Raw genomic sequence first — 144179 nt, forward strand, 5'->3', positions numbered from 1 at the left:
CAATAGTTTGCCTAGTCTAATAATAATACTTAGAAATAATTGAATTTAGCTAGATACCTTTATGGCTCCGATCCCCCCTAGTATCCGAGCACTCTCCTCCCGGCACACTTTGCAAACATTAATTCTCACAGCAGCTCTGTGAAGGGAGGGTATGTGCAATTTAATTCTTTCACCAACAGATGTTACCTGTATTTGGAAACAATATCATGGCTGGTGTTTCAAAGGGAACTTAAGGGAGTTAGGCTCACTGAATTTCAGTGGGATTTGGACATCTAGCTTCATTGGGCTTCTTTAAATCCCCCCCCCCCCCCGCTCTTAGGATAAGGAAACTCAAGCAGAGGGAACTTCAATGATTTGACTAAGGTCAAAGAGTGAGTCACTGGCAGAGATGTGATGAGAACCCAGAAACTTGCTTCTCAATCCCTTGCTCTAACCACTGGGAAATGGTCTTTCATGTTTAAAACATGTTGAAATTGACCACTTTGCATAACATTTAAAATATACGCCATGGCCTGATGCATTTACAGATCCATGTCCGGGAATGAAATTATTTGCTTCTGCATGAGAGTGAGGCATTAGGGCGAAAGGGATGAAAAATGTTCACAACGTTCTTCTGCCTTGTAGCCAGTGATGGAGCATTGTGGTGAAGAGGATCAAGAGAGAAGTCTAGATAAGATCTCAGGGCTGGGCTCGGACAGCAGAGGAGAAATCGTGCTTGGCATCCAGTTGCCTGAACAGTAAACAAAACTGTGTGACTTGGCATGTAGCTAGATAAGTCTGGAGCAGTTGGGTATGTGGAGGCAGGTGCTGCTAAATGAGAGGCCTTCTACGCAGCTAAACACGCATCCCGATAATGGGCATGAAAATGGAGAGAAAGTGTATGTGGCAAGATCCTCAGCTGCTGTAAATTGGGATAGCGCCATTGACTTCAGGTGAGGCGCCAGCCCTGTATTTTTAATGTTTGCTAGACTTGGAAGGCAGGTGTATGGGGGGGGGGGGAGAGCCCTCTAAGTGTTTCCCTGCCTTCTGGAGCTTTAGTCTGCACCCCGAAAAGTAGCTTCACTCTCTCCCTTTGGACACGTCAAAATTGCCAGTGGCATTTTGTGCAGGCTGTTAGGCACCCAGCTGTGTTTGCTGCATGTAATATTCAGGAGGTTAAAGAGCACTTGAGTGGGCTACTAAGTGTTGCCATGTAACCAATGGGCTGGTGTGCGCTGCAGGAGATCACCATTGCCAGCACAGGCTATGCCAACAGCTGCTCCCTACAGAGTTGCTCTGGGCAAACGTTGCATTGGGGGCTCCGATAAGGCTTTTCTGAACTCTGCCTGAGCCTCTTGCGGCTAGAGATGGAAGCTCTCGAGGAGAGGCTTTCTTGTGCGATATCTGGGATTTCCGCCTTCCATCTGGGCTTGGAAACGCGACCCTAAGTGACCCTTTCATGGCTTGTTTCAGAACCTCCCCCTGGACAGCACTGGGTCCTCCAGATACAAGTCAGGGGAAATCGTCCAGTTAGTCTAAAGTTATTGAAGATAAAAAGAAGTGAACTTCAGGGCTAGCGTTGGTTGTTGGGTTATCCAAACCAGCTCGACTTGCCCCTAGTAAATAGAACCATGACACTGCTTCAGTTTCATCGGCACCATAACACAGAACCTATTCGTTACTCGTATTACATTAATGCCCGGAGGCCCTACCGACATTGGAGCCATATTGTGCTAGGTGCTTCAGTCCACCTAATGAGACTGTCCCAAAGAGCTGACAATCCAAACCGACCAAGGATCTAAGAGAAATCATAAAGAATGCAGTGTCTATAATCACAGTGCAGTTTGCAGGAAGATGGAAGCCTGCTGTGTTTTAGTACCGGCCCAGGGACCAGAGGACAAAGGGATGCTCCTTTCATTTACACGGTTGCAATCCCAGATGAATCTGGCCCAGAACAGCTGTCAAACAATCCTACCAACAAAAAGGGTCAGTGAACCAGCGTTGTTATTTGTGAGATTAAATGCTGGTGCACAGGGAAGACGTGGGCTCTGAGCTTTACGAGTTCCAATCAGCAGAACACATCTGAAGGTGAAAATCACTGGAAGATGAACTGGGCTGGTTGGGAATTCGAGGCATCCCATTTCCTAAAATGGACTACCCGGGCTTTCTGAGGCTTCAGTTTTTGGAACCCTGAGGCATAGGCTGGCATCTGCACTGACTTGGCAGCTATGTTACTCGATTGTTTTCTTTTGCTAACAAACAGAGGGAAGATTCTTATAACCAGGGGTCTGAGTTAGGAAGTAGCTTTCTCCCAAAGTCTAGACAGGTCCCCAAGCCAGCTGCTTTCTGTCCTTTTCATTTATTTGGCCACAATGACGTATTTTGATGCTTGTTTGTGGTGGTGGCTGGGGCTGTCCCCCTGATTAAATCCGACATCCCCAAATCTCCAGCTCTGGTGGAATGCTTGTGCAGAGAACTATCAATTCTCGCCCCACAAAGAGGAAAAGCCTAGCAATGTAATCAGCACCCTGCTCCTCTTCCCCCATTAAATAGCAGGAAGGTAATTGTTAATCCTTAATACCAAGAGCAACAATAACAGTTGGCAGCAGCAGCACAAACTAGTGCAAAGCAAGTGTTTGTGGAGGGAAATGCACAGCTAAGTAGTACGTTAGACAAATGGGGCTAGGGTCTGGTGTAAATCAGCATGGCTCCATTAACTGCACTAGAGCAACCTTTGATTTACACCAGCTAGAACTTGGCCTCAGGATATTTGGACAATTCAGACACGTAGTACAATGTACATCTAATATGTGCTACATGATCATTTCCTACAGGTCAGTGCTGCGTGGGAACGTCTTGGATTTTGTTAAACAAGAAACAGCCAGGCAGAGGGTGTGAGTGAGTGAGTGTGAATGTGTGAAAGAGAGAGACACACTTGGGAGTTGCTTTCAACTGAGGCAACTCACATTCCTCTTTTTCTTGAGTCTCTGTTTATAGCAGAGAGAAACAGACGACCCGATCCTCGGGACTGGCCATTTGGTGACTTACACACAGCTTAGGGGAGAGTGTTAGTCCAGGCCTGAGATGTAGCATAATGCAGCAACCTAGCAGCTGAGGGACAATGGAGCAGAAGGTCACTCCAGTCATACCTGTGCCCCAGGATCTCTGAGAGGGGAAGTGATGGAGAGCGATACCAGCTCTATCCTAAGCTAGTCACTCAAGCTGACTTTGAGTCTCTGTGCCACTGGAGCTGCTCAAACCAGACACAATGGGGGCAAGGTTTTGGCTCCTAATATTTATTTGCAATAAAATCTGCACTGTGGAGCAAATCTTTTCCCTCCTACTTGCATGGATGCGAGAGGTCTGGGATGCAGGAAAATCAGCGTGGGCCTGCTGGTGACTAGCAGTGAGAGTTAGGCTCCTAAGGCGGCATTACATAGTGTGATCAGAAACACGGGATGCATCAATAGAATGGCTTGTAAGAACTAGATTTTTATCGGCAAATGTCAATTTCACCCTATGCACACAAGTGCATGAAAAAATATTTCCATCAGTGGTAATCGAAATTTACAGATAGGCAAAGTAAGAAAAATGCTGCTTCAGAACTTAGCAGAGTTTGATTTGAGGGTATTTACTGTGTATTTTGACATGTGATGTTGACAATTTGTGTTTTAATGGTTTAACGGTTGAATCTCAATGGTGACTTTCATTACATAATTGTTGTCTAATGCCCCATAATTTCCCGCAATTGTGAAAATTTAAAATGAATAAAAATAGACAAAAAAAAGACTTAAAGATAAGCATCAATATTATCCATCAAAATTACAAAAACGTTAAAATCAAATTCTGCCAAGCCTAGCTAACAGTGAAAGGGAAGTTATCCTCCGAGGCTTATTTCTATTTAATATGAATATGCTGTGTTATGTGTATTCCTCCCAGGGCGAATTTCTGCTTTCAGTCACACATGTGCAACCTCAGTACTGCAATGCCTGAGCATTAACCGAGAGCAGAATTTGCCCAATTATCTGTAAGTGAGAAGATGAATAGAGTTCCTATATAAAACACCCAACCAAGGCTGTCACCCATTTTAAAGTGAGGAAGACAGGAGGGTGCAAATGATGGGGAAGTCCCTAGAGAAATCAGGAGGAATTCTTTGGGATCAGAATGATGATAATACTGCTATCATGGCACTACTCAGAAGACATCACATGCTCTCCCAGTGTGAAAGCCTAGGTTATAGATGGATTTCACTGGAACTCGGCCTTAACGAGTGTGTAACTAAAAAAAAAAAAAAAGTGCAATTTCAGACCAAGCTAACTGAACGTACAACAGTGGGATGTTTAGTCCCATGGGCAATTTATTTTTCTGCTTGCTGCAATCCAGAGTTGTCCGGCTGCTAATTTTCTGAAGCTCCAGAGTTTGTTTGTTACCGTCTCCACCTTCCCGCATGAGGTGTGCGGTGGGGAGGAGGGAATCTTTGTACTTCCTGATTCTGCTTTTGACTGGGAGACTGGGAAACGGACTGAGATGCTAAACTCATTTCATGCAGGTTGGTGAATAGTTACAGAAAGAACTTTCAGGCACAATGGACCTCAGCTGGATTTCAACCAGAAATGCAAAAGTTTTAGCCCACTGTTAAGCCCTTGAGTCATCTACTAGCACCTCTTGCAATATTCTCTGTGTAGCAAGTTATAAACAGTTTAAAAAAATCCGTATTTGCTGTTGTGTTATGTGTGATAAATAACGTATGAGCCCATTAGCCAGGAGGACCTAGGCTGTGTTTCCCAGTGGGTGTCTGAACACTAGAGTAGACGTACCCAATTAACTGAGCTGCTAGCTCCCGGTCCCATGACTAGGTCTGCCATATATGTGTGTCCTTCACATGACAGCACAGGAGCCTGATCCATAGACAGCAGCTCTCCCCAGCGTGCCAGTCCCGAGCTGAACAAGTGAGTGCTGAGCTACGCCTCTAGCTTTAGGTTTCTGTCCTGTAGCTTTCATGACAGAAGCAACAGTTCCATTTCCAGGGATTTCTCTGAGTGCCCAGTCTGCACCTTTGCGGCTGAAGGCAATGGGTCCCCTTTGACTGACTCACAAGCCATGACAGCTACGCTGGGCCGCTGCCCTGTCCTGTAGTTAATGTGGAACTGAACAGGAATGACTCTGTAGTGCTGAGCTAAATGATACACTGTCACTGGAAGTTTAGTGTGCCAGACTCCTGTCACATGCTGTGCCATACGTGTTTGCCTGAAGCCCCTACCACATCCAGAACCTGGAGAGCCGTCGTTTAAATGTGGCAGGTTGAATTTATTTCCCTGCTGGCTGAATAGGGTTTCAGATCACTCAGGCACGTGAGATGTTCCATAGTGGCGGATTAATCAGGTATATTTTTCTTGGCTAACATCTCTGGGCTGGACAAGGAAGCCACCAGTGCCTTTTGGAGTGTCAGCCTGGGGATGGTTACTCAAGATCAGCCTGCGTTTGCCTCCATTGTCCTAACACATACACACAGAAGCATCAGTGAAACACTTTAGACAGACCTCCCTGCCTCATCTTCACACGGTCTCATTTAACTGTCAGCTATTTTCTTTCTTTCCATCATTGCTGATTATCATCATATTTGTAGCTTAAAAGTTTCCTCCTGTCTAATCAGCCTGCTCTGGCTACCGGATTTATTTAGAAATATCACAACAACAGAGCGGGGTGTCTAAGACTTTATATTCTATGTTCTGCTCTGTTCTGGGGCAGCGAGGGAAGAAGTCTGCTTGGATTTCCCCATTTCCTCCATGTTATTCCCCCTTCAGCACTCTTGAATGCCCCATGTCACAGTGACCCTCCCTGGGACCCTAGGAAGGCTGGGCAAGGAAGCCGCCAATGCTTTTAGGAGCATCAGCCAGGGAATAGTTACTCAGGATTGGCTTGAGTTTGTCTCCAAACTCCTGGGGGACCAAACTCCGACTTCCACATGGCAGAGCACAGCGTCACCAACGGACTGCTGGGCGGGGCAAACACAGCGAGCGGTGATGTCACGGTGACCCCCCTGAAGGATTCAAGGCAGAGGCGCAGGCAGTTTCTGAAGGAGGAGGCTTCTAGTTGCACACTGCTGTCTTGATGGGGAAAAGAAGCACCGGAAATGGCGGGGTGGTTTCAGGAGTGGGCAGGTTGGTTTTGTATTTACTCAGGAGGGCCCTTCAAGGGTCGCTAGGCTTATTCTTGGACCACTGTAAGATAAGAAACCTTTATAGCCTGGAGCTGGGTCAGGAAATAAACAGTGTCTTACCAGCACCCCTGGGTGTCGCACCCTTATTAAACTGGACCCGTCTAGGAGGTGTAAATATAAACAGAGCATTGGCATCCATTGGTGACAGAGATGCATCCTAGGGGCCTGATATTAGCTGTAGAGATTAGGGCTACCAGAGGCCATCTGCCACTAACGTGGCACTTGGACTCGAACAACAGGAATGGGCTGCATAAAAGAGGTTGGATTCAGCCTCACCATGGGCCCTTCTGTGAGCCACCATTTTGTGCTCCCTTCCTGCCTGTCCCTTCCACACAAAGAGGGCATTTGATTATTTCTAGACTAGGTGAGTTTGCCACCTCGGCCCCGACATGGCACCTTTCGGGGACCTCGGCTTCTGATTAGGAACTTGAATCCGGCAGGCTGGCGCCTCCTTCCCCTCAAGATAAAGAAAAGTCAGCCAAGAGTTGCTAACAATCTCCCTGGAGCCTTTCTGAGTGGCTTTGCATGGCCAGTTCCCTTCCCTTTCACCGCTGCTTGCCTTCCCGCCTGCTTCCCCCTTCGTCTTTCTCTCTGGGCCCATCCTCTCCTGCTGCCAATCTCACAGCTGACCCCTCCTTGAAATATCTGGTCTCCTCTCACATTTCTGCCTTCCCAGCTGCTCCCCATCCCTTATCTCCCCCGGCTGGCAGTCTGGTCACATTTCCTCCCACCCCTACCTGCAACCTCAGTACTTCAGTGCCTGAGCATTAACCGAGAGCAGAATTTGCCCAATTATCTGTAAGTGAGAAGATGAATAGAATTCCTCTCTCCCCAGTTAATTTCTCATCTTCTTCCCTCATATCTGCTGCCACTGCTCTCCTCCACCTCAGCAGCCAGAAAGAGGGAGGCCTAGAGTCTGAAAGAGGGTGAGGGAATCTTAATTGCTGCATCATGTCGTCCCTGATTTTTGCAGCACGTCAGCACTAGATCCTGTGGCAAAGTGTCAGACAGACAGTGGCCTCGAATGCCTGGAAAACCCTCCAAAAACAGAGGTTGTTATTAGATTAAATATTGAAATGAAGAGCTTAATCAATATTTATATGTAATTAAATTAAAAAGAGCCACACTCATTTTCTGAATGTTTGTCTCTGCAACTCGCATTGCAGGAATCGGGGACTCTGATGCTGAATTCTTGGGCAGGTGTGCCGCAGGGTGAACAGAGCTCTGAGTATCTCTTTCTCGCATCGTTCAAAGTGTCATATAATGCTGCACAGCTGATTGTACCCATGCAATGCAGTTAACGGATAGTGGTTACAATATATCATGCCGGTAGCAGCTGTGGAGGTGATGAGGTAAGGGAATGGACTTGCAAAGCCAAGTTTCAAGGAGCATCTGGATTTAGTATTTTCATTAAAGAGCTAGGTAAGAATCATAGGCATTGGTCTTGAGGCAAGGAGGATGTTGCTGGCATGAGGACTGCAAAAGAGAAGGATGCATTAGATGCTGCCAGGGGTTCTGCATGCATCTCTTTGTCATGCAAAAAAAAAATTCACACGTGAAAGTCTTATCTTTGTCCTAAGATGTTGTGCAGTGTTGCTATGAGCTGTATAAGCAGTGTCTATGTTTCACCCCAGAAGTGGCTGCATTGCACTAGTGGCAGAGTTTTTAAGATGCCAGGTGTTATATAAATGTAAATTATTGCTACATACTTGCATGGGCATATAACAAGGATGGAGAAAGTTTTCATTGGCACCAGTAAATTAACCCTCCAGGGAATGTTAATATCCACTGGGAAATCAAAGACCCTCTAGAAAAGGTAGAGGAAAATCATTTTCAGGCTGCAGCATGCAGGTGTCTACGTCCTTCACTAGCACATCCCTGCAGCCACATCTCTTACTTCTTCCTGCAAAGGGCCTCATCCAGAACGGTAAAGTATCCCAATAAAACCGATCAAAAACAAAGCAGAGCCACCGGTAGCTGGAACAATCTCTCACCCTGGGTGGACAGAGCAACTTGAGAGCAGGTCCAGTGGCCAGAACAGAAGAAAAAAGCAACCCCAGGGCAAAAAAGAAATCCCTGGGCTATATACAAGGTCAAAAGGAAAGGCACAAGGAAAGGGGCAGACAGATTGTATGGGACAGGTCTCACAATCCCCACTCTCGTGATTAATGACATTGTCCAAGCTGCTTTATATTTACTGTTTTAATTCAGTGTTGCCCATTATAGTTTTTCTCTCACTAATGAACATGCATTGTCATAGTGCAAAAACAATGCAACCTTCTAGGGGAGCAGGGGGTCCCAGACACACCACCACAAACCAGGAGCTACCTCTCCATTCCTATTTATGTGTATTACAGCTCTACCTTTTTAATTGTTGCCCTTGTATTGATAATGCTGCTATTTTCACTTTAATTTGGGGTTATTCTCCCTACCTGAGACTCACTTAAATATACGGTTGTGAAGCTACAAACTCTCATTACAGCCTGTCTGATGACATTCAGACTTCTTGATTGTCAGTTTGTCAGGACAGGGATAAAGGCCTTTGTGTCTTGGGCAGCACCGGAAACACTGTTGTTGACTTTCAATAGGATTTACAATCCTAATTCACATCTCTTAAAAATCCCTCTCTTAAAAAAATAATGAAGAATAATAATTCAGAACTTCATACAATATTGTTTTTAGTTGGCCGTGAATTAGGAAACAAATCCAATAAATCCATGTGTGTATATATAGACACACACACACTTAAAAATGTTTATGATCACTTCTTCATATAGCAAAGCCTTTAAAATCAATGGGACTATTCACATGCTTAAAGTTAGGTATGTGCTTAAGCACCTTGCTCAGACAGGGCTATGGTGAATACATTTAAGCATGTACGTAAGCCTTTGCAAGGCCAGGGTCTCAGACTCTAGGTAAGTATATTCTCATCATTTATATATGCTTTCTGGGCTTGGAATCTGTGAACCCATTTATCTCACAACTAGGAAATGTGGGGCCTTTCCTTTGATTTTGGATCCGGCCCTTGATTTCTAACAGCTCTCAAATACTCATCTGTACATAAGAACATAAGAATGGCCCTACTGGGTCAGACCAAAGGTCCATCTAGCCCAGTATTCTGTCTTCCGACAGTGGCCAATGCCAGGTGCCCCAGAGGGAATGAACAGAACAGGGAATCATCTAGTGATCCACCTCCGTCGCCCATTCTCAGCTTCTAGCAAACAGAGGCTAGGGACACCTTCCCTGCCCATCCTGGCTAATAGCCATTGATGGACCTAACCTCTATGAATTTATCTAGTTCTTTTTTGAACCCTGTTATGGTCTCGACCTTCACAACATCCTCTGGCAAGGAGTTCCACAGGTTGACAGTGTGTTGTGTGAAGAAATACTTCTTTTTATTTGTTTTAAATCTGCTGCCTATTAATTTCATTTGGTGAGCCCTAGTTCTTGTGTTATGAGAAGTAGTAAACAACACTTCCTTATCTACTTTCTCCAAACCAGTCATGATTTTATAGACCTCAATTATATCTCCCCTTAGCCGTCTCTTTTCCAAGCTGAAAAGTCCAAGTCTTATTAATCTCTCCTCAGACAGAAGCCGTTCCATACCCCTAATCATTTTGGTTGCCCTTTTCTGAACCTTTTCCAATCCAAATATATCTTTTTTGAGATGGGGTGACCACATCGGCACGCAGTATTCAAGATGTGGGTGTACCATGGATTTATAGAGAGGCAACATATTTTCTGTCCTATTATCTATCCCTTTCTGAATTATTCCCAGCATTCTGTTAGCTTTTTTGACTGCCGCTGCACACTGAGTGGATGTTTTCAGAGAACTATCCACAATGACTCCAAAGTCTCTTTCTTGAGTGGTAACAGGTAATTTAGACCCCATCCTTTTATATGTATAGTTGGGATTATGCTTTCCAATGTACATTACTTTGCATTTATCAACATTAAATTTCATCTGCCATTTTGTTGCTATCCTGCCTGTGTTCCTTTCTAGTATCACTTGCATTTACATCAGAGCAGCATACATAGAGAGTTCACTACAGACGCTTTTTAAAAATAAAGCCCCTTTCAGTTTAGGGATGGTTAACATTTCTTAAGACTGGATAACGCTATTACAGTTGCCGTTTGTGATGAATCATAGATTAAATAGAGTTCCTTTTCATTAATAGAAATGTAACATCCAACACAAAGAGTCGTTTATTCTGTGAAATTACACCACAAACATTATGAAAAGGCACCCTGATACCAGACACAATCCATTGCTTATCTGTGAAATTACGCAGTCACTACTGTAACATCCGAACTCCATCTGAAAATTACATTGTACTGAGGTAAAATGAATTTACTGAGAAATAAATTCAATTCTATCAAAAATAATCCTAGTCATTTAGGGCCCTTTGGGCCCATGGAAAGCCCAGGTGAATGAAAGCAGGTTTGGAAAGCTAGATGAGAGAGAATACTTTGCTTTGAAAAGGGGAACTGAAGGTAAATATTACCTCTGCTCTTTCTGACGCCTGGTGTAATTAACCAGCTCGTTCATGATCTCTAAGGAAATGTAACTTTTAAAATGAATGGTGAGGCTTTGAGGCACAACTGTGAGAGCTCCCCACACTGGTTCCCTATGCACCCTCCAACTTAGATCTGTGCAGTTTCTGACAAAATCATGTTTTCACTCCTGCCAACACTGCAGGGCCAGTGTTGTTATGGAAGAACAAGCTTATTTGACTCAGCTGCACACTTCAACAGTGCAATTGACAGCTAATTTCGAATCCCACAATCTTAATGGCAGGGGGCAATGGAGGAAGCAGAGAGCATGAGAATGGCTTTGATTTTTGGATGGCAGGCAGAGCTTGTGAGGATCATGGTAGGGGATGGGGGAAGGCCTTGTGTTGATTCATAAACAGAATAGATCTGAGCTAGGAGTCACTGAAAGGGAGACTATGGGCTTGCTTTAGTGGAGTAAATCAAAAGGAATTGCAGTGAGGTTGGCAGAGTTACCCTAGTATAGAGGTGGTGGAATTGACTGGAGAATTGAGCCGTGTGTATAGAGGCCAGAAGATGTCATTATAAGAGTTGCTATCCTGGCCACAGTCCTTTCAAGTGCTTCAAAGTAGACTTTATATTGCAGGAAAGGAACCTCATACCAGGAATTTGATGTTTGTGTCCCACTCCTTCTGCCTCTGCTGCAGTCAAGTGTCTCCCATGGGTACCTCTTTGTCTTTGACTTTTATAAATCTCGCACACTGTTTTTTTAAAATATGTATTAGGCCTGATTTTGTGAGGAACTGAGCACCCTGTCAGAGCTGCTGGATGCAATCAGCTACCTTTCTCTTTTATTGTCTCCAAGGTTCTTCTACTTTTCCCACCTCTGAAGAATGTGGGTGCTCGGCATTTTTCAGGGGTTTGCTTCGTAACATCTCACTCAAGACTACAGCCAGAAAAATAAAAAAAGCAAGGGTGGCTGAGAGGAGATGGAAGGGAATTTTCTATCTGGTGCAGATTTCTAGCTATGCTGTGCTTCACTGCTGACATGGACCAATACTATAGGCATCCAGACTGCCATTGATTTTTACTCCACTCCTCCTGGTATTTTCAGATCTGCATTGTTAATGAGAACAAGTACCATGGGCCATTGTCTAGGGAGAAAAAATGTCTTTGATTTTGGTGTACCTCGGGTTGCTGCTGCCAGCTTGAGTCTGAAGGCAACGTATGCAGTGATTGATTGCACTGCAAGAACCACTGTTCCACACATGTCATTCTTTGTCTTGGCAACCCCGTGGTTATTTTCCCCCCCTGCCCACAATGAGGCACTGATAAATACAACAGAGCCCACTGTAGGCTGTCCGATGAGGCATTTTATTTATGGGCTCTCCTTTTTCTAGCGGGCAGCGAGTCAGAGAGGAATTGGAGGGGGGAGGAGGAAAAAAGATGCAAGAATATGGGAGGGTTTCTTGTTTCATTGTTTTTGCTTTTAAATCAAAATTCCATGTTGGTAAATTAAGGTTTCTCAGGCTTTTCTCAATTGGAATTGGCTCTGATCAAGACATATTTATATGATGCCGGCTATGCCTACGGACCAACCAGATGTGCTGCAGTACTGAAATCGGCAGCTTACCGTGGCGCAATATATGGAATGAATAATTGTCTGCATCATGGGTTGTGCTCCGTCCGTATAACTGAAGACTGCATCTATCTAGATCTGTCTCTATTCTCTGCAGGGTATTTCTGTGCGTGCTTTGTAAAAAGGCTGTTTCTCAGAATCGGTGTGTCGGTCCATTGGAGCATCAGGAGAGTTTCAGAAGCTGTTTGTGTGTGTATGTGTAATCTGTAGCATGCAGACCAGAACATCAGCTCGAGTAAATCAGCATAGCTCCACTGAAGTCAACTAAGCTAGGCCAATTTGCACCAGCCAAGGAGCTGGTCCATGAGCTCTAAGAATGAAATACTGGTGTAAATCTGTGCAAGCCTTTCTCCGTCATGAAAATGACCTTTCTACCCCAGGGGTATATAGACACCAGTATACTTTTTAAGGTTTCATTTGTTGGGGAAGTGGACCACTGAGCTCAGCAACACAACATTTTACTATGCAAGGTTTGATGAAATGGATGCTTTTCTTTCTCCCTCTTTGAAGACAAGTATAGCAGGCATGGAAGGCTAGCTCTTAGACAATATGGTGACGGGGTCTCTGCAAACATGATAGATAGTGATTTCTGTCGCATATAGCAGGACGCAGCTGGCCATTTCTTTCTAGTAGAATCGCCTCTTCCGCTAGCCCTAGCTTTTTGCTAAACCACCATGGAATGATGGTATTAGCAGCTTTTTATAAAGCTAATTTCCCCAAATCACTTGAGGTGAGTCATTACAGTCACAGCTGATGAGTGAAGTCATTGTGGGGAGGGGAGTGTGGCTTAGAAAGAAAAAAATAAGAAAAGCCACACATGCTTAGATATGGGGAGAGCACATGTAACCTTAATATCTAAGGGGAAGAATAGAAATGATTCTGCCTACAAAGGCTCTCAGTCAGTGGAGAGTATGTAAGTCAAGCTGTCTAAGGTAACAGTAGCAAATTAAAAGGGTTACTACAGCAAATAATGAAAAAAAGGTGATTTAATGTGCCTTCCTGCAGTCTATCAGAGCTGATGCAAACAAAATAGAGAAAAATCAAAGCTCCTTAGCGACCTAGCTATCCTTTTAGTATCAGTCACATGGGGTTTTTAAAGTCAGTTAAAAAATTTCCATGAATGAATAACTGAGACCTGGTGTGTGGATATGCTCTGACATGGTCTGATATGGCTAGGGTGATTTTTGTAAGTATTTAAATACCAGTTATATTAATTAGAAGGTTTGGGTTTATGCTCTCAAGTGACTATTAGCAATGGAGTTTGCAGAGCCCTGCTCACCTGCACTCCAGGTAGAAATGAGATCAGACTTCTTAGCTGGTTTTACATCTCAGATTAATGGCCATCAGTCAGCGTTAATCAATGACTGGACTGAAATTACCTTATCATCCTAACATCTAGTTCAGATGCTGAGAACATTCATTTTATTCAGCCAAATTCACCCGGTGAGAGTCTGGCAGTATGAATGTCATGAGGTAACACAGGAGTATGGGAATGGCAGCATGCTGCTTCTTACAAGTGCTTCCGTTCTGGAGTTGAATAGCTTTGTGGCTAAAGTAACAAACCCCTCAGTCTCCAGGATGGTGGTTCAAATCCTATATGCTTTTAAAAATGAATTGGAGGGCTGTTCTCCTCTGACGTCTCAGTTGCAATGTTAACTCGAATGCAAGGCCTTCTCCAATAGAGAGACCTTTTCCCCTGAGGAGTGGAGTTGGGGACATTCTGGACACTTACTCAGATGACCTTGAAGAAGGTCTTGTTTTCAGCTAATCCCTGGGAGCACAAAAGATCTTACACGCTCATCGTACGTAATGGTCAGATTCTGCCATCTGGACCCTCAGTGAGCGCTGCCTTATTCTGCAGGTAACCCCTTTGAGGCATCTGAACTTAGTGATGCCAGCTGAACTTTCAGAATGAGGAGAATAAGGTTGGCGAAAACTGGCCTTTAGTAACTCAACAGTGGACTGTGACCATGCAGTAGAAACAAGGCTTTTTTTTGGGTGGGGGGGGGAAGGGAGGGAGGGAGAAAGTGGCTTTTCTGCAGCATTCTGTTCAACTGGCACAGTTACATTTTCCCTCTCCTTCATTTAGACTCTTAAGAAAACATGGTTTCTATTTGGACACCTATCGATCCTTCGATTTTTGTTTGCTTTATCATGGGGTTTCCTTTGGATTTCACGGCTAATCAAGGAGAGACCCAATAACCCACACAGTTACCATGCTAAGGAATTGATGCTGGTGATTAGCTGAGAGGCATCAGGATGCAGCCTGTTACATATTATGAAGCGTCCGGTGTATTTTTAAAAATGACCTTTTCTTTCCCCCATCAAAATGAATATTACAAATATAATTTTAAAAATCTCTATCAGACAACTTACAAAAGTGCCTCGCTTCTAGCAGGGGTGATTCCAAATCGGTCTGTTCTAGTGGAATGATTTGTCAAGGTTTCTTTTGGAGGAGCTGTCCACCTCATCACATTTGTAAACTCTGAAGATGCAACCCTTTTAATGGTCTTTAATGGAGCTATTATAGATCCTAGACTAAGTAAGTTAAAGAGCCTCTTTACAACCAGTTATTTTATGGCTTTGCTAAATATTCTTCTTCAGTGACAAAAAGAATAATCTCAGAACACAGGCAGAACAGGTCTTGATGCAAAATTCTCAGTATGTTGTTTTCTTTAGTGTGTGGAAATTGCTCCTTAACTTAAGGAAACAGCAGCTCGTCTGTTCAGCCTATGACTCTAGAAGCCTCGTTTAGTGCCCTGCTCCCAGATTTCACTGCAATGCTATTCAGCATTGCAGAGGTATGGTGGAAGTGTGGACGTATACCTCCCTCCGCTGTATTTTCACGAAACAGAAGTGACTGGCTCAAAGTGCATATTGCTTGTTAAAGTCCATAGAGCCAGAGATGGAAGAAAATTTGTGGGTGCCTTGATCTCTGCAAGGTTAACGGGGATTTCATATTCAATATGGGAACTTCTCATTGTTTACAAATACATTATTTAAAGGAATTTTTGAGATGAGTAGGAGGTGCAGGTAGGAAAATATTGGATAAAGCAGTCCAACAGGTTTTTCACATGGGCAGCAACTTTCAGCATGCAGATTACTCACAACAGTAATCTAGTATCATTCCTGTGAGCGCAAAGAACTCTCTGTTCAGGCAGGGCCTGAATCTGATTTTGTATATACTGGTATAATTCTGTTGACTTCATTGGAATTACTCTTGATTTACAGCAGTATAAGTGAGATAAGAATTGGGCCCATGTTATTTTAGTGGATCATTTCAAAGCAATGTCCATCTCAGTAAAAATATATTCCAGGTTCCCCTTATTTTCTATCCCATCCCAATATAGCCTAAGTGCATGTACACTCTCTGTTGACATCTAGAGTGATCTTTCTGCATCACTAGGTTTAGTGCAGTGGTATAATAGGCAGGAAATACAGGCAAGATCATTACAGGTCAAATTTGAAAATACAGCCTCTAAATTTGTGTTTTGCATGATGGAATTTGCAGGATTTGTGCACACAAATTGGACAGTTTGACTCCTAGACACATTATTTTAATATGTCTGCATAAAGGTATGCACAGATTAGAGGGTGTATTTGAAAATGCGGCCCTATCCATTATCAACTCAAGAAATATTATTCCCCCTTACGGAGTTCAGTTTAGAGAAATATTAGAAAACAAACCTGACAATTTGTCTGATATAAACACCACTCCATTCGGTCTTCCCTAGAGACTCCGTAATTGTCTTAGTCACAGTAAAGTGACTACACTCTCTGAAGGCAGGTAGAAAAATAAAACACCTTCTTCCATAAAAAAAAACACTTCGGATCAAGCTGCTTATGGCAAATCTTACTAAAACACCCCAACTGTAACAGAAACAAATATTATATTGGCAATATCTTAATGTTTGCAATCAGACACCAGATGTTATTTTTCCCCATAGGATTTTTTTTGTAAGGCTGGCAGAGACCTTATGGCTAAACAGCAGATCTAATTTTATTTTCTGTATCTGCTGTGTTGATTTCCCCCCCATCTGTCTTTATTGGTTTTTTCTTTATTATTATTTTACAGTTGTCATGCTGACACATCACAGACCCTCTTTCCACAATATTTTTGACAGACTGGTAATACAGTGGGCACACCATATAATTTAATATAATGCATTCTTCTGTTTTGGATTATTGGATTACCAGATTGGTTTTCTTGGATTACCCTATGCATCACTTCTGCGTGGGTAGTTGGCATATTAACTTTGTAAACGGTGGTTAATGGAAGTTATCTTATTAAATCTATTAATCTTAAGTTATCTTATTAAAGCTGAAATAGAAAAACTATTCCTGATTTGACGAGCTGGTGGATTTTAGCCTGTAATAAGTAAAGTGGGGAGAAAAATATGGAGAACTGACTCTGTACAGGGATTGTTGATTTGCTTCTTATTTGGAAAATAATTGCAGGTGATAGTTTAGTTCAATTCAAATAACTTCTGTTGTTAAGGATAATTGTCAGGAATATTTTAAAATATTTTATATTGCACCTAAAACTAAAGTACCCTTTTTGTATGAGTGATGCAGGCACAATTATGTATGTAATATACACAGCATTATATATTAATATATATTAACACAGGAGCCTGGTTTTCAAAGGTACTGCATACCCAGAAGTCCAGTGGTAGGCAACAGGATCTGCAGATGTTCAGTACCTCTGAATATAAATTCTTCCCCCCTCACACACACTGCATGAAACAAATCAAACATAGAGTGTGCAGAATTTGTTTTAGACCAAGATAGGCAAGAGGAAAAATGGGTATACACAAATATGACTCTTCCGAACCTCAGTCAGTTTAGAGGAGAAACTGTCATTGTCTATGATATTAGGACCACATCAAACTTTGGTTTAGGTATTTTCTTCTGTTCTTGCCATCTAGGTGGTTGTTTTGTTGTTGTTCTTTTTTCCAGAAAAGGGTAGCCACCATTCCAGAAAGTTTAGGGCAAAGTGGGAAGATGTGTTTATGTTTAAGTAATCTTCTCTCTCATCTTTCTGGTTCACTGTTGCCTACTGCTGGCCAAATGAAGGATTTAATTTGCTTACAAATGTTTCCTATTTGCCCACCTCCACCATGGTTTTCAGTGCTGCCACATGGGAGTTGAAGAGACACATTTTAAAGAACTGAAGGTTGGGTTGTTTTAGAGTCCCTGAGAAGTTGTTTCCAAAGTCCTACTTTCTTGACCTACATTCTAAATACCCCATTATGAAGCACTCTGCGCTTATGCTGCAAAATTGCTGTGCATTTTCTACAAAGTATTAGCATGTGAACTGTGGTTTCTTATCAGGGGTTCCTTCTCTTTAATTCTGATTGTGGAGGAATTGGAAAAGGTTTCAAGTTTTATGTTTGGGAAGACCTTGGCATTCGTAGGGAAAAGCCGGTTAGCAAAATCTGGTAGATAATACTTGTCCCACTACTATTGTGAAAAAAAAACATAATTAACAATGACCCTGGCAATATAAATTATACCTGTAGAGAATACTATTCACTGTCCCTTATTAAAATACAATACTGGGCATTAATATGTTTAAAACACACAAAGATTGCCATATGAGAGCCATGCAATTTCAATGAAGTGTAAGATTGATGAGCCCTGCAGGTCATAAAAGAAGAATGATTTTCCAAATGCATGTATGTGACATCTATCGTTATCATCACAGCCGATTGCATTATTCATTCATATACAGCAGTGCTGTTATGTGCCAATATTTCTCTTGATGTGTTTAATAAAAGCATTCATAAGAGAGGTGATACAGAGTCCCTTCAGAGAGTTAGTGCTCATTCTCCTACCTTATTCTTTAAACAAGATATAGCTTCAAAATAGAGCTGATCAAAATCAAGATTTAAAGTGCATCATGTTGCAAAATGACCTTATTCATCACCTGTTTTTTTCTTTCTAATTTTAGGATTTTTTTTAAGTGGTTTGTAAAAAGTTTAGGAAAAGAAATGAGTTTACTCCTGTGTGTCCAGCTGGTGTATACATTACAGGCTGAAAACCAGGAGGTTGAGTATTCCATAATCAGCAAGTCCATTATTTCTAAAGGTATCATGATAATTGAACATGGAAACAGATCCCCCTCAAGCCTGCAATTTTAAGAAGAAAATAAACGATTTAGTGGTGCAAGTTCAAATGCAATATTCTCAGCCACCACTAGTTGTCACTTTCCTACCAGTGTGAGGACCTGGGGTTTTCAGCACTGCGGTTAGAGAGAGAGAGAGAACGCAGTGCTAATTAAACGGAGTAACTCAGAACGGTACCGAAAGTCTCTAGCCTTGGAATGTTAAATAGTCAGACCCAGGGGATAATCAGAAAGGAAAAGGGAGGGAGGTGGAGGGGGTGGGGGGGAACTGATGGCTGGAGAATATCAAGCCCAGGTATTAACCCCAAGGAAACATCAGCACATCCATCCATGCACACATCCTAGCCCAGTGAGCAGTAGGAAACAGCCTACCTGAAGAATACTAGAGTTTCCCAAACGTAGACTCCAAGTGCATTGACGTTAAACATTGTTTGGGATCTGGTGATTTGTAGTCCACGAGTTTAAAAAAATAAATAAACCAATGATTAAATTTCCACTTAAAAAAACAACAACAACGGCGGTAATAAAAACCAAACCAGGCGGAATAAAGTGCTGGAACTTCCTACGTGGTCATGTTCAGAGAATCCTCCTAGGAGAGAGTTGCGGGGGGGATCAGGAAGCTGTGAATCCAGGACCCTGGACAGAGACCCCCGCGTCAGCACCTTGGAGAGAGACTTGGTGTTTAAACTCCACCGCGGATTTTTTTTCCCACCGCCCCCCACACTGCAGTGTGGTTTGGTTGGACGAGCAGATCCCTGCACAGAAATCTCCTTTCCTTTCAGTGGGATCCCAGTCCTGGCATCGAGTTGCTGGAACAGGCGAGATGCAACCAGAGTATATTTGCCATGGGGGAGGAGAGCTAGGGGGGAAAACCAAAAAAACCCCAACCAAACAAACAAAAAACCAAAAAACCCAAGCCCCCCCCCAAAAACACCCCACCAGCCCAACGCTTTTAATTTCCTCCTCTAGCTGGGGTGTCTTCTCCAGTTAAATCCAAGAGAATTTGTCAGTGCTGGGCATGTGCTGTATTGTCCCGGAAATCTTGCTCTCCTGCTCGACCGTTTGGCTGCTGTTGATTCCTGCCTTCTGGGAGATCCCCCCCCGGAGTAAGCTGTTATTGCTGCAGGGAAGGTGTCCCATTGCTTGGGGCTCAAGTGGTGAGGAAGCCGAGGGCGAGTTTCATGGGTCTGGGACTCCCCTGGTGATCAGAAAGAAGGAAAAGTACCTCAGTGGCCCCTTAATCCATTGCATTCTCCTCCTTGCCCCATCTCAGCCGGATAGAGCTCGCTAGATTTTGGGACTTTCTTGCTGCATTAATTTACTAAACAAAACAAACAAAAAATGGGGGAAGGAGGGGGTGAGAAAGGGGAGGGGGGGACCCAGCCTACCCAGCATCCTAAGCCCTTCCCACTGGCTGCATTCATTGGTCAGGGTGCTGAGAAAGCGACTCCGGGAGGTGGTTGGATAAAACGCATGTTGTTCAGCAGAGGAGGTTAACCTTTAAAGCGCTGGACGATTTTTTTTTTTACCCCCAGGCACTGGCTTTTTAAGAAGTCTCTGAAATCCTCCTCATGTGTAACACACCTGGGCGTGGGAGCTTTTTGAAAAGGAGCCGCCTTTTCCATCCCCCTCCCCTTTCGCATTGTTAACAGAGGTTTGGCAAACGCCAGAGCTAAGGAACCCAGCCAGCCAGGTAAGGAGCCCTCGTCAGTTTCAAATCACAGCACGATTGCTCGAAATCCGCCTCGGCGCTGGGCAGTGCCGCTGAGCTCCCCAGGAGGATGGCGGGAGGTGGGTTTTTTGTTTGTTTGTTTTTTTACTCTGTAGCCAGCACGGAGACCAGTAGAGCTGGAGGTTTGGTTCTGCTTGATTCTCTGAGTGAAATTTACAACGCGATAGAGTTAATAGGAAAAAAATGAATGAAACCTGTTAGCTGCTGTCTAAGTGTAACAAGATTTGTCCCCAGGCTGTGCCTTGTTTTCCCCTCCTCTGCTACATACAGCGGCAAAGACAGAGACTTGCATCCGATTTCTGACCACTTGGTCAGGTTTCTTATAGCGGTGTATCCTCCCTCTGGAGTGGCTATGAAATGAGGGAGAGAGATTCTGTTGATTCCATTGCTGCTTCTTTCCAGGCTATGAAAGAATCAAGCCTCTCTTTCTCAGTGGGGAAGATGCCTTTATGGGCTATCTCTTAGGCGGCGTCATTTCTAAAACAACCTCCACTGCAGGCTTTTCAGTCCTTGTTTTCTAAAAAAGTAATGTCCTTATTTAGACAAGCCCAGGTGCAAAATAGCCCCTTGCTCGTGTCATTCAAAAATAGTAAAATCTGGTAGGGATTCCAGCAGCTGCTGGGGGAAGTAGGTTAGTCAGATTTACTCTCGCTATTGGGTTTCAGGAGCTGGCCTTGATTAATAACCTGCTCTGGTTTGAACTGGCAGTGACTCCTGGGGGTGTAACGATGTGCAAGGGCATCATGCAATCTGCTTGCTGACTCATGAATATACATTTACCCCTATTATCCTTCTGGGATGGGTTAGCCAGTGTCATGAAGCAAACTTTCCTCTTTTATCCCCAGTAATCTGAAGGCACTAGGGTGGAGCCCCAGGCAGTGAATGTTAAATAGATGGCCAGTTAACAGTTAAATCATATTTATGCTGGTTTTTGGAGACTGCAAAGGAATGACAATAGTAGAGAAGGACACGGTGATTTTTGATTGGTGGGCCAGCTCCAAGGACCAGCAAACCCCATTGACTCTAGCAGAGATCTGATTCCCCAGTAGGACTGAGTATCTCTTGGGATTTCTCTCAATATCCATCGGTTCACAGATGTCTCTTCTAGCCTCATAATCTATGCTCATCTAGTCTGACCTCTTATATAACGCAGGTCCTAGCACTTCACTGAATTAATTCCCCTTCGAACTTTTAGAAGAAAAAATCCAATCGTGATTTAAAATTAAAGATCAAGTTCAAGCAGCAAATCAGTGCTAGAGCTGGGAGTAGACTCGGGGACAAATTCAGTAGTGCTGTCTCAGAGTGGTGTAAATGACACCCCTGTTCATTAACAAGGCCTTCGGCAACCCAGAAAGGGAGGGCATTCACCCCAACAGAGTGCAGGTGGCAGGTAGCTCCACTGTCCTCCCTCAGGTGTTCCACGTTGGGTGGGTAAGTAGGGAGGATGGCTTTAGCTTAGACTCCTTAGGAGCCCTGCTGGTGAAGGTTGTTGAGGGGTTGCCATGGATCAGTGTTTTTTGTGTTTTATCTTCCTTAAGTGTACTGGTGCAAGGGAGATTTCTGCCTCTTTATATCAGTGCAACCTTCTCCATCCTCCACTCTCCACTCGAAGGCTCTCCATTTCAGGGCCCTCTGCCAGAGTTTTCTCCAGTATCAGCTAGTGGAAGCATGGGTGAATCTGGCCCCAGGTCTCATGACTTCCAGTCCTGTGCTTTAACCCAGTTGCATCCCCAGTGATTCTGGAAATAGCTCCAGGGGAAAAGGCAAGTGCCCATAATGCAATTATCCAAATGGTTTTTGGACACTGTGTTTTGTTTTTGTTTTGCTCTCCCTGAAGGCGAGGGCAGTGAGACTGGAAACCTTCTTCAGTATTATGTAAGGAAATATGGTTGGGAGAAAATCTAATCCTGACTGCAAGCCAGTTCTTCTAAAGTTAGAGTAAGTAACCTTTGCCATCAGGACTCCTTTCCCCAGATTTGTCCTTTGTTACTCTTCAAAATGTGTTTAGAATTCTATCCCATTTCTGTGTGATCACTTCACCATTTGGAGCAGTTCAGTTGTCCTAGTTTTCTGGTAGATTCAGTTGCTCAAAATGCTTTTGAAAGATATTTTTAAAAAATCTGTCATTGATGACACACGAATGAAAACCCAGGGACGTTGCACAGGGCAAGAAATATACACAAGAACATAAAAACAGGCATATTGGGTCAGGTCAATGATCCATCTAGCCCAGTATTCTGTCTTCTGACAGTTGCCAATGCCAGATGCTTCAGAGGGAATGAACAGAACAGAGCAAGTTCAAGTGATTCATGGCTGTCTTTCAGTCCCAATGTCTGGTAGCTGAAGGTTTAGGGACACCCAGAGCATGGGGTTACCTCCCTAACCATCTTGGCTAGTCGCACTTGATGGATCTATTCTCCATAAACTTATCTGATTCTTTTTTTGAACCCAGGTATGCTTTTGTCCTTCACAACATCCCCTGGCAAGGAGTTCCACAGGTTGACTCTGCATTGTGTGAAGAAGTACTTCCATATGTTTGTTTTAAACATGTTAAAACTGAACAATTTACATCAAAAGGCAAGAGAAACAACATATATAGGGCAGATTTCTTAACTTTGTGGAGGTATGAAAAAATGATGTTGGGTAAAATTCACCCCCCATGCATAGGGGAAATACAAGACCTCTAGCAGCACTTTGGCCCATCTGAGACATAAGTACTATCTACGCTTTGTGCTTTGGCTCTTTGTAGGGATGAATTTTTCACTCTTTGGGAATAAAACTAAAAACGATTGTGGATGAAGGGATTGCTATTTAATAACACTTTACACTTATCCTGGAACTTTCATGGAAGGATTTCAAAGAGCTTTACCAACTCCTCTGAGCTGAGTACTAATATCCCCATATTACTGATGAGCAAAATGGAAGGTAAAGTGATATGTCCAAGACCACAGAATGCACCAGGGAGCCAGGAATAAAACCTAGAAGCCCCTGGTTGAGCTGGTTCTCAGTTCCCTGCTCAGCCAGGAACCCTCCCTTCCTACAGAATAACAGGGAGGTAAAAAGTGCATTGGAGAAAAAGAAAGAGCTGAGAAGAGGAGTGCAACAAAAAACAACACAAGCTTTAGGAAACCTGACATCTGAGGACAGGTTAAAAAAACCTGGCATGTTTAGTCTTGAGAAAAGAAGACTGAAGGGAGGACCAGGTAATAGTCTTCAAATATGTTAATGGCTGTTATAAAGAGGATGGTGATTAGTTGTTCTCCATGCCCACTGCAGGCAGGACAAGAGGGAATGGGCTTAATGTCCAGGAAGGAAGATGTAGGTTAGATATTAGGGAAAACTAACTGGCACTGGAATAGGCTTCCTAGGGAGGTTGTGGAATCCCCCTCGCTGGAGGTTTTTGAGAACAGGTTGGACAAACACCTGTCAGGGATGGTTTAAGTTTACTTGGTCCTGTCTCAGTGCAGGGGGCTGGACTTGATGAGCTCTCAAAGTTCCTTCCAGCCTGACATTTCTATGATGCTATAGGAGCAGTGAGTGGGATTGGGGGTGTGGGTAAACAGGAGAACAGTGAAAAAGGCAAGTGGTTATAATGAGGGAATAGAGACAAAGTGAGAGGATGAAGAAGAAAGGGAGCGGAGGGGAGGACAGCGGTAAATGATTATATAGTACCAAGTCTCCTCTGTGACACAATTACAGTGTGAAGCCACCTCTCATGCTGACATTCAGAGGGGGGAGAGAGGGAGTGCTAGGTAGCTAGATAGTGATTTGACAGGCTTCAGTGATTCTTTGTCAAGAGAGATGGATATTGGGAGTGTCAGTTAAGGGTTGGTGTGACCAACCTGGTTGTTTCGAAGCGTTCTGATTAGTGTGAGGGTATATGAAGGCTAGCCTGAGGGCACCTCTGCGTCTGAGATCACTCCTGGCTTTCTCCCAATATTAGGATGGCTTCCTTGGTTTGCAAAAGGTGTTTGTTACTTTGGTAAGCCACCTACTAGCTCATGGAGGAGGAGGTATTTGGTGGTCTGGCCGGGGCAAAAATGTATACTCAGGAGTGTTCCCTCCCTCCTGAAAACACCCCTGCTTGAGCCCACATTAACTACCTCAATCATGCAGAATTAAGGGCCTGATTCAAAGCCCATTGGGATAGTGCTAGGAAAGAGAGTCTGCTGATAGGGCACTGGATTGTGACTCAAGAGAGCTGGGTTCAAATACTGACTCAGTCCGATGTGACCTTGGGCATGTCACCTAATCAATCTTCTGCTTCCATTCTGCATCTGCAACATAGGGATAATACTTGTGTACCTCACTGGGCTATTGTAAGGACAAAATCTCTTCTGTAGATATTCTTATATTGCTATCACTGGTGTAGTACCTTCCAGTAGTGCATTAAACTATGAGTAACAGCTGTCACGTGTTTGTTCTCTCTTCCTCTCTCCATGGGGAGAAGTGTTTGGAATGGGTTTGTATTGGATCTTTGAAATCATATATACGTGTGTGTGTGTGTGTGTGTTTTGTCAAATATATATATTAAGGCTGTCAATAATCACAGTTAACCCGTGCAATTAACTCAAGAAAATTAATCACGATTAAAAAAAATAATTGCGATTAATTGCACGGTTAAACTATAGAATACCATTTGAAATGTATTAAATATTTTGAATGTTTTTCTACATTTTCAAATATATTGATTTCTATTACAACAGAGTACAAAGTGTACAGTGCTCACTTTATATTATTTTTTATTACAAATATTTGAACTGCAAAAAGATAAAATAGTATTTTTCAATTCACCTCAAACAAGTACAGTAGTGCTATCTCTTTGTGAAAGTGCAATTTACAAATGTAGAATATTTTTGTTACATAACTGCACTAAAAAAACAAAACAATGTAAAACTTTAGAACCTACAAGTCCACTCAGTCCTCCTTTTGTTCAGCCAATTGCTCAGACAAACAAGTTTGTTTACATTTACGGGAGATAATGTTGCCCGCTTCTTATTTACATCACCAGAAAGTGAGAACAGGTGTTTGCATGGCACTTTTATAGCTGGTGTTTCAAGGTATTTACATGCCAGATATGCTAAACATTCCTATGCCCCTTCATGCTTTGGCCACCATTGCAGAGGACATGCTTCTATGCTGACGATGCTCATTAAAAAATAAATTAAATTTGTGACTGAACTCCTTGAGGGAGAATTATATGTCTCCTACTCTGTTTTACCTGCATTCTGCCATATATTTCATGTTATAGCAGCCTCTGATGATGACCCAGCACATGTTCATTTTAAGAACACTTTCACGGCAGGTTTGACAAAACACAAAGAAGGTTACCAATGTGAGATTTCTAAGGATAGGTAAAGCACTCGACCCAAAGTTTAAGAATCTGAAGTGCCTTCCAAAATCTGAGAGGGATGAGGTGTGGAGCATGCTTCCAGAAGTCTTAAAAGAGCAGCACTCAAATGTGGAAACTACAGAACCCAAACCATCAAAAAAGAAAATCAACCTTCTGCTGGTGGCATGTGACTCAGACGATAAAAATGAACATGCGTCGGTCCACACTGCTTTGGATTGTTATCGAGCAGAACCCATCATCAGCATGGACACATTTCCCCTGGAATGGTGGTTGAAGCATGAAAGGACATATGAATCTTTAGTACATCTGGCACACAAATATCTTGTGGCGCTGGCTACAACCGTGCCATGCGAACACCTGTTCTCACTTGCATGTGACATTGCAAACAAGAAGTGAGCAGCATTATCTCCTGCAAATGTAAACAAACTTGTTTGAGCGATTGACTGAACAAGAAGTAGGACTGAGTGGACTTGTAGGTGCTAAAGTTTTACATTCTTTTATTTTTGAATATAGTTATTTTTTGTACATAATTCTATATTTGTAAGTTAAACTTTGATGATAAAAATATTGCACTACAGTACTTAGTATTTTTCAATTCACCTAATAATTTGTTGTTTTTTACAGTGCAAATATTTTTAATAAAAAATAAATATAAAGTGAGCACTGTACACTTTGTATTCTGTGTTGTAATTGAAATAAATATATTTGAAAATATAGAAAACATCAAAAATACTTAAATGCTATTCTATTATTGTTTAACAACACAATTAATTACGATTAATTTTTTAAATCTCATGGTGATAAATTGTTTTTTGATTGCTTGACAGCCCTTTATATATCTCCCTCATCATTGTCATATATGAGCATCTCACAACCATTAATGAATTGTAGTGTTGTTGTTGCTGTGTTGGTCTCAGAGTATGAGAGACACAAGGTAGCTGAGGTAATATCTTCTATTCGACCAACTTCTATTGGTGGAAGGGGACAAGGTTTTGAGCCTCACCCACCTGTCTCAATAACTAATGAGAAAAATTAATACACATGTTGCTACTCTGTTTCTGTTAGAGAAGGTGTCCCTGATGCGTTGCACTTGAAGTAGAAGGTTACGAGGTTTGTCATGGTCCTTAGTTCTTGGGGAGTTCCTTCCACAGTCTTGGGTCAGCCCCTAAGAAAGCTCTGTCTCATGAATGGTTCTGAGATGCTCAGATACGACAATGATGAAGGCCATGTAAGTACCTAGATCAGGGTGAGTTTTTCCTTTGATTTTAATGAGCTTTGGGTCAGTCCCTACAACTTTCCCAAAGAGACGAAGTAACAGAACATGCAGTAATAAAGCCAAAACATGTACATAGCATAGCCTTCTGCTGTTTGGCCCACGAAATGGGGGTCTAAATGGAACTAGTCAGAAATTTTCCATCAAAATAGTTTTTGATTAAAAAAATGAGTTGTTGACAAGAGTGTTTAGCAGAATGTGCCTGCTTTCCTAGAAAAATGGGGATTTTGGGTCAGAAAAATCATATTTTGTTTTGTCTTTTGGCAGTTTTTGATGAAACCACCCACCCAATTAACAGCAAATTCAATTGTATTTAACTTCTCCATAGGGGCTGGGGGAAGCCTATTTTCCATCCACTTCCTTCAGTGCTCCTGTCATGGCTATGGTGGTACTGAAATGCATGTTACTGGATCACTGAGATATGAGTACTTGGGAGGGAAATGTCCTTCGAAAGGATTAAATTCAGAGAGTCATGACAGAAGAACCTTCCAGAAGAACCTATTGAACTCAGACACAGCATAATTGTTAATGGGGCCTGGGAGAGCAAGGAGACCCTCTTGTTTGGATGGAGCATCCCAGACAAGCACAGGACTAAACTATGGTCAGTCTTGACAACAGAAGGGGCCATGTGGTGCAGGGTAGGGGGATGTGGCATTGGTGTGGGGAATTTTCAAGCCAGTAGGCTGGAGAGAGATTTCTGGCAACAGGTGTTGGACCCACTAGAACGCCAGCTTGACGTTCTTGCAAGTGGAATTACCTGTGTGCAATTTTCTGTTGTTTTTGCTAACTCCCATTCAAGGTGAATGGGACTTGTGTACGTGAGTGACATATACTGGGAGGAAGATCCTGGGTCTTTGTATCATTTACTTTGTTCCTTGGGAAGAACGGACCAAATGTGGTGTCTGTCTGTGGATGGGGCTCAGATATTGCAGTGATGGGCATGGTATAAGATCCACAGTAGAACAGAATCGGACTACTGCTTTCAACTGATCAACCATCAGGCAATAGCTAGAGCCTACCGTTGAGGAGCCCGTATACGTTTTAAACACCATAACCAACAACAAGATGTCACTGGTATTTGAACAACTGGTCACTGACACATTGAGCCAAATTCTCTGCAGTGCCATTGATTGCGTCAATGGCCTTGAGGTCATTGGGTTGCGAAGGAGGGAGCCTGTGAAGTGTGTTCTGTGAGACTGGGCAATGTGTTAAGGTAGCCTCAGATACTTCAGCAATCTCTGCCAGCACTTCTGAATTTGTTTATTCTCTTGTTCCATTACTAATGATGACAATGCAAACTTTCCTGACACCAGTGATTGTTCATTACTTAGTCATGATGAAGGATATCCAGCGTATCTGATATTTAGCTGCATTACTCTTCACTTTCCCTTTACTATTCAATTTGGGCAACTGATCTTTTGCTTTTTAAGTAGGCAGCAGTGTCAGAGTTCAAGGCAACTGCACCTGTATTCCCTCTCCATGGTCCAGCCAGGGCACCCACTGTCAGGCTTCTGGCTCCCCAGCCGTCACCTCTCTTGGGTGGAGACACCTGTCTCTTTCTCTGCTGGCTGGGGTTTGCCAGGCTGTGCAGTTCCCTGCCTGCATTGTGAGTCCCCCAGCAAGTCTGACTGATGAATCAGGCTGCAGAGGCCCTGAGCAGTGTAATTGCCCCCAGTTATAAGGTACCACACAGCTTTTCCTAAGCAAGCACATTTATTCTTAAGGGGAAAGCATTACAGCGAAAATGTATTCAAAACAATGCAAGAACCTAAACTTATGCTAATAAGCTGACCAGAGATCATCCCAGCTCCAAAGGGGATCTGGTTTCAATAGTTCAAACCCACCAACTGGTTTTTCTGTGGTTGCATGTTCCTAACTGCCTTGACTCCGAACAAGAACACCCAGGGATCTGTGAGTGGCTCCTATACATATTTTGGGCCTCTGATCTTATCCTCATGTAACAGGTGATCAGCAGACAAAGGACCCTTCCTCAGGATGACGCTTCAAAAGGTCAAGTTCTTGCATAACCATCGGGGGTATATTTGCATACACTTCCCCCTAGAGATTTCCTGGGAAACCCACCTAACTTTGTTTGTCCCATAAGTTCCTTCTTGTCAGGCACATCGTTTCAAATAGTGCCTTGAAGCTCATAAAGCGTCCCAGGGTTTACATTGGTCACGTCTCTCAAGTTACAGACAAGTCTGTAGTAATGCATAATCGCTGCATTTTTAATACAATGGACTCCAAAGCTACTTGAACTCAATTCAATCAGATTTGTCAAAGATATTGCAGAAAATGGCTGTATCTGTCATGGCCACTGCTTATTTCTCGCCTGATGTCATAATACTCTGACATCGCACTTCACTGCTCTGCTAATGATTGCTGTAATAAGCAGAGGATTGTGGTGGCTATTGCCTAATTCCTGAGGCGGCTCCTACCTTTCCTTTCTGCAGACAATGGTGTAAGAGAGATCATCTCACATGCTCCCCTTCTCTCCCAGTCCCGAAGTATGTGGTTTTCATAGTGCCACTGAAAGGGCCGGGTTGGATGGGAGAGCCACCAACCACAGTTTAGAACCACTGACTAGGGTTGAAGTTCCCACTAAATATGCCATTTCATTTTAGCAATGCCTCATTTCCTCGACCAGGCAATATGCTTTCCCTATGGCAAAGTCAAGGACATAGGAATAGGACATTTTATTTATCTCTCTTCTCATTCAGCAAATCCAGCAGCCTGCCAGCACTCCAAAGGGTTGCTCTCAGCATAGACATTTTAATTACGCCATGTAACTTTAAAACGGAATCTACCCACAAACCAAAATACAGGCCTCATTACTGCAGTATTTCTGTAAACGCTAGAAGTACTGGTTTGGGGCTTAATTGTGCCCTAAACAACTTAATGAATGAATGAATGAACAAATGAGTATGGGACAGTGTGGATCTGTATCATTGCAGCAGGAGCATTGGGAGGGCTGATGCTTTATTAGGAGCATTATTACTTATTACAGCAAAAGACTATGTTAGAAGACAAGTAAAATCAAGCATTTACGTTAAGAAATGCCAGAATTACGGTTGTCTGTGCAACCTTAATTCAGCCCTCTTATGCATGTGCAGTATCATGGTCTTTAATTATCACACACTATTTTTTCCACAGCTCCCTCATTCAGTGCGTAGGATGGACTTGCTCTGGGGACAATTCAGGGTTGCCTGGTGAAGTAGACTGTTATCTGTAGGATCCCTGCTGCAGTTGTTGCAGTAGTTGGAAGGTATGTAGAGAAGGTTCACCATAAGATTCAAAGAAAAGATCATCAGAATAGACTGATATGGGCAAAACAATGCATTTTTCCATAGCTTTGTTCTTGGAAATGGCTGAACAATTTTGGCTTATATTCATTCAGCCCGAGGCAAACACCTGGCATGGAAAATTTCAGCCCCTGTGATTTAAGTTTGGCAAAGTTATGAGCAATTGAAAACAGGTTCTTATAATGTGAGATGTCAGGTATCCTTAATAATGGGCAATAATGCTGCCAGCCATGTCTATAATACCACAGTAGCACTTAGAAGTCCCAAGCGAGAGCGGGGCTGTATTATGCTAGATGATGTGCAAACCCATAGCAGGACAGTCCCTGCCTCTCAGAGCTTGCAATCTAACTACACTAGAGTGGCAAAGGAAGGATTATCATCCACATGGGGAAATGAGGCACAGGTCAATTCAGTGATTTTCCCAGCCTCACACAAGGAGTCTGTGACACAGACAGGACTTGAATACTGATCTTCTGCGCCTTAGGTTAGTAACATCATCTCAAGAGCTCCGGTGGTGGAGATAATGTACCAGCTTTGCATCTGCATTGTGACGCAATAGAGACTCTGGATTCAGTTCCTGCTCTCTGCTCAGAACAGCGCTTAAATAACAGTAGCTGATGGGGACTTGGGGTAACAAGCATATGAGGAAGTGATTAAGGGGATGCTCGTCACATGATTTCTTAGGAGCATGAAGTGTTTTAAAATTATTTTATTTACTCTGTCCTTCCCTGTCCCCACCTACACTACGATCCTGAGCTTTATGTTTCAAAAGGCACAGTAGTTTGGTGAGTCCAGCTAGGCAGGATCCTCTTGCAAAGCCTCCCCTGGCCCGGGAGACCTGTTCATTCTCCAGCTGAATGAGCAGAAATGAATCCTGTTTGAAATAACATCAAGGGAAGAGATCATGGTCACTGGATAAGGGTCTCCTGGCACTGCAGGAAGGCTGAGGCATTCACATTTAAAGTAAATATCATTGATCGTGTGACTAGTATTCTATTGCAATGACTTTATTGGTGTCACATCCAAGGATTGGTGTAGACATAATCATTGCACCGGCTGGAGGAGCAGCAGGGACAGTTGCTTGCTGTGTAGCATTCTAGACAGCTAAGAGAATGGGCTAATTGGGTTAAATTAAATTAATCCCTGTTGTAAATGAAGAAAGCTCCTATTGGCTCCAGTCAGAGTGGTACCACCTTACTCCATTGCTGAAATCTCCATCCCTTCACCTCCATGTGTAGCAGGCAATCAGAGAGCAGGTTATGTATAAACATATTGCCTCTGAAAATCTCATGCCCTGGCTTTTTATGAAGAAGCTGGTTTGCAACCTTTTTTTTTTTTAAGGAAAACAAAACTCAAACTTATTGTTGAGTAATAGTCAGCCACCCGCTTGGCAGTCTGATCCAGAACAGCTTCCATTTGGGGTAATTAAAGGAGGATCAGAATGAGTCACATTAAGCTTTTGGCTGTGATTGTCTTCATAGTCAATAACTCTGCCATGCTTGTGTGTGTGTGTGTGTTTTTCAATCCTTCCAAACAAGTGTAAGGAGCGATGGATCCTGACATTTCCAAGAAAAGAGCAGCTGCTAACCCCTGCATCTGACCCCTCCCTGTTGCTGCCCAGGCCTGGGGGAGAATGGAGCATGACCCCTTTCCTGACATATTGACCAACAACCAGCTCCCTGCCCCTCCTGCAGTACCTACCAGGGCTCTGTGCCCACACTGCAGCCTCACGCTTCAAATCTCTCTCCCCCATGCCCTGCCATAGGTCACTGACCCCACCCCTCCTGCATTCCCATTGGTGGAAACGGAAGCAAAGCCATGGTCAGCTACATTACCCAGAATCTTGTGCATCGGCCACGCATGGGAATCAGTCTCACTCACTGACTCAGAGAGAGGTTGATGTCCATGTGTGGTGGGCACATATTCTGGGTAATATAGTGTCTATGCAGGAGATGACATTATTAAATCAGGAGTCTGGAGTTTTTTGGTTGCCAGCGAGATTTGGTCAGTCTGATTTTAGGATTGCATTTCCCTTTTTTCCCCACCGCATTCCATTGGTGGCTCACAGTTGTCATGTGATCAAACAACACCCCTAGGTCGTTCTCCTCTGTCACGTCCAGCTGATGAGCCCCCAGCTGGTACCAAGAATTCTTATGATTCGATGCTAAGTGCATGATCGTGCACTTTGAACTATTGAATTTCATCCCAATAGTTCTTCTGACTGTGGGGTTAGATTGCTCAGGATGTCATGAAATAGCATCTCAAATTCGTGAGTAAGAGTTGGCAGTAAAAGAAACCAATGTTACGATTTTAGAGAGGGACATGGAGCCTGATCTTCATTCTGCTTCTACCAGTGTAACTCTGTTGAGTTCAGGGATTACTCCAGATTTGTGCTGGTGGGAGTGAGAGCAGAGTCAGCCCAGAGTTTATTTATAATTCCAACCTAATCTTAGTTTTGGAGCCTGGTGTCTACTGAACTCTTTGTTCTTTTTGCCTGTTTTCCTACTGTTGTTCTCTCAAACCTGGTTTAATTGCAGATTTTCTTGCTTTTGTGGGTATAACCTTTCACCAGCGTCACATGCTACAAATACTAGACAAATACAGACCTCCATGCTGTAAATACTTAAACTTTCATCAAGAGGGTTTAAAAAAAATCATGAAAATTGCAATGATATTCTTCTCCGTCCCCTGACTTCCCCTCACCCCTAAATTTAGAAATGTTAAAATCCAAAACATCCTGGCCAGCTTTCAAATTGGTCCACAAATAGGGAAAATATTGTGAAAACATTTCTTTTAAAACTATCCTGGTCTCCTCTCAAATTTCCATTTTCTATTTGCCCCAGCAGTCCACCCTTGTGCTTTCAGTTGCAGGGTCAGAGTCAGTCCCCTCTTAATGAGCTGGCCATTGTACTTTACCAGATGTTCCCCCCCCTTAAATATTTTGCTTCTGGATCCAGGGCTAGTAGGTTACCTCATGAATATCATGTCACCTCTGGGTGAACTTCACCTCTGAATGGAGAGCCAGCATAAATCTTGTGTGTGAATCTGCATCATGAAATTCCAGTTAAATTCCTTTCAAGGTTCGGTCCTTTTTCCACATAGTCACATCCTTTTTGCTTCTTCATCTTTACTCACCTTGGAGTACCTTAATTCTCTTCCACATTTTCTTTACCTCCACGCATTTGCTTCTCATTCTCTGTTATTCTAAAGAACACAGACATATCCCTTCTAGCTTCTGTGAGTAAAATTAGTTTTCCAAGTTCCTGGAATCCATCAATTCATTTTTTTGATAGTTGGCTCCCAAATTCTCCTCATGATCTGGGAAACCTCAAGACCCCCAGTGACACTCAGTGGCTAAATGCAAGATCACCCCGTGTAATTTCCTCAAGCCTTCAATCACAACTGTAGCTTAATCCCATTTTTAATATATTTTTCATCTAGCTTTTATACCCAATAGGGCCACTTCTAGGTTTCACCCCCACAAATTAAAATCCTGAAATTAAAAAAAGGAAACAATCCTCTGAGTTTAAAATAAAACCTGCACACACAGAGAACACCTCCCCCAACCCCGAAAAAAAATGATTTATAGGATTTTCAAAGGACAAGTGGTTGGTGGTAGCAGCAAAGCATATTCAGTGTCCTGGGAATACTAAATCCATTATTGCTGTTTTGTTGTTTAGAGAACAGCTAATGAGGAAGTAGTGCTCAAAGAACTCTGATTGTGTTTCCCAAGGTAGAGATTCAAATTGCTAGCACAGCAATTCTCTCTTAGATAATATATAGACTAAATAAAGCTTTTAAATGAAGTTAAGTTGGGAACCTTCCAATGGATTCTGTAAAGTAAATTTCTATTTAATTAATCTCTTTCTGTATTAAACTATTGCCATGTGAAGCAGTCATGAATTTCATTTAGTTAAATTCATTGAAACTCAGTTGCCCAATACCGAGATTTTCCAATATATGCTGACAAAGTAACTCCAGCAAGTGTCTCCATAATGCTGTCTTCAGTAAATCGTTGATAAAGAAATTTGTAGTTAAAGCCATGCAAATGAAAAACAATCCACTGGCACCAATATAAAGGTTGTGACTGCCCATATTCTAAAAAGGTGCTGAAAATGGAGCGCTTAGTGAAATCTTTGAAATGTGCTGCTTCTGTAGCCAGTCCAGAGTTAAACACAACCAGCCAGTAGATACATTACCTGAAGTAGGATTCAGAGGTCACCAACAAGAATGGAACTTTGACATAGACAGTGGCTAAGGGGTATAGCATAGCAGATAACGGCACCTGAGAGCTTATCAACACTTGGAAATTTACCATAAGAGCTATTCTGGAATATCTCAACATGTGGCTTATAGCAGGGGCATATAGCAAAATTACTGGAATAGCTATTCTGGTGACTTTTCAAATGTCGACAAGCCCTAACTCTTAGGAGCATCATTTCAGAAAAAAAATCAGCTTTTGGGTGGGGGCGGGGCGAAAGTTGTGTCAACATAAAGAACGTTATGTGTGATTATATCCTGCAAAGTTAGGGGAGGGGAAGTGGAGCTTATAGGCCTATGAAAAGTTGAGGAGGAGTAACAAGGGGGCAACTGCCCCCGTTGCTCTGTAGCAAATGACACCTCTGTGTAAGACCATAAGTTCATCTTACAGTCCTAGGCTTCTGTTCTCTGGCCCAGTCACACACAGCCTCTCACCAAAGATTCCTTTTATGGCCAAGCTGTGATCCCTTCACTCACACCGATCAGTACCTCATGCCACAGAAAGTCCCATTGAGGCTGGTGGGATCACTTTTGTGGAGAAAGGCGCCACTCAGTGTGAATCTAGGTATTACAACCTGGCCATCAGTGTGATTAAGGGTTAGCGAAGAAGGGCTCTGATTCCCAGATGCTTTCCCTACCACCAGATAGAAAGATGCGGCTTCAAAGTGGGGTCTGGAGGAGCTGGGTGTGAAGTGGGGAATACTACGTGCTCCAGAGGGGACATGGGAATTTGGAAGAGTATCTTCACCCCAAAGCAAAGCAACTTGAGACTTTCTTCTAACAGCTTTAGCCATAAAAAGGTATAGCCTTTAAAAAAAATACATTTCTCATAGTTTTTTTCTCATTTACTGATTGTAGCTTTATTAATTATAAAATGTTACATCTGCAATGCATATCTCTCTCTCCAAGTTTTGTATGAAACTATATATAATTTTATATCCTTTATATTTGAACATATTAATATCTAAATATCCTTTGGATTTTATTTTTCTCTCCTATATTTCTGTATGATAATGGGGCAGTTTTACCTGGGCATTATATTTCTTGACAAATAGAATAGGGGCTATATAGATTTCTGTCAGACAGGTACACGGCCCCATTGACTGCAGTGGCAATAATCCCTTAGTAGTTAACCCTTTCACACACGATGTGAAACCTGGTGTGCTGGCGAAGTTCAGGACTGAATATCTGTTTTGCTGAAGGCAAGGTGAATGGTTCAGTGCAGATTTCTGTTTGGGTTCTTGCTGCACTGGATACATAGAATCAGGTCAGTGCACTAATCCTGGAAGAAACAAGGGAATGGATGCTAATTCTTTCCTTGTAGTGTTGATTTCTTAATATTTTTTTCCATAAATCGTATTTCATGTAATGCCTCTTGGCTTACGCTGTGAATAGTCCCATTGCATTATGTACTTGTCACTGTTATAATTTATGTAGTGATGGAAGGGTAACTAGCAAAAAACCCGCGCCACAGACCATGTAACTATAGAGAAAGTACAACATTATTTCTGTTAGAAACCAGAGGTGCAGGTCACAAGTTAATTACTTTCAAACCTGCAAGTGTAATTACTCAGCAATCTGCAGGATCCTAGAATTACTGTTTATTTCCAGGGCCTTGGCCAAATAAAACCTCTTTACATCCAATACCACATGTATAGTTATCTATCTATCTATCTATCTATCTATCTTACCCAGTTAGTTTAGTTTGTAGCACTCTTGCATCTGGACCAGGATGGTAGGTTCAAGCACCGTAATTAGTCTAGGACTTACACAAAATACTAGAGCTGGGCAGGAACTGGATTTTCTCTTTCATGGGGAATTCTGTGATTTCAAACATTTTTCTGCTCTGAAATGGAACAAAAGCAAAATAATTTTGGCTGTGAAACAGAGTGCCTCTGAAACGAAATTCTGAAAAAAAAATCCACTTTGGGACAATCAAAACTTTCCATTTTGATAAAACATTTCCGTCAGATTTTGACCTTTTAAGCTTTTCAAAAATGTTATTTACATGTTTTAAAAAGAAAAATCAAAACGTTCCATTCTGAGAACGTCAAAGTGAGATGTTTTGACATTATCAAAATGCCTCATTTCATTTTCTTCTAGACTAAAATTTGTCAAAACCAACACGTTGATTTTGACAAAAATGGCATTTTTCAACAAAAAGTCATTTAAGACCAAAATAATAATAATAATAAAAGTCTGACTTGCTCTACCAGCTGCTGCTAGTGCAACACAAAAGGGGCGTAGGAACATAGGCCCACATTAGTTTTGGGAGAACTATGGTTTTAAATTGAGTTGGAAGATTAGCATCAGCAATAGGCCCAACACACATGACCAAAAAGGATAAGATCATGAGAAAGAAGAGTTGTGTTAAATTTGTAGTTCACCTTTGAAATTCCAGTAGTATCTTATTTAAGGAGTGAGCAAAAGTAATAGAAACAAAACATGGTTAATTGGATAACAGGTGCAGTTAATAATTGGCTAGATCAAAAACTGCTTTTTCTGGCCTTAGTTTAGGGCTGGTAATTGGCAATGACCTCAATTGATTGGTAAAAGGGTATAAAAAAGTAAAGTCTTAAGGGGTTATTGCAACAGTTGCCTGATCATGTGGGAGCCAACCAATATGGGTGTAGCCCATTTGTAATTATCTTGATCAAATGCTTATTAATGTTTTGTTACTTTTTGGCTGTAGTAAATTGCTTATTATTTAGGCTTTTTAGGCATCATCAGAGCAATCGTGTAAGTACCATTTGGCCTTTGATTTAATAAATGACGTTATGGTTAAATTAGTGTCATGGTAATAGCCTGCCTCAATAACAATAATCCCAGCAAGGGGGAATGGAGTGCTACACGGGTGGAAGTGCCAAGGCTAATTCACTTCTTGTTTATATCAAGGTATTGGCACTTGTGGCTACACTGAGATACTTTGCACACTGATTTCAAAGGAAGGCAAGCCGCACTAGCCCAGTGCATCAGCGCTAGGGATTTGTAGTCATGCAGCACCAGGAGTAGACAAGTAGATTTCAGAATAGACAAGATCCTTAGATAGCAGACTGATAAGTGCTTTAGAATGGCCTAAAATTGACCAAGGCTTGAATTCAGCCAGTATGTAGCAGCAGGGTGAATTGACATCGCCTTCAAATTGCTGTCTTGTTCTCCAGAATTTCAGCTTTTGTTGAGATATCTAGATATTAAGTCTTTAGCTGTTAAGATTATGAAAAATCCCTGGAAAATGTGACTGATGCAGAGATGTTTAAGTCTGCGGATAGCCTGAAATGATAGCTCAGAGAGCAGTGAACAGCCCCATCTCAGCAAGGCATTAATACAGATGATGATTTAAGTATCTACATTGTTACCTACTTAATTCTTTATGTAAGCAGAGAGACGGAGGCTCACAGATCTGCACAAGTTATAGTGAGTGAAGTCTCACTTTGGTTGCCACAAATAGATGACATTTTGGAGGTACCACCAGTTAGTCCCCCTAATTAATGTGGAACTGAGCCCAATGAGCCTGGCAGAGCCCAAGGGTATATCCAAGCCCCGCTGAGCTGGCGGGAAGCTCAAGGAGCCCAGGGGAGCTGCATCATCATGTCTTGAAAATCTACACAATTCATAGCGAGTGGCCTCTCATTTTGGTGACTCACGCGGCCAGAAATGATTTTGTGGGTGGAGCTTGGAGGACTAATATCGGCTTTTTTTCTCCCCCCCCAATTTAAACCCTAGCCAGATAGTATCCAGTGGGCTTAATCCAGATTTTTCCTGGTGTAACTGAGATCAGAATTTGGCCTGCCATCACGGCTAGTGAACCAAAACATCAGTTATTCCCACAGCTCTCTGAGAGGTTATAGAAAATCCAGCTCTTTTGTGGTGTCTGTGACTGGTGAAGGAAAGACCTTGCCCATTTATTTAAACATCACTGGGGTGACTGGGTCTTCTGCAGGGGCAGAGGAAAAGGAATGGCTGGAGCCCACACGTTATCCAGATAAGGACCATTCAGAGCTTCTTCCCCATGTACCTTACCACGGTCCCTCCGCAGCAGCCTGCATAGTAAAAATATAGCACGGAGCTTACTAAACGAGAGAAGCAAGCACACGCTGTCCACCAGTCACTTCAGGCTTAGGGCTAATTTGCATGCAGAACATCTAACGGGAAACTCTTTGAGGAGGAAATTTGACTGGAAACAGCAGACTATTAAGGTTAACTGGGAGACCTCAGCATTGCAGTGACCTCCCTTGCATTGAATGTTTTCTTATGGTGCAATATCTGATCTCACAGGCCCCAATTCACTCATAGGACAAACTAGCATCAATTTATCATCAGGCGTGAAAGGAGCAAAGTGCAGCTTGTGGTGGCTTTTGGCAATGGAAATATCTTCGCCTTGGACACTTGAAGAAAAGCCTGCCCTTTAGGAACACCCTGATTTTAGCAAACAAAATTGGCCTGCACCACTGTCCACTCAAAGATCCTTCCTGAATCTTAAGAGCTATTTGGTTCTGCCCTCCCTAGCAGGCCATGCATGGCTTTGAAATCACATTCATGCCCATTTCCTCCTGGTACAACAAAGAACACTACTCATGTTATAAACTGACACATTACGTTAGTGGAGGGGGCTGCGTTTTCCCAGATGAGCTACCTCAGGGTTGTGCCAGTGTGGTTAAGACTGACCTTATGTTTGTGGTGACCTCTGTAGTAGTTGGATTTAGTGAATGTGTTCTGGGTTATGACACTGGTACCGAGTGGGTGTTGTGGGAGCTGTGCTGCAATGTGTAGGTGACTGTTATCTGTGTAAAGTACTTGTATTGCCTCACTTGTTACCCTAATGCCCCTGTGAAGTAGGGCAGTGTTAACTGTAGGGGAAACTGAGGCATAGAGACCCAATGATGCAGGTAAGAGCCTTGTGGGATTTTCTGAAGTATCTAGGAGACTAATTCTATTAGAGATATTGTAGATAGTTTAAATTCTTCAAAACATCTGGTTCTAGGTGTCTTGTTCAAAGACATACAGGAAGCTGGTTGCACAGCAGGGACCGTACCTGGGTCTTCCAAATCCCAGACTAGCCACTGCAGCATCCCTTCTCTCAATTATAGTTACACTTTGATGGGTTAAAATCTATAAAAGAGATAAGCCCTCTTCTTTCGTGCTATAAACCAACTACTGTCTGCCTGGGGCTGGGACAATCTTTCTCTTGTGGGGATGTTGTAAAATTGTTCATTATGTTTTTTTTAACACCTTCCTGTGACTATCTGACACTTCCGCTGGACACAGGATGTCAGGCTCTGTGCACACTATGAATGCTACAATGGCACAGCTACGCCACTGTGGTGCCATAATGTAGATGTTTCCTACATCAATGGAAGGGTTTTTTTCCATTGATATAGGTAAGCCGCTTCGCTGAGTGCTGGTAGCTAGGTCAATGGAAGAATTCTCCCATTGACCTACCAGCATCTACAGTGACGGTACGTCAGCATAACTGCACTACTCAGGGGTGTGAATTTTTGATTCAGTATGGGCAGTTCCTGCATGGGGATGCCCATGTGCTTTGCCCCCTTGCTCCTATTACAGCCTGAAATGACAGAACATACCTCTTAAACCAAACGCGTACCCACTTCTGTGTGGACAAAAGTATTGGAAAGGCTCATTAGCACGGTACTGAGTGCCCGCTTGTATTAACGAGTGGAATCTTATGCCACCCCAATGATGAACCCTCCTAATCCTCCCTGTTAGATGGGGAAATGTGGACAAAGGAAATGGAAGCCAGATCGTCCGAGTCTCAGATCCTGTCCTGTGTCTTAGCCACAAGGTCACTCTTCCTCCCAGAAGCAGTAATACCTCCTTACTCCAATGATGGCTGGTTCTAATGAATCCAGACTCAGGCAGGCTTCCACATCTACAGTTGCTGTAAGGCCAAGGCTGCAATAAGGGTCGTTGGATACAAGTTTGCAGGACTGTTTTGTAGCGGCCTGTTCCTGCTCTACTCCTCGTGAAGCGCTGAGGTTGCAAAGCCCGTGAGAATTCCTATTCAGCGTCAGTGGCCCACATTTAGTGAAAAGGAAGGGTAGAAAATGGGATGAAAATAGAGTGTTTGTGCTGTGTATTCACAATACAAATGAGCTGGTGGAAATAGACAAGCTATGATTTTCCAAGCACAAATATAACTTCTCTGGGTAAAAAGTGGAGCATTGTAGTGCATTTCCCTTAGGCAGAAAAAAAAATGCAGCCTATTCTTGTCTGTGTGGTGCCAACATTTTTCTTTTACATAGTTTTCCCCAACCAAGGAAACAATTAATTACTGAGCAGATTGAATTAGGCAAAGGGATTTATTTAGGCTGTGTGTGGGCTAAAGGGTTTTGTTAGGTTACGGGGAAGATTTGGGATCCTGGTGACTGGAAAACAGCTTGGCTAAGATGTGGAGAAATCACATTCAATCCTTTCATTAAATCTCCACGCTATGACCAAGCATGGCCCCTCTTTGCATTTGCTGCTTGATTACTTAAGCCATGAAGCTGTTGGGAGGAAGTAAAAGACAGTGGGGTCTGTTTAGAATGGGATCCAAAGGAAGCTGTGACGTAAAGCTCCCCTTGGCCTTTGGATATTTGCCTGTATGTAATGGATGCTAAAGCTCTTATCTCGATGCCTGCAGATTATCCATACACATTGCTGCCTACACACTGAAGTGAGAATACAGCCCTAAGCCTCTTAACTTTTAATGCAACATGAAATGGGTTGAGGCTTATTTTCACTTAGAGAAACACAAAATAAACAAACCAACAAAAAATCCCCCACCCCCCTGTCTTTGAAAACAAATCCCCAAGGAAAACCAAAACCAAGCTGGGGGGAGTTCTTGCTGGACAGTACTTCTTAGTGCACCAGTGCCTTTGTCTGAAGTCTAAGGGAGTCGGGGTGTGTCTACATGGGACAGTTTTACCTGTTCTGCAGTATAATTAGATAACTCCCCAGGTGGGGACAGAATAAGAGTGGCTGTTTTTGTTTGTTTGTTTAGCTTAAACCTCTTCCAAAATGACACAAACTAAAATGGAAAAAGGCTCTCTTGTTCCAGAATAAGAGGCTCCACATGGGGACTTATACTGGTAAAATTATAGCAGTTTAAACACACCCCTTATCTTATACTGATATAACTTCCTCATGTAGACAAAGGTATTGAATCCCAGTAGACTCCCCTTCACAACAGTGCAAATACCCTTTAGTTTAATCAGTACTCCATCCTAAAGTCATAATTTGTTTTTCTCCTACTAGTTACGAAACTGTCCAAGTGGTGTCTTGATTCCCTGCTGCCCTGCATTGCGAGTTGTCACGTGCACCTGCGCAGAGTGAGAAGAAAATGCTCCCAAATCAGGATTCGCTGCTCTCGTGCACTGGCGGCAGCATTTTATACCCACATGGTGTGAATTATGACACAAGGTGCTATGCAAGGGGGTCCCCGGGTGGATATGTTGGGGCAGGAGTACTATTTACCTCCAAAGGCGCCTGGGCATTGTTTGACTACCTAGAAACTGGACTAAAGCATTCTGTAGGAGAAAAGCCTTTACTCTGCTATGGGTGAATTTACCAGGGATAATGCTTGTACCCCGTCTAACTCCTCTGACTTCAGTGAAGTTACTTCTAATATACAGGGGTACAAGTGAGAACAGAGTCAGACTCTCAACCCCCTTCCCCATTGCTGAGGAATACTCCATTTCCTAGTGTTAGGGTGAAAGTAGGGTATTGAACGGGCAGTTTACTGAAGAGGGATTGCAGATGAACTCCAGAGGGGAAAGATTAATGAACATCCAGGAATGCATGGAGGTGATCTGGATAAGGAGATTGTAGCACTGAGATAACATTCAGAAGAAGTATCAAAACCAGCCTACACTTTGTGGATTGGCAGCATCAGGCGAAACCCAGAGGTCACTCATCATTCCAAGAGCCACTGGCGAAGCTCTCAAACTTGCAGGTGTGTGTGATAAATTGCCCTTAAAAGAGTGCCTAAACTGGTGCATTTCTCCCAAGACAGAGCAAGTTCCCCTGGCTTCTCCTTTTATGCACCAAAACCATGTAGACAGCACTTTCCTTTCACAAACAAGGCCTGTCTGTATTTTGGACCTGCCTGCTGGTGCTCATCGCTGTCGGAGGTGGTTATGTTACTTGGCTAGACGGCTGGGTTGGAGCCTCTGACTGGGGAACTGCTTTCAGCTCTGTGCTAAGTGTCCCACCTCAAGGATGTAAGACAGCTGTATGCTGCTCCGGGGCATTCAGGGAGCTGCTTCTGGGGCAGATTCCCCCAGCACGGGGGCAGCATAAGGGCCCTCATTGTAACTGCTAGTGTAGGGGTGTGCTGGGGCAGAAAGGGGCACTTGGCTGGAGGGGTCTGGGCGCAGAGCAGTCCCTAGATATTGGGTTAAGACTGGCCTGTGGGCTCAGGAGAGGTTCTCCCAAAGAGAGCTCTCCAGCACAGCACCCCATCCCCAGCCAGCTGTGGGGGGTTCTGCCCTGGATGGCAACAGCCCTGAAGCAGAGGCCAGCCCGGTCAGGGTACCCGCTCCCCATCTGGCTGTTCTGGCCAAGATATGGAAGCCGCCCGTCCCGTTCTCACTTGCCAACGGTGCAGGGGAGAAGCACTGGCAGAGGATTGCGCCAGTATACAGCTCTCCCAGGAGTCCCTGCCCCCCTCTGGCAAAGGGTTCTGGGTACTAAATGGTGAGCACTTTCAATGAGCTAAAAATAGAACTGGGTCCAAAGCAAACTCAGCTCTCCCCTCCCCCATCAACTTTCAGGGAAGTGCACTTCCCGAGGGCCTTTCTGGCTTGAAACAGCCTCAGTTCGAAAGGCCGTGGTCACTGCCAGCAAATGACGGAGCTGCTTGTTGGTTTGCACTGGTGGTTCACACGAACAGGGCTAAGTGACTTACTGAGGGGCACTGGCCAGTTCACAGAACTTCACTTTTCTCCCATGTAGGGAGTTTCCAGATCTTGGGGGCAAGTAGCATCCCAGATAATTCAGCTGGCCAGGCCTGGAAGTGTCAGGGATAATTTCCCTTACTGGAATAATAACAGTTGCAGAGCATCGTAGGTCTCTCCGAAAGGGCCCAGTAGAACAAGTCTTTAAGCTCATTTAAACGGTTCTAACCTAATTTACTGCTTTAAGCTGTTCTAACCTAATTTACTGATCCTGACGCTCGGCCAATCATAGGAGCTGCCAGGCTGGATCAGACCTGGGGCCCACCTAGGCCGGTTTCCTGTCTTTGACAATGGCCGGTATCAGATGCTACAGTGGAAGATGCAAGAAACCCCATAGTGGGCAGATGTAATCTGCCCCCCAAGAAGGTCTCATCCTAACCTAAAAGAGACTGCATGTCACTCAACAACCAAAGTCCTATTCTTGATTAACCAATGACAGAGCAGAGAAAGCCAATTTCTTTTCAGCCCTTCCTTTTTGGGCTAGGCAGGACCCGTAGTAGAGGGAAATGCCATTCTCCAGGTCTGTGGGCTCTAGCAGGGATACGATTCATGCCAACAGCTCTGAATCCAAGTACACAGGTGGCAGCTGTTCTGGATCCTGCCCTTGCCGGCTCTAGAGCTGGGCTCCGAGAGGCAGATTAGAACCAGTGCAGGGGCTGAGGCGGACAGCTGGCACCTGATTCCAGGGGTGCGTTCCCCACGGCCATAGATCCAATGAGAAATTGCTGGGGCACAAGATCCCCTTACTTCCTTCTGCCTCAGTCCACCACTTTCCTCTTCTGACGGGCTTTGTCCTCGAATGCCCCCCACAGACACCTTAGCTGGGGCTATTGGAGAACGGGCACTGCAGCCTCTGGGCCGGGGGAGGTTCTTGAGGAGACAGGGCAGCTTAGGCCTGTCCTGGGACTCTGTTGACTCAGACTAGCTGGCACAAAGGGTCATAGGGTAGCTATGAGTCTGGCTCAAAGGGCCTAATCCTGAGAGGGAGCTTAACACCCACTGAATTCAGTGGTGCTTCCCCCATTTACACCAGCGCAGGATCTGGCCCATAGACTTCTCTGGGAGTCACGGATGCTCAGCGGCTCCCTCCAAGAGCCTGAAGCTCCCCATGTCTCGCCCCTTTTGCCAGTTTGGCAGAAATACTCTTGCTTTGCCAGGAGGTACCCATGAGGGGCTGTGATGGGGGGACTCCATTCTGCTCCCGTCGCTGTGGTTCTTATGGTTGCCTGGGACTCAGGGCTGGGAAAGCCGAAACCGAGATTAGATTTAAGAAAACAACAACATCCGCCTGCGCGCGCGCGCACACACACACACACACACACACATCTGAAATGTCATTTCCCCCCCAGCCCTTCCCACTTGATTAATTACTTCACCTTCTGCAAAACTCTCTGTAGAAAATCCTTCTCTCCACTAATTACGAGTAATGCCTTTTACCTTTGTTAGCAATGGCATTCTTCAAATAGGCACTTTCAAAGGGGGAGGGGGGTGTTAATTCTGACTGGCCGACTCTTCTTTGTTAATTATTCCCCTGGTCCCAAGGCAGCAGTGAGAGAAAACTCCATTGCTGGTGAGAAGATGTGTTTGGAGTTAGAACGCTGGCTGGAATTTGTTTAGTTTATTTTAGAAGTGGCAAATTTGGGAATAGCAAGGCTCAATGCTTGTACTGTGCTTTCCATCTTCCAAGCACTGGCTGGAGTACTGACCGACTAGTCCTCACAATCCCCTGGCAGGCTGATAAATAAATACCATTATCCCCATTGTGCAGGTGGGGAAACCGAGGCATGCAGGGCTGGGTTCCCTTTTCTGGCTCAGCTATGCAAGTTGTAGGCACTGGGGAGGGAAGAAGGTAGTTTAAGCCATTATGGCATTTCCCTATTCTCGGAATGGCCTCTCACATAATTTAGAGCAGCCACAGAGCTGTTCTAACCTAGGCTCAGCTGGAACAGTCCCCGAGAGGCATTTTGACAGCTGAGAATGGATCGTATACAGCAATGCTTCGGCTATTACCCCTTCTCTGGCATACTCACTGAATGGACAGGCATATAGTTCTTACACTGGCTCTAGGCCACCAGGGCATCCCTTTACACCATTTGCAGTTCCTTCCCCTTTATGCTGGGAGGGTGCAAAGGGGCTGCTGTGTAACAGAGGTCGGGCCTGCATATTTCAAGGGTCTCATCCTGCAAAGCTTTACTCATGCCAGCAGTCTTCTTTCACACAAACAATCCCATGAGCCTTGGTGTGTGGGCTGGGTCGGTTCACAAGAGTAAGGTTGTACAGGATTGGGCCCTTCAAAGATTTGTCCAAGGCTAGTTTCATCACACTGACATTCCCCCATTTGTGGGTCATCAGCGGGGTTGGGATCTTTTAGATGCACATTGCAGACCTCTACCACTTGAGCGAATGGAAAAATCGGTAGTGGTAGAAAGCTTTTATCTTCTATGTGGACCTGCCACTAGAGGGGGATGGAGGGTCACTTTGCTGATGGGTTCCACAGCTGTTTGCTAGATAGCAGAGGAATGTTGTCACTCAGGACCCCCAAGTTCATTTCCAGGTTCTGCAGGGATGTGTTCCCTAGCGGTTACAGCCTCTCGCTGTTTTCCTCCCAGTCTCTCCCTGTCCCTTTCTCTTCCTAGCCCATTCCCTCCAGCTCCATCCCCTGCGAGTGTCCCCCTTCTACCTCCCACTCCTGCTGCTCATGACCTCCCTCCCTCCTGGCTCCTATCCAATCCTCCCTCCTGTCCTGTATTTCTTTACCCTCCTGCCCCCCCCCCATCCCTCATCTCTCTGCATTTGAGTCAGGCAGCTTCCTCTTCCCTTCCTCACTGTCTGGGTACTGGGGGAGGAGGGGCACTGAGAACCCAGAAGAGACAGGCTTCCTGCTTTCATCTCCAGTGCCCTGTGGCACAGCAGCCCCCTGGGAGGAACAATTGCAGAGAGAGTCCCTCTCATCCCCTGCAGTCGAAGGATGGAGCACATTCCTGTGGAGATGGTGCATGCGCAGTCCAGCTGCCTGTGGGACCTGTAGGGGATGGAGTGTGCTCAGTGTGCACAGAATCTTTGGAGAATTTAGCTGCCAAACTCTAACAGGTCTTTACTGAGCCTGTGCAAACTCAGATGTTTCAGTCTTTTAAGATGGCTAAATTTGGGCATTTCCCCCTAAGGACAGCAAAAGGCATCTCTCTGATACCAGAGTGTCCCCTCTGTCAAATTTCAAGCCCTTGCTCTGAAGCACAGAGAGACTCAAGCTTCTCAGTGAAATGGTTGCAGTAATTTGTTTATTAACATGGGCAAAACAACAGATTTTTTTCCTTAAAAATCTGAATTGCTATGGTTGAAATTAAAAACAAACCAAAACAAAAAACCCACCACACACATACACCAAACCAACGGACCAAGACCCCAGCCTGAGGCAGACATCAACATGGAAAATTTCAGGCCAAATGGCTGGCAAAATTACAAGCAATTGAAAACAGGGTCTTATAATGGGAAGTGTCAGGCACCCTTAACTATAGGTGTTGCTAGCTGTGCCAACTAATATGATATATTGTTTTTTAAATCCCAGTTAACAGCACATGAGCTTTCTGTGCAGGGTATTGCTATGTTTCAGGTAAAATTTGAGCTCTGCTAGATTTTGTCTGCTAAACCCTCTGGTGGGCCAGTAAAAATGATCACGTGGCCCAGCTGTATATTAGAAATCAATGCAGCCTCACTTTCTTTGTACTTGCAGAGGAAAATAAAGCCACCGGGACTGATTTGTTTCACTTTGCTGAGGGATGCCACTGCATCAAGTGCTGGCTATCCCAAACCGTTTATAATAATTGCTAAGATGTTAAGTGTTTTAACTTCAGAGAACTCTGCATTTAATAGGGTGTTTATTGTACACTAAATACATCTTGATTATAAAGAGCCTATTCATTGTAGAGTAAGCGCACTTCTTCCATAGATGATAAACCTCAACAAAATCAATTGGTATTTCATTAGCATGATGAGCTGTCATAGTATATTTTGATTGGTTGGCTGGGTCTTTTTGCTGTCATGCCAATGTCTATAGCATAGGTATTAAAGCATAGGTATTATTTCATCATATTCTCGTAATTTATATAGAGAGTACTGTAACAAACTGGCTAATGTAGGTGTCCCTCTGCTGGACAGAATCAGAGCTGCTCAACTTTGTCTCCTAAGCCCTATATTGCTAGTAGCTAATGAGATTCTCCTTTAGCTGAAGGGAACTGGAATGCGTCTATGCTTTTGGAGAAGGAGGATCTGAGTTCCATCCCAATTGTCTCTGTGAGGCTCTAAGTGGCCTTGGTATGCAGTATAGTCAACAACCATGATGTTCTTGGATGGCCACATAATTTAATGGCATTTGCGGCATGCTGTGGGGCCCAGGACTCCTGGGTTCTCTTCTTGACTGTCACTGACTCACTTTGAAGCACTCGGCTCCTTCTGAAGTGCTGATGAGCACAGCTTCTGGGGAGATGGATACCAAAGGAGAAACACTGTGTTAGGGACAGACTTCCAGGGGACCTGCGTGGCTGTCACACTCCCCAGTACACGACCTATCTTCTGAGGTACTTAATATGGCCCTCATTATGACAGTATATGAGCACCTCACAATCTTTACTGTATTTATCCTCAGAACACCCTTGTAATGTAGGCAAGTGCTGTTATCCCCACTGAGCAAAGGGGAAATGGAGGCACAGAGAGACTTAGGTTGGGATCCACAAAGGTATTTAGGCACCTACGTCCCATTTTGAGGCCTCACTGCACTCCTCAAACCTCCTGCTTCCCCGTGGCTGGGGCTGAAGGCAGGGAAGAGAGAGAGAGAGAAGATACGTGGATGTGGTCATGTGTGGATAGCTGGACAACTTGCTGTGGGTGACCACGTAAGAAGCTGTGCATGAGTCAACGACAAAACCACTTACTTCCCTCCTCTAGACAGAAGGTGCTAACTCATGGGCATGGACACCCTGGGCCCATTTCTTAGCAGCTGTAGGGCCCAGAGGCCATAAAAGAGTGGGTCTCCTCTCCTCCCTACCCCTGGCTGTGTCCCTGGGGTAGGAAGCCTTGCCAGGAGGGGTGCTGAGTAGATATAGGGGTCGGTCCTCAGCATCGCTGGAGAGTGGAGACCCAGGGAGAGCCTGAACGTGAGTCATGGCAGCCTTAGGAATAATAGGTCTCGCTGTTCTCCCCCGCTTCCTTGGAAGCTCGGGAGCCGTTCTGATGTGGAAAAGGCAGTGCAGGCGCGCGCGCGCGCACACACACACACACACACACACACACACTCTTCAGTGCCTAATTGCCACTTTACATGCATTTATTTCTCATTCAGGATAAATAAATAAAGAACAAATTAAGAGAAAGGGAGTCTGTGGGTTAAAGATGCTCCATAAATTACTTAGGTGGAACCTCATGCACATGACTTGGGTAAGTGATTCCCATTTACCATTCCCCAGGGAAGGAAGAGGGGGAGGAAAAGGGGAATCACCAGTTTAATTCACAATCTCCTGATCTTCAAAGGAGTTGCTAATAAGTGTTTGTCTTTTCTTTTCCTCCCACACCTTTCCCGGAGGAGCTAGGGAGTGACACACACAGCACTGATCACAGGAGCAAAATTGTAAAGGAAAGGAGTCCCCAGTGGGAACCCTTTAATCTGCCTCTGGAAAGGCCAATTTGTGTTAATAGGACAAAACTACAGTATTTAATGCTAATTGTAGGGATTATGGGAGGGGGCGGGGAAAGGGTAGAGGCAAAAAGAAGAGGGTAGAGGCAAAAAGAAGAGGGTAGAAGGAGCTGGGGGATTTGATTGCAACACTCTCTTTTATTGCAGTAGGAAAGAAAGCAGCCCAGATGAGCTCTGGCTTTTGAGTCAGAGGAGGGTCAGCTGTGACTGGCTGTAATTTGCAGCTGAACGACGTGAGTAGGGAAGCTGAGGTTTCTGCAGATAACTCTGGATCATCTTGGCTCTATTCCTGATGGGGGTGTCAAGAATTGCCAAGTTTTGGTAGGAAGAAAATACTGGGGGAGGAGAGTGGGGCATGGAGAAGAGAAAATTACGGGAGCACCATGGTCGAATCTAAGCCATGTAAGTGTCTGAGTATGTTTCAGGGAGGGAGAGAGGTGAATGGTTATAATAAACAAAAGCTGCATAGGCAAGAGCCCTGCCCCTGCTCCCAGAGCCTTGAGCCTGTGTGATGCCCAGTAAGTAGCACTGGGCTTTTACAGAATGTAAAGGGCTGCCCATGTGGATCCACTTTGCAGCACTGGGACCTAGTTTGGGAAAGCTCAGTACCATCCTAACTGGAGGCCATCTGGGAAGGCTGCGTAACTGGCCAAAAGACTGGAGGTCACAGGCACCCAGGCCATCATCTCCAGCAATAATCACACAAGCACATTTTTAACCTTTCAGCAAAGGGACTCAAAGTGCTCCCCAAACACTGACAGACTCAAGTGCATCCCGGAGAGACCAGGACTATCTACCATCTCTATTTTCCAAACTGAGGTGCAGACTTTCTGGAATTGACCTACAACAGCATGGATAGCTATGGGTCCCTGCGTGTCACTAGAGGGTATTTGAAGGGGTATGGTCTTCCCAGAGGAAACCTGTCAGGGCAGCTAATTCTGTTTGTTGTATTTGGAACGAATCGGGGTAAGCAGCCATTGGCGAACGTGTCATTGATGCTAGCCACAGCGAGGATAGTGATAGCTTCTTCCTCACGCTCATGTGCTGGTTGCTATTTTGTTAGATGAGAAGGATTCGCCCAGGGCCCTTCAGAGCAGAAAGCTGGAGTGTCTACAGCTTAAGAGCTGTAACAGACTCTCAGTCTCTGTGGAACAGGCAAAGAAAGGGGATGTGTAACACACACTGACCACTGGACTACACATTCTCCTGCAAGATCAATCTATCCAGTATTATCCTGGGTCCCAAGCATCCATGATACCTGCAAAGTGGTTATACTGTAATGTTTCTAATGACATTGTAGTGAGCCATACTTGGTTTGGATACACAGTATATATGTAGGAATCTGACAGAGAGAACTAATGTTTTGTTTGTATTTGTCATTTCAGCCAAAAAACCTCCATTAATGCTTTGTTGTTTACAATTTATTTATTTTTCAAGGAGCTGGTTTAAAGAGAACTTGGAGTTTGCTTGAGTTTCTTCTTAGCATATGCTCAACATGCCTTAGGTGGCATGTGACCAGGATTCGTCACTGAATTTGATCCACTGGTTGGATCATGAGCTTCCCCATCCCAGGCTGGGGACTGATGGAAAGGCAATATAAACGCTGATCCACGCCCCCGTTGGTTGAGCTGAGAGTTTGGAGTTCAGCTTTGTGAAAATGCAGCTGTTTGTCAATGCCTGTGGTTGGCTTGTCCCAGCACATCCCAATATCTCTTCAATCCCAGACTAGAACCTCCCATCAGAGGTTTGAACAGCAGTCCTGTGTCATGGCCAGCACACGAGAAAGTAGAGCTGTGCTGGTATCAGTTTATAATCAGTGAAGTATATGTGCATGTTTGGAGATTGAAGATGAGAGACAAGGTTTAGAAAAGAAATATTTACGGGGTCAGATCCTAGGCTGGTGTAAACCAGAGCAGCTCCATTGAAGTCAATGGGCCAGATCCAGAATTGGTGTTAATTGGAGTAGCTCCATTCAAGTGAGTTGGGCTATGTGAGCTTACACCAGCTACTCATCTAGTTTTAGGGGGATATTATGAAAAGGTTGCCTTAAATCGGTGGTTTCTTAGGGCTATGAAAGATCACGGAAACTACTCTGGTACCACTCAACTTCCAAACTGCTATTTGATAAGGGATTTACAATTATTCCCCATATACAAACCTTAAGTTCTGTTAAAACTTAGTCTAGCCGCAATACCCAGGGTTATCATCTTAAAAAACAAAGCGACATCCCTGATGGCCAAGGCCAGATATTGCCCTGCTTGGCGATACATGAACTGTTGTGACTTCCCCTGGGAGACATCCAGCTGTTGAACTCTGCTTTTTCTTTTCACCCGAGTGTTCTGAACTTGGAGGTGTTACACTGCTGCTGCTCCTTTCTTCTTGGCCATGTTTATTCTCTACCCCACACGTGGCTGGCTGCAAGCGTGAAAAGATCCTAATTACATTTAGGCGACATTCCCGCCCACGCAAACAGAGTGGATTTAATTATCATCAGCCATGCAGGCCTTAGCATGACAGCTGAGGATTTTCTCCACTTATGCGCAACAGGTGACCTTCAATTACTGCACGCTGGGGCGGGGGTGAGGGTAAGGGAACCTGACTGGGTTTCAGATGAGGATGGCAGAGGGACTGGCTTTCTGAAGGAAGGCAGGAGAAGCACTGGCTTAAAGGCTCAAAGCATAAAGACCCAGATCCTCCAAGGTGTTTAGGAACTCATCTCCATTGTTTGCAGTGGAAGTTAGGAGATTAAATACCTTTGAAGGTCCTGGCCAAAATTGCCTTACATTTCTGTGTGCTTCCAAGTGAACGATACGTTCTTCTTCAGCACTTCTTGTCCCAAAGTGCTGGCAATGAGCTGTTGCATAACATCAGCATTCTACCCCAAAGGTGGCTGCCTTAAAATGGGAGATGACGCAGACTCTTTCTGATTGGTCTGAACCAGGGGAGGCAAACTCTCAGTGGCAGAATAGACACGCTGCTCTTGCATTTCCAACTTGGGTGGCAGAGTTCAAATCCCTTCTTAGCTCACAAATGGCAGAGCTGGAAGTCGCGATTTCCGTGTGCATCCACCAAGTCACCACTCAGGGCTAGCCTGTGCTGTGGATTTATGCACCAGTGCAAATCCCTGGTGTGGAGTTGCTGCACGGATGTAAAAAGTGCCTTGCAGTGGTGTGGCTTATCATGGCGTCAAACCAATGCAAGCCACTGATGCACTGCGTCTACACTAGAGCTTTGCACTGATCCAGCTGCATCCATGCAAAAATCCCCAGTGCAGAGAAGTCCTAAATTGGTCACAAAGGTTAAGACTCAAACAGTAGGGGGTGCTGTAAGTGAGGATGGGATCTGATGCATGGAGGCCTGGCTCAGGATTGGAATACCAATGGGGCGGTGCAGGTGTAGACTTGAGGCAGATTACCATTGCGTTAGAGAAAGGGAAGCCTGTCTGTTCAATGCCTGGCTCAAGCCAGCACTCTGTTTTGTCCTCTGATTCGCTTTGTCTCATGAGCCCTGCATTTAATTCAAATGTCTTTTTCCCTCCCAAGTGTGATTAAAAAGATGACAGGAGATTTTGTTTCTAAAATGGGACATACTGGCCGCTAGCAAGATGCCAACTGCTCGCTAGATGAATGCAGGAAGTTTCATATCAGACATTTGGTATCTCCTCGGCCGATAAGAAATTTCTCTTAAAAATATAATATATATAAACTCCCCTTTGCAGGCGAAGCATCTTGGCGATGTTACATTGTAAAAGAAGACGGAGACGCACCGGGTTTCATTTGACCTTTAAATTACCTTTGCCTTAGTGGCCTTGGTTTATCAGCAGGTCTTTAGAGAATGAGCCCTTCTTTGGAACTAATAGATCCCCTCCTTGCAGGCATGTGACATGGGCTTTTTGAATACCCTGACCAGAGTTTATGCCTCAGGCAGAGATAGCATCTACCAGGAAGAAGCATACAGATAAACAGGAGGGTTAGTTGGGGTTTCTCTGGCCTCCTGCTCCTTCTCCTTCCTTGCTCACTGGACCAGAGGGCTCATTACCAGCAGACAAGTCGCAGAGATGCCAGAACCAAAATCTCACCTCCTCCCTGGCTTGCCCCCAGTCTAACAATGCTGAGGGGAAGTGAGTGAGCAGGACCCGTGGGGAAGGGGAGGGCAGGGGATTCTCTGCTGAGCATCAAAGAGAGAGCAGAAAGAGCTTCCGAAGCACCAGTGATGGAAATCAAGCAAAGAACAGGGAATGTGAAGAGGTGATCGGGCTACAGGCATTGGTGGGGAATGATACTGGAGTTTTCGTTTATTGTCGTGGCCCAGCACTGGCCTGTTTTTCCAGTGCCTGGAAGAAATGCCAGATTGCAATAGCGCTGGCCTGGCCAGGAGAACTCGCACGCACCCCTGCTCAGCCCAACACAGTGATTTGGGGTTGCAGAAGGAGTGACCCCCCTAACCTGTAGGGGAAGCTGTGCTCCATCAGGCCCTGACTCATCTCTCATTTACACCAGTTCTACAGCCATACAAATGGACCGACTGCAGTAGTTACTCCTGATTTACACCAGCGTCAGTAAGAGGAGAAACAGACCCCTGCTCTCTGTACCAGGTACAGGTTCCCTCTCCTAATCCCTCCACTGCAGTCTGACTCTGCCACCTGATGTCCCCTCTGCGGTTGTGAAAGGCAGGAAGCATAGTCCAGCAATTAGAGTGCGAGCCTGGGATCCAGGAGTCGTAGGTTTAATTCTGGGCTCTGCCCCAACTTCCTCTGTGACCTTGGACAAGTCACTTAGTCTCTGTGTGCCTCAGTTTCCCCTCTCTATAATGGGGAGACTTGCCCTGCCTCACAGGGGATGTTGTGAGGATAGATACACTGAAGATTGTGACGTGCTCAGATACCCCAATAAAGTGGGCTGAGGCAGAGTTCCAAAATGAAGCTTTTTCCTTAGATAGGCAGATTTCTTCCTTCCCCCAGCGCAGGCAGGTCCTCACAGCCTCACTGAAGTGCTAGTGACTTTCCAGCAGGATTGGTTCAATGGAAGGAGGATAAGAGACTTGATCTGTTTAAAGAAGACATGATCCCAACCTCCAGACTTTGGATCTGGATATGCCTGGCGCATGGGGACATGGAGCGGCACCGTGGTCTGGCTGCTGATGGTCCAGTCCAACGTCAGCAGAAGGCAGACACTCGGGGAAAAACCATGACTGTAGCAAAGAAGATACAGGACAAAGCAGCAGCTGCTGCATGGCTAAATATCATCCCCTTTTTACTGGTGCAGAATCTCTGGCGTGGAGAAGCAGCAATGCAAATAACACTGCAAGGTAAATCTATTGGGCATGGATGGGGATAGAGCTCAGGACTCCTGACTCATAGCCTCATGTCTCAACCACGAGGTCACCTTTCCAACCCATAGTCATGCTGGCTTTTGCTTTTTGTGGCCTGGATTGGGAGACAACAATCGTGTACCACATGGCAATGAAATGCTCATTGCTGGCAAGAGATCTATGGGATTCCAGAAGAAATAGCTTTGTATCAGGTATCTGGATGCTGGTGCTGATTGACCCTTTGTTTTGTAAGTAGCACCTAGCCACCATAGAATTCATACTAACGTGTGTGTGTGTGTGTGTGTGTGTGTGTAAATCTAGAATCCATTGTTATTTTGTTGTATTTCTGAAGTAATAAATCACAATGCAGAACCTCTGTATAATGACAGGTTTATAGTGTTTTCTTCCACATTCATTTTAATATTTTTGGCCGATTCACATATTTATGTAGCAGAAGTTTGTTAATCCAACTCTCTCTCCTGCCCCAGCTCATCCCAGAGCCACGGTAAACAACAATACTCCTGCAGGGAGCTGGATGATAGAGTTTTATAATGGAGAAATATTCCTTTTGATGGAAGTTAATCACCTTTCTATATTTTTTAAGACCCACTTCATCCCTTAATTTAATGACAAATTACAGTCATTCGTCCGGGAAGGAAGGTTTAATAAGAGAGGGAATAATAGATGGGCTGCAGGGAGGTATGAGAAAATAGGTCCATCAAATGGTAAAACTAGAGAGCGTGAAGGCAGAACCTGAGTCTGCAGAAGCCTTGTCATCTCCTTCCCCCCGCCCCCACATCATCCAACTGATCTTCTTTCCTTGGTTAGTACTTATTGCTTGTGTTTTAAAATATACAAGAAATGATTGAAGGGAGAAATAGTTAAAGTCTCCAGATATGTTTGTACAGCACCTCGCACAATTGGCTCTGATCCTGAGTGGGGTCTCTAAACAAAGACCTTCTCACAAACCTTCATTCAAAGTACTTTGAAATCCTGACCACAACCCCACTGCAGCTGAATGGATGGGGTCCAGCTCTAGTTAAGGCTCCTGGCACCTGTAGAGAATAGGGCAAGATTTTGTGCTTTTTCAGCCAGAAGCAGGAAAAAAATCTGAAACAGATGGTACATCTCGACCCCGTTATGGATCTCAGTTACTCTGAAGTAAATCTAGATTAGCGCCATCAAAATCACTTGAGGTCACTAGAGTTACTCCAGATCTACACCGGTGTAACTGCCATCAAAGTCTGGTCCAAGAAGTTCAGCTAGATCAGATGAACATCCAAATGTTTCATGTTTATCTGATCCAGATTTCTAATTCTTTTGTGGCTCACCCATCCCTGGGAATAACCCAGAACCCCTGCATGAAATCTGAGAAACTTTTCTCTTGATTAAAAAGTCTTTTCTCATTGTATCTCACTCCCTACTCCTTCCAAATGAAAACCAACCCGTGCCTGTCTCCACAGTGGATCTGCATGGTTCTGACATGAGATTTGTGGATTGTAACCTGTTGACACTGAGTGATGGATTGGCTTGTTTATTTCCTTGTGAAATCAGGATTCTGATGTGATTATTGCTGACCTCCAGGGATCAGATTTTCTTTCCTTTCTTCTCATTATGTACAGTAGTGGTTGGTTAAGTCCTCTTTAAGCATGATGCATGATGGTTATTGTGTAAACTCCCTTCCCTCCTCTGCCTTTCCTTTATTTCAAATTAAAGTTACAAAGTCCTAAAGCAAGCAGGACTGTTGTCCAAAATGTAAGCCTTAGCTCCCACGCTCCCTCCTCAGAGGGCTGTTTAAGGTTTCTACCTGAAGGCCCTCCTGTCTCTAGCCTAGCTCCCTTGCCTCTTTCTTTATGTTCCTGAGTGGAGCTAATGAGACCCACATGATCTGGCTGATAGGGTGAGTCAGCAGAATAGTTCCTTGCCACACTACAAGGTTCTACAGCAGACACCTAGTTCACAGCCCTACGGGGAGCATGTGGGAAATCCATATAGGAGATTTGGAAAGACAAATGGATGGGCGGGATGCTGAGCTGGAGGACAATTCCAGGGAGAGGTGAGAATGGCCGTGCAGAGGTAGAGAGATGATACCAGAGAAGGGCTAATGCAGGAAGAGATGTTTCCTAGACCTTTTCTAATGTTGCCTTTCAAGTCACCATGTTTCCTTCTTTCTTGTTCTCTATATCACGAGGGCTTCCCACACTTTATTTTCATTGCTCAGTTTTGTCAGATTTAAATATGAGTTTGAAAGGCTAAATCTTCACTCTCGAGGGCTGTAAATGCTCATCAGCACTGTCATCACTATTCCAATTTAGCATTTCTTCTAATTGATCCTGCAAGAGCTTTACATTTCAAAAGAACCTAAATAACTTTTTTTTTTAAATATCCCAGCTAATAACCCTAGAGAATAGAATGAATATAGGAGAACCTGACTGCTTATCCATGGGCAGGTCTGTTATCGGGGTTATCTCACCTAACATCCACTTAACAGCAGCCCAGCACCGTTTTCTATTCTTTGTCTCCTGAAATCTGCTTGCTCCATCGGCTGATGTAATATAGTTACCCCAGGACTCACCCCTTTCAGTAACAGTTCTCCCAAAGGTTAGCATCACAGCGAATGGTCTTTGTGGGGACCTGACAGTCCCTTATGGCTGTTGGTATGAGGAGATGGAGGGTTGCATATTCCTCCTATAGTCCATCCGTTCTGCACTTGTTCTAGACCCCACACATAAGTAAATCAGAGTCCATGTGCCACCATGTATGGTTGCCTTTGTGAACTGCTTTGTGTATGGACAGTTCCTAGAGTCGGTGGCAGTTTTGTTTTTAAATTATTCAGCACTGCAACCATGTGGTGTGTCAAATCATGTGGTGCTATTGTGGTGGGGACAAATGGCATCACTGACGGAGCGGGGATATCTCCCAACTTCAGGCCAGTTGGAACCCAGGTCACCTTACATGAAACTGCATGTTCATGGACCCCGTTAACAAAGTCATATGGATTGTTCTAACCATGGCCAAGGAAACACAGTCATGCTCTGGTTTAGAGTGCAAACTCCAGGTGGCTATTTCTTCCTCGCACGTGCCTGCTGACCAGGTGGTTATCAATGCAATAACCGAAGTAGTCTACCCAGATTAATACTTAGATTGGAAACTCTTTGGGCCAGGGACTGTCAATTTTTGTTCTGTGTTTGCACAGTGCTTAGTACAAAGGGGTTTTGGCCCATGACTGGGGCGCCTATGTGACATGATACCACAATCCTTAAAATGTTAAGTGGATTTAGTGCTGCTGACATTCAGGATTAACCGCCCTGGAGACTGAAGTCCTCTGTTTATCCTAAGAACTGCTATGGGCTTTCCTCTCAAGCCAGAGCAGGAAGTACACTGGCCAGGGGGAGAGGGCACGTTGGTCTCAATGCCTTTTCAGTCCTGGGTCTTTGGATCTGTTCTGAGGCTGCCAGCTGTGATGGTGGTTTTGTGTATGATGGGACAACTACCCTCTAGAGCAGTATTTCTCAACCTTTGTTGGTTGCCAACCCCTTATGTAAAGTCTCAAGTGTTTGTGTTTTAAACTTACTGTAGAAGTAAGAGTAAAAATGCACCAGTCCAGCGAGAGGTTGACAGACAATACTTGACCCTGAATGGGAAGGATATGTGGGACATGGGAGAGCAAAGTTTGCTTCGCTTTGCTTTGTAATAAAATGTTCAATGCCTTGGGTCCCCCTTGATCACCTTTCATGAGCCACCAGTTGAGAAACACTGCTGTGCAGCCACTCACAGAGCATGACACCAGCCATCAGTGACCGCTGGCTGCTAAAAATGTGGGCTGTTTTAAACCAGTGACCTAAAGGGGCGCGTCTCTCATGTCTCACGATCAGGAGCCACCCAGCCCCCATTGCTTGGTTAGTACCCTTCAATGACCAGATGAATTTTGTCCTGTGGACTCAAATGCCAGGTTGTGGGGCTCCATTTGGCTGGATTACCCTGGGGTCTGCGAAGTGTGGAATTGCTCCGCTGTGACAGGTTAAAGGTGCGTCGTCACCACCGCCGTAACCGTGGCCTTGCAGGCTATTGGTGTACTGGGAAATAAAGCAATAGTGAGTCCTGCTTTTTCTTCTGTAGGGGACGCCGCTTTTGGCGCTCGAATGACGTTCAACCAAGTGACTTCCATTCAAACGGAGTAAGCTGAGAAGGAGATGACACTTTGGAGGCAACGTCTGGAGCTAGACTCCCCTGGGTGTGTTTCTCCCGTTTAGGCAGCGCAGGAGGTGGCTCTCTGAGCAGGTAAGGGGATGTTTCTAACCACACACACACAGATTGTGCTTGGCTGTTCTATGGGGTCTGTATGGAGATGGCACAAGCAGGGCTTGCCTTAGGGAAAACGACGCCCTGGACGAAGTTGTATTTTGGCGCCTTTTCTTTGAGTTTGAGACTAGCAGTGCGAGGTGCAGGGCGTGAGGACCAGCTCCTGGCCACAGGGCCTGGCTGGGCTGCGCAGGGGGAGGAGTTTCTGAGCTGAGGGCTCCCCCGGCCAGGCACCCTGACCACCTAGCGGGAGGAGAGCGGGTGCGTGGCCACCGCACGTGTGCGTAGGAGAGGGGGACCAGGGGCCGGTTTGCTGGCTCTGCAGAGGTAAGCCTTGCTGCCTGTGCCTCCCTGCCAGGTTGGCAGCTCTGGGTGGCATCGCTTGCCCCTGACTGGCTGGCCAGGGGCTCACCTGCATCCACCCCTGCTCTGGCAGCCCAGGCCACTTGGATGGTGCCCCCTGGCCACCTGGGCGGTCACCTCATCGCCCACCCGTAAGGCTGGCTCTAGGCAAAAGAAGCGTCTTTGCTCACTTCACGCCCTGCTCAGCAGCTGGGCACAGTCACATTCCCAGAGCCCCAGCAGGTGCCTGGGCACTAGCCACCCCAAAAGGAGAGGAGTGGACTCCCTGCAGTTCTGCCCTGCCTCTTGCTTACAGCTGAGCCTATCCATCATGGCAGCCTTATGTGTGTCTATAGTGCAGGGAAACTGTAATTGCCTGTAAGTGCCACGCTGCTTCGCACTGTGGTGGGGGTGGGTGGGTTCTCCTGCCATGGGGTCCATATTCCCTGTGGTGGCATGATAACAGCTCAGCACTCATGACATTTCCGTCTGCCACCATCTCGACTTGATGATCAATCTTCCCTGTGCTTTGCAGGCTAGTCACTGAGTGGTTATTAATCACACTCGCTTTCTGGCTCCGCTGATAGGAGGGGAAGGGTGGGGAGGGACTTCGCAGTGCTTTTATCTCCTTGTGAAGTGAGGAAAGAGGCGTGGGGGATGAGTTGGGAGTGGGGCGAAAGCATCTGCTGAGATCTGAGAGCAGAAGACAAGAAAATATGTGAAAAAAACCTAATGAATCAAACAAAGATCAAGGGAAACAAACAGCAGCCCTCTCTTAATGACCTAATTCATGCTGAGGAAAGCAGAACCAAGGCGCGGGCTTCCACAGCCAGGGAAAGCTGTGCTTTGTCGGATGTGTTAGTCTCATAACTAGGCAATAAACACAAGTCATCAGATGAAATTAAGCAGAGGAAAAGTTAAGATGAATATGTGTGTGAGGGGTGGTGAGCCATAAGAGTCCGATAGCTTAGGGCTGGACTGCACATCTTCTTTATACTGGTATAATAACGATGTCAATTGCATGGATGATTTTTTACTGAATAGTCGTACCAGTCCAACCTTGGATGGATGCAGTTATCTCAGTATTACCATGTTTTATACAGCATGGCTTATTCCCCTTCCTGCACGGGTCTAAGCACTTTTATGCTGATATGCATCCACGCTAGGGGAGCTGTCCTGCTTTAACTATACTGGTGTTGTTAAAGTGGTACACGTTTTGTGTATCGATAAGCCCATAGGCTGCGTGCAAGAGACTGGGGGTTGTCTCCTCACCTGAGCCTTTCTAACTGGGGATGGGGTTAGCAGTGGAATGCAAACTGGAGTGTCTCTGAATTCGAAATTCTCCAATTTTTAAAATTTTTTGCTGAAATGTCCAATTTTGACAGGAAAAGATGACATTTTTCATGAAGTTCCACTCCCCTATTTCCCCACCAGCTCCCATGTATAAGGAACAATAATAGATTATAAAGCCAGAAGGGACCATTGTGATCATCGTCCATATTACACAGGCCATAGGACTTCCCTGAATGAATTCCTAAAGAGGGCTGCTGAAAGCACACAGCGTTCCCAGGTGTTCTTCGGTCCAAGTGCTAGCCAGGCCCATGACTGCTAAGCTTCCGGGATCAGATGAGCTAGGGCAGGGTTTCTCAAACTGGGGTCGCCGCTTGTGTGGGGAAAGCCCCTGGTGTGTTTACCTGCCCCATCCGCAGGTCCGGCCAATTGCGGCTCCCACTGGCCGCGGATCGCTGCTCCAGGCCAATGGGAGCTGCTGGAAGTGGCACAGGCCGAGGGACTTACTGGCCGCTGCTTCCAGCAGCTCCCATTGGCCCAGAGCAGAGATCCATGGCCAGTGGGAGCCGCGATCGGCTGTACCTGCAGACGGGGCAGGTAAACACACCGGCCTGGCCTGCCAGGGGCTTTCCTTGAACAAGTGGCGACCCCTGTTTGAGAAACCCTGAGCTAGGATATACCCCGTCCGGCATGGCTGTAGGCTGGCCCTTGCTGAGCCCTTGGGAAAGGACTGAATAAGGTAACCGGTCTCGTCCGTCGCTAATGCCTATGCTCCCAAAAGCAGGAACAGATGCAGAGGGTTTAACCACGAGTCAGATAGGTTAAGACAACAGCCCATTGTGCGTGTGCATGACCTGTGGGAGCTCCGGTTGAGCTGCTACACACCTTTTTTGCAGGGAAAACATTGCTGCGGAGGTAAAGTTTCTGGCCCAAATGGGCATGTTGACACAGACATGGTTGCTGATTAGCAAATGGCGTGGGGAGATACTGCGGCCCTTTTCCCAGCGGCCAATCACACTCTAGGTATGCTGGTGCCTGTATCCTTCCCTTCTAGTATCTGTGAAAACAGGCCATTCATTTCAGCTGAAGGAAGGGAAAACATAACAGAAGGAAGGAAACTTACTCGCTAGAGGAGAGCGGGATAGGTCAGGCTGCTGGGGGCGGGACACAGCGTATCAGTCCATCTGATCCAGCAGACCACAGTCAGGCCCTGAAGTATGGATCACTCAAAGCCACAGAGGGATGGGTGAAGGGGGTGCCTGTGTTTATATATTGGCCAAAATCCCCAGACCTTGCCTCAGTGGGAGCAAAGGCGCCTGAGGACAGTCGTGCTGCCATTTCCTAAGGGAGAAGGCTGCATATGCCTGTAACGGGGGGAGACCTGGGGGAGGGGGTTTTGTGTGTGCTGCATGCATGGAGCACAGCTTTGCATGGTCCCTCTGTGCAATAGCGCCTGGGCCTCAGGGGCAGGGCTGTGAGGCTATGTCCATCTCTTGCCCTATGGGGGCCACCTTAGGAGCTGAAGAGCCACTCAGCTGGAGTCAAGTCTGCAGGGAGTCTCCCCAGCCGGTGGGGATGATCTCTCCCCTCAGTGCGCCATTATCCCAGGGCTCAGGCCAGATGCTGACCAGAGAATTTCAGCCATTGCACGCTCCCCTTAACTGTGACCTACTTATTCGAGAGATCTGTGCTGCCAGGCCACTTCCCGGGGACCCAGCCATGACTGCTGCGTAACTGGGGTACTGTGTGAAAAGCAGAGCCAGCATGCCACGGCGCTGGGTTACAGGGGTAGCTTGTCACCGGCCTTCTTCTAGTGCTACTTCTAGGCAGGAGGAAGCATTGATTGTGGCCCTTGGTTAAATGACAGCGTCTCGCTCCCCTCCAGGAACTCTTAGTTGGCCGTTCCCTGTTGGTAATTGAAAATGACTCGCCATTTTATCATGGACACTCTCAGATCGACTAGAGGCTTTTTCCTTTATACTTCACCACCTCTTCCTAGAGCTGGAGCTTCCACTGAGCAGGTCAGCATCCCCGAGAGGAAGGCAGCCTTCTCCCCAGAGGGAGGCCAGCGGAGAGTCGGGGTCACTGGTGGCAGCTCAAAGCTAGGATTGTAGGTGGTGTGTTGTAACCCTCAAGTGAAGCCCCTAGTGGAAGTACAGCTCAGTCCACCACTGTGGCTGCTAAGTGAACTGGCACTGTTTGTTTCTTTGGTACCGGCTGGGCTGGGTACTACACACCCTGGGGCACTGGAGTAGCTGCCCTGGGGTAGACCGCGGAAGAGCTGCTCTTGTTAAACTAACAGCTGTGAGCTCAGCACGGGCTGGGGTGGAGGTACATCCACCTTCTTTGTCGTTCCTGAGTAAAGCAGCCCTTTAGCTGGACTACCAGCAGAACGATCACCACTAGTAACTGGCACAAAAGGGAGCGGGAGATGGATTTCTCTGGGGAATGTTAAAAGCAGCAAAGAGTCCTGTGGCACCTTATAGACTAACAGACGTATTGGAGCATGAGCTTTCGTGGGTGACATGCATCCGACGAAGTGGGTATTCACCCACGAAAGCTCATGCTCCAATATGTCTGTTAGTCTATAAAGTGCCACAGGACTCTTTGCTGCTTTTACAGATCCAGACTAACACGGCGACCCCTCTGATACCTGGGGAATGTTGCTATTCAGTCACCTATAAAGAATGAACTGAGAGACAGGATCAGTTTCAAGAGCTTTCGTCTGTTTCCTCAGACGCAGCCACCTGGAGGGCTTTTTCCACATTAGGCTTTTTGGTATTTTCTTTCAAGCAACAGGAATGTGTGTGTCAGTAGCAGGTGACCAGTGCTGGAGTCTGAGCTGAATCTGTTTGTTAGGATGGGGGCGCTGGATGCAGCAGACGAGGGATGTTTCAGAGGGGTCTTAAGGGCTTGTCTATTCCAGGAATTTGCACTGGGGTATGTACCCTACACTGTGAATTTAAACTGATATAGTGAAACCACTGCATAGTCCTGTGTGGAGACTTATTTTGGTTTGAGAGGCTTTTTTGGTTTAACTCAAGTGGATAAATTAAATGGAAATCAGCGTCTCTTAGACTGAAGTAAGAGTCCACCAAGTTTAACCACATTGTTTTAAAAACTGATTTAAGTTAAACAGTTTAGGCTGGGCCTGAGCTGGTGTCATTTATCTCTTCTTCTGTCCCCTTCAGCATATAAACTGCACTAAGTCCCGTTCCACACACAGATCACATTGTCCCGTCCCGCAACAGGAATTTCTATCCCAGTCCAATCTCAGTGGAAGGAACTTGCCTCGTAAAGGGGCCTGATACCTGTCAAAAGAGGAAGTGCTTCATGGATTGGTGAGAACAATCTATAGGTCCAACTTTTGATTAACCCCTTCCTTGATGACTCTGTGTGTACTTTTTAACCAAGTCTCAGGTTAATGTGAACGGCAAGTCATGGGTGCCATGCTGTGCGGGAGCTCGTCAACCTCTAACGTGAGTCATTCTATTGTAACTCTGCTTTCAGTGACTGGGTTGGGATTTTTAGCCAGACCGTTAATGCCTCGGGTGCCTTTATCGGTGCTCCTAGGCCATCGTGACATTGGAGGTTGTTACTTCGGCACCACTCCTATTTGAGTGAGGGAGAATTGCCGAAGGTTGACAGAAAATCACAGAGAGCATTATGGGAAGTGCCATGTAAATGAGGGCTGCCACCTTGGCAATACCATCAGGGCTTAGCAGAGGCTCTTCACTGTTATGCAATATGCAGTGCTCCTGCAGCCATGTGTTTCTTCTCTTCTTGGGTCCCCGCAGTAAGGTGCAGCTGCAGTCTCAGTCACAGGCAGACTGTCTCGGAGTAACAGGCACTGATGGAGTAGTCAGAAGGGATTGGAGTCATTTCCACACAGACGTCGCATTGATCTTTATGTCGGGGAGGAAGGAAATGCCCTTTTACAGCAAAAAGAACAGACTTTTCCAAACTTATTAGAGCTCAGTTTTTCCCAGCAAGTGCAAGTCAGACAGACAGACACGTGCCCCTCACTTTTCTGTTGTTTATCTAGGAGTGAGCAAAGTCTTGACACCCCTCTCTCAATGCATCACACACACACACACACAGGGTTAATGTCCCCAATTGCTCCCTGTGGCAGTTTGTTGCCCTTTATTGTTAACTTAATCACTTTATTGTGGCCTTTATTGTTCAATTAAATAAGCATAAACCTACACAAACGATCTATGGTATTTCTACAGCTCCCATCGCTGCACGAGCTGAGCACTCCTCAGTCTTTAACAGATTTTGCCTCAGAACCCCCTGGGAGGCAGAGCAGTGCTATTATCCCCATTTTACAGATAGGGAATTGAGCCGCAGAGAGGCTAAGTGACTTTCTCAAGGTCACACCGTGAAGTGTGTGTGCTGGAGCAGAGACATGAACCCAGGTTTCCCAAGTCCTTGGCTAATTCCTAACCACTGGACCATCCCTCCTCTCAGACTAAGTATCTCCACAGCTTGGCTCATTCCTGAGATTTCTCCCTTCATGGCCCTTGTCTCCGTGAAGTGAATTCCATCTTCCCACTTAGATTCACAAGCCTGAATACGGCTGGTGAGGCAATGCTACAGAGAGCCACTTGATCTGGCTTCCAGCATGAGTCAGCAAAATAGCACTGCTTCTCCCAGCTGGGGCCTAAACCCGGACACCCTGTTACAGTATCCAAGATGAGCTCAGATCCAAAAATAGGGGACGCCTTACATGTAGGAGAGTTGTAGGTGTGTTTGTCATAGAATATTGAGCCAGGGTCAGAGAATAAAGCTGGAGTGAAAAAAGACACTGACTCTGCTCTTTGGTTTCCTCCGGTCTGTAATGTCCAGTGCTCCGTGTGACTGTCACACTACGCTCCCTGCATCCGCCTGCATGTGCTGAGCTTTGAGCTTTGCAATGGCTGCTACCAACTCCACTCATTCATTATCTCTGTGGCTCTGCACCCCGCCTCCCCCGGGATTATTGCTCTATCCCAGGTTTCCCCACGCATCTCACGGCATGACAAGATGCTCTGAGCTAGAATCCTTGTTGCCTCGGCTCAGCAGGATTTGCCTGACAAGGGGCAGCGTTTCAGGTAAACCCATAAACGAGACTGTTCTTAACCAGGACCGACCAGTAACTGGGAAAATTTGTCTCGCCAACCTTCTTGCTTCATGGTGGCTGCCTGCTCTCACTTCCTTTCCTCTTACAGTGGGCAGTGGCTTATGCAGGACACTGCTTATTCTTTCAGGTGTTGTCCCACCAGTGATGGAGGAAGGGTTCACTTGTGTCAGCCACATCAACTGTAGCCCTAACCTGTGGCACTGTCCTGACTCCCAGCACAGTAGAGCTCCCATGTAACTGGACTTTGAATCTCTAAGGGATTGATGGGCTGGGTGGGGAGGGGATATGTAGTAACCTCCTATCCCTAGTTGTGGATCCGGGTCTCTGAAGTCCTGGTAGGTCTTGGGAAGAGGAGCTGAAGGTTCTGTGGATTCTAACAATACTACTTTCCCTGGCCCCCCTGCTCAATGCCAGGAGTTCTCCACCCCCTTTGACCATGGCAGCGATGTGTATGATTCATGAAATCCCAGCCTGCCAGGTGTCCTGTTCTCCCACATCCCAGGTCTACACAGGAGTACGTGACTTCAAGAGCATAGTCATAGCAAGGGGAATCAAAGGGACTTCTGCATGGCTTATACACACTGTTATCCCTTTGGGTATTTGCTTTACCTTGGAACAATTCTGGCATCCACATGTGTGTGTTTAGGACAGAATCTGGTTTGAATGGAAGAGCTGCAGGACACTGGCCAGATGTCTGCACTGGGGCAGCAAATGCCCTCTTGCTAACTGGACTTCAGCTCACCAACAGCGGGAACTGATGCTGCCTCTGACGTGCCATCTGTCCAGAGTGGCTCCTTTTGTCAGCAGCTGTGTCACCGCTCAGCATAAATGCGCACGCGAAAGCCAGTGCTGACTGCAAAGCTCTCCCCTTAGTTCTCCCGTTCTGCTTGGAGCGGGGCTGTGTTTTAGCAAGGACCATCTGCTTGGCAGCCAGGGATCAATAAATGCACCATCAGTCAGTAGATAAATCAGAAGCAGCATGGAGAATGCACCGTCCCACACTTTGCCGTCCTCATTTCAGCTATTGTGTGTGTGTGTGTGTGTGTGTGTCTATTGTGCCTTATAGGCAGAGCCCTGCATAACGGAGCTGCTTTGCCCCAGGGCACAGGGTCAGTATGCCTGCTGCTAGCCCTGTCAATATTGCAGTGTATTGTCCTCCCGCTCTGCACCAACTCTTTGTTTGCTTGGCCAGCTCTGCTGGAGGATGCAGAGAGGGGACTTGGAGCTATGGTTCTTGTGATCTCCTCCCTTTGTGGTCTTGCATCCCTGGGGACACTGAGAAATCCCTCTGCTACCATTATGGCCAGCTGTGCTGGAGCAGTGGTGAAGGAGTCTCCTAATCGGACCTGGAATGTTCAGCTTTCCAAGGCACTCTGGCGTTCTCTAAAATGGGCCAGAAGACTCTAGCGAACTAGGATGTTACTCCAGCACCTTGAGCCACTGCTGCACAACAGTGCAGTTGTTTTTGTTTTTAATGAGGGCACCACTACCTCTCTGGGTAAGTGTCAACGGGACAGGGCGTATGTGGTTATACAGGGGCATGTATGTGGTTATTCAGGGGGGATGGCCTCCTGAGGTCCCTTCCAACCCTGATATTCTGTGATTCTATGTGGTGGGTACCAAGTTTTTCTGTATGTGTTGCCCTTCAGCCTCTTCCTTTAAGAGGACCCAGCGAGATCGACTTTGTGTCAGCCGCCGCCAGGTTCCCGTATTTCAGTTTGGAGGAGCAGTGGTACTTCACGCTGGAATGAGTTTTCCAGGCAGCAGCTTTGGCCAGGCCGGGTAGTGCTTTGTCAGACACACGTGGAGCTTGTCTAAAGCACTAGCACCAGCTGCAGAGTTTGGGTGCTGCAGAAAACCCCAAATTATCCTCAACCCCCATCAGTTAATCCCAATTCTATCAGATTGCAAACAAATTAACATACTGCCGACTGTCCTCCAGCCTCTCGCTGCCCCTCCTCCCGTTTCCCTGGTTTAGTACAAAAGCCCTTATCTATCTAATCAATTTTCTGTCCTAAGTTATGCCTCTCTTGCAGCGCTGAGCTGTTTCCAGCAATGCCTTGAGAGTCCAGAAAGGGGGAGGGAGACAAACCTCTCTCTGCTCACTGCTGTCTTTACACTCTGTATGTTCCCAGCTTTACGCAAAGCGTGGGTGTGTGTGATGGGGGAAGCAATGTTTCACTGGCCCAGCTACTGCGCAACACCTGAAGATTGGCAATAAAGTAACACAACAGCTGCTACTCCTGATGGAAACGGAGTGCATTTCACTTGGTGGTAAGAGAGGGGTTAAGAACCAGTTTTATGCCAAGAGGAAGAGGGAAGAGAAGAAAAGAGGCAGTAGAGCCGAAGACAAAGTCCTCAGGCTATGAGGCTATTATACAAGCTGCAAAAGCTGAGGACAAAATGAAGTGGGGTACCGACATTCAGCTCTGTCAAAGGTCTAGAAGGCTATTGCAATTTTTACTCTTGCATTGCTGGGCCTAGCGTTCAGAGTTATTGTCACAATAGCCAAGATGCTTGGAAGACGCAACTGTTAGGGATCAAGTCAGGAAGACAGCGAGCCAGACAGAAGGGTAGGTAAACCAGAACTGTGCTTGTGACCAGAGCCACCACAGAACATAGTAAACTCTAAGCAGGACGCTCTTACTTCTGGACTTGCCAAGAGCTATCAGAGACCCACTCTGGGCAGCATTAGAGTCTATAATTAATAGACGGGACATGGGGCCTGATCCAGCCCCCCCTGAAATCAATCCGAGATTTGCATTGACATCAAGGAGAGCAGGATCAGATCATTAAAGTATGTTTATGTCATTGTAGGATGTTCTAGTATATTTAGGGTTTATATAACATTAGTTATTTGGCACATACCTCCACTCCTGTCTGGAGCCAGGACTTTCATCCTAGCTACTTCCTCCAAGCCTGTGGAAATGAAAAATAAGAGTCCTTGGTAAAGAGTGGACTAGAGGAGCATTTGGTGTGGTCTTGTGAGCAAGTAGTTTTTAGAGGGGTGAACATAAGGTGGTAGCCGGGAACTCCTGCATGCCAATCCCATCTCTGCCACTGACTTACTGGGTGACCTTGGACAAACCATTTAATGGCCACTGATTTGGGGTCACCATGGGGCGTGGTTTCTAGCGAGGTCCATTATAAAGTCAGTGGGAGCTGTGGGTGTTGATGCTCAACAGGCTCAGGCTTGGTGCCTGACTTAAGAAAGCATGCAAATCATTGGCCCCTTGGAAAATTGTTAGTTATAACCTGTCTGTGTCTGTCTGCTCATCTATGAGATGGAGAGACAGATACTGACTTGCCCACCTCATAGGGTGCTGTGTGCATTCATTAATCAACGTGTGTACTTGTAAAAAGACCTAGGGGTGTTAATGTTATCATTAATAACCACAGCTCTCTACACTATGCAAAGAAATGTTAGTTAATAAGTGCAATTTTTCCCCAGTGCTCATCACCCCCACCTCCGTTGCTCAGTGTCTCTGTAAATTAAACAGCCTGCTGCTTTTTTGGGAACATATATAATCAAACCGGTAATAAGGTGTGTGCTTGGAGCTAAGTCATGTGGGGTGAGTCCTGGCCTGGCCTATGATTTATGCAGTGAATTTAATCCTTTTTTGTGTTCATAGTTAGAAATGAAATTTGATTTTTACCCTCTTGTAACATGTTTGAAATACGCTAAACAAACAGATTTCATCCTAAAGGTTGTTTTGATCTATTCACTTTGATCATGTCTCCTGCTTGCCGTTATTCTTGGAGTTTGATTGGTTGCCCAAGTGACATAATATTGGTTTTGAACCATGTCTGAACCACTTAGAAATAGGGGATGGAAATAAAAGAGATTTCACAATTGTTCCCCAACCACTTCTGATGTGAGCCTTCACATAAGTGCTTTTTGCACAAGTATTTGTGAGCTCCTCGCTCTCCATGAACATCACTGAGAACAAACTAACTTTCCTATGAAGGGTTGCAGGAAACAAAAAGGACTGGGAATGCTGTTGAGACAAACCCCTATTTGTAGCTTTAGATGTAAACCTTTAATAACAGGGTTTTTGCAACACAGGTGCTGATATCTCCCTCCCCAAACCATCACAGTGGTAATGGCCTCATGAACAGAGTCATTAATAATATCCACCCTGCTCATCTCCCAGGGAAATCGGTATGCTCTGAGTTAACATGTCTGGGGCTGCTTCTGCCAAACGGGAATCTATTATCTTTTCTTCTCATCCATAGGAATGAGACCCTTGATGGAGGAACTTTGCTGTGCCACAATACCCAGAGAATGCTGAATATTCATTACATTTGACTTCTGCAAGTGCCTCTCCGGCATTTGGTCATAGAGCCAGCATGCTTTATTACAGCAATGACTTTTTCTTTCCTTGCGGAAGGTGATGTGGTTTTTACTGCCAGTTCAGTTTGCTCCTGCTCTAGGCTCCTTTCCCATTGTGCATAAGCTTTTCAAATTTATCTCTGAAAAGAGAGACGGGGGAAAAATTCCGATTAGCTTCAGTGCTTCAACTCCGTGAAAGGGAGATTTACTGTCCTGTTAGATGGATGAGGGTGCCCAGCCTCTGAACTTTCACTTTCAAACAGGAGGTTATTGCAATAAATATAAAGCCAGATGACTGCACTTCCCAGTGAGGAGGAAGGAGACAGCTCCATTTACACCTCTGTCCTGGGGTGAGCGAGGCAACTTTCCTAAGGGGCCTCATGCAGCCTGTGCTCAAAATGGTGGAAGCCATGGACACCCCTACAGTCCCTGCAGCTCTTAAAATTACTTAGCTTTTTTTTCTTGATTTGTGATTTCTTTTTAATAAACATATCTGAGCATAGTCACTCTGCTGTGTGTGCCGCTACCCTGGCCTATGGGCTGGTTGATGGGGTGCACTAGAACTGGCCTAAACCCAGTCTGAGCACCCCAAACTGGGGATCCTAACTTTGTGGTGCTGTTCCAACTCTAGTGACTATTAAGTGCTTTGTGTTTCCTCTCCAGGCATGCTTGCTGCCTTTCACTTGTGCGGTGAATGTCGGACCTCTTGTGAGTGCTCCCAGCCTCCCATGTGCTGTCACCATAGTGTACGTGACTCCTTCTGGCTTATGGTGCAAATATTTCTGATGAGTGTGTATGCGTGGCAGTGAGGGCAGGGGAAAGGATGGCTAAATCAATATGGAAGGGTTGTGAGTGCAAAGGATGGAATGCCTTCCTTTGCAGAGGTGCCAGTACAAAGCCTGTGCATTATTTAAATCTCACTTCAGTAGTGAATAGACCTTGAGCTGACCCTCTGCACTGGGGAAGGGAGGCAGAAGAATTTGCCATAACAGGTATTAGCAAGTAGGCAGCAGTGATTCCTCCAATCCATACTGTTCCTGTGTGTGTGTAGGTGTAAATGAACACAATTAAACATATGTCCTAATAGTCACATTGTTGTTTTTTAAAGGGCTCTCATAAACTTAAAAAAAATCAATCTGGCAGAGATTTTTTTTTTACCCACTATTGTTACATGTAACCCCTGAGATTCTCTGTCTCTCTTCAAGTGACATCTCGGAAGATAGTGGTTGGCAAACTCCATATTCCATCTTTCCCAGTTGTGATCGAGTTATAAAATTTCCACTCTCCTTTGGATACCAGTTCCCTGGTTCTCTTTCTTCCTCTTTTTGGTTTGCCTGAGCTCTTATCTGATAGCATGAGTGTTGGAATCCAGTTGCCCTATGATGAGTGAGCTGTGTGTCCACGGAAAGATGGTATTCTTTTACCTAGGGTCTCAAGGAGTTGTGCTATTTTCAAATTCATCCTTCTCATCACCTCCTTGTTCATCGTTTTGGTTATCCAGCTCATTTTTATCATTCTTCTATAACACCAAAATGCCAACACTTCAGCAGTCTAGTGCGGATGTACAGTTTTAACTTTCAACAATATAGAAGTCGTTAGCCGTCATTGAATACATTTTTGGCCAGCTGTATCCTTCTCTTTATTTCTTCACCACATCTTCCTTCTGATGTTGCTAGACTCCCTATGTAGGGGAAACTATTCACTTATTCCACTACTTGACCATCAAGGTATTGCTCACCATGTGCATTACTGTGTTCACTTATTATCACATTTTTTTGTCTTCCTAACACCAATCATCATTCTGAATTTCTTGCTGGCATTGGTCACAGCAGTAGCTGAAGCAGTGCAAACACAGTCAGTGGCGTATCTTATGTTGTTGATGTATGCATCATGGACCTGTATGCACTAATTGGTGTCTTCTAAACTTTGCCTTATGCCTTCTCCGCAGACATTAAGTAGTTGTGAAGCGAGAATTCAACCGTGGTGCTTGATGCTGTAAGACTCTGACAATTCACAGTTAATTCAGATTGCTGGTTTCTTTCTGTCCCCAGTACAGGCTTTTTTATTAATTGTAGATCTTGGGAATCAATATTACATTTCTCAAGAATATGTATAATCAATTGTTACGAGTAACCTGTAAAATTACCAGAATATAAAATCTCTTCTTAAAGTTTAGAATGTCTTTTTGGATCCATTTGAATGAAAGGTGCTATATAAGACAAAAGCATTATTACATATACAATATATGCATTTTATTAACAAATCATAGTCTGCCAAACAAGCGCATATATAGGTATAAAAAAACCTCTCTTCCCTTATGGTCCATTCCCCTGCCTGCAATGTTATGGTGGCCAGGGTAATAAATATTTTATATTCATCAATGAGGAGACGCATGCTGAATACTGGTATCATCTCGCTGTACTATGCATGCATTTTCTGTTCCTCCCTATCACATGGGTAGAGTAAGCTACATCCTATTCAGCTTTGTCCACCAGTATGTTAATTCTTGGCGCTCTTTGTGCTCTCTCTCTAAACACCTATACACACCCAATGTATTTAACACTTACATTTTCCAAGACTCTGAAAACTCTTCCACTTACGTATTCATAAAGGCTCAATTGCACTGATCAAAGCATTTCTCACTGAGCCATCAGACAACTAGACTTGGCATTTTGCTGTCCATGGTTCTGAAGTTGATTTTTTTTTTTGGTCTCAGTGATGAATTAGAGAAACAACAAAGAAAGAAACATGTCAACAAACATGTTTTATGTCTTGGGAACTTGGCTGAGTTCTTGTTAAGCAAGGTGTCCTGGGCGAGCAGAAATCCGATGCTGGCAGGAAAATAATGGGCAAGAAGGTGCCCACTAGGGAATATAAAGAGGTAAACTATGGAGTTCTGCAGCGCTCAGAGGTTCATTGAGTTAGATCCTCTGCTGCTGTAAATCAGTATAGCTTCATCCAAGTCAAATGTTAGTAGTGGAACTGCTCTGATTCATACCACACATACCAGTGTGGCCCCACTACAGTGGCAAACACTTGAATTGTCTTTGTAGGAGTTTCATAGCGGCAGCAAAAAATGACATCTTGGTGTCCCATGTTTCCCTGCCTCTTGACTACAAAGTCAAATCTGTCCAGTTTACAAGTCCAAACACATTTGCCTGGCCATCAGCACTGCAAGGTTGACCTGGTATTTGAAAACCAAGCTGCGTTCTTTTTGTTTGTCATTCTCATCAGCACTGCAAATTCCGTAATCAGAATTTAGCTGGCAAATCCGTTGCTGCTGCCTGAAGCAGATTGTAATATGGCACCTGCTACATCAGGACTAACAGTAAAATAATAATACCCCCACCCTTACTTATCCAAACCTTTGCTCTGATTTTTTTTGGCCTCGTGTTTGACTTTGCGTAATAGTGGGTTCATATATTCAGTCTAGTAATCGCTCAGGCAGAAAGGTTGCCCATCTAAAATATGCTCCCTTGTTTATCTCCAGTACTATTTTTTTCATTCTCTCTCTTCAAGAAGGCCATTAGAATGGGGTGCCCAAATCTCTTGGTTTTGTTTGGTTCCAGTTTATTCCTCCATTGAAACGATCCCATGCAGGAGATTAATGCTCTTCCTTTCGAATTGTGAAAACCCTGGTCCCGTTCTGCCTCAGTTCATGAGTGAAATGAACTTGGTGGGTTCAAGAAGATTCAAGTGGACAATTATCCACACCACAGAACAGCCATGCAACTCATCATGGTTGGTTCATTTCGGTTTCCGACAGGCCCAGGCCTGCAAGTCAGAACTGTGGTACTTCGCTTTCTTTAGAACAAGTTTGTGCAGCCCCCTGCCCATGCTTTGTCGGAGTGCAGCCAATACGAATGCCATGAAAACTCAGATTCTTGATCTCTCTCACACGCACAACTACAAAACCCACTGAAACCAGAATCTCTGCTTTGTCACCTCCTTTTTAGCTCTTATTTCCCCCTCCAGTGTGTAAACGAGGGGTGGGGGTGATGCCTGGGTTTGCTGAGTTGTTATTTTTACTGGCATATGTTTCTCTTGCATCTTTCATACCAGGAAATTCCAAAGTCCCTCCCAAATCAATGCACATACGTGCTAAATCCTAGACACCTGCATGTAGCTGGGGGCAGATGGCAGGGTCAGGAAATGGAAAGCTCCTTGATCCCTCATGCTATGGAGCATTAGTACCGCTGCTGCTACTGCCCAGGAAGGATAGTAACAGTTGTGGCCACCAATGGAGGGTTTAACTAATGGATCAATATTGCTATGAATCCATGTGATGAATCCATTCGCCAGGCCTTCTTCCTTCCCTCTAACCCAACCCCCATTCCACATTACCACCTGTGGCAAGGTGCTGTTCTCAACCTGCTTTCCCTTAGCTTGTGAGAGTCAGCTTGGTCCTGCTACGTTTCCAGCCTTTTTTTTTTTTTTTTTTTGCCTGTGATGTGTTTGTGTGTCAGGATTTGGCCTTATGTTTAGACATTGCTGATCCCATCACTGAGATGCAGCCATGTGAAGCCTGGTAACTGCTTAAGAATGCACAGCAGCAGTGCACAGCAGTCTAGATAGGGAATGCAGAAGCATCCTGTATACAATTTGAATGGGGTGAGGGGATTAATGTAGACAGAATGTACCCAAATTAAATTCTGCTATCAACATCTGGAGCCAGCACAGAGAATAAATCTTGCATGGCTTCCTTCCCGGTGCAGTTCAAGGCATTTGTAATTTCAGTTGGATGGCTGGTTTCACTCATTGTATTTTAGGAGGTGAGTATTGGAGACTCCTTTATCACCCACTCCAGAATTTGCTGGCCTATATTTTGCTGTGTCATTTCTTTATGATTGAATTCCTTTTTAAAGGCAGAGTTCTTTAGATGCACAGATGCCATCAGCCAGGAGCACCCTTGAAATAAAACAGTTAATACTATAGCCCAGACTATTCATTGGATTATTCTAACTATCCTGCCCATCTTCCCATTGCAATATGCATAAATAAGGTACAGGACATGTATCCAGCACAAGGGAGAGAGAAGCTGTTGGTTTACTGTGCCAGAATTATACAGGCTTGGCTACCAGGATCACCAAATAGATCATTAAATGAGACACAGGGAAACAGAGCAACAGCTATTGAAATACAGAAACTCATTCTCCGTTGCTGGAACTAGAGCTCATGTAAAAGGGAGGTGATTGATAAAGCTAGATAATAAGCCACACTGTTAAAAAAAAAAAAAAGACGGAAAGGATCCTGAGGTCATGTGGTGGAGACGTTTAGTCATATTTTACTATTTCATCTCAGATGCTCCCCAGGATAATGGCAATTTACTGACATTATGTGACGTTAAGTGCAAAAGCACCATGGGATCAAGATTTGCTCAGATTTTTTTTTTTAAGACAAAAATATTTATTTTTTTTTGGTGCAAGGATGCCCAGCCTCTGACTTGTATTATTTTTAACCTAAATCTCTAAATTGTGCTGCTTCTTTTAACAAATACAGGATCTTCCTTCAAAAGTGACTAACAAAACCATAGTCCTTTACCAGAAGGGAATTAAGCCCCTTATTGGATCCTCTGATTTCCTCAAACTGCTAAAGGTTAGAGCAACAGGGATTTTAAAATTTTATGGTCTGGTTGATATGTCAGAGGCACTTTGTCCTAGGGCAGGGTTTCTCAAACAGGGGTCGCTGCTTGTGTAGGGAAAGCCCCTGGCGGGCCGGGCCAATGTGTTTACCTGCCCTGACTGCAAGTCCGGCTGATCACGGCTCCCATTGGCCGCGGATCGCTGCTCCGGGCCAATGGGAGCTGCTGGAAGTGACGCGGGCTGAGGGACGTACTGGCCGCTGCTTCCAGCAGCCCCCATTGGTCTGGAGCAGCGATCCACGGCCAGTGGAAGCTGCGATTGGCCAGACCCGCAGGCAGGGCAGGTAAACACCCCGGCCCGCCAGGAGCTTTCCCTACATAAGCAGCGACCCCTGTTTGAGAAACCCTGCCCTAGTGGTTAGATTAGTTGGCTAGGCGTCAGAGCACATGGGTTCTAATCCTCTCACTGTCACTTAATTTATAGTGTGACCTTTGGCAAGTCACCTAATCTGTCTGATCCCCATTTTACAGGTGGGGAAATGGTGGCAATTAGTACTTACCTCACATGGTTAATTCTTACTCTGGGTGAAATTCACCCCTGTGCAAAGGCCCAACACAAAGTTGTGCACCATTTCTGTAAGTCATTGCTTCAAATCCAGCCCAAGAAGGATGTGACCAAAAAGTCATGCTCTTTGTGACATGAGTTGATGGTCTCAATTCAGTCTTCAACCAGCAGGGGTCCATGTCACAGAAACAACCTCTGCAGCCAGCCCCCAGGTTGGCCGCCTGTGTAGAAAATAACCATTCAAGCGCTGAAAGGGCCTGGGCACCTCTCTCATGGGATGAATTGCTGTCTCCAGAGTCCAAAGTGGGGCCTACCTACAGAGGAATGATCTGGTGTCAGCTTTGTGCTGCACTTGTCTGGGCTGTATCTGTTGTGGGGATAAACAGAAGACGTCGGTACCAGCCTGGCCCTTTGCTCCAGTACCAAAAATTCCTTTAGAAAGGCAAGGATGGCAAGACTGAAAAAAAATCTCCCACCTTCCTCTCTCTGTTCTCTCTCTCCGTGTGTGTGGTGAGTGAGTGGAATTGCTAAGGGAAGAAGGGATGAACTGATACATTGGAAAGGGTTCAGAGAAGAACCACGAGAATGGTTAAGACAGGAAAACGTGCCTTATAATGAGAGACTCCAGGAGCTTAATCTGTTTAGTTTAACAAAGGTCAGGTTAAGTGGTGGCTTGCTGACAGTCAGCAAGAACCTGCACTGGGAACAGACTAAGGGCAGGTCTACACTAAGGGCGGGGGTCGAATTAGGGTACGCAAATTCAGCTATGTGAATAGCGTAGCTGAATTCGAAGTACCCTAATTCGAACAACTCACCCGTCCAGACGTGGCGGGGTCGAACTCCGCGGCTCCCCCGTCGACTCCGCCAACTCCTTTTGCCGAGGTGGAGTACCGGAGTCGACCGCGGCGCTTCCGGAGTTCGAACTATCGCGTCTAGATCAGACGCGATAGTTCGAACTCCGAAAAGTCGAACTCTCCGCGTCGAACCGGCAGGTAAGTGTAGACGTACCCTAAGAGAGGGCTCTTCAGGCTATCCGACAAAGGTATGACAAGTTGGAATGGCTGGAAGTTGAAGCTAGATAAATTGAGACTAGGAATAAGGGGCTCATTTTTAACAGCGAGGATAAATAACTATTGGAACAACTTACCAAGATGTGTGGTGGATTCTCCATCGCTGGCGATTTCTAAATCAAGACGGGATATTTTTCTAAAAGCTCTGCTCTAGTTCAAAGAGGAATTAATGCAGGTACGTTCTCTGGCCTGTGTTGTGCAGGAGGTCAGACTAGATGGTCACAATGACCCTTTCTGGCTTTATAATTTATGAAACTATGAAAAAAAGTGGCAAACTACTATCAGGCCTCCACATCCCTCATTCTGCATGCATTCAGGATAACTCTGGGATTGCTCCTGATTTTCCTGACTGAAGAGCGTCACAGACCACTTGGCTTCTCTGGGTATGTCTCCACAGTTTGGGGCAGTGAGCCTGCCAGCCTGGGTCGACAGACTCGGGCTAGTGCCAGGGCTCTAAAAGTAGCTGGGTAACCAGTGCTTTGAAGTTGCGGCTCAGAGTGGAACTCGGGTCCTGAAGCCCACCCTGCTCCCTAGGCTCCAGATCCTGAATTCCAGGCCATAGTGCTGCCTACACAGAGCCTACATCTGTCAAGCAGAGCGGGGAGGCCTGCTGCTGTGGCCTGCGCACACAGACCCTATGACTCCATAGCCCAAGAGGCACCTGGGCTATTTTAGTGCTTCCTCACTGACCAATGAGGTGATGCAGTGAAACCTCAGCAATTATGAAATGTAAAGGAATTCAGTCAGGTGTATTATTTTTTGCACTAGCAGTTAGCTACTATAGGCTGAACAGACAGTTGTGAGAGAATGTCGGATACTTCGGAGCACAGGGTCCTTGCTCTGCTGAGGACAGTGGCGGAGGGCAAAAGAGGCTGAAAAACCCTGAGAAGTGCCCTGTCCAGTCCCCGCCGGATCTCTGCTGATTCTGCAATGCGGCCAGGTCAGTGCCAAGTCCAGCAGTGGGGTTGGCCTTCAGACATAGTAATCTGTGGTCCGGTACAATACGCCTCCCAAGACAGTGGGGGCATGAGTCAGAGAGCCAGTTACATCCCCTTCTCTGCCTGTCCCGTCTATGGATGGAAGGGAGCACCTGCCCCGTTATGCCCCATCCCCTGAAAGCACCAATAGGCAAGCACAAGTGGTAGGGAGATACAAGAACAGCAGAGCTTACGGGATGGAAATAACACATCTGAACCAAAAATGGCATCTCTCCTGCCTCCCTCCTCAGTGGGGACCAAACTGGTGATTTCCATATTCTCAACCCAACAAAACTGCTTCAAAGCTCATACTGCTGCTAGCAACACAGGCCAACTTGTAACAGGCTGGCTTCCCTGTAGGCTAGAGAGCCTGGGGCTTAGCCAGCCCTGGTTACAGGATGAGCCACTCCTGGGGTGACTCAGGTGATCCCCAGAGAAAAGGGGCAGGAAGCTGCAGCGAAGGGGGGAAGTCTAGAAGATTGTATCTAGGTCTGTAGCTACTGTAGGGAGCAAGAAGTTCTCCTGAGCCAGCTGGGACCTGGGGAGGAGCAGGAGAGTGGAGATTTTAAGCTCTCCAGGCGGGGAGAGCCAGTACAGTACAAGCAGTGGAGAGGCTGTGAAGGCTGTCTGGGATGATGAGTGTGTGTTTTGTGTTATTTTGGGTTAACCAGGAAAGAGAGACTGAACTGCTTGGAGCCTAGAGGGCCAAATGGCAAAACAAATAGGACCTTTGGACTGCGAGCCCTTAAAGGGCCCTGGATGAAAGGGAAATAGAGGTGAGGGGGACCAAAGGGACAACCCTAGCCACAAGGGGGCGCTTGGGTGGTGGCTGAGTGATATTGCTGTGAGGAGAGAGTGGCGCACTGCTCCTTAGGCTGGATCGGGGTGCTGTTCTGGGCGTATGTGGCTACGTTCCTTTCTGGGGCAGATTACCCTGCACTCAGATTTTATGGCCCTCTATACTTCCCATGGGCTTGCCCTTGTTGTGGTTCCCAGCACTGGACAAGTGTCCTGCATTTGACCACCTCCGATTTTCATGCTGTACAAATACATTTGACAGGATTGGCTATTTTGTGATGTTGCCAGCTTGTTACATCAACAATGGAGGGGTGTGGAGTGCCATCTAGGGCATATCTGGGCAGCCTCCTGCTTGCTTTCTCATTGGGCTTATGGTCTGTGCCTTTGGAGTCAGCTGTATGGCTTCTCTGCGACGACAGCATGACCTCACAGGGAGTGTTCCCGCTGTGGGCAAGGGAAGGGAAGTTGGGCTGGGCTTTGCAGCCTGTTGTGACTGTAGAATTGCCCCATGCTCATTTTCCCCTGACCACATCTGCTTATTGTGTCAGTATCTCTGCTGGAGTCTCTTTTCTGCATCGTCTGAGCTTTTCCATCCCATCCTTCTGCAGAATCCATCACAGGGAGTCCAGCTGCCTGTGGATGTGATGTTTTATGACCCAATGGCTCCAGCTGTTGCTGTCACTCTAATAACCTTCCCAAGGAACATAGCATCTCAAATAGCATTGTCCTGGATGCCTAGGATTGATACTGAGTGGTAACTTCCTCCTCCATCCCCTTGATGCTTCTCCACAGAGGGAGACTTCAGATGCTTAAAACGGCCTGAAAAAAGGAGAAAATGATTCCATGAAACATTTCAGATCTGTTTCTGTTTTGCACAGTTCAAACCAGACCTATTTTCCATACTTTTGGTTTGTATGTGAAATTTTCTGTGATATTTTCTGCAAAACTTTTATCAAAATTATTCTAGAAGTGTTTTGTTTCCCGAAACCCTGATTTTCAGTAAGAGAATATGGTTTTCTATAGGTGAAAAAATTCAGTACCAACTTTGAATATGATTTGCTCCAAATTTGGGTAAAAAGTAGTGCAGAAAATTTCACGGAAAACAATTTCCCCCCTAAAATACTGACAGTTTCTTGCAAAATCTTGTTTTTCAAAAAAAATCTATTTTTGATAAAAAAAAAATGTGCACAAAAAGATTCTTTTTATTGAAGGTTAGCAATCATATAATTAATGCAGAAGCTCTTATAATATGTATCTATTACACTATTTTGAATACTCACTTGCCATTTAATTAACCTGTGATTAGTCTTAAATTTAACTCTCTATATGAAATTCAAACTACTGAGTCAAATTAATCCCTGCTATGACTCCAATGGTTTTTCATCTGTTCACTCCAGGGCTGAACTGGACCCATTGTATAGTAAAGAAAAACTGTAGCTATTAGCTGTAATATCTGAAATAGTGGAGCAAAGATTCGCTAAATATTTTAAACAGACTTTAGAAATTCCTGCCACTTTTTTAATTGCTCTGTGATTACGAATGGTTCTGCAGCCACTCAACAAGAACTGCAATTTAGCTAAGAGAGGAAGTGCAATACAGTGGTTAGTTTATGACCCAGAAGTCAGTTGTCAACATAAGAAGCATTTAGAGTCAATTCTGCTTCTGATTTGTAGCAGCCAAGGATCTAGTTATCCATTTTCTCACTTTTTATGGGTAGGGATCATTTGCATGAACAAATGAAAAGAATCCTTGCTATTCTCCTGCTGATTCCCATCTTCATTCATAGGGCCTAGTTCTTGTCACACACTGATTTCACTCCATTGACTTCAGTGGAGTCACTCCTGATTCCCACCAGTATGCATGAGAGGAGAAACAGGCTCTCAGTCCTCTGGTTTATTTTAAATCTTCAAATCCTCTCCCCTCACTCCCTTCGGAGCCTGTGTTGTTGCCACCCTCTTTGACTAAGGAGAGCTGGCTGAGATGCTCTTTGGGTCTAGTCAATATTGTGCTTTGTTGCCAGTCATGTTGTTATAGAGAACAGTGCAAGATGTTTCTTTAGCTTAGGGGTTTAGCATGCTGCTTCCAGAGGGCTACATATGCACCATGGTAAACTTTGTGTTTGGATCAGCCACTAGACTATTACTGCTGCTAACTACTGGAGTTATTCCAATGACTCAAGTACTAAGAGTTCTGCACTTTGGTGCTGACGTGCCAAGGTTCAAACCCCACTGATGACTGTTGTGATGAAGGGAGGGGATCATTGCTCAGAGAGTCCCAGGCATCTCAGGAACTTGAACCCAGGTGTCCTGAACAGCAGGGCGCTAATGGGGTCAGCTTGTAATTCTCTGATTGGCAAATCACTAATATAAGATTATGACCCCCCCTGGGGAATAAGCAGCAGGCACAGAGGAGTGTTTAAATAACGACAGGCCTCTTTTCATGCAAATGTCCCCTGCAATAAAGAACAAAGAGAGATGCTCTCGACCCCCTCCTGAGAATCTTGGATGTGTAGCAAATTGTTTCTAAATAGAATAGTTTTCAAACAGGCATCATCTGCTCTTTAAGAAGGAAAGAGGAATAATGGAGACTATGAACTCTCCTTGGAATCTGGTTGGGAAGAAGGAAAATCAAAGAGAGGGGACAAAGTTGGGGGAGGGGGCTTCACAGTTCCCCCACCTCACTCCTCCTCCACCCCCTCACTGTTCTGGTTTGGTTTGAGCAGTGGTTTATTTGTTTATTTACCTTCTGTTCCCGAAGCAGGCCTCGTTTCAGGGATTTAATCAGAAGATTGTGTGACTGCTGCGAGAAGCTGCCAAAATCCATAGCAATAATGAAAGAATAGCAGACAGGAGAATTGGATTAGGAGGCAGCTTTCATTGCAAGACAGTTGTATTTAAGCCCCTCCCCGTAATAATAACAACAACAGTAGCATTAGGGGATGGCAAAAAGCACAGGAAGCTCAGAGCACAGGAGTAAAAACTGCATCAACCTGGCTGCCTTTGACAAATGCAAGAGTGTGATTGGCTTGTATTTAGGGAGCCCTTGGTGTTAATTACGCGTGATGTGGCATCTAGGGCATGTCACATCTTGAGTGGGAGGGTCAGTGACAGAAGAGCAACGAAAGCTGTCTGAAAACAAACCAGTTCATACACCAAGGGCACCGTGCCGTTCTCCTCGCAGGGTGCTGCCTTCACCATTTCTTTCAGGCTGGGGGTAATTGGGTGTCTGAGCGTTGGCCAAACTCAGGGCCCAACCTATGGTTTGAGGCAGTATCCATGTGTGCAAAAAGGGGATCAGAGCGGTCCACCCGCTCCTGGACTCTGCCGCTGGCTTCCCCATCCCCCTGCCCCTCCTCCAGCTGTGACTCTGCAGCAGCCACTGTCACTATTGCAATGCAGCCCTGATGCAGGGGCTTAGGAAGGCAGAAGTATCCTCCTCTGCAGGTTTAACTAAAAGCATGATGCTAACAGCAAAATCTCTAGGCCCTCACCTGGAGTCCAGGCATCACAAGTTAGGCTTCCCTCCCTCCAAACTCCAACCTCCCTTAGACCACAGCTGCAAAACCATTAGCCTAGCTTTTCCTCCATCATACTGTGTACTCCCCTGGAAAAAAAAATCTGCATCACTGTTCTGTAGCAATGTTTACCTGACTTGGCAACTGCCAGTACATTTACTGGCCACAAAATAAATGTCAACAATTCTATTGAGTGGGAGGGGGGAATAGTTTACACAGCAGCAAGGCAATACTCTAGACAGGTGTTTCCTGCGCAGTCGGAGTACTTACTTCTCCCCATGACTCGGAATCGGGGAGAGGAGAGGGGCCTTTTCTCTGGCTCCAGTGGCTGAGTCTGTGAAAATGAACATTCATGATCAGAACCAGAATTTACATGACTCCAAAATTGCTTCAGCACTGTCATTTTTCTGCGCTCTGGGTAAAAATGTTGCCTGTGCGGAGGGCTCAGTTGAAACCGAAACAGCCTTGGGGGCAGGAACTCTCATTTACTGCATGTTTGCAAATAGCCTGCCGCAATGGGGTCAGCCTGAAGGCACTAGCATAATGTAAATGTTTAATAATGATTAATAAGAGCAATAGGCTTTCTGCTGGCCTTTTCTTTGCACAGGTTGAATTTCGCTCTATGATCGCTTTTAGCAAGCAGTCTGGAGTTCTTGCCTTTGTGGGCATGTGCTTGAACTGTTGCCAGTAAAATACAAAACAAAATAAAAAATTCAGTAAAATACATAGGCAGAGAGAGAGTCAACGGTGACAGTTCCCTGGGGTATCCTAATCCCCTAGGCATCTTTGACAATTTCAGCCCTATTTATTGGCAATAAACATTTCGCCGTTGGGAGCAGGTGAGTGAGAACTGGCATCTATCCAAGGTACTTACACGCTCCACCATTACCACAGTAACGAAACACCTCACAATCGTAATGTCTCTAGCCTCACTATATTTCTCACTTTGGGACCAGAGGCATGGAGAGACTTAGTGGCTTGGCCTTAGGTCGCAGAGGAAATCTGTGGACAGCCACAAAATTGAACCCAGCTTTCATGAGTTTCAGGCCAATGCTCTAACCTCTAGGCCATGCTTCCTCTCTGTCAGTCAGCACAGAGTGAGTGACTTCCCTCCATAAGATCAGTTCAGCTTTTGACTTCCCTTGGGACAGCCAGGAAGAACAGCAGTGATACGTTTGTGGTAATGGTGCCAGCAATTCTCATGCTAACTCTTTAGAACATAAGGTTATGTCTACGCTACAAAGAAAAGCCTGGGGTGCTGGGTCTCAGTGCCCAGGTCAATTGACTGGGACTCATGGGGTAACCATAGCGATGTAGATGTTCGGGCTCAGGCCAGAGACCAGGCTCTGAAACCTGGGAAAGGGGGAAGGGTCTCAGAGTCCAGGTCCAGCCCAAGCGGGAACATCTATGCTGCTATTTGTAACCCCACAGCCTGAGCCCTGCAAACCTGAGTCAACTGACCTGGGCTCTGAGACTTGGTGCCGTGGGTATTTCTCTTCAGTGTAGACAGATTCCCCCCAAAGTCCTGGGACAGTGCAAAGAATCAACTCAAATACAAACCAGTATACTTGTCTTCTCCTCCTCCCCATAGTCCTCTCTTCCTGAATCTGGGTATGCAAAGCATTTCCATTGGAATTCATTCCCTGGGGCTCCCTTCTAAGATGTGAGAAATTTCAGTGAACTGGTACCTGCCAATGGTACATGGGATAAATTCTTCCTCTTCTATATAGGCTCGTACACGGCACTCATCACTGTAGTATCTGGGCACCTTCCAGCAGGGCGTTAGGCGACACAAGTAATGTCCATCACATGTCATCTCTCCCTCCCCCCGGGGGAGAAGCGCGTGCAGTGGAGTATTGTGGTCTGGATTTTTAGAACATGCATATGCACACATTTCTCTCTGTCCATGTCAGAGGAGGCAAGATTATAGACGTGTGCCTTGCACTGAGAATGGAAGACGCTGAAGTCTCTGATGATCCTTAATTCCTGCAGGAGCTCGTTCCACAGTCTTGGGCAAGCCCCGGAGAAAGCTCTGTCTCCCACCCAGACAAACTTTCCCCTTACTGTGGAGAGTTCCACTGTGCCTGAGGAGCAGAGTTGTTGGCCAGAATCTTCATCCTAGAGCTTTAGTTAGGTACCTGAGTCCAGGTCATGGAGTGCTAATTCACATATGAAGGATTTTACACGGAGCATGTAAATTCCTGCTATTTGCCATGTGTTTTGGCTAGCAGTATTGGAACAACATGATGTTGACTGTTCTCGCAGGGTATTTGGTTATTACACTGATACCAATTGATCCGAAATGACTCCGTGATCTGCATTCCGGTTTATGAGAGTAATAAATGTAATTGTCCTGCAATTACACAGTACTTTCCATCTACCTACCTGCCTTTTGATTAATGCTCACCATGTAAACAGTATCCTTCTTGTAACGAGTATCAGCCAGAGGCCTGATTCTGCCCCCATTGGGTTCAGTTCACTCCTATGCAAAAAACCAGGACCAGAGTTATGCACCACTGGAGTCCCACTAAAGCCAGTCAAGCTTTGAAATTTTGATGACAGTTTTCATTGAAATTTCCATTTTCTTTTGATGAAAAAACCCAAGATGTTTTCACAAAAATTGTTGCAAAAATTCTCTCCTGGTTTTTGATCCTCTGGGCTTAAGGGCTGCATATGTTTAGGGGTGAATTTCACTCACTCATTTCAGAGGTGTGTGTGTGTGTGTGGGGGGGGGGGGTCACGCTCCATATGATTAAATGCTCATGTTTCCATGTCAGCAAGCAGTACAAATCTGATGTGTGAAGGGGAAGCCGAGGATTTTCTCCTTCAGGTTCTCACCCTCAGATCTGTGGGGTGTTCCAGTGTGTAATGATCTGGGCATGCTGATTGTCCTATGCAATTTCTTTGCTACCCTACGTACAGCTTCCTCCCTTGTCAGCTGTCTGTGGTAGTCTCTTTTTCATGAGAAATCCTCTGTGGTTTGCTTAGTGCATAATGTGTCTGCCTCAGTGATTCCATACTTATGCAGGAGCACAGAGGATTTTTGCAGCATCCTCTATAAACTCCACTGGAAAGGAAGGAAAGGTGAGGTCACAGTTAATGCACTGGCTGGGGGAGAGGAGATCTGAATTTTATCCTACAGACTTCCTGTGTGATCTTGGGTGTGTCACTTTAGCTGTGCCTCAGTTTCCCCTCTGCAAAATGGGAATAGTAGTACATGCCTCCTTCAAAGAGCGTCCCTGAGGCTAAATTAATTAATGTTTGCAACAGTGGTGAGAATTTAATTCATATTCATTAAACACTTTGCTTGATTTTATCACTCTTCAGCCCACCTTATGACATCATTCACTCGATGGCCTTATGGACGTGCTGCAAAAGCCATTTACTTGACAGAGCTCTGGCGAGGAAGGTTGGGGGTATGTTGCCGGAGGGGTTGTTCTGCTACTTGGATTTATCCGCGGTCTGCGTGAATCACTTTGTATCTGATTGCTGCTGAAGGGTGGTCACTTTGGATCACAACTCTGTTGTAATTATTAAGGCACCTATAGATATTTTTATGGGTGTTTTTTATTGCTTTGTAAATCTAATTCCATAAAACGGACAGCCGGACGCTCCTATCTGAGCTACACAGAGCCACCACGACGCCGTCTCCAGAAAGCTACAAAGTCGTCCCCTCTGTAACATGACAAATAATTAGCTTCTGAGTGTGTAGCTATAAAAAAGAAGGTGCGCTCTAGCTGACCCGTATTCCAGTCCCACTAAGCCTTGGGCTTATAACCGGCATTGAAACTGCTGCACTGCTTGAGGTGCCATTTGTTTGCTGCTTTGCTAAAATGAGGTCTCTGGGGCTTTTTCAGAGGGCTATTAAAGGCCACATGGGGCTCTTTGAAAAGCAGAGTGGCAAAGGGGATAATTCCACTGTCCTGGCCTGATCCTGAGTCATGCCCGATATATTCAATTCCCATTGGGTTCAGTGGGAATTGAGGGCATGCTTAACAGCACCTCTTAGGAACATCCCCTAAAATCAGTTTGAATCCCTATGGGTGTGTTTAGTTGGTGAGTGATTTCTGTCTGCCTGAGAGCTGGCCCGTTTCCTTCCACAGTCGTTGCACAGTGTATATTGCTTTGTAAAGCCCTGTGGTTCACTCATTCTATAAAAGACATTCTACTCTGCCAGGCTGTAAAACACGCTCTTCTGCCTGCGATACAGCTGTCCCAGCCGATGGAAACGTGACAGAAGGGAAATTGATGTCAGGTGCTGGATCTCACAGCCCCAGAAAGGTATCACCCTTCCGAAAAAGAATGTAACAGAAAATGATCACTTTTCTACAGGATTAAAAAAAACCCAAAACTTCCTATAAAATGCAACAGAGAATTATATCCTTTCTATAGAATTCTATGGGCGAGTAAAAATATCCTGTAGGAGGATCTCATTCTTTATTATAGTCAGTAGTTTTTTTAGATTAATTTCTATATAACCCTATTTAACTTCTATTGATTTCAGAGCTGTGACATTCTATATTTTTTTTCTGTACGGGAAAGGTGCTGACCAGTGAATAGCCTAGCAAGCTAGAAACATGCCAGGTTGTTTTTAAGTTGCAGATTAATGTAAAATGCTAATTTAAAGATTAATATTAATTTCAAGTTGTGCATTTTTGGGGGGTGAAATACTTTCTGCGTATGGGGCGCTTTGATACCTATGCCTCACCACCTCCACATCCCCCTTATTGCCTTATGCAGTCCTAAATTCAATTTGGATGGGTAAGGTGGAACAATTCTGCTCACGTCATCCTGCTGTCCAAACTGGCACAGGATCACAGCTGATTTTAGGCCATGACGCTTTCTCTGGGGATACGCTAAAGGTCACTTGCAGTGTTTGCAAGACCCAGCTATCGTGAATTTTTCCTGGTATGTTGCTTGGATTTTCCTTTCTTTGCTTGCAGTGTAGTCCATACCTCTGACCACCAAAAGGACGATAGCGTTTCTCAGAGATGCTGATTCAGTTATACTCCAGGAATTTCCATGTGTCTATCAAGTGTGGATAACGTGGTCAACAAAATACAAAGTCTGCGAGATCAAGGGATATTGTTTTCCTAGATTTGAGGCCTACCACCTCATTTCTAGTAAGGTCCCAAGCTCACCAGTCATTGCCAACTTTTCGCAGATGTTTATTTCAAGCTATGTAATGGGAAAACAATCCCAGACCCTTTACTCATCTGTTTGTCCTTCATTCTGCTGCCCCTGGTCTGCAAACCTCTTGAGGGGAAGCAAGTACCAGACTTGAGACCAGTTAGGAAAAGAATAACTGAGTTAAACAAGAACTTAAATGAACTGAGCTAGAGAGAGAAGGGGCTTCCACAGAACTTTTCCCCCCAACTTTTCAGCAAGATCCATGTGATGACAACACTTTTAACCAATAAGACACCAGGTTAGAAACATCTAGCTCATCTGAACCAAACTCTCATTGGATTGGTCATATTTTGAGGGCAGGGCAGTGTTCCAGGTCTTGTTTTAACAAGGTACTTAAGCACATGCCTAACTTTAAGCCTGTAGGTATTGACCTCGCTGAATCAGGATATCGGGCCGTTCTAAAAGCTGCCTTTCCTCTAATTAAATCATTCACACGCTGCACACCCAATGCCCTTCACATTAGGTGGGGACATCCGGGCAAATACTCCTGTTGTATATTGTTTGTGATTTACAAATCTTTACTGTGCCAAACTATGGAGGAGAACAGGGGAGCAATTAGACACGCCATGCAGATTTTTGACATTTATTCTTCACTAAATCTCCAGTGCATTGTGTAGCATTGTAGTTGTTGTTACTGCTGTTTAGTTGTACACTGCTACCTCGATATAATGCGACCCGATATAACACGAATTCGAATATAACTCAGTAAAGCAGTGCTCCGGGACGGGGAGGAGGCTGGGCTGCGCACTCCAGCAGATCAAAGGAAGTTCAATATAATGCGGTTTCACCTATAACACGGTACGATTTTTTGGCTCCCGAGGACAGCGTTATATCGGTGTAAAGGTGTAGTAGTATCAACGTGCCAAGGAATTCTTGTCATTGACCAGCACCCCCTAGCGCTAGCGTTGTCCAAACCCTGCACCAAAGAGCTCACTATCTCAGTATAAGATGAGACAAGAGGTGGGTACAGACAGACAGATGGATGAGTACAAGGAAGCATTGAGACAATGTTGGTCAGCATGACAGCCAGTGGTCTCCTCCCATCAGCAACGTAGCTATTGTGAAAGACAATCACTTGGCTAAAATCCTGAACAGTGCTTTTGAAATACAGGAGGGATATTTCTGGTCTATATTTCTCTTCTGAGATTCTTTACTGGTGACAACATTCAACTAAAAATGGGGAGTAAAATCCTGGCCCTGTTAAAGTCAATGGCAAAACTTAATTGACTTCAGTGGGGCTAGGATTTCACCCAGGATCTTTGCTTTTTTGAAGGTTCTTTTGCTCCTGCTGCCACTTTTTCACTTGAATTCATAAGACTTTGCTTAGATTTTCACACTTCATTTGTGACATCACCACCTGGTGGCTGTGGAAATGAGTGTGATGTCAGAGAGAGAAGTTTGATTTCACATGGGAAATAAGAAACCTGGATCGGATTTTTATGCACGTGTCCTCACTAATATACGTGGGGAAGGATAGCTCAGTGGTTTGAGCGTTGGCCTGCTAAACCCAAGGTGGTTGTGAGTTCAATCCTTGAGAGGGCCATCTGGGGTAAAACCAGTACTTGGGCTTGCTAGTGAAGGGGGCTGGACTCAATGACCTTTCAGGATTCCTTCCAGTTCTGAGATAGGTATATCTCCATATTTATTATTACATATAGAACAAGGGAAATGGAAAAGATGTAACAATAGCTGCAGAATTGCCTCTCATCAGAATGTTTTGCAAAGGTTTTCATGAGATGCCAGCTGCTTGGGGTGGGGGGAAGCAGGCCATTTTCACATGAACCTTGAGAAACAATTTGCAATAAAGCTGATTTCATTTTAACTACGTGACACTCCTGTGGTTAGACTTTAGCCCATGTCTCTGCTCATGTGACTTTTTGGAATGCTACTATGCTAAATTACCACATACCGATCCTATGAGTGTCACTTACAAATGAGGTTGGCTAGATGGTGATGCTTTGTGTCTGTCCAGCATCTACTGGCTTTTTTTTCTCGTTATCCTTCCTTTGGTTAGGTAGATGATCAGCACCACCCTTGAGGCTTCCAGAAATGAACTGAGTTTGTTTTTAGGGGATTATCCCAGGTTTAGGGGATGAAGGGGAATGGAGAATATGAGTTGGGAACAAGACACACAACCCACCCCACCTGATTTGGTTGGAATTGAAATGTATGATTGGTTTTCACTTTTAAATCCCATCCCCCTTTCTCTCTTCCACCCTGTTTTTTTTTCCTCCTGAAAAGGGGGGGGGGGAAGGAGATCAAAATAGCAACCATCCTCCCAAAATACAAAAATTGAATACAATTTTTTTTATTCCAGTAAAAAAAAACGATCAGAAAATGCTGAATGGTAGAACATTTCCCCCCACAAATATATTTATATTCAATATTCTACTTTTCTTTACTATTATTAAGAAGAACTTTCAACTAAATGGAAAAAACAACCCTGCCCCTCCAAATGTGTCCATATCTTATGAGTGATCATGTGATGTTCTTATTGATTATCTTTACCTTCTGCTTTCCTCTCCACCTTATATTTATCGCCCTCCCTTGTTGTGCTAGACTGTGAGATACCATTCAGTGCAGAGACCACATCTTGCTTTGTTTTCTGAGGGGCCTAACTCATTTCTGGCTGCTCATAAAGGGAATCTCTCTCAATTCAGACCTTCCTTCCAAGAGACTGATTTTCCCACTTATCCCTAGAGGTCATCATTCCAGGCGCATTGGCAGACAGTGCGGGGAGCTTGTCTTGCTGCTGCTCATGTTTGTAGCCATCCTATGGATAATGAGGCCTTATGCCTTCACAGCCATCAGCGTAGAGTCTTTCACAAGCACCAAGTTCAGCTGAGAAATGGTTACGTTTGGTCATACTGGAGGTGGTGCAGAACCAGCCAACGCCAGTGGGAGTGCTTGGAATGCCTCTCTGAGCTCCCCACCAAGCTGGGACAGCATCTGGCTACTTTGGTGCTTCTTAAGAGCGAATGGCATGTTCTCTCCTCTGTGGCAGGCTAGATCTGCTTGCTGGTGTGCTAGATAGTTTTTCTGTCTGATGCAGTCCTTGCTGTATGGTGAAGGGCAGGAAACGTGTTTGGCTCTCCAGCAATTTTATATCGAGTCTCATAATATTTGTTTGGTTTTTTTTGTAAAGCTCCAGCTCTTGGAGTCCCATGATTTCCTAAGGGGAATCAGCTCTCATTTAAAAAAAACTTTTTAGCTCTTCTGGTTGCAGAGCAAAGGCAGAAAATGTAACCCATGTGACCCCTAAAGACTCTGAGAAGGTAAAGAAAAAGAACCCGCTATTGAGTGTGTTTAATATCTCATGATTTTGGATGCTTAGGGCTGGCAATACTGCCAAAGAAAGGAGGGTTTCTGAACCCCCTCCCACCATTCGTGCATAGCGACAAAGCATCATCCAGGCCTTATGTTCTAAGATGCTCCTGCTGCCACTGAAATAAAAAGTCTCCTTTATTAAAACCCAGGGACCAGAAAATGATTATAGAAAGATCCAAAGCAAACATACAAATGACTTGCTCCCTTTGGAGTCCTGCCAAGCTGCCCGTGGAGATGCTCACTGTTGCAAAATTTGGATGAGCCCTGGTTTAAGGGTTGTGACTAAAGCTGGTCTAAATGGGGGTGGGGGAGAGGTTGAGGGAAAGTGACTTGTTGGTCAGACAGAAATGTTCATGGAAACCTTTCTATTTTTGTCACATAACCCCAAACTCAGAAACTCCAAAATATCAATTTTTGATAAAATCCCCCCAAATTTCGATGCCAACTTTCAATGAAAATGAAAGCTCCCCCCACCCCCCGAATTTTTGTCAATTTTTCATGGAGGGAAAATAATAATTTCCTGATCAGCTGTGGTTGCGATGCTGGCAATGGGGTCTATGAATCATGACGAGTGCAGAGACTAGTCATAAGGTTATTTCTTCATGTAGTGTTGGGATTATGAATGCTAACCTACCAATGGGAGGATTACCAGGCTGTTTCTAAGGTCAGTGAATACATCTTACATATTGAAGGTGAAGCTAGAGAGGAGCTATTAATATAGATCAGCTGTTCTCTGTAGCTCATATATGCGTCATAGTGTTCCTCTGACGTCCGTATCATGCTGCAAAACTGAAGAACTTTATGCTATTTGTGAGCCACCTCTCAATTGCTCTGAAAATTGCCCAAACTTATTTGAGTACTTCTGCATCAACTTGGTCCGACAATCTCAAGAGAAGGAGACTTTTTGTCATGAGATTTCCAGCTGTTTCAGATTTCAGTGGTCTGGGAATTAATGTTGAGAGGATAAACTTATTTCTTGAATGTAATGAATTCGTATACTTTGATTTAGGAAATCTACATTTCTTTGTTCTTGACCAAACCCCAGAACTGATGAGTGTGAAAATGCAAAGAGATAAATGATAAAAAGTCACTCAAACCTAAAGAAATATTAGGAATAGTGATGAATTTTGAGGAAAGATGCCCAACCAACTTGCTCATTCTTACCACATGAGCTCTGGCTGCTCCTTGGAGACAAGACGGTTATAGCTGAATGAATAATTGCATGGCTAGTGTCACCTGTCCACCTTGCCACTGTTTGTATCACCCTCCCGGGGAGCCAAGACTCTCTGGAGTACAGTAAAGACTACAGTCTGACTCTTAAAAACTTACATTTGTTATTTAATTATGGCTGTGAAACATGGGCATTCAGATAATTGGTAATAGAAAAATGGCAATCTTTCAAATTTTGGTGTTATAGAAGAATTCTGAAAATATCATGGATACATCATGTAGCCAATGGAAAAAGTATTGGATATAATTGGAACTCAGCACACATTAGTTAGAGATCTTATGAAAAGAATAATTTGAATTGCAGGGCATGTTTTAAGAGGTTCAGCAGACAATGCATGTTTACAGGCACTGGAAGGGAAAGATGTGGACAGAAGAACACAAGGCAGAAAGAAGGTCTTGGATGGGTGACATGCTGTCTTATGTGGATCAAAAGTAGTATTCACCCATAAAGAGATTAGCAGAGGACCATACAGAATGGGCTACCATGGTTGGAAACCTCCTGTAATGGAGATGCTGCATCAGAAGAAAGGCGCACCAGTCTAGTGAGGTTGGTTGGAATAATAAGACTTTGAAATCTTTGCTGGAAATGTACTAAGTGCTTTACAAAAGGTGGCTGGGTATCATTAGCTGCAGTTCTACAGAGTGGGAAGCAGAAATGCCATGAGATGAATTTGAACATGAGCTGGGTGTCACTTAGCATTTGGGGGAGAGTGTTATAGCTGAGAGAACTTTATAATGAGAGGGAAGACCTTGAAATTGGCATGAGGTGATAGCACATCCCCATCCTACTGAGATAAAGGCAAGTTTGCAATACAGAGGCTGATGAGAACATTCAGATGAACAGCATTTGTCCTTGCACAGCAATGGGAGAGGTCTGGCTGGTGGCCAAGAGGCCATCTGTAAGTGTCCAACAAAAGACCCAAACACTTCGTTGAACTGAAATTGGCACCCCAAGGCTGCAAAAGTTCCAGCCAAGTTAGAATGCAGGATTTTTACAAGATTAGCAGGGGTCGGGGTACAAGAGTTGGGCTAACCTTGTCTGTTCTCGCAGCCAAGGATCTGATCTCTAAATTAAATTTCCATGATTTATCACATCTATTAAGGTTAGAGGAGGCAAATAAACCAAAAAGGAAAAGTGGGGGAAGAAAGAAAGGCGATGGGGCTGTAGGGGATTTTCTCTTCTCAATGGCACGATGCCCAAATCGTACCAGAGAAATTGGATTAATTACTGGGTCCCAAACCTAATCTTTTTGAGCCAGAAAAGGGGCTTTAATACATTAAAGTATTACCATTGACAAGCAATATCTCAACCCGGCAACTCATCTATTCTCATGGAGGAATCGGATGGAGAGTGCATTTGGAGTCTGAATTTGTCCCTGCCGGGGGAGCTGTAGTGAGTCACGGTGATGTATGGGAACTCAGTGCAGAGAAAAGAGAACACATTCCTCCTTTGATTTATCTGTTGCATAATCCTGGGCGCTTTCAGTGGCTTTTGTATTCTGCAGGCAGCGAACAGCAAGGAGAGGCTCCAATGGGCTCCTGCGTTGACTCTGAACTGCATTGGGGAATCAGCCCAGCTTCCAGCTATTGTTTGGATGGAGATGGGGTTCGGTTAGGAACACTGAGATGTGTTTGACAGAGGGAAAGCAAGGACTGGTGCCAGTCAAAGACAGATGGCTCACAGACTTGATCCAGGGGTTCTGCCTTCATTTCAGGTCAAGACAAAAGAATCTGCTCGGAATAAATATCAGGTGTGTTCTTCTTCTCCCCTGCCATGCCTGAACAAGGACATGCTGAGCTCGGTGGCACTGGCTGAATGAGCTGCTCCTTGTTTTTATGCTATTCCTGACCCAGAGGGTCGTCAAAGTGACCCTTACTTCCCGGAAGGGCCCCACACAAATGCAGCAGAGTGATGTATTCACAGACAATGAGCAGGGAACTGGGGGAACACAGGGCCGGATTCTAATCTGAGTTACACAGGTCTGAATCCACTGGTTTCAATGGAGTTCCTCTGGATTTACATCCCTATAACTCAGATCGGAATTTGACCCATAGGATGTGCCATTTGGGCCCAGACCCATGTGATCTCATAAACCCAGCCTTGAGTATGAACCTGGCAATTCATAGGAAGATGGAAAAAATGAAAAGCATCACACACCTTGCTAGCAGTGCAGCACCATCTAGTGGAGGGGGCAGAGAGGTAGGAGGAGTGCTCCATCCTGACCCAGTGCTGGCCAGGTCACACTCTGGCGCATGGCACTGTGATCCATCACCCTTGTGTGGCTTCAAATTTTGTTAATGGTCATAAAACTAACTAACCCTTAAAAAAAAATCTACCCCTAGTTATTGCCTCTATGATGTCCCATGTCATCTCACTTCTGCTGGTACATATCTCTCTGTGTAGGCACTTACTTCTTTTAGCACACTTCAATATCTTTAAAGAAGAAGAACTGGAGGTGGCTAAGTGTCCTCTACAGCTGAGAAAGGAATTTAACTATGTTTACTTGGCTCTCCAAATCTTTCATTGTGCAATTTGAAAGGCGGGTGGGGGTAATGTCCTTAAAAAAAATTGAGAACCTCCAGAGGAAGAGCTATGAAGCTTTCCCCCTTCTAACTGTGTAGACTATCTTAGGACTTCTATTATATTTCATTTTTATTGTCTACTCATGTGGCATATTGAGTAGTAGCTTGTCAAAGCTGTGCCATTGTTCTTTTATCAGAAATAAATGAAATTTATCATGTAACCTAATCATTTCTTTCTGAAATAGCTATAGATCCAAGCAAGGAGAAATCGAAGGTAATATATTTTCTTTGGTTATTGCGTTAACTTTCATCATCTTTCCTTGATTTTTTTTAAATTAAAAAACCAAAGATTTAAAGGTTAGTAAAGTCCATCTTGTTTTTGTTTTTAGTCAAAGTTTTTAATGGTTAGCTAAAGTTGGCCTGAAGCAGCACATATGTAGTCTCATTGCCTGTATATGAGGTACCATTCCAAGCAGATCTGAACCTTCCCTTAGCAAATGCCAGGCAACTTTCTCTCTAGGGCTCCAATGACATCTGGTCAATATTCATCAACACCATCAGGATGCTAATGATCTTCTCCAGAAACCAGGTGGTGGTGGTGCATGTGCTAACTGGTGGCTAGGGAAGTCCTAAGAGGAGCTCTTGTATCTGTTGCTTCCCATTTGCCTTTCAGTTCAGTACTGAAAGCTACCGAGTGTGTGAGCTGAGAGAAGACGAAGGAAATTGCAGGCGCTCAGAGAGCCCCTCTAAGCTCTTCCCTACCCACTAGACCGGCTTTATACCCAACACCATTATCCTATCTCCCAGCTTTTTCACAGCTATTTGCACAAGTTTCTCCCATTGCTGCCTCTGGTAAGAGGCTGTTCCAGATATTAACTCCTTTCTGCATGAAGAGATTCTGACTCCGTTCCTCCAGGGCTTGACCTTTACTGAGCTTTTCGTTCATGCCACCTGGTTCCTGAATTTGACGCAGGCTTAAAAGTCATGTAGCAGCTCTCTGTTCGCTTCAGAATTGTGCTATACTTCAGTCACCTCTGAGTCTCCTTTCTCCTAAAGAATATAGGTCATGTTTCCTTAGCAGTTCAGTATAAGGAGCTGAGTTGCTGCCTCGGTCCGGGTGTGTCTAAATGTATACCTTGACTGTCACATCTTCCGGGCCAGATGACTGCTGACGCTCTGTACCTGAGCTAGAGAGGGAAATGACACAGCATCCCCCTTCATCTTGCTGCTGCAGCCACACTGGAAGAGCCAGGATGTAGCTGGGTGCATTGAGGAGAGCCAGGAGGCTGCTGGTTTTAAGCCTGAGGCAGCACTTTGGTCTCCAGAGAAGGCATGTATCCAGAGAATGGGGAGTGCATGGCGCCATTTGGCTTTGAAGGCTCCTTGTGGAGAAGTGGCAAACTCTATGACAACAGAGGCTCAAAATCAGCCTAAACCGCAAAGAGATTAAGGCCAGAACGGACCACCTAGCCTGACCTCCTGTATAGCACAGGCCACCAATCAACACCATCCAGCACCTGCATGCTAAACCCAGCAACCAAAATAAGACCTGCAGGAGATGAGGCTGTTATGTGGCACAGGCAGAGAACAGAGGCACCAAGGCCCTCCAGTGCTGACGGCCCCTGCAATGGCAGGGAAAGGATTGAGATATACCCAGATGACCCTGGCAAGTGACAGGCACCCACACTCTGCAGAGGAAGAGAAATCCCTTGAAGGTCACTGACAATCTGACATGGGGAAAAATTCCTTCCTGTCTCCACCTGGGGCGATTGGTTAGACACTGGGCATGTGAGCAGGAACCAGCCAGCCAAGCGCCTGAGAGAGAGAATTCCTGGTCCTCGGCCCACCCCACCCGGTGTCCCATCTCCAGCCATGGCCATCCCTGATGCTTCAGAGGAAGGAGATAAAAATGCTTCCTAGAATACTCGGGGGGGGGGCAAAAATCCCTTCCTGACCCCTGCCATTGGCCAGAGAAATGGAACCTCGGCACGTGTGACATCCACTCACCTTCCCAGGTGGGTAATAATGGATGAGGTAATGAGTTCATGTGATTACTCAGGCTGGGGTTATAAAGGAGGAAGGGACAGACTCCTGTGGGTAGTTCTTGGGGAAGGGAGCTTGAACGGGAGCCTATTACCCCAGCTGGGAGGGCTGGGCGTGCCAGAAGCCAAGGGAACTGCAGCTGGCTGGAGAAAAGCAGCTGCAGGTGAATGATTCAGGGAGCAAAGAGACTATGAATTGAACTCAGCTCTGGAGGGAGGGAGGGAGAGTGAGTGAGGAGCTTCAGTGGGAGCCAGAGGCTGGAGCAGAGAGAAGGGAGAAGGCAAAGGGGCCAGGCCAGGCCTTGCATCTTCCCCAGCTGCTCAGAGAGCACGAAGGACAGTCCCTCAGGGAGGAGGGGCTGGACCCAGCTGGAGTCTGGGCAGAGAGATTTTACTTTTGAGTTTATTTGGACTCAAATAAAGTAGAACCCTGGAGGGGACTTTTTTGTCTCACAGCTTTTGGACTATGGAGAATTTTTAAGTGGCCCTGAGCAAAAAGGGAAACCGAGGCAGGGCACCGTAGAGCCACCCCTTCAGCAGGTGGTTGACCCTGTTACAGCCTCGTTATAGGCAAAGAAAAGATCCTTTGCGACTTTTACATTTTTAGGGCTAATTCTCACGGATAAAGAGCAAGCATTGTAAAAACGTTGAGAGATTTGATTAAAATGCCATTAAGAGACTTTAAAATGGTTCCATGGTGCTAGCCACAAATACAAGTGCACGTGTATACCATTACTGACGTAGATTTCCTAACCTACATGTGGAACGTTATTCTCAGTAAGCAGCAATGTAGAAGTACTTTGCTAAAATATTCTACTGTCATTTGATAAAAGCATAACAGTTTCCAATGAATAAAATCCTTTAAGACTATATTTGGAAACGGACATCAAGATAAAAAGAATACAGTTAGAAAAGCAATCCAAGGCTTAGCATCCAGGGGGTTTCACTGAGGTGAAATATACATTACCTTATATAGTTTGGTTTGTGGGGCTGGTATTATTTTGAATAATTTATTCAGTGCTGTAGATTTACACTGAACTTTGCAAACCGAGTGAGCTCCCAATTCAGCATAGCATTAAAACTCATGCTTAACTTTAAAGTTAAACATGTGCCTTAATTGCTTTGCTGGGTTGGGGCTTCAGACATGTTAGCTGCCTGAAGACTTTATAGTGTATGAACCAAGATGACAATGAAAGTCAGGCTGGGATCAGAGAAATTACCAGTGAGGAGAGCAAGGCGGGAAAGATTTTTTGAAAGAAATGGGGTTCAAGAAAGGATTGGAATGAGGAGAGAAAAATTTAGAACTAAGGGTTTCCCCACACTCCAGTTAAGCACCTACTTGCTACAAGAGTGTTTGGAAATCTCCAGCAGAGCAAGGTGATCTCACGCCGAGAGAAGAACAGACCCATCCAGAATTTCACTGGCCTGGAAGAGCAGTTTTCGGGAAGCAGAATGATTAATCAGGAGACAGCCGAGACCCTTTCTAGGATCCTATAAAACACATTTTTTCCTTGTGGCTGATTATGCGTAACATTAAGAGACTGGTGACACAGCAGTGATATATATTTTCAGGTCTCGTTCTGCATTGGCTGCGCTTCAGTGAGGCAGTTGGGTCTTTGAAAACATGGAGCAGGAGGAGAGACTGGAAAGTCAAACACTGCTACAAAGAGAGGGATATTGCCTGAGTCTGAAGGGGAGGTCGGCCTTGGGCCTTGTGCATTTCTGGGGTAGCTTGGCATAACTCCATTGAAATTAACGGAATTGTAACCAACTATGGCAGCACCAAATTTGTTTTTATTACGCTGTAATAATATTTTTTTATTGCTTCTCGCATTTGTTAGCCCTGGAGAGTCAGCACAGTGATGGGAGAGGTAGCTAGATTCTGTTCCTCCTTGTGCATTATCAACCAAATATTGTAGTTTACCCAGTTCAAATCAGTTGCACAGGAGATTGTAATGCACAAGGCTTTACCAGTGAGTAACCATTGGAACAGCTTTCCCAGGGATGGGATAGATTCCCCATCACGTGGAGTCTGTAAATCAAGACTCATTGTCTTATTAAAAGAGATGCTGTAGTTAGCCACAAGCTCCATGCAGGAATTACTGGGTGAATTTCTATAGCTTCTGTTATGTGGGAGATCAAATTAGTTGATCATAGTGATCCCTGTGGGGAAGTTTATGACAAACCTACTGAAGATCACAGAGATGCACACATGTAGGTGAGGACAAAATTTGGCCATTAGAACCATAAGCTAAATAATTAAGGAAAAAAAAATCAAGACCAGAAAGTATTACTGCATTTATAGGTCTGAATTAATGTTGCTCCTCAGACTTAGATGATTCTATTTCATGTCTTTGTGTAATTTTAATTCCACAACATTAAAGTTACACTAACGTAATTTTAAAAAATATATTTCATTAGAGAGTGAGCGAGCGAGAATGATGGAAAAGACCAGAACTGTCCTGCGCTTAATCATGCAGTTCCAGGGTAAGTGCACCTGTATAGCGCTAATCAGGTCTCAGGCTTCCAGCCATCACCTGTCTCTGGGCAAGGATCCATGTCCTACTCCCTTCTGATTAGAGGTGTTAAGGCTGCATAGTCACTTGCTATACACTAATATCCCGCTGGGATTAGTGTATGCCAGCAATTACAGGTTCAAAACTTCATAGATTCCAAGGCCAGAAGGAACCATTGTGGTCATCTAGTCTGACCTCCTGTAGAACAGAGACCAGATAACCTCTCCAAAATAATTCTTAGAGCAGATCTTTTAGAAAAACACCCAATCTTCATTTAAAAATTATGGAAAATCCACCACAACCCTTGATAAACTGTTCCAGTTGTTAATTGCATTCACTGTTAAAAATGTATGCCTTATTTCCAGACTGAATTTGTCTAACTTGAAATAGACACACAGCTCTTTCTCAGCAAAGTACATTTATTCTCAGGGCAAAAGCATTACAGAGAAAACTGTATATGTAAAAAACAATTAAAGGATTTAAATGCTCACTAAATATCCCAGGAATGCCCATTTTCCACATGCGGGGAGGTCTGGTAGGCCAACTTTTTTCATCCCTTCCTTCAAGGGCTGGGATTCCTCTAAGATCAAAGGTCTTGTCTATTTGCTGAATCAAAAGGAAGACCCTGAATCTGTTTAAACTCTGCCTTTGTCTCTTGATCTCTGGAAAACCCAGTTTGTACCAATATATGAAACCTTGCCTGGGACTAGTACCTTTCTGGAGTTGTTTACAGTTTTAAGGACTCTCCTTAGTCACCCCCCTCACCCACACACATGGCTTTTACTTCTGGAGGATCTATGGTAACCCTCTGGCTTGGAGTAGAACACAATCACACATAATCCATTCCTAAATTTAATACAATGGGCCCCAGAAGTACTGCATGGGGTTGCAATATCTGTCACGCATGCTGGTTACAGTTCACTGGAAAATGAAATTCTGATGAAAAATTGAAACAAATATTTCCAAAAGCGTTCACTGTTTTTGTTCCCATTTTCCAGCCAGTTGTAGAGTTCATGTTTAAATGGACCAGGTAGGCTTTGAAATTCACTTTTAGTTCAGGCAAATTGGATGTGGTAAGGGAGAGTTGCCACCTTTGATGGTGCATTTTGTCTAGCTAGAGAAAGCCCTCTGCAAGGCTGTGTGATCAGGGCAACAGTATCTCTCTTTACATTGTGAAGTCTGAAATGCACAGTGGGGGAAAAATAGGAAAATAATTGTTGTTAAAGAAAAGATTAGAATTTGCAAAATATTTAGAATGCAGCAAAAATTGCAACCCCCCCCACCCCAAAAAAAGACAAGATCCACAGTTGGTTTTATGCCCATGATTTTCTCTGCTTGCTGGTGTTATTTCCTTTAGGAGAATTTTGCTGTGTGCCTTTCAGTGTGACATTTTCAGTCTTCCTTATGCAAATTGTCCTTTGGAACAGCAGCCCATGAGCTTACAAGGGTGGGGAAAGAGGAAGGGCAGTAACATCAAGATGGGGGCGGGGCTTCATTATGTTGATTTAAAAAAAACCCCAAACCCTTAGTAGATGCCTACTGATCATGCTCTGAAGACATTTACTTTGAATGATAACGTCTTTGCTTTAATTCCCATTCCCTCCACAACTAAGCAAATGACCTCAGACCTTGTTGATGCCCAGTTCCAAGCCTTGGCGTGTTGGTCGTATTTTTTTTTAAAATGTGGTTAAAATATCTTTTGCAATGGGGAAAATGATCATTCTCCCCACCTCCGCCCTCACCTCCTTTACCCAAAACCATCTGAAATAATTTTGCTTTCCCCAGAAATTCACCTTTGGGCAAAATCTGAATCTCAATCCCTGAGTGAAATATTTTGGAAGGCTGGAGCAAGCAAAAACCATGGAATTATAATGAAAATCAATTTTCATTATAGTGGGGGCCTGGCAGCACCCTCCATAATACAGGGAGAGAATAAACAGTGAATTGCTGTGCTGATATGTGAGTGGATGAAGGCACACTGCTGCATGGCAATCGCTGTATTATAGGGAGACTATACTGGTTTGCAGCAGCACAGGGCAGCATAAAGAAAGTTACTGCAATGGAGAAACATAGAAGTATGCAGATTATACTAATTTGTAGCACTAAAGCGTAGGATGCAATGGGAGACGGCATGGCCGCTATACTGGCTTGCAGGCTGCTCTGATTTATAGCCATAAAGTGTAGCATACAGCAGGGTACCGTAGGGATGCAAATGATACTGATCTGCCAGACATGCCAGAGTTGTTTGCATCTTATTTTTAAACATCCTGCGTAATCTCTTTTTCTCCCCCTCTGCGTTTAGCAGAGCTAAACTCGCTGTAGCTGTTCTCCGCTGAGGTTATTGCAACTAATTTTTCGAAAGCGCTGATGAAGCAGGGCCCTCTGTACTGCTGTCATAGTGTCTTTCAAGCGCCTTTCCCTGATTGCTTTTGTAAAACACCGACCTTAATAGGTTCAGACCCCAAGGAATGGATTGTGGATACTGTCTCCCCTGAATGATGGCCCATCTGCTTGCGTGCGTAGGAGGCCTAAACAACTTAATTACTAGGCGATTCTAACCAGAGTGCAGAGGCAGGGTCGAGAGAGTCGCTTTGCTGTGCCTACTGCTATATTGCTGGTCCCATTTGTTCCCATAGTGAGTGCCAGTGTAATTGACGCGTGGGTCGTGCTCCTGCTGCGATACTCTCTCATTAAGCTGCACATTCCCAGCAGCAGGCAACATGCACTCTGCATGCCGCCCTATTTCCATGCAGGTTCTGGTAGGGATGGCTGCGTCGTGCCACACGGGCATTGGGTCAGTTTAACACATTGAAATGTGAGGGGATCTGGAAGGGTGGGAGGGAGTTGACCGGGGCGTATGAATGCCATCCATACGGAAACTGACATTCTTAAAGACTAATGAGTGGCATGTTCAGGGAGCTTTCCAAATGTCGTTAGGTTCAGTTGTACCTTTGGTGTCTTTAAGATACAGAGATTCCGTGAGCTGGTTTAAAGCTACTGGGGGCACTAGGCTGCTTCTGCAGACTATACTGATCCCCACCCTGTAAAGACATATCCCGGGTTGTGTCTGATTTCTGTTCAAGTCCTTTGGGCCCACCCAACATTGCCAGTGCACCTCCTTCCCAGCCTCTGCAGCACCTCCTGCCATTCCAAGGCACACTGCAGCTCAGGGAATGCATCTGGATTTTTGACTGACAGCATACTCAGCTAGTCCAGCGTTCAGCCCATGTGCAGTTTTGCCAGTGTGTCTTGGTCCCAGTATGCAGCACCCCCTGGTGTTCTGGTCTTGACGTCCCATACCGTCACAGCTCTGCCAGTGCACCTTCGTCCCAATCAGTCGCATTCCTTGGTACTGCAGACCCATGTTACTGTGCAGTTCTGCTGATGCCTCTCCGTTCTCACTTGCAGCAGTGTTTTGAGCGCCTCCACGTGTCTTGCAAATGCCCCTCAATTATGACAGCAGCTGGTCCTGCTATTTCAGTCCTGGTCCTGTTCTCAAAGGAGATTATTGAACCGAATTAGGTAGCGATTTTGTAATGATGATGATGTATAGCACTTGTACGGTGCCATCCATGTTTAAAGTGCTGATCCATCATTAACTAATTAATCCTCACAACATCCCTCTATTCACACTATTATCTCCACTTGCAGTTAGAGAATTTGCCCAAGGCCACGTGGGTTGTCAAGATGAGAGGCAGGATGAGAACTTGGGCATGTGTGTATTCTACTCCTATGCCTCTAAACTAGGTACTGTTCAGTCCACTGAACTCCATAGGCTTTGTGTGGCCCAACTGAAAATGGAACCCAGGCTTGAAGGCTAATGAATGAGTCTATGACATGACTGAACCCTGTGGATATTGCACACTCTAAAACATTCGCTCATTCGTTCACTGCTCCTCCCTCTCCTGCTTCCGCTTGGCGTCTTTTATTTACAAATAATCTCAGAGATAAATCAAACCAGGTTCTGGATATAGTCCCTGACCACTGACAGCTGGGGAAATTGATTAAGTTCTTTGTCAATTTGCTTTCAAGTGCAGCTAACAGCAGGTCCAGTGGGGGTGATTTAGGCCTAATGAAATGTTCAGGGTGAAGAAAGGAGAAGGTCATCTCTATGACTGAAGGGGGGGCGGGGCATATATCCTTCTCCTGATACTGGGCAGGGAAAGCTGGTTGGCCTGGTGCAGAAGATCCTGTGGGACACTCATCACCTCTCTCCCTGCACATAGCAGTGCAGTGTCTGGGGAGCAAGGAGTTGTCCATCTAATGAGACATCAGTCTAGAGCTTCTTCTAGGCCTTTTACAGGTGGGTCTGGAGGAGGTAAGAATCAGTGATTTCATAGCACCTTTCGGAGCATGGAGAGATTCACCCGCTTAGTGTGGTCAATATTCCTTCCCCATAGACAGAAGGTAAGAAGCCCAAGGTCATATGTCAGCTGTTACTAAGCAACAGTGCCTTCTGCATCTGCTCGGGACAGTCCCTTCACTATCTGCGTTCAACTCATCACTCCGTACCATGCCTTGGGACACTTCTAGGGGCTCTCAAAAATCAATTTCTACTTTACTCTTCCTGGCATGGGTGTGTCTCTCACAACTCCCCTATTCACTCCTTTGTACACCTCATCTTCAGAGGGCCACTACCATTGTACACTTTCCCACAGCAGAAGGGCCAGTGTTAGTGCTGCGTGTTGCCTCAGCTAGAAGGGGGGTACAAGAAAGCAAGGATGGGGTACTCTGTTCCTCTCAGAGCCTCTCTGCTGTATTGCTTCCAGCCTCAGCTGGCCTAGGAATTCAAGGGATGATCTTTTGGCTTGTCAGAATTCTTACCTCGCTCCGTTTTTACATGGCTTGCTTCTGCGGCCGCCTCCAATGAACCTCTTTCAACTGCATTTGATTTCCACCTCAGTTCCTTCATGGCTCAATGGTTCCAGAGGTTTAAGTTCATGCCCCCTGGTTCTTGTATTTGACACAGCCTTATGTATCTGTGTAGCATCCTTTTTCTCTGGAGGTTCTCCTGAATTGTGCATTACTCAGTCAGGTCACCTCTGAATCTTCCTTTATTCATAGCATGCCGGTTCCCTTTCTTGAGCCTGTGGTTGTAACTAACGTCCCCGACTCCCTGAACCAGCCTACTTGCTTCTCTGCTGCATCATCTGCGCCTTCACAGCAGACCTTTTTAGTCTGCTGACTGGAGGTGATCCTGTTTCCAAAAGTGGCTTTGCAGGATGTTTTATATGTTGCTCAGAGCCTGTGAGCTGCAGGCTGGCGATGGGCATTTTCCCTTCCCTGTTTCCTTGCTGTGGATGCACTATTTATTTCCAGAGTTTCCCCAGTGGAGTCAGCGGAATGTCCAGTCTCTCTCAACAGGACGTTCTGCGAAGTTCCAGCCAGAATATTTTTTACCTTGGGAGAGGGGTTCAAGTACAGATTTCTCCAGTGTCACCCATAGGTGCTGGAACTAGGGGTGCAGAGGGTGCTGCAGCACCCCCTGGCTTGAAGTGGTTTCCATTATATACAGGGTTTACAGTTTGGTTCAATGGTTCTCAGCACCCCCACTATCAAAATTGTTCCAGCCCCCATGAAAGATCCTGTGGAAACCTGTGCCACTTCACTCCTCTCCTCTTGGTGTGCCCAAACTGTCGGGGTTGCCAGGGTACTGGGTTTTACTGTCCTTTCGTGGCCTGTATTTATTAGGGCAAAGGAACCCTGGCCAAGACACACTGTTGCTCACAGCTACCAGAGCTGCAAAGGACATTGATTTAACATCTCATTTGAATGAAGTAGTGCAGTAACCACACTCTTGCATACGTCTTGAACCCACCATTTTCTCACCCACCCACAAGAATGCAACAGACAATGGGCCTAATTCAGATCTCTCTTACAACCTGCTTTAAACCAGTGTAACTCCATTGGATTCAGTGAAGTGGCTTCTGATTTACGCCAGTGCAAATGAGTGGAGAATCAGCCCATCAGACATTATTACGATGTTACAATAATGCCACAAAACCCCCAATCAGAATCGGGGGCCAATTGTGTTAGGTGCTGTATAAACTCTGCGTGGACATGCTTCCTGACCTAAGAAGCTTAATGCATTAATTTCTTTGGACTAGTGTTTACTAAACATTGACTGTACACATTTAATAGAAGTGACGGAAAATCAGAATTTCCATTCTGTGGGAAATTCCAGTATTCTGATGTTTGTTTTTGTCTCAAAGCAGGATGAAATGTCAAAACATTGAGATTATTTTTTTTTACGTTTTGAAAAATTTGAAACCAGAAATGTCTCCATTTATTCTAGCTGAGTTTGACATTGAACAGTGTCTGCCTGAGCTGCAGTGGTGCCTAGTGGGAGTTGTAGTTCAGGAGCCTTATGCCACCATTGTCCCTGGCTGGACTACATCTAGCACGATGCATGGCAATCACTGGACTCCCATGATGCATTGCAGTGGGTCAGCCAAAGGAGATAGTGGTGCATCATGGAAGATGTAGTCCTGTCATGGGGCTCAACCCATTGGGGATGATGGGGGCACAAGTCACCTGCACTACAGCTTCCATGAGGCTCCATGCAGCACAGACGACACACACATTTATGCAAAATAGACGTGAAATCAAAAGTGGTGATGCAGTTCAACAAACCAAAATGTTTAGCTTCATGACAAAACTCAACCTGACAAAAATATTTTGTTCTACAGCAGATCGAAACATTTCAGCAAAATCTCAGATTTATTGTGGAAAATTTCAGTAGTGCAGAAACCACCTTCTCTACTGGAAAACAAAGCAAAACAACATTTAGATGGGAAAACTTCTGCCGAGCCCTAATATTAAACCTAAAGAAACAAGATCAGCATGTGTTCATCTTACAAGCATGTTTTTTTCTCTTCAAATTTTGCGTGTTTCAGTAATAGTTATTCTTTGATCAGTCCTGGAGGTCTAAAGAGCCTTCATCTTTGTTTGTGTCCTTAGTATTTTATTGACTGCCAAAGTATTCTCCTGACCGGCTTATGTTTGGTGTTAGAGAATTCAAAAGGTTCTGATGTATTACTAGAATTATAGTGTGACTTGTTAGGGGTTATAGTGGAACAGAGAACCAAGTTAAGGCTCTCCTTCACCATCTCCCAGAACCGTATTGTCATTGTATGCTTCCAGAGCATGTGTAACCTGGTTCTTTTTATTCTTGGACTATTTCCAGCATCTATTTGTAGCAAGGAGACCAATTCTGTGACAGCGGGCTAGAGTCCAATATGCACAATGGATGAGTTTAAATTGAATTCCCCGTGCATGTAGGGCCATTGCTCCATCACGTATGCTTTTGAGCATAAAAATCCAGCCTATGAGAGTTTCTTCTCACATACACTAACTTATTAAAACATACATTTGTATCCTATGAGGTTCTAGTTTATAAATGGGTACTGCAGGAGGAGCGTTTCCTGCTGAATTAATAATGTAGACAAGGCTGAATTGTCCCAAGTCAGGGTTTTAAACTTCTTGGATGTTGTAACCCTGTTTAACTTTTACATTGAATCATCATCTCAATTTGGTCATCTGGCATTACTGACCCCATGTGTGAAGAAATCCCCATAGAATTCTTTTAATCATTGATGTTCCCATCTGCAATCTACCCTGCTGTCTTTAGAATCATTTTGCACAACTGTCAGCTTCTTGTGGGGCGAGAAGGAGATGGTAAGGGATGTCACAGGTCGGGATGTTGGTACGTTGTCAGGGCGGCGTAAGTGTCTAGGATTAGGATGGTAGCAGATTAGAACTGCAGTGCATCAGTAGAACTGCATAAGGATCCCATTCTGCAGGCCCTGGCTGGGATGCATTGGTCTGACTGGAATGGGTTCCCTAGGGAGGTGGTGGAATCTCCATCCTTAGAGGTTTTTAAGGTTAGGCTTGACAAATCCCTGGCTGGGATGATTTAGTGGGTGTTGGTCCTGCTTTGAGCAGGGGGTTGGACAAGATGACCTCCTGAGGTCTCTTCCAACCCTAATCTTCTATGACTCAACTTCTTCACAACTTGAGCTAGTTTCTCAAAGTAAAATTTTGGGGACAACTGTGGCCTAACCCACTGGTCCCTTCTGTCAACATTCTCTTTTGCTGTGCAACAGATATGAAACTACCAGCTCAACCTCCTTTCTGCATATGAGAGCCTGAATGCTCCCAGCCCCCCATGGTGCACATATGAGGCTTGTACTGTCCCTCAAGCTGTACAGCACCAGCAGACATTTGTCAGCAATGGAGGGTTAATAGTAGGCAGATTATGCCCTGAAAATCCCCTGGCAGTTCCTAGAGAATAGGATTTAGATCCTTGTATAAAGGTGACTTTAATTAAACAGGCTGATATCCAGTGTCTCTCTGGAGTGCAGAGTTAGCTGAATTTGTGAAACTTTCGTGTGGGTAATTGGAGGGACACTGTTCTCTGCCACAGAGTAAAAAACCTGCCAGTTCCCCAAGAGATGATGATTCTTCAATACAGATGCAGAAAAAATAATCCCTACATATTCAAATCTGTGTACGTGGTGATGGGGATGGGTTAGCAGTGTGATTTCCAGGGGGTTCAAAGGGAAAATCCATGAATGATTCTGAAAATAGACTCCTAAATGACCGGCAGAGAGGATCTGAGTCCTTTAAAGACTGTGGACATAGACACATGTGAATACACACACAGCATATGGTCCTAACCCATCACCCACTGAAATCAATGGAAAACCTCCCATTTACATCCAACAGCGTGGCTCAGATCCTGGGTTATGACCAGGGAGTGCACACTATAGCTCAAGAGCAGGATGCTTCCTCACGCCTGGGCTGGATGTGTCCCATGGCGCAACTTGGAACAGCCTAAAGGCGGCAGTAACCTCTGCCAGTAGCCCTAGCCAATCAGGATGGCAACTGGGGTACAGGGACGCCCAGCCCTTTCCTGTGGCCACGCCTGCTATGCTGGCAACAGTGGGTTGTGGCATGCCAGCTGCTGTGCTGGCTCTATGCCAACAGAAGAACTCCTACAGCCAGGATCTGCCTGCAGAGCTGTGCTGGGTGGCCACCCTGCACCAGAAGATCTCAGCAACAGTGCGTCCTCAGAAATTATTGCAGTGGCTTGGGTCAAACCAGGAAGGAGCTTAGCTTTCCCCAGAACTGGAACCCAAATGCAGCCAAAGACAGCCTGAGGGCTGAAAAAGTTTGTCTTCCTGCACTGTCTGGTTCTGGCTGGGCCCAGAAGGGGAAGAGGGGGGAAAAGTTCTTGAGGGGTTTGCAACCTGGAGAGAAGCTCAAAATCCTGGAAATCTGGCGACGACAGAACCTTTTCTCTTGAGATTGCTAGCCCAGCTTTACAGGAGCAAGAGGTTCTCATAGTTTAGGCCCTGATCCTCCAAAGCGCTTACGCTCATCCTTGACCCTGATGCATCTGAGTGGTCCCGTTGACGTCAACAGGGCTAACCACACGCTTACAGTAAAGCATACGCTTAGGTGGTTTGCTGACTCCAGGCCTCCGAGAATCCTCCAAACTTCTGGATGCTTATCTGGGCTTCGGACCTCATCCTGGCCGGTGTTGAGTGGCACTAAATACCTTGTAGGAGTAGCTCAGCGCCTGTCAGGATTGGGCCCTCTCTGCCTCCTCCAACCCTTTCTGAAAATTACCAGTTCCCTACGTTAGCGGTGGAAGCTTCGTGCTTTCCAGAGGAATATTTTAAACAGCTCCAGCTGGGTTTTCCCTGGATTCCCCCTCGCTTTTCTTCTTTCTGCTAAAAATGGTGATACTGAGTTGATGCTTCCTTGCTTTGTTAGACCGAGGTCTAGTTAAAATTTACTAAGAAAACCTCATTGGTTTGCAATGGAAATGCTTTCATAACCTAAGGATGGGCCTCTATGGATTGCAGTGGTTACTCACTTGAGGGTTTTGGAAGGCAGTGCCTTCCAGCTGTCTCTCAGTGAAATGAATTGCCTCTGCCAGTATAGTCCTGTCTTGTGAGCTGAGATCACTGGGTGCCCAGTTATGTTTTTGGGCACTCCATGCAGATACAGTATCTGAGGGGAAACGGATGCTTTTGTTTGGAAAGGAAAAGAGGAGGAGGCAGCAATTAAAGAGGATTAACATTATTAAAATGGTAATGAATCCTGTTAAACAGAGACTCACAGATAGACATCCCCATGTGACCTCTTGGTCAAGTTTGCTCTCTGTAGACCTGGCCAAGGGAAAGTGCCAAAATACACCAGCCTTTGGTTTTTAACATACAGAGAAAGAAGCAATGAAAAGGGCTGTGAGGAATTTACAGCCCATGGAAGTCAGTGGGAGCCTTTTCATGGATTTGATGGGCTTTGAATTAGACCGTTGGAACAGGAGGGAAGTTATTGGTTCCAATATGCCAATGGATGGCTGTGAGTAGTGACTGAAGATCATTAACGACTGGTGGTGGCCACAGCACCATCACAGTTGGTTCCCTTATTAATCACTTGAGCAGACAGGCCAAGGATTGAAAGGATCAGTTCCCCTCTCATCCCTAGCGATGCCTTCTGTGGGTGCAGAGTTGAGGGAAACTTGATGGACCAGCATATGGCCCAGCTTGTGCGGCTTTTAAAGTGCTTCTTCTACAGAATAATAGATTGCGCTGCTCCCAACGCAGCGGGACGCTGAGCCTGACTGGAACTTTCAGGCTACTGCAGTGTTGCCAGCTCTTGAAATTTGATCACAAGTCTCGCAACTGGGGACGTATTTCTTAAAGCCCGGATTGCATGAGAATCGCAGCGTCCATATACAAAGAAGCAAGTTTCTAGCCCCTGAGGTTGCAGAGAAAACTTGAGCATGCGAAGCCAGTGCAATCTAAAGGCTCAGAATCCAGAAGGCAAATAAAAAGAACCCAACATTCATTATTGAAAAGAAAAGAAAAGAAAATAAGACAGCTTGTGATTTTTGAGAGCCTGACTTGTTTTTTTGAACACGTGAGGGCTCTGCAATCACATAATGATAATAACATGATGTTGTTAGCATCACCTTCACCTCTCGGCATGGTTTCAGTGAAGCTGGATATTTCCCCCTCGTTTACAGTTGAGACAGGAAGCAGATGATTTCCCGAGTTAGTGACACCCTTTGGGAACAAGCTCTTTTGGCAAAGATATAAGCCCCCTTTCTCCCCCACCCCCACTCCCTTACTCATATTTCATCTAATGAAACAGGTACTTTAGCTTCTTCTGAAAAGACATTTATCATTTCTCCATCGTTGACGGTGGATTTTTCCTCCCTCTTGCTCTCTCATTTTAGCTTGCCCGAGGGGGCCATGCTACCCTTTATTAGCTGACACGTCAATTCTGCAGCTGGAAATGACACAAATGGAATGTGGCTGTAACTTATTTACAGAAATACTGTTCGCCCGGTGCAGCCATATCTTCAAATAATCCAGCGAAAGGAATAAAAATGTCATAGGCGGGTGCCAGAGCAGCGGGCGAAAAAACAGACAGTGAGAAGCAGTGACAGAAAGAGGGAAGGGGGAAAAGAGAGAGAGAGAGAGATGGAGGGAAAAAGTGAGGAATGGAAAGAGAAAGGAAGGAAGAGGAGATGTGGAGGGGGGAATGAGGGGAAGAGAAGATATAATATCGCCCCTGTGTCTAAAAGGAAATCTATGATGAACATAAAAGTATAATGACGGCCCTCTGTGCCCATTTACATGCTAAGGTCTCTGGGCTTGATTCTCCCCTCACTTACCCTGGTGTTATTCGGGGGGAAAGCCCCTGAAGTCAGTGGTATTACCCAAGGTGTTAGTCATAGGCCCTCTCTCTCTCTGTGTTCGGTTTCTCAAATCTAATGCACTCCGAACCCTTCGTGCTTCTCACCCCCCATGGGCCTGAGACGCTATGGGCAGATCCACAGCATGAGATTCAAGGGATGTGCAAAGAAATCTCCTTCAGGATCCTTTGCAGAGTTGCTCTGTCTGGGGTGAGGGTTGTCCCCAACCAAAACAGCCTCTGAGACCTGCTCCTGAACCTGGCAGACCAATCCACTCCCCATCTCTGATCTCCAGCAATGTGGCTCACACCTGGGGTTGGGTGCAGGACCCAAGCCATATTGTCTCTTCTGCATAAGCTTCATGGGGCTGGAGGAGGGATGATGTGTGGGGTCTCAGCCTGCCCTGGCACTGCCCCATCTGCCTGCTCAGAACTTGGACCTGTCAAGCGCCCTCTGGAGGAGGCTGGGATATTACTTTAGGGGCAGCTGACCCCAGCGCGTCCATGTGGGAGAGCATATGTGGAGGGTCCCTTCTCCATGCAGGGGATGACCAGTCCATGAATTGCTGACTTTCGAACCCATCCTACTGCTGCAGGAGTCAGGAAAGACTCCTTGAGAACAGTCCTATTCAGTGTCCATGGTCCAAACACAGCGGGCTGATTCACATCTCCTCACAACCCCAAGACCTACAATGTGGGTTGTCTGAGGGTGCAGGCCAGGCCCAGAGCTGGCCCAAAGTTCCCCAGGGGCAGCTCTTTCTAGCTGAACCCCCCTGCCATATCCAGAGTACTTATGGGGCCTTGAATTCCAAGGTTTATGCTGACTCTGACTGTACAGAGGTGCATTGTCAACGCTGTGGAGGAAGGACCTTGCACAGAACCTGCCTGTAGCATCCCTGGAGCTAACTGATGCTGTGAGCCCATCCTGCCTCTCAGGAGCACTAAAATGCACCCAGGAAATACTAATAAAAAGTCAAATATCCCGTTGCTCTGTGACCCCATCACAGGCTCCACAAGCGCTAAGCCTGTAGCGCTGTCCCTTTGCCAAGGCAAGGCCTCTTGCTGGGACGCTGCCAGAGGGAGACATTAGCATTTGGGAAAGTTCTGCAAGGAGCATTTTCAGTTCCCCATTTCTCCCTTCCTCCAGCAGCCTCTAAGCCTGAGACAATGGTGATCGCGGCGAGATGGGAATGAGGGAACAGGTGTTGGAGGGAAGCCTTGTAGGGTAACAAACATTTGTTTAACTGCAGCCTCTGTGGTTGTGTCTCTGTGTTAGTGATGCTTGCTTTACCCAGCCCGTGTCTGTTGTAGGCAACAAGATGTTAATACTGTCTGCAAAGCTACAGGAAAAAAACCTGCCCAACCCGCCCCTCTTTTTCTCTTTGTGGTTTCCCCCTCTAACCTGTTTTGCTTTGTTTTGTTTTCTCCAGCTCACCTTCTTTTGCCCCCGGCTCCTTTACTTCCCAGCATGGTTCAAAGGAGAAACAATTCAAAAGGGGGCAACTTTCTTTGCTTTCTCTCCCTTGCTTTTAGAATCTCTCCTAGATGTTAAACCAATTAATTCCATAAAAACAAAACCCAACAACCTCAGCCTCACTGCGTGGGCATGAGGATAGCACCCAGTGGAGCAGGCCTAGGGACCAGTTCTAATCAGAGTCTTCCATGGATTCACTAGTTTGAAGGGGATAAACCCATTAAGATTTTTGGGCAGAAACTATCAGAATTTTTATCAGAAACCTGATAAAATATAAACCCTGTGTAGCTATAAATCCCTACCTACTGCCAGGTTTAATTTGCATACGCCTCAGTGTAATTTAACAAAGCGCTCACCATTGTATTATTTGGAGTTTAAGAACAGAAAAACATAAGAACGGCCATACTGGGTCAGACCAAAGGTTCATCCAGCCCAGTATCCTGTCCTCTGACAGTGGCCAGTGCCAGGTGCCCCAGAGGGAGTGAACCTAACAGGTAATGATCAAGTGATCTCTCTCGTGCCATCCGTCTCCACCTTCTGACAAACTGAGGTTAGGGACACCATTCCTTACCCATCCTGGCTAATAGCCATTAATGGACTTAACCACCATGAATTTATCTAGTTCTCTTTTAAACCCTGTTATAGTTCTAGCCTTCACAACCTCCTCAGGCAAGGAGTTCCACAGGTTGACTGTGCGCTGTATGAAGAAGAACTTCCTTTTATTTGTTTTAAACCTGCTGCCTATTTATTTCATTTGGTGACCCCTAGTTCTTATATTATGGGAACAAGTACATAACTTCTCCTTATTCACTTTCTCCACATCAGTCATGATTTTATAGACCTCTATCATATCCCTCCGTAGTCTCCTCTTTTCCAAGCTGAAAAGTCCTAGCCTCTTTAATCTCTTCTCATATGGGACCTCATATGGCCAATGCCAGGTGCCCCAGAAAATTTTAATTCCTTGTGCTCATCAGTCAGACAGGAACTGAACTAGAGTCTCCTATAGCCTGGGTGAGCTGCCTAACCACTAGGCTACAAGGGAGGCTTTCTTCTCCCTATCTGAGGGTCTTATTTTGCTCTGGTGGGAAAAGCTTCATGCCTGAGTCCTGGGCTATGAGAAGGTACCTTGAGGATTTAAGCTCACCTGTTTGAGAGGTGAGGTAAGTTTCCTGAGGTGGAATGGAACCAAGTTGGTCAGGTAGCCAACTGGGCTAAAGCTGATCTGGTGGAGTGGTGGCCATGGACTTGGCTGGCTCTGTAAACTATGGCAGCTGTGGTCATCCAGTGACAGACCAGTCAGAACTTTGAAAAAAAATGCATTGATTTTTTTGTGGGGGGAATACCCCTTCCCCCCCACTCCAAACAATTCTGGTTTGAATCCAGTTACCAGTCAGGCCCAGTTCAAGGAAGAGGCCAGCCTGTGCTGTAAAACTCCTACAGGCAGCCAATGCAGAAGAACACAAGGTGGGTACAGTGTGAACATGGCAGCCCAAACCTGTGCGCCCAGCTTCTGCTGCATTCGGAGCAAGTTGTGATAGATGGAGAAGCCCTGTGAAAGGGGAAATTGCGGTGATCTGTAGACTCTTGGTCACAAGGGCATGCATCAGTGTTGATGAAATAGGGCATTCAAGGGGTTTCTTTGCATGGGCGACGTGGATTATTTTTCTTTTGGTTTGTATTTCCTTTTATTTAGTTTTCTAGAATGACATAGTGCTTTGAACTGAAGTCACTCCCAGGACGGGCATAGCACCACATGCTTCTCCCAAGCTGTCCCACCTGAGGTGTTGAGAACTGTCTGTAGAGCTGAAAGGTCATTTGGTTTCCATGGAGATTCAGACTTTAGCATCTGCAGACAATGCCAAAACGGGGGGCAGTTATAACGGCGGTGTTTATGGTGTGGACACCAGTCTCTATGCTAGCTATATGTCCCCTTGTCTTTTCTTATTTAGGTCCAAATTCAGTCCCCATTTATATCCTTCCTGCCATGCCCCAGCTTGTCCTGAATTGATTAAAATCCTGCCCTTTACTCCCCAAAGCCTATCATTGCCCTGTTGATATTTTCAGGCAACCAAAGGCATCTTCTAACACCCCAAGGCCCTCAGTAGGGGGGTATGGGTGCAGGTGGGTTGGGCTCCCACCCACGGTGTTAGCCAGTGCTAGTTCATTGTGCAGTCATGAAGCTATGTTGGGGAATATGCTGACCTTGTTGTATTTAACAGATAGTGGGATAATGGTTCTATGTGACTCATTAGTTACAGAACACAGATCCAGCGCTTCCACATTTCGTTTAATTGAAATTCTGAAACATTTATTACTTGAGTCACACTTCAGTAACTTGGGTTTTTAAACTTTAAATTAATGACTTCAGCCATTTACAGGAAGGAAACAAGAGGATGGGGAACAGAAGAGATTCAGAAACTACAAGGACCTGTGAACGCTAGGAGTGTGTGATTATTACCTGCTGTCCCTTCCTTTAAAGGGAGCGGTGCCAGGTGAAATATTTGACTCAATGCATCTTGTGTATGCATTGCAATCAGGTGGCAAAAGGCTTTCCAGGTTCTAAACAACTAATTGATTAATGAGAGGGCGATGGATTTAAAAATTAATTAATGACAGAGCAGTAACTGCTTCTATAGGATCAAGTCCTGAAGTCATAACTAAGGCAATACTCCCAAACTGTCTCTGTCTGTCTGACAATAGGAGCTTAGCAGTAATATTAGTGTAGGACTAAATAGAGTTCTGTCTGAGAGGCAGGGTGTTCTAGTGGTTAGGGTACTAAACTAGCACTCAGGAAACTTGGGTTCTGTTTCTGGCGACTCACTTCCTCTCTCTGGTTTTTCCATCCATCCTTTGAGGCATTTGAACAGATGTGATGATGAAGCAGAGGTGCAACCAGAATTTTGCTAAGGAGGGGGTCCAGGTGACCTGCCCGGCCATCCCAAGTTTGAGTGGCTTTGCGGCCCTGCGTGCCAGGTCTCAACAACACCCAACCCAAATCTCTCTCAGAGTGGGAGACCTATGCAAATGCACGGACTGCACACTGGTTAATCTGGACCTGCACCCTGAGGTCCTTTTGAAAAAACTGACTCTGTAGCTAGGGTGACCAGATCTCCCAATTTTATAGGGATAGTCCCGATATTATGGACTTTGTCTTATATAGGCGCCTATTACCCCCTCACCCCCGTCCCAATTTTTCACACTTGCTGTCTGGTCACCCTCTCTGTAGCTGAATGGTTGCATGGCCACTGGAACGCATTCTTTCTGTGGTCTGTCCTGGTAAGTAACCCACTGGCGAATTGCTTGATAACAATGCACATAACATGGCTGGTCTTTGCATATCAGAGACTGATGGTCCAGTGTCCCCTCCCAGGTTCCCATCTCCCTTGGGGACTGATCCAAACCCACTGAAGTCAATGGGAGCCCTTCCATTGACTTTAGTCGATGTTGGATCAGGCTGTTAGTAGATAAAGGTGTGAGGAGTAATCTAATACCTGCTGTGCTTCCTGCAGCATGTTGATTAACCATATGCTCATTGGTAATTGAATCTTGGTGAGAATATTCACCCCATCTTCCGTGGGGAAGGCAAATTGTCAGCTGATTGACAGGGTGGGAGGGAATGAAAATAAAGGTTGAGCTGTTCCCCATTAATATTTAATGTTCAGCAGCATTTCAAATCCCTAAACCGGTTGATTTTAGTGATGGTTTGAATTCCCCTCCTGCGTGGCTGCGTGATGGATTTAGTTTGTACTCCGAGAGTACGCAGCATCCAGTCCCTGCATAGCAGATTCAATATCTCAGACCTCGATGGAGCCAAACAATGAGAGGGGAAATGGGGAGAGAAGCAACAGAACCTAGCAGATGGTTTTGGGCACCACGGAATGTTGAAGGAGTTCTTGATTTCTTCCAATGCCTCTGGGGTACCCTCCCCGCCCCACATTCAAAGAAATAATTTACTGAGCTTCACAAAAGGAATTGGACCCAAGGATCTGAGTAAGGATGGCATCTGCCATTAATAAGGGCTCTCAATCTTGCTGCAGACAATAAACTGGTTGGGGTCAAGAACAAATGTTACCCCATGGTATAATATGAAATAAATTACGTGAGGTTTTATGACTTTGTATGAAAACTCCTGCACTGACCAGTCAGAGGCAGGATACCAGACTAGATTGGCCAGTGGTCTGGTCTCATATCTAATTAATCTATGCGAGGTATATATAAGGCACACGTCACCATAGTATCGAAAATGACACTCGTTATGTTTTGAAAAGGGATAAATTCACCTGGAGCAGAGCTCCGGTAAATATTTTCAAACCCACGAGGCAGAAACCCTGAACTCCAGCCCCTCCTGTGGCACTGAAGCCCCAGAGTTCTGGAAAATACTCTGTGAGCATTTAAACCCTGGCAAACATCCTTCCTCCTCAAATAAATACGTACATAAAATAAGTGCATCTGGACATAAAATATCCATCAGTGGAGACCAAATCTGAGACTTGCTTTATTTATTTTAACACAATCTGCTTCATAAACTAAGTTGACAGAACAAAACAAACTAACAAGAACCTGGCTCCTTCCTGGGAGTTATTCATACGTGAGAATAAACGTTGACAGGAGCATTCTCAAGGCCCCGCCTTTTGTTAAACTTAGAGATTGTGAAGAAAATCTTCCCCACGTTAGACACTAAAAGGAGTTTGGTCCTAAAGTCAACTCCTCCAACACCAAGTAATTTAAATGAAAGCAGATGGCATGTCTATAATTCTCTTAACAGGGATGCTGAATTTGCCACACTAGATCAAACCATAGGTCCATCAAGCCCACATCGCTCCAGAGATCATAGATAATCATGACAATTCAACTTTGATTTTCTCCCATGGAACTGAGCAGCAAGGTAGAAAATAAGTGTTGATACGCCACATAGCAAGTCAATTTTGACTTCTGATGTGGTCTGTGCACACAGATCTTCACTTAAAAGATAAGTGCAAAATTTCTCTGGGCAAATTATTTTGCCCATGAAGAGAAATTTTACTGTTCCCTCCCCCGCCTCCCCCGGCTTGAGCTCACAGAAAAAAATGTTGGGATTAAATGAGTACTGAAAAGTCACATTTTTTTATATACAAATACTGGCAAAGGGGACATTGCTCATTTGGCTGGATAGCTCTATATGTTGCTTATTGTGTGCAGGCGGGAGATGGAGAAGTAATGGTGGTGTCTGCTTCAGTAGAAGAGATGGAGTCATGGCTAGCGCACACTGCACCTCAGCTATTCTCCATGTCCCATGACCCCCAGGGGTGTTGGGAAGCAGAACATGAGATAGAGCCACCTCAGGGTCGCTCTAATTTACCCTGTGGACTGGATAGGCCCCTGCACAATCCTAGAATGCACTGAGTACAATACAGCCTTTCCCACCCACTCTGTTCCCATGCTGAATGTAGGAACCGAGCCATCATTTCTTTAGAGGTTCTCTCCTGTGGGCCTGCTCCCATGGGCTGCTGTGTGCCCGTAAGCACCACTGACTCCGGTGTCTTTTGGGTTTTGTGATATTTACAAATGCCTGACTTGGGAATGTTCATTGGAGGGAAGGAATAAGACTAGTAGACCGCTTTGAAGAAATATGTCTTCAGGAGAGACTTCTTGAGGAGAAAAACGTGGGGCCACATCATATCAGGTAAAGGGAGGGTGTTCCAGACGTGCACTCACAGGGGTTGCATGGAAGAAAATCCAAAGATGGAATGGAACAAAGAGAGGACTAGAACCTAGATCTTTTTATTCCCAGGCCTGTGCCTTACCCCATCTGGCTGGAGCACCATGTGTCCTTAGCTTGACTGGCCAAGCAGTGCAAAGTCTTGGCCAAGGACTTTGACATGATGGGACGAGAACAGCGGGCTACACTCTTTGGTTCCTTCCTCCTTCATTCACATCCTCCCTATGGGCCTCCCCTGTGCTTCCAGAAGCAGAGATGTTTTCTGATCCTTAGTAGTCAGTTTTGCTTTGAATCGTGACTGATAGTCACTTTAAACTTAGCAGCTGAGCTGCAGTTCCAGTAGCTATTATCATTCTTAAGGGCCTGTTGCTGCACTCCCTATTCAGGTCAATTTCCCACTGAAGTCATTGGAAGTATCTAAACCTTTCCTCAACCTTATTAAATTTTCTCTGTCGATAACATTTACAGGCAGGTAAGACGCTACAGAAAGGACTATCTCCTCTCAGCCATACCCAGGCGCCTCATGAAATATATGCTAAGGAGTGTGGAGACACAGTTACTCCGCTCCTCCCCTCTTGCATATTCTCCCTTCTGGCCTGTCAATGGCTGTCTCATTTCAGGAATCCCAGCACATCACATTGGTACTAAATTCAGTTTGTTTTCTTTTTGAAAATTCCAGTTCCTTTCATGGTCAAATAAAGCCCAGTCCTCCTTGTGCAGCAGACCTGGCACGAGATGAAGAACCCGTACAGATAATTTATGGGAAATCCATAATTGAATCTTGGCTGCTCTCATAAATCAGATTGCCCTGTTATCAAACAGCAGTGAGTAGCGTAACATATTCAAAAAGCCATATAATTGATGGCTTCTCGGCAACAGCCCGGCATGCATGGCCAGTGATTTCATATGGGCGCTTGCCCTCCCCTCACAACTATCTTTTAAAGATTCCGGCGAGGAAGGCTGAACTCCCTGATGTCCAAGTGGAGCTATAAGCCAAATGGACAAAATAATTTAAAAAAAAATGCTGATAAAAAAGAGAACAGGCTCCAAACTGATGCATAAGCTGCAGAATCTTCACGCTGCAGATTAAGGGGACTTGGGGGAACAGCAGCTGGGGAAGTATGTGGTTGTTTTTCAACGTTACTACAGCTTGTGAAAATGAGGTGTTCTGAGTAGAGTGAGGCATAGCCCCAGGCAGGTTTTGTGTCAACTCCCACCCTACAACCAACCAACGCACCACAATCTGGACCAACAACCCGGCTGCTGATCCCATCCTTGACCTCACTCCTAAACCTGTCGTGCTCCCGCTGTTCCCTGCAACGTCTGAGCCTAATCCTGAGAACGAACGTGAGTGAAGTCCATTAAACTCATTTCACGTGTGACCTAATGAGGGTTTGAACCCAGGAAAGGCATTTTTCTACACTGCTGCCCATCCTTTTATCCCAATAATTTCAAGGACAAGTCCTCCCAACAGCCTGGGTTATTTCAATCAGCTTCCTTTTGACCTAACAAGTCAAAATCTGCATTGTGGCGGCATGTGCAATAGGGGACTGTTCTGTGTGTGTAACGCACAACTTTTATGGACATGACTGCATGAAACACAAGCTCATTGTGCCTGGGATTTCCTACCTTGCAGGCCCCGGTATTTCTATTTCTTGCAAAACATGTAGGCTTTTAAAAAATCTTCCCCCTATGGACCATCAGGATCAAGAGCACAGAGAGGATAAAACGGGGAGATGAGTGGAATTTGCAAATGGAAATGAGAATCTCAGCCTTTCTCAGTGTGTTAAGCTTAAATGGAATGTCTGCGGAGTCCCAGCAATAGCAGAGGAGACAGAGGGACATTCTTTGGAGCCTATATAAGCAGTTAAGCTGTTGAAGTGAGTTTTTTCCCTGCAGGTATATATTGGCATAGGATGTAAACGAATCCAGAATAAGTGAAAGCTGTGGAAAGGGTCCTGTTACCAAAGTAGGCTGTATAGGAACCTGACCATTCATGTCTGTGGTAACTAATTAGTAGGGCGAGACAGGTTTGGAAAACTGGACCCAAAGGTCCCCAAGAGGATGGGTATCTTGCTAATGGCCTTTTTGTTGCTAATATCTCACATCCTTCTGTAGTGTCACTATCAGCATGAAGACAGGTTTCAGAGCGGTAGCCGTGTTAGTCTGTATCAGCAAAAAGAACAAGGAGTCCTTGTGGCACCTTAGAGACGAACACATTTATTTGGGCATAAGCTTTCATGGGCTAGAACCCACCTCATAGGATGCATGCAGTGGAAAATCCAGTAGGAAGATAGATATACACAGAGAACACGAGACAATGGGTGTTGCCATACCAGTTCCAACGAGACTAATCAATGAAGGTGGGCTATTATTAGCAGGAGAAACAAAAACTTTTGTAGTGATAATCAGGATGGGCCAAAGTTACAAAAGGTTTTTTCTCCTGCTGATAACCCACCTTCATTGATTAGTCTCGTTAGAGCTGGTAAGGAGACTCCCATTGTTTCATGTTCTCTGTGTATATCTATCTTCCTACTGTATGTTCTACTCCGTGCATCTGATGAAGTGGGTTTTAGCCCACGAAAGCTCATGCCCAAATAAATTTGTTGGTCTCTAAGGTCCCCCAAGGAGTCCTTGTTCTTTTTATCAGTATGAACTGTCTCATGGTGATATTGGCCTCTCCTGGCTCAGACTTCAGGACCCACGCCAGGGCTCGCTTTAATACCTGCTGGTGGCACTGAAGTGCTGCACTAGAAGGGGTGCCATCCTTCCGAAGAGACATTAAAGCAAGGTGCTTTCTGTCTGCTCGGGTGCAAGAGGAGAAAAGTTCTCTCGGTACTTTCAGAAAGAAGCCCCAGGACCCCAGCCAACACGGCCCCCCTCCATTTCAAAGGAGTAGCACCCAAGGCTGTGTGTGTTATTGATGAGCCCACAACAGTGGCTGCATCTGCTTACACAGATGCTGCAATGCCAATACCAGACTCATTGCTTTACTTTGTAAAAGCGCTCCAGGCTCTCGTGTGTAATAAAGGTGTTATATAAAACCCGACTCTATTCTGGAATAGCAGGGAGACTGCAGACCCAGGACTAAGGTGCTTGGGCAGAGCGGTGTGAGCTCATATTACCAACTTAATGTGAGCCTGGATCAAGTGCATGGCAGATCTACAAGAGGGAAAGAGAGAAAGCAATACAGGGAGCTGTGTACTTCTGCATAGACTCATGTGTCTTTTGACTGCCCTGACTAGAGATCAATCCATACCGAGACACTCCTTTTAATTCTGAAGACGTGGGCTTGCTGGGATTTGAGTTGCCCTCTCAAAACATTCCTCATTTATTTGAAGGGGAAAAGAAAGTAATTACCCAAAGAGAAAACAAGCTATCGGTTTTGTGGCAACAACATTTCCCAGTGGAGTCTGAAAGGGAGGCATTTTACATACGACTTGTCTGTAAAACTAGAGCAGCGCAGTGTGCCGAGAAACTGAAACACGACAGCTGGAGACTGTCAGATTAGGCAGAGATGGGAATTCGCATCAAAGTGTATTTGAAAACAAAAATCTGGCTACTGGTTTTGCGCCATGCAGACCAAAAGGAAGCCCATAGGCTTGAAAGTAGCTAGTTGGTGTTTCACAGCTACCCTTAACTCGGTCCACAGATATGACAGGTGCCAGTATGTCACATTCGATTGCAGTCCAGATCAGACTACCTGCGTGGAGCAGCGCAGAGCTTGGCTAACTGGGATTGGTAGTCTCCTCGGGCTGTAACTCCAGCCTTGCTGCAATCTAGATCTACTCCATTTCATGCCCAGCAAATGTGTCCCTGAGTTCCTGGCATTTGCCAAAACTGTCTTTCAGTGGGCAGTATGTGGATCCCTCTGTTCTTTCAAGCTGGCATTATGGAGGGGAGAGAGAGGAAAAACCAGGAGATTGTTTGGGATTGGTGACACCTTCATAAAGTTTTTAAGAGCTGGAAAAATTTTGCTGAATTTTTGAATGTTCTTTTAAAATGAATAATCCCTCCTTTTTCAAAGGCAAAAAAGCTCTCTTCCCCCAAATGTAATAAAACCTTAAAGTTCTGCAATGAAAGAAGACTCCATATGCTTCTAAATCCTGGATTCTGGGTTTCACGCTCAGCTGTGGTAGCAAATCATCTGCTTCCCACAGCAATTGGAAACAATTGGATAAATCTTCCCTAGGGAGTGTTTGCGTGGAAGCGATGTCCTGTCATAGCTCTGTATTTCACTGTAAAGTCTCACTCCTTCCTTCCAGTGTCTGATTTTTCTTGCTTATTTATTCAGGGACCAACCCTGTGACCTGTCGTAACCTCTGATTTTACCGGAGTACAAATGTGGGACACCGGCCCCTTGGAAAAATATCAGAAAACTTTGCAAAACAAGGTGACTCAACTGTAACAAGTGAAGTGGAAAATACTAAGTGACACGCCATGGACATTTAAGTGTAAGTGGGAGCTTTCATAGCTTTAATGCCGTCACTCGATGCTTCTCCTGTAGGTTTAACTTATAGCAACAAACAACAACTTGGGGCATCACATCTCTGCAAAGTGGATAGAAAGAATCAGAAATAGAGGGGTGTCTTACACACTAAAGTGGAGTCTAGATGTACCCCCAAAACTGCATTCCATTCTCCCTTCAAAAATGGCGCTCTCCTCTCTGCTTGCTTGCACATTCCCAGACGCATCATTAGGCATCAAACCAACTTTAACTCAGCCCTGTAGTGACCCCACTCAGTAACCATAGGGTTATAATTAAGGTGTTTTAAAGACACATTCGATTTGTGGCTCTTTGTTTCCCAGAGGTCACTGGGGAGGGACCTGCTAATGAGAAGGTTTGGGTTAAGGACCGGCTGGGATTTCTGATCTTTGCCCAGTGATGAGCTCATTCTCCTCTGAGGTCTCTCTCCAGGTTGTTCAGTTCCAGGAGAGGTGCGCTGTTCTTCTGGAGGTCAGTGGTGTGAAGATCTGGGAGTTCTTCGGGATCTGCGCTATCCCAGCAGCCATCCCGGTATCCGTCCCACCACCACATCCCCAGCTCTCAGCGATGGGGCAGATCTTCATAGTCTCGCTCAGCTAGGAATTTCCCTGGTCTAGTTCCCCTGTTCACACAGCTACGCACATCTGAGAAGCCAATGCCAGTTGAGCAGGAAAGGCCGCTCCTTGTCTCTGTTCTCAGGGTCTCATCTGGGTTCCTCTTTTCTTCCCCTGTTGCCTCTTGAATCTTTGTTTCTTTATTTCTGTTTTCTCGCTCACTTCCTCCGTGTTTGCCTGCAGCCATGAGGCTGCACCCAGCTGCTCTGTCCCTAACATGCACACTGCTGAACAATCCCTGCTGGAAAGGAGCTAGGCTTCATCTCCCATTCAGGGCAGCGCTGACCTCGCGGGGCTGGTAGGATGAGGGTAGATGAGTGGCTGCCTCACGGCGCCCCCTGGTGGCCTCAGGGCATCCTTTCATGCAGCCCATCACCTCCGTTTCCCTACTTACAGTCGCAAATAAACTCCACGCAGGGGTTTTCCAGCCACAACCTCCCTGCTTTGGTCCAATTTATTAACTTAACATTCAAAACTAAATGCAAAGATCTCCTCCAGCCTTCAGCGGGGTGGAGTCCAAACTCCCCAGACCTAGTCAAAATCCTTCTCACTCTAGCAGGCTATGCCTAGCCCTTCCTAGCTGGAGCAATTCCCTGGGTTTCACGGTCTTCCCTACAGGAGCCTCTCTCACGCTCTGCTGTCTCACTGCAGCCTCCTGAGCTTACCCCCTTCCTGCAGCTGCTTTCTGCTCTTTAATTCCCCGCCGGTGGGGCTGAGCCTAGGGCTTGGCTACACTTGCAAGTTGCAGCGCTGGTAGAGGCTTTCCAGCGCTGCAATTAGTAACGGTCCACACCTGCAAGGCACATCCAGCGCTGCAACTCCCTGGCTGCAGCGCTGGCTGTACACCTGGCCAGGTTGGGGTGTAGCGATTGCAGCGCTGGTGATCCAGCGCTGCTCATCAAGTGTGGACACACACCAGTGCTTTTATTGGCCTCCAGGGAATAAGGCAGGGGTCTCAAACTCAAATGACCCCGAGGGCCGCATGAGGACTAGTGCATTGGCCCGAGGGCCGCATCACTGACACGCCCCCTTGCTGCCCCTGGCCCCACCCCCAATCCACCCCTTCCATGAGGCCCCGCCCCTGCCCTGTCTCTTCTCCACCTCCTCCCCTAAGCGCGCGCAGTTTTAATAAATATATACACTCAGTAATGCACCTCACTCAAAGGACAAAACACGCACTTAGATTTACTGCCTAAGGCTCTGGGAGGGAGTTTGGGTGGGGGAGGGGGTCTGGATGCAGGCTCTGTGCTCGATGCAGGCTCCAGGCTGCGGCAGGGGGTGGGGGTGCAGGCTTTGGGACGGAGTTTGGGGATAGGAGGGAGTGCAGGGGTGAGGGCTGTGGGGCTGAGGGCGAGGGGTACATGATGCAGGAGGGGGCTCAGGGCTAGGGAAGAGGGTTGGGCTGTGGGGTGAGGGCTGTGGATGAAGGGTTCATGATGCGAGGGGGGCTCAGGGCTAGGGAAGAGGGTTGGGCTGTGGGGGGAGGGCTGGTGATTAGGGGTTCATGATGCGAGGGGGCTCAGGGCTAGGGAAGAGGGGTGGGCTGTGGGGTGAGGGCTGTGGATGAGGGGTTCATGATGCGAGGGGGCTCAGGGCTAGGGAAGAGGGTTGGGCTGTGGGGTGAGGGCTGTGGATGAGGGGTTCATGATGCGTGGGGGCTCAGGGCTAGGGAAGAGTTTGGAGTGTGGGGGTGAGGGCTGTGGATGAGGGGTTCATGATGGGGGGGGCGCTCAGGGCTGGGGCAGAGGATTAGGGTGCGGGGGGATGAGGGGTTCATGATGTGGGGGCGCTCAGGGCTGGGGCAGAGGATTAGGGTGGAGGGGGATGAGGGCTCAGGCTGGGGCTGAGGATTAGGGTGCAGGGGGATGAGGGGTTCATGATGTGGGGGTGCTCAGGGCTGGGGCTGAGGATTAGGGTGCGGGGGGAATGAGGGCACAGGGAGGGGGTGAGGGGTTTGGGTTTGTGAGGATAAGGGTAAGGGAAGCCTGCCTTGCCAGTACTGGCGGAGGGCAGGCACTAGGACCCTGCACCCTAATCCTCAGCCCCAGCCAGAGCCCTCATCCCCCCACACCCTAATCCTCTGCCCCAGCCCTGAGCGCCCCCACATCATGAACCCCTCATCCCCCCGCACCCTAATCCTCTGCCCCAGCCCTGAGCGCTTCCCTTCCCCCCCCCCCAGCCCGGCCCCGGCGGGTCCCGCTTCCCTCCCCCACCCCCGGCCCCGGCGGGTCCCGCTTTCCCCCCCCCCTTACCCGAGCGCGTCTCCGGCGGTCCCACTCAGAGCCGCGTGGTGAGGGGGCGGGGCTGTGAGCTCCACGCCGAGCGCAGCGCTCAGCCCAGAGCTCCCAGCCCCGCCCCCTCCCCACGCGGCTCGGATCGGGGCGGGGCTCAGGCGCTCGGACGGAGACTCGGCGCTCTATGCGCCGAGGCTCCAGGAGAGGGGCGGAGGCGGGAGCCTCCGCTTTTCTCTTGGGGGCCCCTGCGGAGCTCCCCTGGGGAGCTCCGCGGGCCGCAGGGAAGAGCTCCGCGGGCCGCATGCGGCCCGCGGGCCGCATGTTTGAGACCCCTGGAATAAGGAGATATCCCAGAATGCTTTTAACTAAATTACTCTCTTTGTTTTGTTATGCAGCCTCTCTTTGTTTTGTTGTGAACTCCGATCGGAGCTCCGTTGAACTGCTTATCTAAAAAACAAACACTGATCACAGCAAACAGGAGCTATCTGTACCTGGCTGTGAATGATCAAATGCGAGGCAGGGAGTGAATGTTTGCTTGACAGAGAAACAGCGTTGGAGGCAGGCTGTTTGCAATTAAGACCAAGGGTTCACGAACATTTTGTGATTATTCAATCCAGGAAGCTAAACTGTTGGCTCCAAAAATCCACTCTCTCTCTCTTCCCCGCTCCCTGTCACAGTACACCACAGGGAGTGAGTGAAACAGCGGGGAGTCCGTGTTGGAGGCAGGCTGTTTGCAATTAAGAGTTAAGACTAAGGGCTCGTGAACATTTTGTGATTTTTCAATCCAGGAAACTAACACACAGTGTTGGCTCCAAAAATCCACTCTCTCTCTCTTCCCCGCTCCCTGTCACAGTACACCACCCTCCACCCCCCTCTTTTGAAAAGCACGTTGTTGCCACTTGAATGCTGGAATAGCTGCCCATAATGCAGCACTCCCAACAGCGCTGCAAATGCTGCAAATGTGGCCACACACCAGCGCTGGTAGCTGTGAGTGTGGCCACACACCAGCGCTGCTCCTACACAGCTGGATGACCAGCGCTGCAAACCGTAAGTGTAGCCAAGCCCTCAGGCTGTCACCAGCATGGGCTTGGCCCAGGATCTCCAGCCCACGGGCGAGCCAGCCGCCCTGTTGCGGTGCCATCCCGGTGCCAAGCGCAGAGGCTCTCTGCTGTCTCGTTCCTTTCTCTCAGATTTAGGCAATGCTGCAGATGGTGAGCGAAGGGATCAGATTTATGTTCTCTGAGCCTCCCTTTCCCACTTGAGTTGAGCAGCTGTTCCCCGTGCCTGGGATGGGAATACTGCTAGTAACAGCTTCCTAGTAAAAAAGGTTAAAACCCCTTTAACTGCACACGCTGGACAATTTGCCAGGTACATCGTTGTTTCCATTCCATGATCAAAGGGTTAATGCTACTGGCTTCAGCTGGACCTGGTTCTTTTTTGATTTATATTGGTGTCAATCATGTGTAACTCTATGGAGGAGCATGAAAACATCCTAGTGTAAAATGTGTGTGAAGGGCCAATCCGGCTCATAACGTTTGCGTTAATGGTAGTGTTTGGTGCAAGCTGGATTGTTACAAAGTCAGTGTGTGGTACAAGGGAGTTTTTGATGCCCCTTTTGTACCGAGATAAGCAGAAGCAGGGTAACATCTCCCATAGAGGTTGGTGAGATGAGCCATATGACTGCGAGCTCAGATATTTGCAAAGAACAGAAGCCAGAGGGATTCCTATTGCTTGTACTGAAGTGAGAAGGGTTCGTTCCCAAACCATCCCCATGTGGGAATGAACAGCCTTGCCTCTGCCCTTATTGTATTGTTTGTGCTCCCAGGTTAGAAATCAGTGTGAACTAAAAAGACCTTCCTCTTTTTTGGTCATATTTTCCCTTTCCTGTCATCAATAGAAAAAAAGGTTAAGGTTGTTTGGTTGACTTAACTGTCCATTTCCATACCTTAACATACGAGGAGTCCTTTTCAGTGTAGCCTTCCCTCTGAATTTCCTGGGTTATAATGCTTATGTTTATGGGCTAATCCCGCTAATATCTTTTGCCCTTAAATTACTCATATGTACTCTTAACTTTAACTCCACTTTAATGTAGTCTTTCGTCTGTGAGTTTCCTTTGTTTTAAAAAACTCACTGTAAGAAGCCCAAAGAGAATGCTACCAGGTGAAGTACTTACCACTGGAAGACATTTTTTTTTTAACTTTAACTTCCAAGGCAGACTCACTGATGCACCACAGTAGCACAAAGTTGCCAGCGTGCACTGACCAGTTAAGCTGATTTATAGCTGATTTGTATCCTCAAAGGGGTGTAGAACGACTGACATATAGTGGTGAATCCCACACTTAATTTGCAGACTGGCAGTATGTGAAGGAGAGCTGGGGGAGTCCTGCCTCTAAGTCTCAATGCCTCTGAGCTTTAAGGGCCCGCCTTGCACTTCTGCCTCAGTTTCCCTCATCATGCAGTAGAGTGAGCCAAGGTAGCAATGTCATTGGAAGCCTTTCAAGCACTCATGGCCAAGCTAGCATGTTGCCACCGAAGCTTTAAAGAGCAGTGACACTTGATCTAAGTATTTCACCAGTGAGAACTCTTGACACGTGGCCAGTTCCCCTCATACAACTGAATTATTACAGCTACTAGAATTGTTGCAAATTGGATGAGTTACCTTAGATGTCACAATAGCCTGACTGAAAAAGTATCTAAGCCTCTCTGTAACCTATCTAATCATAATAATGAGATACAACAATCATTAATAACCTGATTTAATTACAACCCTAATTTCTGCAATTATAGTTTAATGCACAAGGTTTCAATTAATTTCAATTAGGTGAAAAGTCTGAAGAGTCTGTGTTATTTCGTTAGGGAGTTCATTTGGGACCCAGACAAGGCCCACAGAGTCTACGCTTCTTAAAGGACCCAGTTTTTAATTAATTTCAACGAATTAGTGGATTTACTTGTAAATTTTCAGAAAATTCCTTCCATCCTCGGGGAGCGAGCGCAATAAGCCAGGGGATGATAAACAGCATTTTCCATGTAGAACAAGACGTTTGAAATCCAGCTTCAAGTGCAAAATAAAACTTGGCCTTGACTATAGAGTCAGGGCAGTGGCCTCGTGGGGCTTGAACGCAGGACTGTCCCCCTTGAGAAAAGCTGCAGCGCCCGCGCCACGTTCTAGCCCTCTGGGTGCAAAGGAGTTGGGTCTACGTGATGCTGAGCACTCCTGTGAGGCACTGGGACCTGTCAGCTCCACTGGAGTCAGCGGGAGTGGAGGGCGCTCAGCGGGACTGAACCAGAAGCACACTCCAGATCCTGGCGATATCTTGCAGTGGGATGGGTTCTTCTGCCAGCACCGTGCGGATTGTAGCTAGGGTGCTATGAAAGTCTAATTATTTCTCTTCTCACTGCCAGGGTAGCGCTTGGATCATCCACCGTAATTGCTCCCCATTGCTGCGAATGGAAAAGCCACGCCCCTGCCTCAACCAACCGTACTGTCTGCCAGGTAGAGCACAGTCCTGAGATCGATTGACCTCCCAAAGGGGGCTTGGTTCAGCTTGTCTGTGTCAGAAAGGCCTAGCCCCAATTTCTGCGCTGTCGTCTTGCTGATCAGAGCAGAGCCTAAAAGGGACGTTTCATTTTCAAGGGCAGACAGGAAGAGGAGGTTTTTTGTGGCCAAGGCCCTGGGCTGGGACTCCAGAGATCTGAGTTCAACTCCCAGATGTGCAAGAGACTTCCTGTGTGACCATGGGCAAATCACTTAATCCCTCTGTGCTTCTGTTCCCAATCTGTAATAACAATACTTCCCTGTCACAGACGGGTACTGTGAAGCACTCAGCTACTATGGTGATGGCAGATTTTGTTTATTTGTATGGTGGTGACACCTGAAGTCTCTAATTATGGACAGGGCCCTGTTGTACTAGGTACTGTGCAGACGCACAACACAGATGACAACCCCTGCTCTGATGCACTTACCAGCTAAGGTCACATCTGCACTTGGAGCTAGACGTGCGATTCCCAGCTCACGTAGATGGATTCGTACTAGCACACTAAAAATAGGAGTGGCGCCCCAGTAGCACAGGGGTAATGCTGACAGAGCCCGGTTGTGGGCGGGTGGGATTGAACTGGCAATCTCTGGAGCTTAGTGCATGAGCTGCTACAGCAGGAGGAGAGCAACCTTTCAGAAGTGGTGTGCCAAGCAGGGGCAGCTCTAGGTATTTTGCCGACCCAAGCACGGCAGGCAGGCTGCCTTCGGCGGCTTGCCTGCGGGAGGTCCCCAGTCCTGTGGATTCGGCGGCACGCCTGCGGGAGGTCCGCCGAAGCTGCGGGACCAGCGGTCCCTTCGCAGGCATGCCGCCGAAAGCAACCTGCCTGCCGCCCTCGGGGTGACCGGCAGAGCACCCCCCATGGCTTGCTGCCCCAGGCACACGCTTGGTGTGCTGGTGCCTGGAGCCGCCTCTGGTGCCAAGTCTTCAATTATTCACTCTGATTTAACGTTTCACGTGCCACTAATACATAGGAGAATGTTCTGAAGACCTGGAACTATAGCTTGATTTTCTGTTCCCACTGTTGGGTAGAATAAACCACTGACTCGCGCTCGCCAGTCTGGGAGTGATGGCTTCTTACTGTACTGCTGATAATGCATATATAATGGCACAGATACAATCAGTCGACCTGGGTAGGGTTGCCACCCATCTGGTTTTCACCCAGAGAATCCGAGTTTCAGCTTGTGCCATTTGACAAGCCCTGATGTCTGGGTTTTTTTTAATCTGGGGGAGAAGAGGTGGAGCTGAGATGGAGCCTTGGGGGACAAGGAAAAACGGGCGGGGTATGAGAAAGAGGCGGAGAAGGGAGCAGGGCCTTGGGGGGCCGGTTACCAGCCATTAGAAAGGTGGCACCCCTAGGGCTGGGGCTGCTGCAGAAGGATTTCGTTGGCTGTTTTACTTTTCAGTTGCTTTGTATCATCGTTTGCTGGCTGTCGTGGTAGAGCTTGTACTTTGGTCAGGTGGGATGCGCTGCTTTGTGCTGCAGAGAAATCAGTTTGTAAACCACTGGTTGTTACAGAAAGACCATGTGTTGTGGGAAGGCCTGCACTGATTGGTGGCTTGCTTCGGAATGCGGCCGGGGACGATTAGCTCCATTCATTGGAGGTGTAATCCTCCTGAGCTCTGTGGAGTGCCACCAGGGTTGAATTTGGTTTAATGGAACAAGAGCCGGGCTATGTGAAATGTTCGCAAAGAAATCCCTCAAAAATGGCCTGGTTTGGGTTTTGTTACGCTCGGATCAGGTTCCCCGAATAGCTCATGAGCCAGGGTGCAGATCTGAGGGCTGATTTATATCTTTGCAAAGAAATCTTGAAAAATACGTGCCCTTGCACAGTTGAGATATGCAGGCAGGTGGATCTCAGTGTTTGCAGCTGAGTGCTCTGCTCAGTTTGGGTGATCACTAGACATTCAGCCCAAAGAGCGATCTGGGGCATGACCATGCCAAATAGTTTAAAAGCAAAATGAATGAAAATGTTCCCTGCAAATTGAAGCTGCCAAGTCTCCCATAGCTTTAGCTGTGGTGCTGATTATACTGATTTCATACTACAGTGGTGAGACATGCTGCAGGATACTGTAGGGAGATGCAGCTTCGACTGATTTGTATTAGCGTAGTGCTGGAGGAGCAGTGTGCTGAGTAACCCACAGGGTTCACACTGATTTGCTGCAGGACAGAGCAGTCTGCTACCTTATACTGGGGGAGGCAAGGGGTGAGCCAGATTATGTTGATTTGCTACAGCACAGTGCGGCCGGCTCTGGGAGACTTCAGGGAAACGGTGTGCTGGGATGTAAATGACACTGATTTGTGGTAGCCCTCTGCAGCATGTTGCAGCATAGAGAGCTGTGCTTTTGCAGTGTAACAGTGTCCTGGGGACACTGATAGTGCAGGGGAAAGAGAGAGAGGATTTCCTGGTGAAGACCCATCCCCTAGCAAAGCATCAGCTGTCCAAAGACAAAGATGTGCTCAACCTTTTCCCTGCACTACCAAAATGCTGCAGTGCACCCATTTGCTCTCCCAAAGCCAGGCAGGGAGCAGCTCTTCTCCTCCCTACTCGCCCACTGCTGCCCAGCACACAGCTCCTCCCAGCAGGCTGGCGCACACACACTTGTAGTAATCCTCATGTGCCGCCGGCCGGCAGGCTGATCAGCTGCTCCCCAGTAGCCTGCTCTGCTCTGTCAGCCCACCCCAACTCCCCACTGCCCCCTAGTCCAGAAGGCACTTCCGTCCAGCCGTCTTTCCTGCTCCTTACCCAGCTTAGCTGATTTCCTGCTGCTCCTGCTCTCCATCTGGCCCAGCTGCCTGTCTTGTTTCTGGTCCACCTGCTGTTCTCTCCAGGTATTGCTTAGCCCACCCCTTCCCAGGCAGCTCCAGTTCTCTGCCTACTCTTCTTGCTTTTGGTTGGTTCCCTGTCTTCCATCACCGTTCCTCCCTCTGCTGTCTCTTGCCATCCAAGCTCCCCCATTCAGAGGCCTCCCTTGCCCGTCTACCTGCTGCTGCTCATTCCCCGCTGTGCCACTTAATGTGTTAAATTTTTAAAAAATAGTGAAGTCGTTAAAGAAAGAAATTCTGAATGTTTTCAGATTTAGGCTGGGCTTTTCAAGGGAGCCTCTGGCGTTAGACACTCAAATCCCATTGGACTCCTATGGGATTTGGACACCTTGCTAACTCCCTTTGGCATCTTTGAAACCCCCCCAGCCTTAGAGTTTTACCTCCCTGATGGTAGTTACTCCCATTCAGCCCTTCTTGCAAGCAGGGGACACACAGAGGTTTGGACAAAAAGCAGAGAGGCTGTTGACTCCCAAGAACAGCTAGTAGCAGGGTCACTGCTGGGCCCGAGGAGCAGAGACACCAGCTTGTAGCCTTTGTCGCTTGTTATTTTCCCGTCCCGTTATATGCAGCTTCCCGTAGCTGCAGCCACTGGCCAGCAGGAGTCCATGTTTCTCTCTGTTTTTGTCCGTTTCTCTCCCGTCTTTCACAAATAAACAGCGCATGGTTTAGCCAGAACTAGAACTCAGACCGGGCGGTTAATATTTTAGGAACAAGAGCTTTCTGTCCGGACTGGAGAGAGGTTGGAATCCACCCCCTGCCCAGCCTGGCTTGAGAGGGCCTGCAGCCAGTGAAATCCATGCCCTGATGCGAGCCACAGATGATGAATGGAAGTCTGTGCTGGCACCGGGCGAACCACTGGCCTTAGAGGTGTCGCTTCCAACAATTAACGAGACTCATTCACATTATTAATCTTCTAAGGTTTGGGGATTAGAGCGTGTGAGTGAGACCAGGGCTTTCCCCAGCCCTGTTTTCCCAGCATCTTCCCAGCTGTGCCTCTGACTCAGTTGGTGACTTTGGCTTAACCTTCCTCTGTCCCTCTATAAAAATCTTACCTACATCTGGGGGCATTTCTAACATTAATTAAAGGTTTGTAAATTACCTCCTGAGGCCTGCATGGAAGATGCTATAGAAGCACAACATATAACAATATAAAGTCAAATCTGGCCATAGGATACTGGGGGGGGGCAATCCCCCCTCGCTTGAAGTGGTTTCCAGGGTTTACAGTTTTATTCAATGGCTCTCAGCACCCCCACAATAAAAACGGTTCCGGCCCCCGTGAATGTTGCATTGTTTTATATTTGCGTTGTATTTCCTCATTGATTTGCCCAGGCTGTTACACCTATTCTGTGCACTAGGAAGTGATCCCGCTAGTTATACAGCATCAACACAGATTCTTTTTCGGCACCGTCACCTTGTAGCCCAGTCTAAATAACAATTATTTGTGTGTGGCTCTGGATGTGCTTGATTGTGATCTCGCTTGCACCAGATTTCCATCAGCATAACTTCCTGGCGCTCAGTGGTGCCAATCCTCCTGATTTACACCAAAGTGATAGCCGAATCAGGCCCTGTATCTATATCTAATTTAATATTTCTATAGAGACACATTTATATTCCATGGAAATCTCTTCCCGTAGGACACACAACCCAGGATGAATTATGAGTCCCTTTCCCATCCTCCACTCAGGAAATTACCATCTACAAGGGCACCCTGTCAAAAAGAAGGAGAGAGTTTACACTGATATGCAAGTTATGTTTAAGAAGAACTGAAATTCTCAGCCAGCAGAAGGCAAAGTCTAGAGCCAGCTGTCAGAACATTGCAGTCTTTAATATTCCTCTATATATGCAGGAAGCATTGCTGCATAATCCATATTGGAGTCAGTCAGCTACACGTGTTTAAGACCTAGGAACAGTAAAACAACTTGTTAAGGCTAAAATGTAAATTATGGACCAGATTCACCACTAAAGCTCCGGCTGCTTTGTGCCAAACGGATGATGCAAAGGAGTCATAAACCTTGTTTAACAGGCTGCTTCAACTGAGATGCTGATCACTTTGCCTCTTCGGCTTGGTGCAAAGCAGACAAACCTGTGCCAGTGAATCGGTCCCTACTTCCTTTTCTCTACGGGATGGCAGTTCTGTTCTGTGGTGACTTTTGAGTTTCAAAATTTGCTTTTTGTTCTTCATCGAAACAAAAAACAATTTATTTTCAATTTTTTTCACAGAAATGGAATTACCGTATATACTCGTTCATAAGCTGAATTTTTTTAGTAAAACAGGGAAGCACCAGAGAAAGGGGTCGGCTTATGAAGGGGTATAGAGAGGGAGAGGTGGGACCCAGCCCCTCCCCACAATAGAGGGAGCACGGAGAGGCAGCACAGCCAGCAGAGCCGGAAGGGAAGAGGTGGGGGCCAGAGTCCCTCTGCTTCTGGTCACGCTGCTCTGCCCCCAGCCTCCGAAGCAGCTGCAGCTCCGGGGCTGGCAGGCTGCAGCCGTGCCGCTCAACCCCGCCCCCCAGAGCAGGCTGTGGCTGCACCACCCAGGTGCTGGAGCATGCTGCGGCTGTGCCGCCCGGCCCAGCCCGCTGGAACATGCTGCAGCCGCGCTGCCCAGCCTGCCGGAGTAGCTCCAGCCAGGCCAGAGGCATCCTCCCCTGGCCCTCCCCAGATAAGGTGGGAAGGGATGGGATGGGGAGCGTGTGGGGGGTGATCACAGGGGTTACTCCCCTGACCCCCAGCTCCCCCCCCCAACATTTCCCCACCAGTTGCTGTCCCGGCCCGTCAGGGTAAGCAGCTGGCAGGCCGGGACACTTTGTTTACTTAGGTTTACCTCCGTGCCTGCGGGCGCTCGAGGTAAACAAAACATCGCGGCCCACCTGCGGCTTATCCTGATGGCCTGGGAGCCAAAGTTTGCAGACCCCTGAATTATCAGGTTGGCTTATGAATGGGTTAAAATTTTTTTCCATTTTTACGTATCCATCTTGGGGGAGACGGGGGGGTCGGCTTATAAACGAACTGACTTATGATCGAGTATATACGGTATGTCAAAATGTCCATTTTCTGATTGAAACCTGAGCCTTCTAATTTGCAAATAGAGAGGTATGAATGTGTCTGTTTCCTGGCGATTAGGGCTATGGAAGATAGAAGTTCAAATCCCTGCTCTGCCTAATTCAGAGTAGTGTAGTTTTTATTGCAGGTCACTCTGAATTAGGTAGGACATGGACTGCATCCTGGGTCTGCTACATCCCAGGCCAGGGCCCTAGCCACCAGGCTATTGAATCTCTCTTGCTTTTTCTCTCTGTTTTCATAAAACTGATATGTTGCCACGAAACATTTCTATTTTGATGAAATCAATTTTGCATCTACTTTTCGTTTGTCTGTTTGCAACCTGCACCTGGTGCTTTTATGAAGCCTTTTTAAAAACACAAGCCTTCAAACAAAACAAGACCAACAACAACATCAGAAAACCATTGAAAGATGTCCAACCCTGGTGAGCAGATCACCACTAGCAAGCCAATACACACAGCTTGGCACTCAGAGGATACCGTATGTTCTACTTTGTGGGCTTAAGTAGGAGGTAGGTGGTGCATAGACCTCGTGCTGGTCCTCTACACGGGAGTGAATTTCATCCCAAATGGATAACTGTGCATGCAAAATGGATAGCTGTGCATAAACATGCAAAAATACTAATTTGCATTCACAATTACTTATTTTGCATGGGAAAATGTGGATTTTGTGCATGAATTTAACTGTGATTGTGCATATTTTGTTCCTGCAATGTAGCCGCTATTAATTGAAGATCTAGCCAGTAATATTTTGGAATTTTGTTTATTTTAAATAGACCACGGACGCTCTTATTCCGAGAAAAATACCGTGTCTGAAATTTCAGAGACTTTGCAAAGGTAAAGAATTGCAGGTCACTTTTTGTTCCTATCAGTAATGACATTGTCCCTACAAAGACACTGTACATGTTTTACAAGTGTTATTAGGTCATGTGGGTAATTATCTGAAAGTAATCTTGGCAGATTTATGTGAAGGAAGTTTACACAGTGCCTGTAAGTGTCTGCTCAGAAGAGGCTAGGACTGGAATATCAAGGTGTGTTGCAGACAGATCAGGATTAAGGTGAGCTGGCAGGTCTGTGCAAAAACCAAGATGTGGAATAACGGGAGAGAGTCACCAGTCATGATAAAGGCGTATTTGCGGAACAGTGTGAGAAGGTCACATGGTTCCAGGCTGCTCCATCGCTGATGAGCCAGCGCTATCAGTCTCTCAGGCTGAGCTCTGGAAAGCTCACATTCACTCCTGTGTATAAGAAAGTGAAGGGCCAATGCAGAAATTGGGCATCTTTTCTTGAATTTTTTTGCACTGCATTGAACTTGTCTTTTAAAGACTAAAATGTAGACAGGTCACCCGATACCTAACTGGAAAATGGTCAGTCATCAGCAGTGCCAGCTGTCTGAATAATGGTGACAAGCCCAATGAAACATGTTTGGATCGGATCCAGCCACTCATTTAGAAGAGCAGGTGGAGTAATGAATTACCAAGATCACTATGCAGCACATTTACAGCTGACAGGCATGTTCTGCTGGCAGGCGGGTGTCCCCTGAAGCATTCATTAAATACAAGGTCTTCTCTATACGCCTGGGGAGCTGAGTGTCTCCACAATGAGATAGGAACCCAAGAAGAAGTGGATGTCCATAAGGGTGTGTCCTCCCCGCTCCGGGACCAAACACAGTGAATGCTGCTTAATATAGCTGCAGGACCATTGCAAACTTGGGGTAGAGGGTTGAAGTCGGGGATGAGCTGCAAGCGGGTGATCATAGTGAACAGCACCGTCATGCTATGCAGTAGTAAGCATGCTTTGGGAAAGCCGAGCCAACAGCCCAGTTCAACGGCTGCATTTGGAAAAGGTGAAGATGCTGGGCTGTGTCATCAAAGGGAAAGCACCGCAGTTGCTTAAGTACAAGGCAATTGTTAGACCTCATGATCTGTGCTCAGTCTGGGTCATTATGATTATAGGTAGAACTAGGGGCAGTATGGTCATTTGCTCGAGAGAGAGAACTTAACGCTGCCTCCATGGCAACACCCTGAGAACATTCGGAAAGTATACTGTCATATCAGGCCATAACGCTTTCCTTCTAGCTGTGACCACAAAATCTGGTAGGCCTTCATCTTAATTGCATAGTGGCCTTCTTTATTGTAATTGCATTAGGGACTTCTTTATGGTCACACATGGTGTGCATAGAAGAATCCCTAAGCAGACAAATAGCATACGAAAGGGAAGGTCGGTGAGGTACTATCTTTCATTTCATCCAATAAAAGATATTACCTCACCCACCCTCTCTCTCGCTAATATCCTGGGCCAACACGCTACAACAACGCTGCATACTGAAGGCAATATTCCCCATGCCTCACTGCGGGCCAGTTCTACGCAGGGCTGAACATGCTTGTATCCCAACGGGGGTTGAGGGTGTTGGTATCTCACCCAGTCAGGCCCTTAAACTTTAGTACGTGATAGGTACTTGCAACACACAGCCCTGTCATTTTTTTAAACATAAAAATGATCCTTGTGGGCATCCTTTTTTTTAAAGGTGGAGTTTAAAACGAAGAGATCCAATTTGGGGCCAGATCCTGGTCTCACTTATGCCAGTGTCAGTCCGGAGTAACTCCAATGCAGTTCAAAAGCATCATTTGAAATTGCACCCCTGCCCCACTTGGCTTCTCCACCTTGACTTTTCATGGGTCCATGCTCCACTTCCTCTCCCCCATTGCCAACTTTGCAGGATGTAAAATAATCACATACAATGTTCTCTATGCTGACAAAACTTTGCCTGCTCTCTGGAGTTTTCTTAAAGGATGCCTCTAATGCAGCCAATAGTTACCCCAGATTTACGCCAAGCTAACTTAGTAGAATTTGGCCCAAGAGGTACAGATAGATGACACCATCCAGATTTATGTGCGTTTATCTGAACCAAAGTTCTAAACCTTCTGAAGCTCGCCCATTACTAGAAATACCCCAGACACCATGCAGGAAATTGCAGCAGCTCTTCCCTTGATTAAGACTCAAAGGGGCAAAGGGTGGTCCCTTTTGAAGTCAATAGCAAAACTCCCACTGCCTTCAATGGGGGCAGGATTTCACCCAAAACATCCTTTTCATTTCATATCTCCCTCTTCACCCCTTCCGAATACTGATCCTGAAAGGAAGCCGGTGAGGGCAAATTGGTCCCGAGGTGCATTTCCGAGACAGTTTCTTTTCTCTGCCCCTTCAGCTTGCTATAACCCTGAGGCTGTGGAGATGTTCACTCATCACTGCAAATGATATCAAAATGCATCCACTAGTAATGGCTACTGGCCAATAACATGGGACTTTCTAATGGCATTCTCTCACTTCTAAATACTTCCGGATGACATACTCAATTGACATACACAGCACCTGCCATTGCTCAGTTACTTTACATGGTCTGTCTTGACTTTCACCTGAATGGGCCAGTTTAATCACAGTGGAATTACAGGCTTTCAGACAGCAAGGGACAAATCTGAAAAGGACCTGCTGAGGTGCACCAGCTATTGTTATCCAAAGAACCACAAGGCGACAGCTGTTAAGATGATGTGAGGGTAGGGTAGGATATGTTGAAAGGTGCACTGGAAAGGGTTAAAAAAAGCAGTCACAGAAAAAGACTGTACATTATTTATAACATTTTTTGACTTCTAAAACCTTGTCACAATCAATTTGCTTGTGATTCTCCATGGCAGAAAGTTGCTAGGGGCTTCAGCAGGTACAGAATTGCCATGCATTTGCCAGATCAATGTCACCAGAAGTAAACAGTTGCAGCAGGATCACCACATGCATGCTGGTGAAATTTGCCAGTGATTTACCACAAAGCTGCCAGAGACTTGCCAGAGTCGTTGCAGGCAGGTTTAGAAATCTCAGTATACAGGGTTATGGTAAATTACTGACAAACTGGATTCTACAGAACAGATAATCCTTACAATAGATTTGGCAGAGGAGCTACCAAAGTTTTGCCAAGAAACGTCATCAAAACACTCAGCAGTATGATAAGAACAACTTCTGTGGCAAGCATGTGGAGATTTTTCTGCAACAGGTTGTCTGCCGAAGGGAGGTTTTGTTTTCATCAATCCTGTCAAGCAGCTAATTTTCTTTCCTTTTCTGCTTCTGTTCCTTTTTCTCTTGTTCTCTCCCCACTCCCTGGGGAAATGTCCTTCCAAATCAGAACAAAAGACTAGTTGGATTATGAATTTTAGCTATTAGGAGCACAACGTCTTTTCCTCTTACAATTTCCTTTTTTCATCTTTCGTCTCCTTGGCTTCCCTGCCATGAAGGTTTGCTGCCAAAAGCCACCATGGCTTTTCTCCTTTTTTCTCCTTTAATTCCATGCAAAATCCAATCCTGAAGTTATTCAGTGCCTGGTTTGAGTGAAGTAACAAGGACAAGCTCTGAGAAAACCTTTTCTTCTACTAGTCTCTGGATGAAAAGCTTTGAGTTCCTCTTGCTGGGTTGATGTCTCAGTAGATTGGGGACAATAACACAATGGTGGTGGTGATTTTGTCTCAGCAGGCAGAGGTTGGAGAGCTGATATTGGGGGTTGCGTGGGGAAGATTAGCTTTTCAATATCTGAATAAACCGATGAAAGGCTGGCTCCAAAACTGCTGCAAAGTGTCTGATGCAGTAACAATCCCCTTCTATTAATACCGGGTTGGTATAAAAGCTCATTTGGGGCTCTATTTTGCAAGGTGCTGAGCATTCTGACCTTAATCCAACAAAGCACGTAAGCAAGTAGTCCCATAGGGTTGCCTCGGGTGCTTAAAGGTGAGCATGTGCTTAGGTGCTTTGGTAGATGAGGGGCCAGAATGCTCAGCACGTTGCAGGGCTAAGCCCTCATAACCTAGACAGAGGTGAGATGTAGCAGTGACGTTTCAGGTGGGAGGCATAAGGATATCAAGGGATTAGTTAGTAGGTGGAGTGGTTCTTTAGATGTCAGTACAGCCTTTCACCTCTACGTTAAGGTCTGAATCCAGTCCAGACAGGAAGTTGCCTAACCTTGTATTCTGATAGCTCTTCAGTGGTTTATGTCAGTTTCAGTCCAGCTGGGAAATGAACTGATGTTGACATCACTAAATCTGCTGTTGTTTGCAAAGACTGAATGGAAGTATCTAAGACACATGTAGAGATGATCCCGTCAAATCAAGCATGAGGTAAGACTGGGTGAATAATCCATGAAACTGACTAATTTAGTCAATGAATTTTGCCTTCCTTTCTGTATAATCATTGTCCATGAGCAGAATGTGATAGCCTTGAATTTATTTCTTGTTTGATGTTATTCACCAGATACATTTTGTGAACAATCCCTGGCCTGTGGATTGTCTCACCAGCAGTGGGGCATATTTAATATTCAAAATTTGAGTTCTTAGCTCGTTTTGATTGAACACCTAGATCACATGGGATTGTTTCTGGCCCTGACTAGATTAATATAATTTTTGGAATAAAATTTTCATTCCTAATACTTGTGCTTACAAATTCTGAATTTGGTATTTGTGAATAGTCTCTAATATTGGCTTAAAATTTGTTGCTCCTGCAAACATTTCTGCCTGTAAACTTCTTGGCAAGGCTACCACAGGAAGCTAGCACAAAAGGAGCATGAATAGAGTCAAAATGAATTACTGAAAAAAAGTCCATGGTTTTTTTTTTAAACTATTAATGATATGCAGGTGGAAGAATCCACAGGCAGTTTTCTGCTGCTGCTTCTGCTCATGCTATATGCGTATTCTGTGGATAAATATTGTATGGGACTTCAGTCTTCAGAGCAGTTCATTTGGCATCTTTCATCATTCTTAACTTAAAAAAAATAAGGATTTTCTGTTAGGGTTAGAGGTGTTTTTTTGTGAAACACATTGACGAACAGGATACAGAATTGCATCAGCAGTTAACTGATGACACATCCAACAGTCTCCATATGTTACTTATACACAGCCAAGGTCTGTGGACTAGAGACACTACGCTGACTGCTATACAGTCAGCGCACTGCATAATATGGATTATATTTCTGTCTTCCCTTGGGCTTTCAGCCAACACTTCTGCCTGCCATCTCATGATCCCACCTTAGCCAGTTCATCACTGCTTCCTACCATATGCTCTCTCCAGCAACTCCAGTACAGAAGAGAACTCAACCAAGTTACAGGGCTAGCACATCTCATTCATAGGGTACTGTGGGTAGAGCTTTCAAACAAACTTCATTCACGTCGCCCATGAATCGAGACAAGTTACATGGTCATGTTCTTAGCATTATTGTCACATCTTTTGCTGGGTTTTGCAAAACCCAAAGGGAATTTTCCAGGCCACCACCATAGAAAAAATATTTTGCTGTTAAATGTCTCCTATTTTCTTAGCCAAACAGATTTTTTTTTATTTGCATGCATCTTTTTCTGAAGCGTCGCCACATTTACCAGGGAAAGATGGTGTTAGGTGGTGGAATTTTACCCTGAAATTAACAAATTCTTGCAAAAGCTTGAGACTTCAGAAAGCAAATGTGTAATAGTTTAGAGCTGCGCGGCTTTATTCATACTACTAAGATTTTTAAATACATCCTCTAGCCTCCCCTGTTATGAGCAAACTGGAGCCAATCCCTGGGTAGATGCGGGTGGAATCTCAGTTCAGTCCAGCTCCAGTAAAACACAAATAAGGGCTCGGCCCTGCAAGGTGTTGGGTGTCCTCAACTCCCATCCAAGTCAAGGAGCACCGAGGATAGTCAGCACCTTACGTGATCATTAGATGAGGAGGAGAGAAACCACATTTATTAAGGATGTCATTGCCTCCCTCCAGCAGCAAAAGGGAATGGGACATCTTCCCTATTCTGATCCCTGCCGTAGCTCCGTGCGCTGAATGCACAGGGCTGGAGAATACCTCAGACCCACTTCACAATGTTCTTTGTAACTTCAGTTGGGAGTCTCACCAAATCCAGGACACTTGGACAGCATGTGTTCAGTGCCTCCTGTGACTGACTGAATGAGCCTTGCTTAAGGCCCGAACGTGCCACACTTATTCACAGAGAGAGGCCTCTAACTTCTCAGAAAGGCCCATTGATTTCAGTGTGATTCCTCGAGGAGTACAGTGCTGCTCAGCAGGAATAAGGAAAACACAATCTAGCCCTGAGTGCTTTAGAAGAGCAGTAAGGTAATGCTGTGGCCTTTGAGTGTGACAGCACATCCTTAATCTGCCTGATGTTGGGCATACTGATTCGTATGAGCAAATTTTCCCCTCGTGCCCAAATAAATCAGAATTAAATTGCTGTGCTGCTTTATAATTGTGTATTACATTTTCTAATTCAGAGCAATATTTATCACTCAGAATTTACAGCAGCTTGGCTATTGCTCAGTGTGCAATACTTCGGCAGAGGCGAGATAAGTTGAAGTCTGAAAGCTTTACATGTTTTACTCACAGCTGGAGGAAGAGAGAATTTTATAGTAAAACTCGTATCTGCAGCAAGCTGAAAGCCCATCTGAGAGGGAAAATCATTTTGTCAAATTTAAAATGTACCAGTAGGCAGTGGGGAAAGGAAAATATAGTAAAGTAGAAATAGGCTGATGTCTATGTTTACCAGCAGTTAAGACAAAAGAATGTCAAACTGTAGTTTCTATAATGCCAAAAGAAATTCCTGACAGCCAGTCACCTTGCTGGATTCTTTGTCTCTTATTATTTATTGGCTTTCAGGGCCTGACAGAAATATGTAATAATGATGTTTTGTAACTTTTACCAGGGAATAGTGGGTAAAAGGTAAAAGTGAGCAAAGGAGAAAGTAGCTTATTCCTGAAAGTGCAGAAAAATAGGAGTGTGTTTTCTAGACTGGCTGCCTACGTTGCACCCGCCAAATTTCCACATGCATCCTTATCGTGTTCAAATGCGGTTCTGAGCTCCTGATTCAGGAAAATATTTAAGCAGGTGCTTAACTCAATCCCTGTTCTGGAAAGCAGTTGAATAAATGCAGGTGCTTGAGAACGTAGAGGTAAATTTTTCAAGAGAAAAGCTCCTCTTTTGCAGTTGCAATTTTGCGTGAGCTAGAGCTGTGAGGGCATGGGCTCTCTGAGACCGCTCTCCTTTCACTCTATTGAAGAACTCAGAGCTTGGCCTGGTTTCAGTAAGATTTGAAAAAAACATGGGCCCAGTTTCAAACAAACCAAGGTTTAAGCAAACATGGAAAACTCATGTCTGTGCATGATTTGGCCTCAAACCAGGTGACACATGATGACTTTTGACTCAATTTTGGATTCCTTTAGACTCGAAACTCAAAGCAAAATTCAGGGGTTTTGAACCCACAAGACTTGAACCCCCCAAAACTGGTTTGCCTAAACCTCTGTGAAAGGAACACCGAATTTCACAATGCTCTCTCTGTAACGGAAGGCTGGTACAGACTACTACTTACGTCGGTGTAACTTATATCACTCAGGGGTGTGAATACGCTTTCCTCCCCAAGCAACGTAAGTTACACCGACCTAAGGGCCTGTGTTGGTGGGAGAGTGTCTCCCGATGACGTAGCTACCACCTCTCGTGGAGGTCTTCACCAGACCTGCGCCGCGGTAGAGATTCTAATGTAGACTAGCCCCTAGCGTAAGACAGCGAGGGTGAGATTAGGTGCTGTGCCCGGGGGAGGATGGGGGAGGATATGATAGCTTTAAGCCACCTTGTGTTCTCCTGACTTTGGCCTGTTCTGAGGCCTGGGGCCCTATGTATGTTAAGGCAGCCTCCCTGGGCTGCCCTATGCATTGCTGCACTGCCTGGAATCTCCCCAGCGCTGTTCCCACCCCACCCCTACCCTTACCCCCTCATGCTCCATATACTGTGACTTGCACAGGGCTTCTTGAGAGGCAGCTGTCCTCTGCAGTGCCTGCACTGGGGAATCCTCCCTCGAGGGGACGCCCTTTACGCCTCTCCAGCTCTTCTGAATGATTGTCAAAGGGCAGGAGTCGGGGTGAGGATCTCAACCCTGGGGCTCCAGCCTGGCCTTTGTCAGTCAGTGTCAGAGGCTGTCATTACAGCACCACCCTGCCTTGTAGTAATGCTTCCCCTTAATCCCAAAGCACTGAGTTCACAGCTTGGACTTCCCCAGCCCCCCTCATTTTGAACAGGGTGCCTTGGGTGGCGTAATGTCCATTATCACAGCAGGGCGGGAGGAAAAGTAACGCCTGGCTTTGTCCTCTTAATTATATGAGACCATTTAAGAAAGATTATTTCTAAGGATTTTCATGATAAAATTTGTAAATAGCTTCAAGGCTCAACGCTATGGGGATGAGCGGATTCAAAGATCTGACATCCGGCTAGAACTGCTCAGCTTTGTGATCCTGCTATATAACCGCCTCCAAGTCCATATTGCTCATGAGAGGGAGCCTACTAACTTGGACCTAATAGAGAGAGCCTCAGAGGGGTTACAGAGGTCTTATCATTAGCGGTGAGCAAATTTGTCCAGGCAAAACTCGGCACATCCTGGCCCCTGACTCTGCCGATTTCTAAAATGGAGACTTTGAGAAGCTCTGGAAATGTTTGGCCAT

At 45.6% G+C, this 144179-nt stretch overlaps 1 long non-coding RNA gene across 1 annotated transcript; it reads left to right on the top strand.

The window, feature by feature from the left end:
• The first annotated feature begins 19997 nt into the window (after window positions 1-19997).
• LOC123376471 lies at window positions 19998-70113 on the top strand. The gene is made up of 3 exons (XR_006581797.1): window positions 19998-20149; window positions 58446-58607; window positions 69619-70113. It is a non-coding gene; the product is annotated as an uncharacterized LOC123376471 (long non-coding RNA).
• The last annotated feature ends 74066 nt before the right edge of the window (window positions 70114-144179 follow it).

Source organism: Mauremys mutica, chromosome 8 (assembly GCF_020497125.1).
Source record: "Mauremys mutica isolate MM-2020 ecotype Southern chromosome 8, ASM2049712v1, whole genome shotgun sequence".
NCBI classification, from domain to species: Eukaryota; Metazoa; Chordata; order Testudines; family Geoemydidae; genus Mauremys; species Mauremys mutica.